Below are 115,142 nucleotides of genomic sequence, written 5' to 3'. Positions count from 1 at the left end.
GAGCGTTGAGCGCACAAATCCTAGTCTACTATGTATATCGGTCCAAAAGGTCACTGATTATTCGTTTCTTCACAGTTTTAAATTCCGGTTATTGTGCGTGTGATGCCTTGTGTTGTCACCCGGGTAGGGAGCACAACATCGTTCAGAAACCGCTAGATAAACTCCAGGAAGATAAATTATTTTATCTGCATATCAAGTATTATAACGGGAATATATCATCTTGGAGTGAGCTTTACCGAACAGCTGACTGACTGTAACCAAACGCGACGCGCAGTTTGAATTCTGAACGGAGAATGATGGACAGCTACAGCGGAGGAAAGACATTCAGACAGCTATGGAATGGCTTTAGATGACTTTGTACTAGCAAATCATAAAATAATAATAATGATTGCTGAAAGATCATGTGACAATATATATTTCTGATGATTATTTAATTACCACGACATGCCTAATCTGAGCAAGGGACTGCCTGTCTTGAGTTTTGTCGACAGACAGCGGTGGCACGAAATGTGACGGATGCGGCCGCTATGCAGGAAAAACCATAGAAAAACCCTGCGGCCATTGTTTAAACTCATCCTTCTCCAACCAGGAGTCCGCTAATTTACATTTCCCCATTTCGGAGTCTGTTTCGCAATGTGTGGAGGGCGACACATCACCTAACCGCGCATTTCGCAAAATATGTGACGTCACCCGTAGACGGTGCGCGCGCCCCGAGCTGATCTCACTGACCGAGCAAACCGTTTTTTTTTTTTATATAGTTATGGGGATGAAAATAAATATATTCATGAATACTTTTTGGAGTCAAACTCTTTTGACAAAGCTTGAACAAAATGTAAAACCTCATAAAATCGTGATTAAGACTTTAATACCTTTTAAGGGCCTTAATTTTCCAAAAATGGATTTATCAACTTTTAATACTTTTCAAGACCCCGCGGACACCCTGATATGCATATGAAGAGAAGTGTTACAATAATACAACATCAGCATTTGAATGGTATTGTGAACTCATTCCAATTTGACCTTTGACATCATCTGACATGAAATTAATTTAAATTTATTTGATCTCATAGATGTGGCTGTTGTGGTCATAGCAGCACCAACTGCTGCAGTTAATGTGGTGAATTCAGATGAATTTGACATAGTCCTTTTATGTTTTCCCATTTTAAATGCCTATTGCCTGCAGTGCACAGTTAAGCTGATGCCACCGGCGTGGCGGTGCCACCGGCTTGGGCCCGTCATCGCTGCTCGCAGCTTTAATTGATTTTATAACTGTAAAGATCGTTTGCATCACTGCCTGTGTTTGGATGCTTTAGATGTAAAACTTTGTAATAAACTATCAGATTATGGTGAAATTTTATCTGACTGATGTTATGATTACTGACTTATATATTTATTAATTATATATTTATATATGTTTATATACTTAATATATTTTAATGTGTAAAGTGTGTTTATCCAGCCCTAGACTTGACGTAATTACGTCATCGCGAAATGACGTCATTACGTTTGAGCGCTAAAGAACTGGTGAACCGTTTTTTTGATCCGGTTCATTGAAACGAACTGTCCGAAAGAACCAGTTCGCGGAAAAGAACCGAACTTCCCATCACTAGAACATATGGGATGTTGCGCATGCACAGTCAACACAAAATGAACGAATTGCTCTCTGAGACAACCCGTTGTTTTCGAGTCATATTAAAGATTTGTTCAAAATGAACGAATCGTTCATGAACGACACATCACTAATGCCTGCAGCACAGAAGACAGCGCGTGAGCCGTCTCGCGCTCACGTACTTGACATGTGCATTGGCTACATCATAGAAAACAGGGCAGGAGTCTTCAACCGCGCTTGACTCGTTTAAGATCAATTTAACAAATCACAGTTCTGTGACTGCGCTTCAATGTGCATAGAAAACACTGCACCAGTTGAAAGGTTTAAAATAACTTTTTCTGTGAGCAAGCTGTGGATGTGTGCACAGCAAACAGCACAGAAAACAGTCGCGAATCATCTTGCACTTGAATTGTATAAAGTCATATTGAAATGCTCGAAATGAAAGGAATCGATGAGAGGAATCGAAATTAATTGTAAAAATTTTACTTAACTTTTAAACTAATAAGAACAACCACAACACCAAACATGTTTCAAACTGTAACTTATTTCTTCTTATAATCAAAATGCTGGCCAGATGAATAACATGAATTTAATACTGAAGCAAAACGCTGCCTTAATACAATTAATCACAAAATACAACCACAAAACATACAAACCGACAAAAAACATAATATACTAGCCTAAAAATGTTTTACATGATTAAAATTAATGTACAGATGATTTACGATTACATACAGAAAAACAACGCATAGCTCACCTCTCCAGAAAGTAGACAAAATGGCTTCCTTTCCAGGCAAAACGGAAGGACAATATAGCACGCACCCTCTAGTGGATGACATTAATTGTATATATTTTCTAGCCCCTTAAAACTGCACATCCCAGAAATGTGTGTGTGTGTGTGTGCGTGTTTGTGTTTGTGTGTGTGTGTATATATATATATATATATATATATATATATATATATATATATATATATATATATATATATATATATATATATATATAAAGTTGTTTTTTTTCTTTTCCTATAGCGCCCTATATATAAACCAGAATGCTTTAGAAACAAATTAAAAAAAAATTATTATTAAATTACAATTGCTTAAAGTACAAGTTTTCTGGGATGTGCAGTTTTAGGAGTCTAGAAAATGTAATTACCTTGTATTAAAAACCATTACACCTATGAAATGTCCTCACAATCAGTGTACCAGCATATTGGAATGTTTAACAGAAAATGTGTGCACTACGGGTGCATTAAGTAAATAATACTTAATGCACTCTTAGATATTATAAACTTAAGTAAATATTCCTTCACCACTTTCATTTTTGACCTGTAAAAAAAGAGTTTGTGATATGTTGCATTATTGTTTTAAGCTGAAAACTTTAAGTTAACTCCACAAACATAGACTAAACTTTACCAAACTTAAAATGTTACAGTAAAATCAGAAGTTGTGACAACAGTCATGTTTACCTAAAGAATTACAGAATTATATTTTATGTTGGCTGCTCAAATCCACCTATTATCTATAGGACAAATTCATTCATTTTTATTATTTAAATAGTCTAATGAAATAAAGTTATTGGACTCTTTGTTATGAGTGCTGTTTTATTTAAACAGTTTGTTTCATTATACGATAAAAAATAAATAAATGTCATGTTATTCAACATAATTTTGTGAAATATACTTTAAAAATTAAAGCTTATATTTACAATCAAGAGGAAAAATACATATAGCAATGAACTATTTAATACTAAAACTTTTATAAAAATGAGTTGTATGCTCTTAACCTGCTCTTAACCAATGACAATATGTGTGCTGTTGATTGATCGATGATCCCTTCAAAAGAGGATCGGAAAGACATAGGAAGTGCATGATAATTTTTTTATGGTATGACCATTAACTTGGACAAAAACTTTCTCAATGTGTCCTTTTTTTTAGTCTTGTTACGTTCTCCTTGACCCTAACTTTAAAAAGAGAATCATAACAGCTGAGGAAACTGAGTAACCAACCAGTTTGGTTACGATTTGTTCAGAAATTTCAAAAGGTAAGCAAAGGACTGGATCAGAAATTTCGAGAAAGACAGGAGGACTCATTTGGACCTGATTGCAGAATTCACCCATGACCTAACAGAGGACTGATTCATCATGCATCGTCGATTATAAGATTGTTCCATTCTGATTGTCACATATGCTTACAAATTTTTATGAAGTACTGAATTTTAATTTAAAATGTATAGGCTTTAGAGTGTATTTTGCCACACCCATTTTCTAAATGAACCTGTTATAGACATTCAAATGCAAAATTAAAAAAAAAAAAGATAAATAATAAACTAATAATATGTACATAATGTGAAATGTTTATAGACCATTAAACAATATTTTCACAATGACATATCGGAATAGCATTAAAAAAAAACATTTGTCTGTGTGTACGTCTATGTACTTGATGTATATTATTACATAACTCCAATATCTAAAAAACTAATGCACAACTAAACACATTTTTTATCATTACAAAATATAAAAATACTGAACTATTTTAAACATAGACACATTAAAATGTAAACCATAAAAACCAACACATCTATGTAATACTCATACTTATAAATATACAAATATGTACGTCTCTCTCTCTCTCTCTCTCTCTCTCTCTCTCTCTCTCTCTCTCTGTACCCTATCTATAGAACTTTACTATAACACACTCATTTAACATTAAATAAAAATTAATATTGGATAACAGCTGAACTCTAAAAGCACATAGAAAATTTATATTCAATTACCTTTCTTTGCTTACAGTACACTAACACTATTTATCAGCCAATTACAATTGTGCATTGCACAACAATACCCGCCTACTGCAGCTATCTTTCTCACACATATTTCTACAAAAACATTTTCACATTACCTTTTATTTTTCGCATTGACATGAATTAGTTAAATCTTAATCAGTTGATATTTGTAAATATAAATATATTTTTTTCAACCCAATCTAAATAGCTGCAAAAAAAAAAAGTTCAAAAGAAACAAGGAGTACTGAATGCCTATTGTCATATCAATATCAACTGGTTTCTTGTATACAACAATACTGGATGCATTCACACTTGTGGAAAAATATATCGGTTATCCTAAATTTTTTGTCAAGACTCAGCATCATCTGTATTAAAGACAAAATAATCACTCCTTTCAATGTTTAATATATAGGCCTACTTAAAATTCAAAAGCAAGAATAAAGAGTAAATAATTCACCTTAAAGATAAGTATTTGTATTAACAATAGTATAGTATGTTAGTATTATAAGTCTTTTTGGCAATTACAGCACTTTACAACACAACAGCTTCATGCTGTGAAGAGCTCATGGCAAGTTCGGATCATTTTACTAACTCTCGCGTTCAATCTCGTTCATTAAAATGAACGAATCTTTATTCAAATCATTTTGTTAATTTGAGTCGCATTAAATGTTATATTTGTAACACACAAATTCCCCAAACACCTATTCAATCTTAATCATATACCTAATTACAAAATCATTACAATGCAGGCAAAAATAACTTATGAGTAACATAAATTATATCTTTACCTTCCGAGTCTTTCGTTCTTTTGTCACGTGTCAGACGCAATGAACGAATCGTTCATGATCGACCAATCACCCATCTATTCAAACATCACCAACCGCGAATCATTCGATCAAACCAGCTCTACAATCTACAAACTAATATTGATTTAGACGATCATGGACAACAAACAAACAGAAACAACTGCAGATGCAGAAGAAACAGTCACTCTATCTACCGGGGTATACACAATGTATCCCCAATTAAAACATCCAGAAAGAACACAAAGTTCTTCAACGCCGTGTTGCAGACAGAACGCAATGAGTATCATGACGCAGTGATATTTTCGCCGGAAAAACATGGTATTTTTACAACGGCAGCTACAAAAGAGAATGCGGTGAAATTGACCAAAGTGAGACGACAACTGAGTAAGTACTATAAACATCGATCAATAGTACAAAATTACATGCACGTAAATTAACTACATGATCTGTACACGTTGTCACACATCTTACAGTGACCAGCCTCGCTTCATAGGCCTACTATAATTATTTAGTTATCTATCTGGTAAAACTTAACAATAACAACCCATTTCATAACATTGTTATTTTATGGCTCAAGTAAACAGTATATAAACTATATTATCAGATCCATGCATTAGTCTAAAATATTCCTGTTGCTGTCATTTTAATATTAATCAAAATACAAAAGACAAACAAATCACTCACTGCTCTAAACTAAATCACTTTTTTACAACTTTATTAAGGATTACCTTTATTTAATTTGTACAGTAAAGATTATACTGTATTATTTTACATTTCATATTTATTCAATTTATTTGGCCTGCCTGAAAACAACTGTTAGAATTACCTGAAAAATCTTAAAAGCAATGATTATTTCATTTGTATATTTGTTATATTTGATTTATTGGTGCAATTGCATACATTTAAAATATTTGTTCTTTTTTTAATCAATGACTATTAACTTATCTTTAATAATCTTTCAAATTTATATTAGTTTGTAGCCAAATTTAGCAAAAAAATTAAAATTTCAACAGTATCTAAAATGTTAGCAGTCATAACCTTATTACAACAGAAAGATATAGGTTTATAAAACAATAAATATTTTATTTCTTAGTGTTATTTCTGATTGTGCCAGTGAAAACTGAATCATTGAATTAATAGAATCAAATCAAAATCAAAAATCAAATCAAATCAAATCAAATTTAGGACATGTGAACCAAAATCAAATCTAATCAGGACACCTCAATCAATATCTAGCCCTATTTTATATCCATTAAGATCTCTACACATTTCATATTTTCAGCCTAAACCTAGTCAGATATCTATGAACAGATATCCTTTGAGCATGATCAGTCACAACTATCAAATTACATTACACTTATTCTGAGCTTTCAGCATTACCTTAATTAATTCAGCATTAATACCTAAAAATACTGTTTTAGTAAACATTAAAAACAAACATTTAGGGCCCTATCTTGCACCCAGCGCAATTGACTTTGTACACCGACGCATGTGTCATTCCTATTTTGCACCCGCGCAAAGCGCGCTTTTCCCTCCACAGAAGCACGTCGCTAAACTAGTGAATGCACTTGCGCTCCCTGGGCGGTTCAGCGCAAAAAAGGAGGCGTGTTCCGGCGCAAACAATCCCTGGTGCTATTTTGCTGTTTCATTAAACAATTGCGCCACTGACCAGAAAAAACCTAGTCTAAAGTCAGTGGCGCGTTGCGCGTTGTTCATTATGCTATTTTAAGGGCGCATGCTTGACCATAATGTATAGCGTGCACAACGCGCATACACTTTGCTCATGTAATCTACACAGATGCAAGTTATTTTTGCAAATCATAAATTGTTACACTAAAAAAATATTAACACATGAGATATCTTCATCTTCATCCGTCATATGACGGAAATCATTGTGGTGTGCCACGAAGATGTGAAAAAATAGGCATAAATCTAGCTTACAAATGATTCAGGCTAATTGTAATAATTAAGGATAAGACCTGTTTGCCCAATAGTGGCAAGACATATATGTATATAAGGACATCTGACAAATTGGTTTGTCCGTCAAGAACCAGGAACAAAAATCGACTGAAAAACTGAAAAAACTGAAAGACTGAAAAAAAAAGACTGTGAAATCACCTTTACCATAATGTACAACATTACAACTTCACTTCTCTGTCTTTCACTGCTCTTAAAAGAACATCAGTCTCCTCGGCTGTGAACCGCTCCTGGCGTGCGCCTGGTAAATACGCCATAATAATAGCAATCCATAATGGAACTTGCGCACCTGCTTTTAAAGGGAATGTTGGATGACGCTCGGATTGGTTTATTCACGTTACGCCCAAACCACACCTATGAATAATGAAGCTACTTCAGACCAACCCATTTTAGATTTGCGCCGGGCGCAAGAGCCATTTATCCCGCCGGGAAAATAGCAACAGCGCCGAGACCCGCCCACAAAGTTACTTGCGCTTCGCGTTTTGACACTTGCGTTTCAGATCGTTAAAATAGGGCCCTTAATATTTTAATCTATTTTAAAATCTTTATTCACTATAACCTTACATTACTTTTTCCCAATTGAATTTTCAACAGCTTTTCTGCTGTATTAATCAGATATAATTAACATTCAGTTGAACTGATTTTCTAAATTAAAAGTACAATACTACTTAAAAAACAGACAACACTAACTCTAATTGTAATTACCTAACTTGTTCAAACTTTTTATTTAAACAAATGTTTTTTACTTATTTGCTTCTGTTTTACTTTTCTAACTGGAACTCAATTATTCAATTAACAGTATAATTACACTCTCTGTTTATTTTACAGATACAGATGACTACATCATCAAATGCAACCGTCAAACCAACATGGATGTCACGCAGCTTACATTTAACTACAGACCCCCAAAACACACAGAACTCAACATCAAAACAATCAAGTCCATGAAAGATTTTCAAATGGTAAGTACCTGAACAAATCTTAAAATTCATAATTTTCCCACCATATTAACATTTCAATTAACCCTAAATGTTACAAAATGTGATAAAAATCTACATAATATTCCTACAAAAAAACATTGAAATTCTAATTTATATAATCATTGCCCTAAAAATAACACAACATAATATATATATATATATATATATATATATATATATATATATATATATATATATATATATATATATATATATATATATATATATATATATATATATATATATATTATATATATATATGAATATGAATATATATACATTTCTCAACTACTCTATATATCATGTATTATTTATTTATATTTTAATAGTTCCCAACTCCATGTCTCCAAGATTCTTAGAATGTCATCAATTTAACTATATTTGCCACAATTTCTGATAAATTTTCACATAATACTATATATGCATGAACAACACTATACAATAACATTTTATTTCATGGATAAATACAGACACAACTTTAATATGCTTCTCTTGAGCTCATCTATCAGGTATTCAGCAACTACTATATTATTACAAGATTAACACAGTTATATTATTACATGTAACATAATTAGTATTCAATAAAAGACAAACAAGTACATTAAAGTAATCTGTTAAAATTTTTGTCAAATTACTTCAAATGCACTGTAATTTTATAACACAATTAGTGTTATTATTACTAATTATTGTTCATAGTATAAAAGTGTTTCAATAGGAACACAAGACATAAGTAATGACATAACTGTGGGTGTTTCATGTTCTCTCATGAGAACATGACCACGTCGGTGCGTTGTTCGTCTTGCCTTTTCATAGGGCTTGAGCGTTCAGCGCACTGTGTGCCGTCGAGTTTGACGGCCACGTTCACTGTTTCACACTGTTTTCCTGCTGGTAGCTTACAGATGGGATTACTGGTCCTTTTAAAACAAGGAGACCTAATGTTTCATTTGTGGCTCTGGCAGAGGACAGATGTCAATTGCTGCATCGGAGAGAGGGCTGTTATGCACTGGAAATGATGATGCTGAGTTTCCCACTATAATGGTGTGTGCTCTTGCTGAATCAGATTCAGAGTTAACAGCCATGCTTTCCCGGGTGGCTGAGGCGTAGTGCAACGCTTAATCGCCTTGCCTACCCCCGTGCCTTTTTTCCCGGATGGGCATTGGAAAAATTAGCAGTATGGAACTATTTGATGTCAAAATATGGAACACCAAAAGGGCCGAAATCTGTATAAATTTTTCCCTCTCTCACTACCCTCTGTCCTGCATGTACGAGGGTAGTCCCGACCCAGGGGTTATGCAGGAACTGCGTGCGGTGGTGGACCTCGCTCTCTGGGCGACGGAAGTCACTGCACGCTCCCTGGGTCAGGCGATGTCCACACTAGTGGTCCAGGAACCTGGGGCTAAACCTGGCAGATATGCGTGAGTCCGACTAAGTTCGGTTCCTTAACGCCCCTGTCTGTCAGGCTGGCCTCTTCGGCGACGCCGTCGAGTACTTTGCCCAGCAGTTCTCGATGGCCTAGAAGCAGACAGAGGTGGTTTAAAAAAAAAAAAAAAATCCTAATTCGCAGCACCTCTGCCTGCTTGTCGCCGAGGGCGCCCCCCCTGCGTCCGCCTCTGCCCCTGCGAAACCCAGGCAGCAGCCTCCATCTGGGAGGCAGGGTAAGGGAGGCGCCCAACCCACTCAGGGCTTGCTAGTCTACAAGCAAGCGTAAGGGCAAGCGGCCCTGAGATGGGCAGCCCAGGGAGAACAGGAGCTGCTCCGAGGGAGTTGGTGTCCGCACCCCTCCCTCACCCCCCCGGAGGAGGACCGGGGGCCCTGACTGGTGTCAATACTCTGCCGCTGGCTCTCCGGAGTCCAGCGGTACCCACATTTTCAGAGCAGTTTCCTCTCTCCCTGGGTCCCAAGAGGGCCAGGTTGGCAGTGTACGACGCCCCCGGGCCTTGTCACTTCTTTCCTCCCCTCCCTTCGCCAGGGGGCAGCAGTGTGGGCACCGAGAACGCCCCCGGGCCTTCTCACCCACACTCTGCCCCACCCTGGAATACTCAGACAACACTCCGGGCCGCCTCCGGGCCTCCCGAGTCGGGTCTGTCTATTCCGCCTCGCTGCCCCACCCCGGGTACGTCTGTGGTGCCGTTGGTCCCGCTTGTGCGGTCTCTGGGCTTCGGCCCCCAGGCCGTCTCGCTGGCTCATCCGTACCAACAGACTCGGCTACGCGATTCAGTTCGCTCACCGGCCTCACAAGTACAAGGGCATCCTCTTCACCTCCGTGCGAAGCAGCGATGCTCAGGTCTTGCGGTCAGAGATCGATGTCCTACTGGCGAAGGACGCGGTCGAGCCGGTTCCTCCAGCCGATATGAAGGCGGGGTTCTACAGCCCCTACTTCATTGTACCCAAGAAAGGGGGTGGGTTACGGCCAATCTTGGACCTGCGTATCCTGAATCGGGCCCTGCACAAGCTCCCGTTCCGGATGCTAACGCAGAAACGCATCTTCGAATGCATCCGTCCCCAAGATTGGTTCGCAGCGATCGACCTGAAGGATGCGTACTTTCATGTCTCTATCCTTCCTCGACACACGTTCCTACGTTTTGCGTTTGAGGGGAAGGCATATCAGTACAAAGTCCTGCCCTTCGGGCTGTCCCTGTCGCCTCGCGTCTTCACGAGAGTCGCAGAGGCAGCCATTGTTCCGCTCAGAACGCGGCGTTCGTATCCTCAACTATCTCGACGACTGGCTCATACTCGCCCAGTCTCGGGAGCAGTTGTGCGAACACAGGGACATGGTGCTCAGTCACCTCAGCCTGTTGGGCCTTCGGGTCAACCGAGAGAAGAGCAAACTCTGTCCCACGCAGAGGATCTCTTATCTCGGTATGGAGCTGGATTCGGTCAGCCAGACTGCGTGCCTCACGGAAGAGCGGGTCCGGTCGGTGTTGAACTGCTTGAATTCGTTCAAGAACAGGACAGCGGTCCCACTGAAATTTTTTCAGAGGCTCCTGGGGCATATGGCATCTGCAGCCGCGGTAACGCCGCTCGGATTGCTTCATATGAGACCGCTTCAACACTGGCTCCATGGCCGAGTCCCGAGGTGGGCGTGGCAGAGCGGCCAGTACCGGGTCCCCGTGACTCCTTACTGCCGCCAAACTTTCAGCCCATGGTCCGACGCTTCGTTTCTCCGGGCCGGGGTGCCCTTAGAACAAGTGTCCAGGCATGCTGTGCTCTTCACGGATGCCTCCTCCACGGGCTGGGGGGGCCACGTACAACAGGCATGCAGTTTCAGGTCTGTGGACGGGACCTCAATTGCATTGGCATATCAATTGCCTCGAGTTGTTAGCGGTACACTTGGCACTGCGCCGCCTCAAGGGGCCGCTACGTGGCAAGCATGTACTGGTCCGTACGGACAGCACTGCGGCCGTTGCGTAAATCAACCGTCAGGGTGGTCTACGCTCCCGTTGCATGTTCCAACTCGCCCGCCACCTCCTCCTTTGGAGTCAGAAGCATCTGAGGTCGCTTCGTGCCATTCACATCCCAGGTGCGCTGAACCAGACAGCCGACGAGCTCTCTCGCCAGTCGACACCTCCGGGGGAGTGGCGACTCCATCCCCAGGCGGTCCAGCTGATATGGGACCTCTTCGGAGCCGCACAGGTAGACCTGTTTGCCTCTCCGGACTCGACCCATTGCCAGTGGTACTATTCCCTGACCGGGGGCACCCTCGGCACGGATGCACTGGCGCACAGCTGGCCCCGGGACCTGCGCAAATATGCGTTTCCCCCAGTGAGCCTTCTTGCACAGACCCTGTGCAAGGTCAGGGAGGACGAGGAGCAGGTCTTGTTAGTTGCGCCCTACTGGCCCAACCGGACCTGGTTCCCAGAACTAACTCTCCTCGCGACAGCCCCTCCTTGGCCGATCCCCCTGAGGAGGGACCTTCTTTCTCAGGGACGGGGCACTCTATGGCACCCGCGTCCAGACCTCTGGAAACTCCATGTCTGGTCCCTGGACGGGACGCGGAGGTTCTAGGTGGTCTACCACAGGCAGTGGTGGACACCATCTCTTCTGCTAGAGCCCCCTCTACGAGGCGCCTCTACGCTTTGAAGTGGAACCTGTTCGTTGAATGGTGCTCTTCCCACCGGGAAGACCCCCGAAGGTGTTCGGTTAGTGTCGTGCTTTCTTTCCTGCAAGATGGGCTGGAGCGAAGGCTGTCTCCCTCCACCCTCAAAGTGTACGTCGCAGCAATAGCGGCGTATCACGACGCAGTCGAAGGTAAGTCCGTAGGAAAGCACGACTTAATCGTCAGGTTCCTCAGAGGTGCGAGGAGGCTAAATCCTCCTCGTCCAAACTCGTTACCCTCTTGGGACTTAGCTCTAGTGCTCAGAGCACTTCAGAGCCCTCCCTTTGAGCCTTTGCAGTCTGTGGAGCTTAAAAGCCTCTGACGGCATTGGCCTCCATCAAGAGGGTAGGGGACCTGCATGCACTTTCGGTCAACGAATCGTGCCTAGAATTCGGGCCGGCCAACTCTCACGTTGTCCTGAGACCCCGGCCTGGATACGTGCCCAAGGTTCCTACCACTCCCTTCCGGGACCAGGTAGTGAACCTGCAAGCGCTGCCCTCGGAGAAGGCAGACCCAGCCCAGGCTTTGTTATGTCCCGTCCGCGCTCTTCGCGCTTACGTCGACCGGACCCAAAGCTTTCGGACCTCAGAGCAACTCTTTGTCTGTTACGGAGGCCAGCAGAAGGGAAAGGCTGTCTCCAAGCAGAGGTTAGCCCACTGGATAGTGGATGCTATCGTCTTGGCTTACCAGTCCCAAGACGTGCCTTGCCCGTTCGGGTTGCGAGCACACTCAACAAGGAGTGTTGCTTCTTCCTGGGCGCTGGCTCAAGGCGCCTCGCTGACAGATATATGTAGAGCTGCGGGCTGGGCGACACCTAACACGTTCGCTAGATTCTATAGCCTCCGTGTAGAGCCGGTATCTTCCCGCATCCTCGCCCCCAGTGGCCAGTAGCGCTAAGTGCCCGTTCTAAGTGTCGGCTTGCAACGCCACTCCCGCCCTCTGGGCCAGATACGTGCGTCTATTTTCTCCAGTTGTGTTCCCCGGAAACGGCTAACCCTGTCGAGCTCCTCCGTCACCCCTGCGGTGCCAGACGTTGCGGCCGTCTGACGCCAGGCCTGCACCCGTATGCTTGTGAAACGTGTGTGTAGGCTGGGTTCCATATGTAGCGGTCCCCTCACGGCTACCCCATATGTGTATTCTTCCACGGTACCAGTTACCCTACTCGGCTAGCCCCGTGTCTTTCCATTGACAGAGCCCGCTCTGTCGTCTCTGGGCGTGTTCTTTCCCCCCTGGGACCAGGCTGGAACCACCCCAGAGACTGCCATATGTTGCACTACCCTGCCAGGTTAGTCCTTATGTGTATTCTGCCACCTAGCCTTCTACGAAGGACGTGGCCCCGCAGCGTACCATCTCCCGAGACGGGCACGCTTTCCCAGCGTTATCCAATAGTCACACTGAGTGGGTCTTGCAGAAACAGCAGTGACTGACCTCCCTGCTTGGAGCCCTGACTTCCGTACCATCTAAGACGGTCCAGTGCGCTCAAGCAGGACGCTGGAAGGGCCAGCGCCCTGGCGTTTTGGTAGGGATCCCAATTCGTCGGTCAGTTCCGACGTACGTCGAACGTGACCGACTGAAAGGGAACGTCTCGGTTACGTATGTAACCCTCGTTCCCTGAAGGAGGGAACGGAGACGTACGTCCCGTCGCCAGGTGCTGTGCTTCTGCTAGGGGGCCGAGTCACTAGTTCGGCTCCTCAGCAGAAAAAGGCAATGATCAAGCATTCCACTTCCTTATTTATACCCGCGCTGCGGGGCGGTGCGTGGAATGCGTGGATCGCATGCCAATCTCCATTGGCTCGTTTTTAATACACTCGAAGTAGATTGGTCTCTGAGATCAGATCCCAATTCGTCGGTCAGTTCCGACGTACGTCTCCGTTCCCTCCTTCAGGGAACGAGGGTTACATACGTAACCGAGACGTTATTGTTTTACTTCATCAATTCATAATATCTGAATATATTTTATATTTAACTATTATATTCATAATACATTATAGTTACTTTCTTTTAATTTTACAGGACATTATTAAAACTACTAATTTAAATGTGTTCTCCAGTACATTTTTGCCATGTCTGCATTTTTAAGGGGCTTGTTTTAGTTTTTGTGATAATACTTCAGCTTTAATCAACTGAGGGAACCGTTCCAAAATGACTAAAGAACAGCAGCACTATGAAAACCAAACAACAGCTACTTTTATTGTTGACTAAGTTGTTTAAATTAGACACACCTTATAACTGCATCATTATTTTACTATAGCCAGTAAACACTGACACACTGCACTCCCTCTCAATGCATAAGCACACACATGTCTTTTCCATCAGTAATATGCAATCGGTTAAGTTGAATGTCAAGTTGTAATAATGTATCTAATGAAAGTAAAATTTTATCAGCTGATTCATTGGCCAATTGCTTACGCTTAAAAAATATAATGCATGCTGCGTATTTCGTAATTTTGCCTCAAATACAGAATTATGTACATTTGCTTTGACAAGCAAACTGAATGGGATTTTCGTGTTTAAAAACTAGCTGTACACGTTAAAAACAGACTTAAATACACAGGCAAACAGCTCAACTAAACAAAACACAGCTGACAAGACTAACAGGACACCTGAACTAAACTGACAATAAATCAAAATCCATAGGCCAAACAAACAGACAAGGAACAGAAGAAAAATAACCTAAACTCATTACCAAACACAAACAGGAACATAAATCATAACAAACTGACTGTGTAACACCAGTATAACTACTTCCATCACAAACTTAAAATTACATTTATACATTTGACAGATTTTTATCCAGGTTTTATCCAAAGTGACTTACATGGCAGGACATGGTAGTGACTTACATGGCAGGAATAATTTATACAATCATAAAATTAAAGTATAACCATATTGTAAATAACATAAAAATATTCTTGTTAATTGACAAGTATTTCAGATGATCCTAAACTGATCCATAATTATAATAAAAAAAGACTATTTGTACTACCTATGCACATTAATAACTATATCTAAATTCACTGTTGTCATTCACAGGTGCCCACATTGTCTGCAATGATTATCAATCTTCAAAGTACATCCGAAACAGTTAACATAAACAAAGTTGACTGTGAAGTCAAATACTGTCTCCTCGCAGACACAACAGAAACGATACAACTAGCGCTCTGGGAATCACACATTAACTTGGTGCAAAACAACAAATCATTCAAATTCACAGAACTAGCTACAAGAACATATGAAGGAACAAAACGCCTAACAACTACACGAAACACGGTCATTACTGAATTGGCCACACCAGTGGCTTTCAATCCACCCTCAAGCACCGCCATTGAAGATGCCACACTCCTCCACTTGACTGCGCCACTGGGAAGTGCAAAGATCAGCTTGCTTAAACAGTGTCCAAAATGCCTGTCCGCCCAACCTGATTTCAATCCAAAACAGGAGTTCCACAGATGCCACAAGTGCAAATTTCTTAGAAAGTCTGAGAAATACACTACAAAATGTCATGGTATCCTCACATTCCAAATAAAAAACAGTGAAGTGGACATGAAAATCCCAAACTCCCTATTGAGCAAAATCCTAATGGAAAAAACAAACATCTCCCACATGGATGAGCAAGATATAGAAGAGATGCTGATCAACTGTGGAACTTTTGATGTGACCTATACATCTGCCTTCCACATCACACAAATTCAACAACCTACTGCCTCTCCAGAACAACAAGCAACACAATATGACAACACACCCACTAATCCACCATGCCCATCTGTTCAGACCAGTGAAAGCCCATCCTCAACACAAAAGAGAAAACATGATACTTTTTGTTCTGCACCAGCCAAAAAAAAACAAAGATGAAGAAGAACAGATTCTACCTGATGACATGGCACTTGATGACTTGGCCAACTTATTTGAAGACTTCCTTTTTTTTAATATTGTAACACTTATGTTCTTGTGATGTTCTTTTCACAAAACACTAGGATAACTACCAAGTAAACTATATAATGGTTATATGATAGTACTAAACAAATACTATAGAACATTTAATACCCTTTACTCTTTCACATTAAAATTTAACTATAGTAACCATATTCTTGTTTTAGCAAACTTAATTTTCTTATGTTGTACCACTTAAAACATGTTCATTTGTCAACATAATGTTTGCTACTCTGTATTTTCACTAATAAAACTACTATTGGTTAAACACTATTTTTAACATTTACTGTTTCATCTTTCTCCAGAATCCTATTATGATCTATAAAGACTATACTTATATGCATTGAAAAAGCATAGAGACTTGAATCTTGGCCAATAGGTAGTACAAAAATCGAGGAGAGGTTATCAAATTATGAGCCAGATTGGCCAATAGGTGGCGCTATAGCAATCAATTGCGCAAAACTGCTCATAACTCATAAACCGTATGGCATAGACTCAAGTGTCTTATATCACTGGAAAGCTGAATACCTGACGTATATCTCCGATTTCATTTCCGTCATGAATAATTTTCCGCCATTTTGAATTTTGACGAAAATCTACTTTTGCAAACTAGTCCTAGATTTTTTTTTCCGATCAGAACCAAGCTAGTGTCAAAATGTTCTCTGGAGACTGATTATCAATAATTATCAAAAAAAAGGTGAAATTTCGATTCACGGTCGTTAAGGGGCGTAAAAATGTATGTTCAGGGCGGAGCCTATTTTACTAAAAATGCTATAACTCAAGATCAAAAAGAGATATCTTCACCAAACTTGGTAGACATGTGTATGGGCTCAGTCTTTGGTCACGATAAAAATATTGCGATGACTGAACACTTGGTGGCGCTATAATATGAAAAAAACACAAAAAAGGCTATAACCACCCGTCTGCTAGTCCGATTGACTTGAAAGTTGGTATGCAGTGTCTTGGTCCAAGGTACCATAAATGTCTAAGAGGAAATTGGCGTATCTCAAAAAACATGGCCACCACAGCCAATGAAATTTGAGCACCTATTAGACAGAGTTAACGGAGGCCGATCGGAACGAAACTTGATGGGCATGTTTGACTCATTGCCCTAGAGGTCTGTAAGAATTTTGAAAGAAATCGGCCACTAGTTGGCGCTAACGAGTTTTATGGCTCTGTAATCACGTGGTGTTGCACACATCAACAAAATATCCATATCATATGATAGATCTCCTCATACTGAACAACTTTGCCTCTAGAAGCATTGCTGTCAATCAAATCGTTCATTATATATTCGCGATTCTGTTTAAAACCTACTTTTGCAAACTAGTCCCTGGATTTTTGCCCGATCGGAACCAAACCAGTCTAGGACAATTCTCTGGACTCTCTAGATCAAAAATTATCAAAAAAAGTTGAACTTTTGCATTTGGATGCAGGGTCATAATGGGGTCATTTAGAAGAGGGGCGCTGCAAAATGCACTCAAAAGCCTATAATTCCTAAAGGAAAACTCAAAACTTCACGAAAATTGTTATGTATATCTGACATAACATGCTGAAGAAGCATGCAAAGTTTTATGGAGATCGGACCATAGGTGGCGCTATAACTGTTAAAAAGCTTTGAAAACCATGTATTCCTATGGTGAATGGCCTATATTGGCTGTAAATGGTATTTTACATCTCTGTAATCAGGTGAGGTTAAAAACATCCACATAATATGCATAAATTATGATAGATCTCCTCATACTGAACAACTTTGCCTCAAGAACCACTACTGTCAATCAATTCGTTCATTAAATATTCAAGATTATGTTAAAAACCTACTTTTGCAAACTAGTCATAGGTTTTTTGCCCGATCAGAACCAAACCAGTGCAGTACAATTCTCTGGACTCTTTAGAGCAATAATTATTTAAAAAAAGTTAAAATTTTGCATCTGAATGGCTATAACGTCTCGGTTACGTATGGTAACCCTCGTTCCCTGAAGGAGGGAACGGAGACGTACGTCGGACGTACCGACGAATTGGGATCACTTCTGGGAGCCCCTATCAGCTTCGAGCTATCTAGAACCGGCCAATGGACAATTGGCGTGCGAGATTTGCATCTCGCGCCCCGCACCGCGGGTATAAACAGGAAGCGAGAGCGAATGCACGCTGTTTTTCACTGAGGAGCCACACGTAATGGCTCAACCTGCAGTGATGGTACAGCAACTGTGGCGACGGGACGTACGTCTCCGTTCCCTCCTTCAGGGAACGAGGGTTACCATACGTAACCGAGACGTTCCCATTCAGTCGGTCACGTACGTCGGACGTACCGACGAATTGGGATCCCCTATGGAAAACGGCAAGCAAGCCGACACTAGAACGGGCACTTCGGTGTTACTGACTATGGGAAGTGAGCACACAGGAAGAAACCGGCTCTACACGGAGGCTATAGAATCTAGCGAACGTGTTAGGTGTCGCCCAGCCCGCAGCTCTACAAATATCTGTCAGCGAGGCGCCACGAGCCAGCGCCCAGGAAGAGGCAACACCCCTAGTGGAGTGGGCTCTTAACCCGAGCGGGCAGGGCACGTCTTGGGACTGATAAGCCAAGACGATGGCATCCACTATCCAGTGGGCCATCCTCTGCTTGGAGACAGCCTTTCCCTTCTGCTGTCCTCCGTAACAGACGAAGAGCTGCTCTGAGGTCCTGAAGCTTTGCGCTCTGTCCACTTAAGTCCGGAGAGCACGGACGGGACAGAGAAAAGCTAGGGCTGGGTCTGCCTCCTCCGAAGGCAGCGCTTGCAGGCTCACCACTTGGTCCCGGAAGGGAGTAGTGGGAACCTTGGGCACGTATCCAGGCCGGGGTCTCATGATCACATGAGAGTTACCGGGCCCGAATTCCAGGCACGATTCGTCGACCGAAAATGCCTGCAGGTCCCCTACCCTCTTGATGGAGGCCAACGCAATCAGGAGTATAGTCTTTAACGACAGGATTTTCAACTCAGCTGACTGCAGAGGCTCAAAGGGTTCTCTCTGTAGTGCAGTAAGCACCAGAGCTAAGTCCCAAGAGGGTATAGAGGGAGGACGAGGTGGATTTAATCTCCTCGCTCCCCTAAGGAACCTGACGATCAGATCGTGCTTACCTAGAGATTTCCCATCTACGAGCTCATGATTAGCGGCGATAGCGGCGACATAGACCTTGAGGGTGGAGGGAGACAGCCTTCGCTACAACCCATCCTGTAGAAAGGTAAGCACAGATGCGATCGAACATCTTCGGGGGTCTTCTCGGCGAGAAGAGCACCAACCGACGAACAGGTTCCACTTCAACGCATAGAGGCGCCTCGTAGAGGGGGCTCTAGCGGAAGTGATGGTGTCAACTACCGTTTGCGGTAGGTCACCTAGAACCTCCGCGTCCCGTCCAGGGACCAGACATGGAGTTTCCAGAGGTCTGGACGCGGGTGCCATAGGGTGCCCCGTCTCTGAGTCAGGAGGTCCTGTCTCAGAGGAATGGGCCAGGGAGGTGCTGTCGCAAGGAGCACTAGTTCCGGGAACCAAGTCCGGTTGGGCCGAAACGGAGCGACCAACAGGACCTGCTCCTCATCCTCCCTGACTTTGCACAGTGTCTGCGCAAGAAGGCTCACTGGGGGAAACGCATATTTGCGTTCTTCCCGGGGCTAGCTGTGGGCCAGGGCATCCGACCCGAGGGTCCCCTCGGTCAAGGAATAAAACCACTGACAGTGGGTCGTCTCTGGGGAGGCAAACAGGTCTACCTGTGCGGCCCCGAAACGACTCCAGATTAGCTGGACGGCCTGGGGATGGAGTCGCCATTCTTCCGGAAGTACCTGCTGACGTGACAGCTCGTCGGCCGCACGATTGAGCAGGCCCGGAATGTGAACAGCACGAAGCGACCTCAGATGCTTCTGACTCCATAAGAGGAGATGGCGGGCGAGTTGCGACATGCGACGGGAGCGTAGACCACCCTGTTTGTTGATGTACGCTACGGCCGCAGTGTTTTCCGTCTGGACCAGAACGTGCTTGCCTCTGAGCGGCACTTTGAAGCGGCTGAGTGCAAGACGAACTGCTAACAACTCGAGGCAATTGATATGCCATTGCAGCTGAGGCCCCGTCCACAGACCCGAAGCTGCAAGCCCGTTGTACGTGGCACCCCAACCCGTGGATGAGGCATCCGTGGAGACAACGGAGTGCCTGGACACTTGTTCTAGGGGGACTCCCGCCCGGAGAAACAAAGGGTCCGACCACGGGCCTAAGGTTTGGCGGCACCTCGGAGTCACTTGGACACGGAGGGAACCGCTGTGCCACGCCCATCTCGGGACTCGATCGTGTAGCCAGCGTTGAAGCGGTCTCATATGAAGCAATCCGAGCGGCGTTACTGCGGCAGCCTGTGAAGGGACCGGTTCAGGAATCGCAGGTCCAAGATCGGTCGTAACCCGCCGCCTTTCTTGGGTACAATGAAGTACGGGCTGTAGAACCCGGACCTCATATCAGCTTGAGGGACCGGCTCTATCGCGTCCTTCGCCAATAGGACAGCGATCTCCGCCCTGAGCACGGGGGCGTTCGACTCCACTACAGTCGTGAAGTGAACGCCCCTGAACTTGGGGGGACGCCGGGCAAACTGAATCGCACAGCCGAGTCTGATGGTACGGAGGAGCCACCGAGACGGGCTGGGAAGCGCTAGCCAGGCTCCCAGACTCCGAGCAAGGGGGATCATCGGCACCACAGACGTACCCGCAGCGGGGCAGCGAGGCGGAACGCAGGGATCCGGCTCGGACGGCATGGGAGCGGCCCGGAGCGGGATCTGAGTGTGCTGTGCAACACTTACCTGCATCCGCGGAGGGGACGTGCGAGTGTGGGGAGGCCGCTTGTGTGCGTCCCGACAGCCGGCGTCCCCTGTTGGCGAAGGGAGAGGTACTTGAGGGTGGCGAGGCATGGAAGCGTCGACCACCGCCAAGCACGCTCTCTTGGCACCCAGAGATATTGGAAACTGCTCTTTTATTGAAGTTTTGGGTGCCGCTGGCACTGGGGCCAGCGGCGGAACAGACAAACAAAAGATTCTCCCCCGGCCCTCCTCCGGGGGAAGGAGTGGTGCTGCAGCCATCTCCCTCAGAGCAGTTTCCTCCATCTCTGGGTGGCCCGTCTCAGGGCCGCTTGCGACGACGCTTGCCACCTGGCTTGGCAGCGGCCTGAGCGGGCTGGACGTCCTTCCCACGGCCGGCCCCACGGCGACGGCTGGTGGAAGGCTGCTGCGGCGCCTTGGCGGGGGCAGCAGCGGGCCGCCGGGGCAGGATGTGTTTAATCGCCTCCGTCTGCTTCTGGGCGGCTGAGAACTGCTGGGCAAAGCTCTCGACCGCGTCGCCGAATAACCCAGCTGACGAGATGGGGGAGTCCAGGAACCGATACGTATCGGTCTCCCTCATGTCAGCCAGGTTCAACCAGAGATGACGCTCCTGGACCACAAGCGTGGACATCGCCTGACCGATGGAACGGGCGGTGACTTTCGTCGCCCGGAGGGCGAGGTCCGTCGCCGTCCGGAGCTCCCGGAGGAGCTCTGGGTCAGGCCTACCCTCGTGCATGTCAAGGAGTGCCTGGGCCTGGGCCATGCAAGGCGGACGCAGCCTGTCCGCAAGCCTTGTAAGCCTTCCCGGTCAGACCGGAAGAGCTGACGGCGCGCTCCACTGGCGGGATCCCCACGTAACCCTTGGCTGGCACGCCGTCGAGGGTAGTGAGGGGGGAGGAGTCACTCTGCCGGTTTCTGGCAGAAAAAGGTGCCGTCCACGACCTCGTGAGCTCCTCATGCACCTCCGGGAAGAAAGGTGTCGGGGCGGGACGCTGAGAACCAGAGCTACCCACCCCGAGGAACCAATCATCCAACCTAGAGGGTTCGGGACACGGTGGAGGGTTCCACTCGAGCCCAACCCTTTCGGCGGCCCGGGCAAGCATAGCAGCCATCTCAGGGTCCGGGGCAGCCGTTGCCACTCTCCCAGAGGGAGGCAGTACAACTGACCCTTCATCCCCCGAGGACTGAAACTCCCCCTCCGATGCAGCGATCGACATCTGTTTGTCCGCTGGAGCTCCAAAAGTCACCACTGGTCTCCCGTGGGAGGGTCCAGCGGGTTCCTTTGGAGGCTCTACCGGCTGCGGAGCAGAGGGAATAGGGGCCTGCGGAGATTCACTTGGCGGGTTTGCCCTAAACGTGATCCTCAGATCACCCTGGCCATCCAAAGAAGCAGGTCCGCCCGGGTTAGGGGCAGACCTAGTTCGTGGGATGGGTAAGGGGACTCCCCCAGCCCGGAGGTAGGAGAGTCTCGATCTTAGCTCCGAGATAGTCATGTTCCCGCAGTGGGAACATGAACTATCCACAAACGCCGCCTCAGCGTGCTGTGTGCCCAAACACGTGAGACAGCGATTGTGACCGTCAGCAGGGGACAGGGAACGACCGCATCCAGAAACGCACGGGTGGTAAGACATCTTGAAAAAGACGGCACGTCACCCGTGAAGCTATTTTTGTGAGGAAAACGCTCTGTGCTGAAGCACTCAGGGGAACCGCGACAGCACACGGGATTGTAGTGCAGCCCGTGCCTGTACTCAGACAGGAAAACGCCCTACCCAGACCAACGGGGTTGCTGTGATAACAGCAGTTTTCTCTGTTATCTCAGAGGCAGCTGGATGAGTCAGCGCGGTCCCGCTGAAAGGTGCCGTTTCTCCAACACGCGTCCTCCTCTGGCTCTGGTCCTTGAAGTTCTTGCTGTAGCAGCGAAAATACTCGTCTTCAGAAGATGAGTGAGTCCTCTTCATATGCCTGTGTGGCTCCGAAGTGAATGACAGCGTGCATTCGCTCTCGCTTCCTGTTTATACCCGCGGCGCGAGATGCAAATCTCGCACGCCAATTGTCCATTGGCCGGTTCTAGATAGCTCGAAGCTGATAGGGGCTCCCAGAAGTGATCCCAATTCGTCGGTACGTCCGACGTACGTCGAACGTGACCGACTGAATGGGAACAAGGTTATTTCAAGATGTGGCCTTGACCAAGTGTCCCCAAATGCCTATATCTATTCAATGAATGCTCAGATATTCTTAAAAACAAGTCAGAACATGTGTAATATGCCTCTAAACAAGCATGACAATTTTCAGACAGCTAGGACAATATTTGCCTCTATAACACTTAAAAAGGTGAAAATTACAGAGTTCATATTAAAATAATGGTATATTAAGCCAATAAGTGGTCGTTTGCTGCCCCCCGCTGTTCTTTTTATTGTACTACACTCTAATATTGATCTATAAGTCATATTCAGACTTTTAAAAAAAATCACTATTTTAACATGTACAATCACATTTAGTCAAAATTAATCTATTAACTATTACCATTGACAATAATTGTCACATTGAGAAATGTGAATCTTGAAGGAGACTTGCAGGAAACATTTTGTTTACTGCAACATCATATAGTTCAAATGTCTGTATCTACAACAAATTGTGTGTGTGTAGTCCTATGTTTCTGAATACATTTTTAATAATCTGATTAATAGTTACAAAGAGCTATGTGAAATGATTATAGACCATAGCATTAAAAAAGTGTGTGTGTGTGTGTGTGTGTGTGTGTGTGTGTGTGTGTGTGTGTGTGTGTGTGTGTGTGTGTGTGTGTGTATAAGCATGCATAATGGAATTAACATGGAAGACCAATTTGATATATAACTGATTTTATAGTGTTTATTGCAAAGCAACTGTGAAAAGACTTTATTAATAAGTAGAATGTCCAGCAGAGGGCAGCAGAAGACCACTCATTGGTTCATTCTGTCCACTAAGCATATATATATATAAACTCTAAAAAAACATTATAATAGCATTGAAAATGACATTTTGTCAATGTTTATCAATTAATTTGTTCATTTGATTAATGTTTTTACAATAATTATTAAATTACAATTAAAATAATGCCTGAAAATATGTTTTAAAGGGGAAAACCTGGAATAAGCTATTTGTTACCCATCATTTATTTCAAATATCTATATCTCCAACAAAATGTGCATGTGAGTTAAGCACGTTTGAAGACATTAACTTGGAAAATGTGCCCATTAAATGAAAAACAGACATTTAAAATGAAAATGAGCCAATGAGTGGTTCTCTGCTGCCACCTGCTGGGCATAAATAGTCATTTTTTCATACTATTTACTTATCATGTTCTATAATTCCTATTTAGACATTATAAAGTCACTATTACAATATTTACAATCACATTTTGTCAAATTAATTTATTTCAAATATATTATGGCGTATTACCTAAAATTGCCACCAGATGGCAGCAGAAGACCACTCATTGGCTTATCCTCTAAACTAATATTGTTCAATCATATTTAAACTGTGATCGTGCAGACCAAAGCGTAAATGCTAGAGACTTGAAACTTCATCAGATGATAGTACAAAAATCGAGGCTAATGTTGTCAGAGTATGAACCCGATTGGACAATAGGTGGCGCTACAGCAATCAAAAGCGCAAAATGGCTCATAACTCCTAAACCGTATGGCGTAGACTCAAGTGTCTTATATCATTGGAAAGGTGAGTCCATGACAAAAAAAACGTATATCTCCGATTTAATAACTCCGCCATTATGAATTTTGTCAAAAAACTACTTTTGCAAACTAGTCCTAGGTTTTTTGCCCGATCAAAACCAACCCAGTGTCAAAATGTTCTCTGGAGTCAGATTATCAATAATTATCAAAAAAAAGTCAAAATTTATATTCACGGTTGTTAAGGAGCGTAAAAATAGTCGTTCAGGGCGGAGCCTATTTACTAAAAAAGCTATAACTCAAGAACAAAATGCGATATCTTTACCAAACTTGGTAGACATGTGTATAGGCTGAGTCTTTGTTCACGATAAAAAAAATCGCGACGGTTTAACTCTTGGTGGCTCAATAACGTGAAAAAACATGAAAATGGCTTTAACCACCCGACCGCTAGTCCGATTGACTTGAAAATTGGTATGCAGTGTCTTGGTCCAAGGTACCAAGCATGTCTGTGAGGACATTGGCATATCTCAAAAAACATGGCTGCCACAGCCAATTAAATTTGAGCACCTATTAGACAAGTCTCATTGCCCTAGAGGTCGGTAAGAATTTTGAAAGAAATCGGCCACTAGTTGGCGCTAATGAGTTTTTATGGCTCTGTAATCACGTGGTGTTGCACACATCCACGAAATATACACAACATTTGATATATTCTAAGGGAAAACTCAAAACTTCACGAAAATTGGTGGGCATGTGTGTCATAACATCATTAACAAGCATGCAAAGTTTTATAGAGATCGGACCATAGGTGGTGCTATAACTATTAAAAACCTTTTAAAACCATATGTTTTCTATGGTAAATTGCCAATATTGCCTGTAAATGGACTTTTCCATCTGTTATTTCAGTGTTTAAAATCTTGCTAAATGAAACGTAATGTCTTTTGATGCTTGTGTGCTTAAAGGCCTTAAAGGCTTGAACCCCGCTAAATGCTGCTTGCAGCTTTAATTTTTCTCTATTCCTTTATACTAATATAATTCATGTAATGTTATTTTATGTATGAACTATCAGTTAAGGTATTTGTTCAGTGGGACTAGGGTGTTTACTTCTCCAGAGTGTTTAATTTTTAATTCATTTTTTTTCCAGAGTATTAAGTAAGTGCATTAAATATTTGAATATAAAAAAATAACAGATGAGGCTTTACTTTAAGATTCACATTTTACTGTAGTTGTACACTAAACTGTGTAAGAGACTCTGGGAAGTACAGAGTCCAAAACATGGAATCATAAAAGCAAAGCTTACATTTTCTAAAACACAGAGGAAAAAGAACACAAAATCAACTAGACAGCATGTGGAAAACAACACAATAGAAAAAGAAAACACCTCAAAATTGTGTTCTGTGTATGTTACCTCCACTATCGTTAACATGGCTTACCTATAGCGTTGATAACATGAACTGAAGAAAAGTATCAACACTACAGTACATCAAGAACCTCAAACCGTACTAAAGGCACTTGAATCTTTGTTTTAGCGACATCTTGTGGACAGCACAATAAACTGCCTTACACTTAAGGCTGATTTATAGTTCTGCGTCGGACCTACGCCATATCATCTACGGCACAATTACACGTTGGTTTTCATTTATTCTTCTGCGTCTAGGTGCAATTTTACATGCAGGCCGCTAGTTGGCAGTGTCCATGGGCATCTTGATGGTAACCCACAGTATCAAGGCAAAAGCTGAAGAAGAAGCAGCTTGTTTACATTGTCGGAGTATCTGCAGCGGTCATGGCGTCAGATAGCGGCATTTCTTGTGCTTTAGTTGTTGTATCTAATACAAATAAAGCATCTCTAGTTGATTAGTAGAGTTACATAAGAGGCGATCTGGCTCTGGAATTCGTTTTTGAAATCATGCCGTGCTCGTGGCCACTGTTTTCAGTATCTGTAGCTCGTGCACAGACGAGTGCTTCAATCGATTGCTGTTGCGGAGACTTTATTCATTCCATTGAAATCACAAAACGAAATGCACCCTAATGTGTCCCTGTTCTTGATATACAATCACTAATTAACATATTTGGTTTTAATGAGAAAATAAATAAACTATACACAGCGGATCTACGTTTTTATTCACTAACATAAAGAATCTCTGCACTACAAAATATTGTGTTATATAGCAGATATAAGGATTATCATCCCATTTCTGGACACAAACACACTCCTATTGCAGATTTTTAAAATTTATTTATTGACCTGAGGGAAGAGTTCTGGCAGACCAATCACATCGCTTGCGGTCCGTGTAGAATTGACGCGTTGTTACATTTTTGGAGAGGTGCGCGTAAGGGTACGTCGTAGGGTACGCGCGCATTACACAGCCTACGGCGTACACTCGACGCAGAAGTATAAATTGGCCTTTACATTGTATCTATTTTTATCTCTGGTTCGCGTCACAGGTGAGCCAGTAGTTAGCAGGTTCTCCGAGGTACTCCAGTTCCCACTACAGTTCAAAGACATGCAGCAGAGGTACATTAGTGTCTGTATGTGAGCCCAGTGATGGACTGGCCATCCGTTCAGTGTGTTTTGAACATTCAGAAATAACGGTTTCATAACATTCCCAAAGTTATAGAGTGGAATATTCCTCTAATGTTCACACACACCAAGAAAAAAAACTTTCTTACATTATTAACTGGATGTTTTCATTCTAAGAACATATTTTTGTTATCTGGGAGGGCTCTCTCCAGTGTAAACTCTCATGTGGACTTTAAGGTTTTTAAAGTAGATCGAAACTCTTTCCATACTGTTGGCAGGCCTAACGGCCGTTTCACACTGCAAGCGTGAGCAGTGCGTGAGCTGCACGTCAGCGTAACTACACCGTCACTCCCGTTCAAACGCGCAAGAGTATTCACACTGGAAGCGTTTGTACAGCGTCACAGCAGCGACTCCAACGCTACATATAATGCTCACTTATATCATATGTGAGCATTTCTTTATAAAGAGAACTAGCCTATATTTGTTTTTAGAAGTTGGTCATTTATAAACTTGATAGTCTTGAAACTTTGTTAACATGGAGGCGTAGGCTACTACAACATTCGCATGTAAATGGTAAACGACAAACACAACCAAGAAAACAGCTCCGATCATGTGGTTTTATTCATACTTCGATACGTTTACAAGACCGCAAACTCCGCGGACAAAAATAAAACGCATACTGTTTGATTTGGGTAGTGCTAGAGCCTAGACCTGTCTGTGTAGCCTACATAATAAACCAAACTAATGTTTATAAATCATATTTGCTGGCTAGATTACTTAAGTTATATATATAAATATATACATACATAAACACTGTTAGAGCCATAATGCACATTGTGGAAATTTGATAATATTGAAGTAATGTTAGATTATTAGTTGTTTCACTTGCATTTTTTTATAAAGAATAAGAATGTTTACACTATAATTATATATGCTTTTGTTGTGCCCTTGCTTACGCATGAGGTGACTAAGACGTCATAACCGGGTCAGTGGATTGTAAGCAAGTGACGGAGCGATACAGTTTTTGACCGTCGTTCCATATTGTGTTGTTATATAAAGTTAAAAGGTTGTTATTGCTTTGCAGTACAAAAATAAACAAGAATTCTAAAGGAATATAACGACTGGGATGAGTTCGTCGCGTCAGACTGGTTGCTTTGAACGAATGGTACATAGAACATTTGAAGAAATAAGAGTGCCATTACACACACACTATACTTTCACACAAACTGAATAATTAAAACAGTTTAAAAGGGGTAAATGTTCTACAAATATATTTTATTCTTCATTTTCTTTTCTGACATACTCCAGTTCTTGTTAAAACACACTACACGTGCTTCTTGTGTGTGCATTTTGAGCACTTTTTGTGTGAAATATTTATTTTGTCCATTAAAAGTGTGCTTTCACTTTAATTGAGCGTCAGCAGCGCAGCAAAAATAGGCTCGTGCCGAAACCCCTGCTTCACTGCTGCTCACGCGACGCTCCTGCTTGACGCTCACACGCTGCTCCTGCTCCTGGTGTGAATGCACTCATTGATTAACATGGGTGCCGAAAAAAATACGCACCGCTCACGCTTGCGGTGTGAAACGGCCGTAAGGCTTCTCTCCAGTGTGAACTCTCATGTGGTCTTTAAGTTTTACTTTTTCAGTGAAACTATTTCCACACTGTTGGCAAGTGAAAGGGCTGTCTCTCTCATGTGAATTCTCAAGTGGACTTTAAGGTTGGCATGATGACTGAAACTCTTCCCACATTGTTGACATGTGAAAGGCTTCTCTCCAGTGTGAACTCTCATGTGCCTGTTCAGGCTTCTTTTTTCATTGAAACTCTTTCCACACTGTTGGCAGGTGAAAGGCTTCTCTCCTGTGTGAACTCTCATGTGGACTTTAAACTTTGCATGCTGATCGAATCTCTTTCCACACTGTTGGCATGTGTAAGGCTTCTCTCCAGTGTGAATTCTCATGTGATTGTTCAGGCTTCCTTTTTGAGTGAAACTCTTTCCACACTGTTCACAGGCAAAAGGCTTCTCTCCAGTGTGAACTCTCATGTGCTTTTGAAGGCATACTTTATGTCTGAAGCTCTTTCCACACTGTTGGCAGGTGTAAGGCTTCTCTCCAGTGTAAACTCTCATGTGGACTTTAAGGTTGACCATCTGATTGAAACTCTTTCCACACTGTTGGCAGGTGTAAGGCTTCTCTCCAGTGTGAATTCTCATGTGATTGTTCAGGCTTCCTTTTTGAGTGAAACTCTTTCCACACTGTTGGCAGGTGTAAGGGCTCTCTCCAGTGTGAACTCTCATGTGGACTTTAAGGTGTCCCTTTTCAGTGAAGCTCTTTCCACACTGTTGGCAAGTAAAAGGGCTCTCTCCCATGTGAATTCTCATGTGGACTTTAAGGTTGACCTTCTGATTGAAACTCTTTCCACACTGTTGGCAGGTGTAAGGCTTCTCTCCAGTGTGAACTCTCATGTGGAATTTAAGGTGTCCTTGTTGTTTGAAACACTTCCCACATTGCTGGCATGTGTAAGGCTTCTCTCCAGTGTGAATTCTCATGTGATTGTTCAGGCTTCCTTTTTGAGTGAAACTTTTTCCACACTGTTGGCAAGTGAAAGGCTTCTCTCTAGTGTGAACTCTCATGTGCTTATGAAGGCTTCCTTCATGTCTGAAACACTTCCCACATTGTTGGCAGGTGTAAGGCTTCTCTCCAGTGTGAATTCTCATGTGATTGTTCAGGCTTCCTTTATGAGTGAAACTCTTTCCACACTGTTGGCAAGTGAAAGGCTTCTCTTTAGTGTGAACTATGACATCACATTGCATCTTACATTGATCTTTCTCTTCCATTTCATTCACATCTTGACTCTCCTCTTTCAATGCCATCAGGTCTAAGGTGAAAAAAACACAAAAAAATTCCAGTTTAGTGCCACAAAGCAATAGACATCAAAACATTTAGACGCTTAAAACATTAAGGGCCAGATTTACTAACAGCTTGCGCCAGCGTAAACCCTCTTGTGGCATTAACCCCCTCGAGTCGGCCCCTCTCTTTTTTTCTTATCAGTGCCCAAGAGACTCAAATAACTCTGTCGTTTTTTATCATTCAGGCAAGTGTTATACATCATTAGAATCTGTTAAGTTTCTATTTTTTTGTGTACAGTCACAATAAAAACAAAATGTTTTACTTTTTGCAACATAAAGAAAACAAACATGATGCGCGATCTGCAGCCTCTCTTTCAAAGACATTCATTCAGATAGTCTTCAGAAAAGGACCTCTAGCTTAGTGAATACTTGTCTCACAAACATGAGATATATGTATTAAGAAACGTTGAAATGTCAGGTTTTAAACAATGTAAACCAAAACGAAAACAAATATGCTGTGTTTATGTAATCTGCTTGAAAAGCGATAGAATGCAAAAAGAAAGTTTAAATATGAATCCTGTTGCAACATGTAGGCCCGGTTTCACAGACAGGGCTTAGACTAAGCCAGGACTAGGCCTTAGTTCAATTAGGACAATTAAGTAAATTTTATAAACGTGCCCAAGAAAAAAACATTACTGGTGTGGATCTTGAGACAAAACAATGCCACTGACATATTTTTAGATTTTTCAGTGCAAGATTCTTTCAGTTAAAACAGCTCAAACATGCATTTTAGTATAGGATTAGCTTAAGCATTGTCTGTGAAACCGGGGGTAAATGTCATACACGCAAGACTGTTTAGACAAGATTTATTTGGCTTGTTTTAGACAGATTATAACATGTTTATTGTAAAAGAGCCTAGTGTCACATCAATAAAGCTTTTATTCGCAAATGTCTGCTCATTTGCTATAAATATAGTACCAGTCAAACGTATTTTGCTTCACATTGATGTTTAAATATTATAGCCTAATGGTATTTTTTTGTTTTATTTAATATCAAAGTTTGTCAGAAATTATTCTGGAGTTTTGTTTCAGATCTCTCACTCTCTGAATTTAGAAAAAATGCTTTTCTTGGTCATTTCTGTCTTGTTTCTAATCTAAATATTTAAACATTCTTAAATCAAGATGCATTTACTAGACAAGTACAAATTTCAACTTAATTTTAAAGCAAATATTTTTGTTTGTTCAAAAATCATACATACAATTTTTCTCTCAAAAATACAAGCATGTACATACATGTTGCTCACATATTATGGTAGCCCAGTTTGTGCTGAATACAGTGTAATTACACTTTTGCCATTAATATGTTTATAAGCAACTGAAAAAAAGCACAATTGTAGGAGCATGTCAAAACTTCTAAAGGGCCCCAAAACAGCTCAGACTCCTGTGGGTTAAAAACTACTGTCAGGATTTACTAAAGACACACAGTGATAAATTACCACTGAAAAGGCGTGAACAGGGTTATTTTTGCGGCTGACCTTATTGCATATGAATTTGTAAAAGTTTCCCTTTCAGGCGCAAAATTCATGGGAGGATAATATTTAAATGAATCATGCAAGGTGATTTACAAAGGTTTGCGCTCATCAATTTACTGGTGTTTGCGCCATTATTTACCACCCCGCGATTTAAACCAGACGCTAATGGACAGATTGCGTTGGTCATTATGGAAATGATCTGACTGCGTCACTGTGTGCTTTCATTTGTGCATTGTCAGTAAATCACGTGCTTAACTGTCCACTCCCATCAGCGCTTTACGGAACTGCGCACTCACACTAATTTGCCCTGTTTAGTAAATCTGGACCTAAAACTAATTACATGTATGCTAGATCCTAATATACAATGCCAAACTCCTGGTTTACTGGTTACATTCGCACTGCCAATATGAACTCTGAAATGACGTAAGCTGTCACAAAAGTCCTGCCTCTCTGGTTGTTGGGACGAAAGCCGTGAGAGAAAGGCACGAGGCCAGTGACGCGATCGTAATGAGCGTCACCTGCGTGCCTCACCAACCTTTTATCTCACAAAGGAGCTTCAAAAGCATAAAAGGACCAGGTCTGGACTATTTATGTTATGTTATGTTTATGTCTGTGCGGCAGTTGTCCATAAGGGACTGCCGTTTTTACTTTTGTTTATTTTCTAATTACTAAAGTTGTGAAATGCTTGCCGGTCCCTGTCTTTCTTCCCTTATCCACATACCATGTTACATAGGTGGATCGCGGTGTTGAGGAGGTCAGGCAGCACAAAGGAGTGGTGACTGCGAGTGGATGCCCAAGGCAGTGGTGCTGGAGCGATTGAACAACAGGTGGAACGGAGAGCTCGCTGCCATGCTCCTGGGTCGAGGAGGAGAGGCTGCCGTCCGTGAGGAAGCGGAGGAGTTGGCGGCGTTTGGGGAGGCCGAAGCCTGCTACCGTCTGCCATGTTCGGGGTGGAGCAGGGAATCTGGGACTCGCTGCCGGCTGCCTTCAACCGGAGGAGCCAACGTCGTCCGTATAGGCATAGAAAGATCGAGCCGTCCACCAAAGAGCGTCCAGTACCATCTCATGGCACCATGAGTAGAGTCTCTAGGCTGGTTGAGGACTGAGCGGCAGTGTGTCTGGGAACTGGACCAAGAATTTTTCTTCTTTCCTTTATCTACTCTCTCGTCTCTGTCGCTCCTCATGCTTCCATCTCCTTTTCTCTGGCCTCATCTTTCCTTACCCCCCGGGGCCAAGAGCCGTGAGAGAACGGCTCTCACTGCTAAAGACAGTGAAGGACAAGAGAGGACCAGGCCTGGGGGGTAATCCATAAAGCAGGTAATGTTACATACCTGGGTATGTTTAAGAGTAAGTAAGCGGATAACCTCAACTCTCGGTTCCAGAAACGGAGGTAACTTTCAGGGTATGTAAGTAGCCATAGCAACTCACTCTCTGAACATAACCTGCCCCGAAGCAGCTCATGATCCAGGGTTATTTAATTAATTTAAATATTATATATTAATTCTAAAGCATTATTATAACAAGGTAATGTTCTATATTTATTTTTTACTAAAATAACTAACTTCCGGCGAATTGTCGTACGCATCTATTTACATGCTCCTGTACATCACGTCGGGGGTTACTCTTTCGTCATAAGTCGACTTGAGTACCACTGACTGCCAGAAGCTAGTTATTTTGGTCTATAAAGTTTTAAATATGGATATTTTTCTTACACTAACGCCTTCAGAAGGCCTTTATTAACCACTCGAAGCAGAAGTGGAGCTGGGAAGTTTGAGAAACTACAGACTAATTAGCCAGCTGATTTACAGCCACAAGGATTTACTGAGTCTTCAATATAACACGAAAATTCCGTCGAGCCCTCCTTGTGATGTTCCTCTTGAATTCATTCACTCCCCACAAACAATTTGTAGGAGAAGGAAAAAGAAAAAGAGAGGTTCTAGAGGGGGAATTCGGAATTGGCTTAAATGATGCGGCAGCCGTTTTCCTTTGCCTACAATAACTCTAACTAATGCCCGCTCACTCAACAATAAAATACCTGAACTCACAGCATTAATGATAGATGACTGATTTTAAAAGAGCGAACTTGTTCTGCATTACTGAAACATGGCCAACGGAGGAGACTAATTATAAAAACCTTGAGGGATACTCATTCATTTGACTGGACCGGGACAGCCAGAAATCATCCAAAACCATTGGAGAAGGATTATGTATGTTTGTCAATGACAGCTGGGCAACAAATATTATGGTATGTGAGACCTACTGTTCAGCCAATTACAAACTACTATCAGCTTCATTCAGACCACATTACTTGCCCCGAGAGTTCGGACAAATTACTGTCATCTTGGTTTATGTACCTGGGCCAAATTTTTCACTTGCAGCCGAGGGCATTGCTGCCAGTTATAACATGGCATGGCACAATTCAGCGGACGATCCAGTGTTTTTGCTGGGAGATTTTAACAACTGTGAAATATCCTCATTTCTGCCGAACTTGGAACAGTCCGACAAGACTGAGCAAAACTTTAGACAAATGTTTTGGTAATGTGGTCGGTGCTTATGTATCAAGGCTACATCCTCCACTAGGTCGGTCAGACCACAATGTCATTTATCTCCTTCCAAAATACAGGCAGATGTTAAAAAGGTCCCAACCTGTTGTCCAGCAGGTGCAGTCATGGACTAAAGATTCTGTGGAAGAGACTGCGTCGAGAGCACCGATTGGGACTTGTTTTAAATTATTTTAATTGCAGCAGCAATCGTGAGATGCTGAATGATACTATCACTGGTTATATTAACTTTTGTGCAGAAACTGTGGTTCAAACAAAACATTTTTTAGAATATTCCTGAATAATAAACCCTGGATCAAACAAAGATCTTAAACAATCTTTAAATAAGAAGAGAATAGCTTTTTTAAGGAAGGAGACAAATACAGTAAAAGAACTAAACAAAGGACTTAAACATAAGATAAGGGTGGCACAAATACATTATAAAGGAGACGTTGAGAAGAAATTTACAACTGGTAATATCAGAGATGCATGGAGGGGATTAAACATGATGGGCAGACAACAGAATCAAGTACAATTAGGTGATGTAGATCCCCAGTTTTGTAAAAAAAACTTAAATGCTTTTTACTCACGGTTTGATAATGCTGCAGTTGCTACGAACATTGATACTCTCACAGAATCTAAACCTATGAGATTAGAGGTAGGGGGGGTTATCAAAGTGCTCCGCAGAACTAAACCAAATAAAGCTACCGGCCCTGATGGTGTTAAGGGCATTGTTCTAAAAGAGTGTGCAGAACAACTTGGGCATGTGGGCATGTAGGCACTCGGCTGTTTCAGGTTTTCTTAGTACCTAAAACATCTCAGGCCAGAACTCTTAAAGACTTTCGCCCAATTGCATTAGCATCTGTTCTGTCCAAGTGTATGGAGGGTCTATTATGTAAAGAATTGCTCACACAAATGAATGGCTCTGTAGATCCTTTACAGTTTGCTTATATACCCAATTGGAGCACGGTAGATGCCTCTCTGACCTTACTACTTAAGGTCCAGTATTATCTAGACAAGACAAATGTTAATGTTAGATTAATTTTTGTTGATATTACTTCGGCGTTGTACAACTACTACTGTACAACCACACATTTTAAAAGAAAGATTGTATGAACTAGGTGTAAGTTGTTGGTTGATTTTATTGATTGATAATTTTCTAAGAAATAGGCCTTAGAGAGTTTATGCTAATGGAATTTCATCTGATTGTATAACCTTGAATTCAGGGTTACCACAGGGATGTGTACAATCTCCTCATCTTTTTGCGGATTACACTAATGAACTTCAATGTAACTGGGATGATCTCACCCTGATTAAATATGCTGATGATTTGGTTTTAATTTCTTGCTAAACAGATATGAACAATTCATTCTATTTTGAGTTCATTGAGAGTCTTGTACAGTGATTTGATAACAGTCATCTACAACTGAATATCTAGAAAACAAAGGAATTATGTTATGGGAAAAAAAATAGGATCAGTAAGGCTGGTACTTCTTATGAACAAATTACTATAAAGGGTGCAAAGGTAGAGCAAGTTTCAAAGTTTAAATATTTAGGTACCATTATCAATGATAAAATTTATTTCCAGGAAAATGTGGACAATATAATGAAAGTATCTTAACATATAATATAATTTCATGGTATAGAAATCTAACAATAAGGCAGAAAAATAAATTGTCACGAGTAATTAATGAAGCAAGTAAGATTACCGGCCAGAAACAGTACAATACAAGAGCTGTTCGCACATTTTATGGAAAAAAAGGCATTTGCAGTATATTCTGACCAAACCCATCCACTCCATTTTTGCTTTGAGGCCTTCCCTTCGGGCGCAAGCTGTGCGTACCGCAGGCCAATAAGAATATATACAAAACATCATTTGTTCCTTTGGCGGTGACTGTGTTAAACCAAATTCTTAATTAAGTTACTGAGGTACAGTATATATTTATATGGTGCTTGTACGCATATGAGAAGAGTGCATGTGTTACATTCATTCATATATTATATATATATATATATATATACACACATTTATATATATATATATATACACATATATATATATATATATATATATATATTGTAATGGTATGGTATTTACTTTGTCTATGCGTTTGTTTGTTTGTTTGTTTTATTATAGGGACTAATGTGTTTTATGTGATTTTACTATGTAGATGTATAGTATTGTCAGCGTCAAAGATGCATTTCTGTCCAGGAAACTAAACAGACAATAAAGTTTAACTAACTAACTAATTTTCATTTCTGGGTTAACTAACCCTTTAAGTGTCCAACATTCCACACTTTCATTTTTCAGTTAATTACATGCATCATCTGCATATTTACAGTGAACTTTTGTTTATTAAACGTTGTAAAATAGTGTGTAAATTTTGGGATGCACCAGTGGAGTTCACTTCATTTGTTTGTGAAATGAGCTGTTCTGAGACTCAGAAAACACTGGAGCACAATTTGATCGTGAGAGCAAAGTGTGCGCTTCGCTTTGAAACACGCATATACTTATTTAACTAAATCCCAGTCTGTTTTGATTTCATAAGGGCAAAAAGACATATCGTACTTGATTTTAGTTAATTTGACAGATACTTTGCCAAGAAATGGTGCAAAACAACATTAAATAATTATATTTATATAAAATAATTTCTGTAGAGCTGGACATTTGAATAAGGATCAAATGAGTGAGTTTTGAGAATGAAACCAACCTGTTAGTTCCTCAGTTTCTTCATGTTTCACTCTCATTATTTCTTCAATCTTCAGGTCTTCACTCTCCTCTTTCTTTGTTTCTTCATCTTTCAAACTGAATATTTCTTCAATCTTCATGTCTTCAGTCTCCTGTTTAATAAACGGCATCTTTATAATAGTGTCACGTGGATCTGAGTCGCATCGCTAGGATTTTTTCTGTGTGTTTGTCCTGTTTAAGATGAGAATAATAAAAAAATAAGTCCAAACTAAATCTCTGAGAGCATCTCAATCACCATGCATCAAATACTCAAAACTAGCACTACAAATTAATAAAGGAACACAAATTATATAGACATTATATATTTTAGGCAGTTCTGATTCAATTGACTCAATTAATTGAATTCATGATAAACCGTGAGACTCACCTTTTCTGTTACTCGTGTGTTTTCATTATGTTACTTTGCTCACACAATGCTAATAAATGTTATATAAAGCAATGCAATGTTACATTTAATAATAAATAATTCACTCTGCGCTCATTGTAAAACTTTAAAGCTGATTTAATGGTTTCTACCGGCTACTGTGAAGGCTTAAAACACAAACCTTTCTTCAGCAGAATCACAACAGATGCAGGAGAGCGGCGCAGCCTTATGATGTCACACCACCACACCAAAATAAAAGTTCTGGTCACAAAAACATCTTTAACCGCAAGACTGTACCCATGAAAATGTTTTGTGCACTGTTTTTTAATTGCATACAGTTGAAATGTGGAATTAGTTGTTGTCACAGTGTTATTTTGCAAATCCTTTCTGGTCTGTATAATAGTAAATTACCTGAAAAAAACACAGCCAGCGACCCTTTAAGATCCTGTTTGTGACTGGTTTCCAGTGGTGTAAAACACTTAAGTAATGTTTCTTGATTGTTGTTGAAATGAGCCCAGAATATGAGCACAATGTGTTCAATGATTTCTAATAAATTTAAGAAAGTATTTGTCATATATGTTGATTTTTCACAGGTGCTTTACCTGTATTTTCAATAATGAATTGCTTTTTGTTGTGTAAACTTAACTGATAATGCCCGGACAGAAATTTTTCAGATTGTTTTTTTGTGTTACCATGTAATTGATCAACAATTTTAGGTACTTGGCGGAGGGCGGAGCAGGCCGGGCATGACACCCATCTCTATCGCGGCCATCTCAGGACTCGGCCATGAAGCCAGTGTTGAAAGTAGAAGGCAGTAGAAGAGGGGGATGGGAGTGGTAAGGCATTTTACTGCATCACACACTGCCATCCGGCGGAACAGAAGGAAAATAAACAAAATATTCTCCACCCGGCCCTCCCCCGGGGGAGGGAGTGGTGCGATCACCATCTCCCAAAGAGCAGCTCCTTCCATCTCCGGGTCGCCCGTTCCAGGGCCGCTTGCTCTTACATTTAGCACCTGGTTTGGCGGGGGGCCTGGATGGGTTAGGCGTTCCTCTTGCTGCCGGCCCCCTGCTGCCTAGGTGGAGGCAACCGCAGAGTGAGGTCCATCGCTGTACACAGTTCCTGCATAACCTCTGGGTCAGAACTACCCTTGTGCAGTTCCTTGAGGTCTTTGACCTGGTAGACCTGCAGGAGTGCCATGGCCTTGCCCACCAGAGAGGATGAAAATGGCAGCGTAGCCGAATCCTCATCCCTGGAGGACATTAGCTCTCACTATGATGCAGCATTGACATCCGATCATCTGGTGGAGCCCTAAAAGAAATGACTGCCCCCCCATGGGAAGGACCAGCGTGCTCTCTCTGAAGCTCCATGCTTGCGGTGTTGAAGAGGAATGAGGAGACCTCACTGTGATCCTCAAGTCACCAAGGCTATTAACCGAAGTAGGCCTCAGATGAAGAACTATATCGGGGAATAGGCGAAGGGACTAGTGTTAGTTTACACTCAAATTAGATTGGTCTCTCAAAGTGATCCCTGATTCGTCAGTCAGTTCCAACATACGTTGTATGTGACCGACTGAAAGGGAACGATATTTTTATAAAGAAGACACTGTCAAAATTACAAAAATAGCATCCAGATGAGGAGGCTACATATTGGCAAACTTCAGACGGGCCTGGACATGCGCAGGGGGACCTTGCGTGCGCTGCAGGATTTTAATCCATGACGGCGTTGTCAAGGGACAGGGAATAAACAGACAGCAGGTAGAGAGACAAGATCCAAATGCAGGGGAGAATTTAATAACAAAAAAGATCAAAAACCAGGAATAAAGTAACACTGATGAGAAAAATACAAAAGAAAACACAGGTAACAGAGAACAGGAAAACCAAACACCTGCATGACAGCAAACAACGACAGACAGGGAACCAGGGAGGGACGGGAGGGACAGACCAGGGCGGGACGGGATGGACAGACCAGAGTGGGACGGGAGGGACAGACCAGGGTGGCCCGCAGGGTTCGGGAGGCCAGGGCGGACCGCAGAGTTCGGGCGAACAGGGCGGCCCGGAGAATTCAGGCAGACAGGGCGACCCGGGCAGAGCAGGATGCCTGTGCGGCGCGGGCAGAGCCGGACGTCTGGCCGGCGCATCCGAAACTGGGTCCACCAGAGCAGGGACCACCAGAACTGGGACCACCAGGCTCGAGACCACCGCACTCTGGACCCCCGTAACTGGAACCGCCGTACTCGGGACCAATTTTATCCCTGATGTCCTTACACAGCTCTCTGGTCTTGGCCATTGAGGAGAGGTTGGAGTCTGTTTGATTGAGTGTGTGGACAGGTGTCTTTTATACAGGTAATGAGTTCAAACAGGTGCAGTTAATACAGGTAATGAGTTGAGAACAGGAGGCTTCTTAAAGAAAAACTAACAGGTCTATGAGAGCCGGAATTCTGACTGGTTGGTAGGCTATCAAATACTTATGTCATGCAATAAATGCAAATTAATTATTTAAAAATCATACAATGTGATTCCGTCTCTCACAGTTGAAGGGTACCTATGATAAGAATTACAGACCTCTACATGCTTTGTAAGTAGGAAAACCTGCAAAATCGGCAGTATATCAAATACTTGTTCTCCCCACTGTATATCCAAATGCATATTTATTTGAGCAGTACCATGTTTTAATGATAATTTTCTATATAATATCTGGGATGCAGAGCATATTAGTAAGGCCGCTGTATGCAGAGAGCTAAGGAAAGTTTGCCTCACTCTCACGTGACCTCTTTCTGAATATGTTTGTGTTGTTTCCTGGACACAAACACTACATATTGTTTGAGATGAGTTCTAAGATATCTAAGATGAGTTTCACAGGATTGCAGGTCAGTGCTGTAGAAATCAGGTTAAATGACATTCACTTGATATCTTGTTGCAACCTCTGGAAGAAACCTAATAATTAGAATTTCCTTTAGGATTTCCAATGTGGTTGGATGCATTGATATGCATAATATGGGGCGTAGCACAAGATCCCGGGCTCCTGATGGGCCCCCATGTTCCATGTTAAAATATATTCCAGAATTTTCAAGGGCCCTCTCTCCCCTTGGGGCCCTGGTAATCAGTACTGGTTTTACCCCGAGTCCGACGCCCCTGCGCAAATTCCAGTCGTACCTTCCAAAAATGAAACAGATTACGATATGGAATGGAAGAATACCAGGTGGAAGGGTAGTCTGAAATATATGCCATACACCACAGATGTTAAAGGTCCCGTTTTTCGTGTTTTTTTTAAGCTTTTATTGTGTTTACAGTGTGCAATATAACATTGAAAGATTTCCCTGTTCTATGAAGTCCCTCCTTCAGAAATACGTAACGAATTCTGATTGTGCCAGCGGTAGGGATGGCTCGATACCACAATTTTGTCTTCGGTACGGTACCACAATCTAATACCGAAGTACCGATATTAAATCGATACCATACAGGGTCTGAATTTTGATGCGGGTATTGCTCATAATTTTACTCACTCTCGCAAGTTTTGGGTTTATGAAGCGGGAAATTACCGCAAATGTTTATTATTAAATTAATCAACAAAGATTATCACATTAATCAGTCATTTGGAAACTTTTTTGTAAGTAATTTCAGCATTACTGCGCGTCTCCATTCTCTCAAAATGAGCAAATTGCTTCTGGCTTCAAAAGACATCATGCATGGACTATAAAAGCAGTCTGCACGCTCAGATTCAACACTTTCGCTTCCGTTGCGGGACAGCTGATGGAAATCACTGCCCACGTCTTTTTAAACCTCGCCAATTTGAACATGCAAGCGATTTTATAGCATTTCGTAATACATATGGGATGAGAGCTCTTTGAGAGAGAGCTTTCTTTGCGCTCATGCCAACAACAAACACACACACACACACACACACACACACACACACACACACACACACACACACACACACACACACACAGGCCTAAAGAGCTCAGGCCTAAAGAGCTCGCGCATTCCAAATTAAATTGTTTTTCCTCAGTCAAATACACACAAAATTATGTCAAAAATGTCAATCTTTAGTGAGTAGTCACATAAACAGAGTTGGGTATGTCTTTCGCGGATGTAAATAGTGCAATAGTATGCGTGCAAATATTAGGTCTAAAGTAACGTCACTGGTTGAAACGAACGCTGGAGATTTCATTATATTTAAACGATACGATCTTATGTATGTGCGTTAATCAGTGTTAAAAGAAAAATGTCTAAATTAGATCGTTAGAATTATGCACTCACCTGTCGATCTCATAATGTCTTACAAGTCAGGAATTAAGTGACCGATGCTTGGCAAGGTTTGATGGTTCTTCAGCAGTTTTATAAGCAAAGTAATTCCAAGTTTCACGTCTACTCCTCTCTTTTTTTAATGAGTTTTGTGCGTGTTGAGTGAGATTCAACTGCTGTATTCATCTTGTTCTGTTGCCACATTTGCCGGTTTCACGTCAGTTTGGGTAGCGCGATGCCACCTAGCGGTGTACTTCGGAACAGCAGCATATACCGAAATGAGCAAAATCATGATATCGTACTGTTTGAAATAAAATATATACCGGTATTTTTCCAGTACCGGTATACCGCGCATCCCTAGCCAGCGGTTCCCGTGTTGTGATTCGACAGCAGCTTAGGGCACGTTGCCCGGAAAGGTCACACCTCTTACCATAACGGGGAGATGAACGCGCTCAAACTACAGCCCCTGAAGGCCAAACAAAGGTGATTTGACTCCGGGATGAAAATAACAGCGTCTGAACGACATGGCGACAAACGCAACCAAACTGAACCGTACGCAACACTTCCTCTTCTCCACGAGGGAGCAACAAGACCACGCCCCCTTTTTCGTGTATTCTTGTGGCCGGAGGTTAGTCAACAAACTGTTCTAGTGACGTAATTAAAGCAGGATGTACAGGGATGTAGTCCAAACCGGCCGTTCGCTGTAGGCTTTGAAAAAGGAACTTCTGTTAAATAAAATATCTCGCTTGGCATTGAACTTTGAGCTTTATAATTTTACAGGTATTATTTATGCTCTAACAGCAACATTACACCCTAACTAAAGTTTGAAAAATGGGATCTCGAAGAACAGGACCTTTAAATAAACACATTATTCACAATTTATTTGGTCATCTTTATAAGTACAAAAGCATCAGTTATTTTTTTTCCTGTTTGATTTTAAGATTCTTCCTCTATCTCCTCTTCTTCTGTCAGTGGTGCTTGTGTTTTGTGAGCCTCGCTCTTCTTGATTTTGGCTGAGTAGGTCAAATGTTAATTTAATTATCCTAATTCAGAAATGTAACAGGCTGGATTAGAGAACATTATGTGAAAAGAGCATTAGACTATGAGGAAAAGCTGTTGCACATTGAAAAAGACTCTGAATGATATTTATTTAATAAGTCAAATGTTTGTAAAATCATGAAACCTATTTTGCTTAAAGCTTTACCTGATTGAATTATGTTTTTAAACTTAATTTTTTAGCTGCTACCACTCAGAGTTGTAACTCAGAGTTGGTGGAACCTCCTTATTGAAACCCCAGCACCGCCGCTACTACTCTGCTCTGTGTTGTGTTGTGTATGTTTGTGGGCGGTGGTAGAGGAAGGGGACGCGGACACAGAGGGGTTCGGGATTGTAGCTTGACCGTTTATTTCACAGCACGGCATCTATAGCGCATAGCTTTGCATTAACAACCACACATTAATAGCATTTAAAAGAAAGAACAAAACATTTGTCATCTGTCTTAACACAACAGTGGTATAGCGGCATCTTGTGGACAACACAATACACTGCCTTACACTTACATTGTATTATTTTTATCCCTGGTTCGAGTCCCGGCTGAGCCAGGAGTTAGCAGGTTCTCTGTGTGTCAGTGTGGTTTCCTCCAGGTACTCCAGTTCCCACCACAGTTTAAAGACATGCAGCAGAGGTACATTAGTGTCTGTATGTGAGCCCAGTGATGGACTGGCCCATCCGTTCAGTGTGTTTTGAACATTCGGAAATAAAATTAAAAAAACTGTATGTTTTCATTCTAAGAACATATTTTTGTTAGCTGGGAAGCTTCTCTCCAGTGTGAAGTCTCATGTGGACTTTAAGGTTTCCATTTTGTGTGAAACTCTTTCCACACTGTTTGCAGGTGTAAGGCTTCTCTCCAGTGTGAACTCTCATGTGGAGTTTAAGTTTTCCTTTTTCAGGGAAACTCTTTCCACACTGTTGGCAAGTGAAAGGGTTCTCTCCAGTGTGAAGTTTCATGTGATAGTTCAGGCTTCCCCTTTGAGTGAAACTCTTTCCACACTGTTGGCAGGTGAAAGGCTTCTCTCCAGTGTGAAATCTCATGTGGAGTTCAAGTTTTCCTTTTTCAGTGAAACTCTTTCCACACTGTTGGCAAGTGAAAGGGTTCTCTCCAGTGTGAAGTTTCATGTGATAGTTCAGGCTTCCCCTTTGACTGAAACTCTTCCCACATTGTTGGCATGTGAAAGGCTTCTCTCCAGTGTGAATACTCATGTGATTGTTCAGGCTTCCCTTTTGAGTGAAATCCTTTCCACACTGTTGGCAGGTGTAAGGCTTCTCTCCAGTGTGAACTCTCATGTGGACTTTAAGGTGTCCCTTTTCAGTGAAACTCTTTCCACACTGTTGGCAAGTAAAAGGGGTCTCTCCAGTGTGAACTCTCATGTGGACTTTAAGGTGTGCTTTTTGAGTGAAACTCTTTCCACACTGTTGGCAGGCGTAAGGCTTCTCTCCAGTGTGAATATTTATGTGGTTATTTAGGTGTCCTTGTTGTTTGAAACACTTCCCACATTGTTGGCAGGTGTAAGGCTTCTCTCCAGTGTGAAATCTCATGTGGAGTTCAAGTTTTCCTTTTTCAGTGAAACTCTTTCCACACTGTTGGCAAGTGAAAGGGCTCTCTCCCGTGTGAATTTTCATGTGGACTTTAAGGTTGGTATGATGACTGAAATTCTTCCCACATTGTTGGCATGTGAAAGGCTTCTCTCCAGTGTGAATACTCATGTGATAGTTCAGGGTTCCCTTTTGAGTGAAATCCTTTCCACACTGTTGACAGGTGTAAGGCTTCTCTCCAGTGTGAACTCTCATGTGAACTTTAAGGTGTCCCTTTTCAGTGAAACTCTTTCCACACTGTTGGCAAGTAAAAGGGGTCTCTCCAGTGTGAACTCTCATGTGGACTTTAAGGTGTCCCTTTTGAGTGAAACCCTTTCCACACTGTTGACATGTGAAAGGCTTCTCTTTAGTGTGAACTCTCATGTGGACTTCAAGCTTTGCATGCTGATTGAAAGTTATTCCACACTGTTGGGTGGTGAAATAACTTTCAGTCCGTTTCTTTTGAGCCATTTTTCCTGAAGTCTTTTCAGTCTGTGAGCAACTAAAAGATGTTTCTTCAGTTATGACATCACAATGCATCTTATATTGATCTTTCTCTTCCATTTCATTCAGATCTTGACTCTCCTCTTTCAATGCCATTAGGTCTAATGTGAAAAAAACAACAACAAAAAACAGAACAGGGTTATTTTTGCAGCTGACCTTATTGCATATGCATTTGTAGGAGTTTCCCTTTCAGGCGCAAAATTCATGTGAGGAAAATATCTAAATGAATCATGCAAGGTGATTTACAACGGTTTGTGCTCATCAATTTACTGGTGTTTGCCCCATTTTTTACAGCCCCAAAAAAGCGTGTGTTAAACCAGACGGTAATGGGCAGATTGTGTTGGTCATTATGGAAATGATCTGGCTGTGTCAGTGCTTTAATTTGCGCATTGTCAGTAGATCACAAGCAGAACTGTCCACTCCCATCAGCGCTTTTATGGAACTGCGCACTTATGCTAATTTGCCCTGTTTAGTAAATCTGGACCTAAAAATAATAACATGCTAGATCCTATGCTATATACACCTGGGGTGCTACACTCCTGGTTTACTGGTTGCATTCATACTGCCAATATGAACTTTGAAGTGACGTAAGCTGTCAAAAGTCCTGCCTCTCTGGTTGTTGGGATGAAAGCCGTGAGAGAATGGCACGAGGCCATCGCCATCTGTCAGAAGGCAGAAAAGGATCCAGCCGTCCACCAAAGAGCGTCCAGTACCACCTCATGGCACCATGAGTAGAGTCTCTAGGCTGGTTGAGGACTGAGCAGCAGTGTGTCCGGGAACCAGACCAAGAATTATTTTTCTTTTCCTTTATCTACTCTCTCATCTCTGTCACTCTGCATACTTACATCTCCTTTTCTCTGGCCTCATCTTTCCTTACCCCTAGGTGCCACAGAGGGGAGGGGGGTAGCACGCAGTCTTATGGGTATGTGGCAAGCAGGGCTAGGCCAAGAGCCGCGGAAGCATAAAAGGAGGAGTAAAGACAGTGAAGGATGAGAGAGGACCAGGCCTAGGGGGTATTCCATAAAGCAGGTTGTGATATACCTGGGTATGTTTAAGAGTAAGTAAGCGGATGACCTCAACTTTCGGTTCCAGAAATGGAGGTAACTTTCAGGGTATGTAAGTAGCCATAGCAACTCATTCTCTGAACATAACCTGCCCCGGAGCAGCTCATGATCCAGGGTTAGTTTACTTAAGAGGTTCAGATGTGTGTTATATAATTAATTGAAATATATATGAATTCTAAAGCACTATTATAACAAGGTAATGTTTATTATTTACTAAGAAAGCTAACTTCCGGCAGATTTCCGTACGCATCGGTTTACTGTGAATTTCGATCTAGGAGAAGAGGGCGTGAAAAGCGTGCAATGCTCCTGTACATCAAGTCGGGGGTTACTCTTTTGCCGTAAATCGACTTGAGTACCGCTGACTGCCAGAAGCGAGTTATTTTAGTCTATAACAGGGTGTCTACAGATATGAACAAGTTAAATTTAACTTTTCAATACCACCTTATGTGAAATTTAAGACCAAACCTGTGATGGAAATACACATTATATTACATGCATATATGTAATAATTAATGCATTTAATGCAAAAACAAAACAAAACAAAAAATCCCTGAGACCCAAGCATGGCATTTTGTTAACTGTAGTGGATATTATGGAGGTTTCATCATGACCACTCCCTCTTCTGTCTCCAAATATGACTGGCACTGACTGAATGATCAAATTTTACATTCTTATGGAAATATGATTATATTTTGCAATTATCATTTAAATCTAATTTTCAAATAATTTGTTGTAAATCACTTTCTCAGAAAATTATGATGGGTTTTCAAAATCAGAATATGACTTACTAAACTTATGTATGTTACTAAACAGGACCTCGATTTCATACCTCCACTGTAGTGGACATCAGACAACTTAAAAGCACTTAAAGCATGTAAATCAGGAATTTTGGAAGACACAACAAGTGGACAGGAAAATAAATTATATATCAATATTTCCATGAAATATTCGATATTCTAATGAAAATGTTGTTGAAACTACTCCAATTAGTACACTTCTTTTCCCATTTATTTATGGCCGTTTTACACACATATTGCATAAAGTAAAATAGTATATCAAATCATTCTGTTGTATCTTTCAAAACATAGTTGAGATGTTCACTGATGTCCACTACAGTGTAATGTAACAATAAAAGCCCAATTTATCCCCACAAAGTATCATATCACCAAGCTTTTTGGTGGTATTAACAATTTATTCTCAAGTAATATATCCATCAGTGCTCTTAAAAGTACAGCTTAAAACATTTTTTTTTTATAAAAATTAAAAAATTTACTATAGGGCTGTTACCAATCAAATTAAATAATGTTATGAGATTAATGTTTTTTAAAAAATTCTTTAATAGGCCTATACGAATAAGAAATGTTGGTTTAAACACACACATTTAAATACACTAAACCACCAGTAGGTGGCAGTAAGTCACATTTCAACGGACTGGTTCAAAGCGCTGGAACAAAACAACATGCGGAGTGTCGCTTGGAGAACATGAAATAGCTTACTTCTGCGGTCATCTTTGTTTGAAACTATTTTCGTTGGTGAAACTGAACAAAACAGTGAATAGTGTCTAAATTGTAAGTAACTTTACTACTTGTTTGTTGAACTTAAATCAATGTAACGTGCACTCGTGAAAATACTCCCTTGTCATGGTATATTATTTAACTACAGGACTATTATAAATAAACTCAACATGTTAAATTTTTACCTCAGTATGTTTCTTCTGTGAATTTATTTACGTTTGCCATTATGCTCATTTTATTTCTCCATGACTTTCTCACAGTCAGGCAGCGTCTATTGTTCTAAAAGAGTGTGCAGAACAACTTGGGCATGTGGGCATGTAGGCACTCGGCTATTTCAGGTTTTCTTAGATGCTGGTTTTGTAGCAGCAGATTGGAAAATCACTACAGTAATTCCAGTACCTAAAACATCTCAGGCCACAGTTCTTAAAGACTTTTGCCCAATTGCATTAGCATCTGTTCTGTCCAAGTGTATGGAGCGTCTATTATAAAAAGAATTGCTCACACAAATTGATGGCTCTGTAGATCCTTTACAGTTTGCTTATATGCCCAATTGGAGCACAGTAGATGCCTCTCTGACCTTACTTCATACAGTGGGGAGAACAAGTATTTGATACACTGCCAATTTTGCAGGTTGTCCAAAGCATGTAGAGGTCTGAAATTTTGATCATAGGTACACTTTAACTGTGAGACGGAATCTAAAACAAATCCAGAAAATCACATTGTGTGATGTTTAAATAATTCATTTGCATTTTATTGCATGACATAAGTATTTGATAACCTACCGACCAGTAAGAATTCCGGCTCTCACAGATCTGTTAGTTTTTCTTTAAGAAGCCCTCCTGTTCTCCACTCATTACCTGTATTAACTGCACCTGTTTGAACTCGTTACCTGTATAAAAGACACCTGTCCACACACTCAATCAAACAAACAGACTCCAACCTCTCCACAATGGCCAAGACCAGAGAGCTGTGTAAAGACATCAGGGATAAAATTGTAGACCTGCACAAGGGACCACAGTCTCAAAGAAAACCATTAGTAACACACTACACCATCATGAATTAAAATCCTGCAGCACACGCAAGGTCCCCCTGCTCAAGCCAGCACATTTCCAGGCCCGTCTGAAGTTTGCCAATGACCATCTGGATGATCCAGAGGAGGAATGGGAGAAGGTCATGTGGTCTGATGAGACAAAAATAGAGTTTTTTGGTCTAAATTCCACTCTGCATGTTTGGAGGAAGAAGAAGGATGAGTACAACCCCAAGAACACCATCCCAACCGTGAAGCACGGAGGTGGAAACATCATTCTTTCGGGATGCTTTTCTGCAAAGGGGACAGGACGCCTGCACCGTATTGAGGGGAGGATGGATGGGGCCATGTATCGCGAGATCTTGGCCAACAACCTCCTTCCCTCAGTAAGAGCATTGAAGATGGGTCGTGGCTGGGTCTTCCAGCATGACAACGACCCAAAACACACAGCCAGGGCAACTAAGGAGTGGCTCCATAAGAAGTATCTCAAGGAGTGGCCTAGCCAGTCTCCAGACCTGAACCCAATAGAAAATCTTTGGAGGGAGCTGAAAATCCATATTGCCCAGCGACAGCCCCAAAACCTGAAGGATCTGGAGATGGTCTGTATGGCGAAGTGGGCCAAAATCCCTGCTGTGTGTGCAAACCTGGTCAAGAACTACAGGAAACATATGATCTCTGTTATTGCAAACAAAGGTTTCTGTACCAAATATTAATGCTTTTCTGATGTATCAAATACTTATATCATGCAATAAAATGCAAATTAATTACATACAATGTGATTTTCTAGATTTGTGTTTTAGATTCCGCCACTCACAGTTGCAGTGTACCTATGATAAGAATTACAGACCTCTACATGCTTTGTAAGTGGGCAAACGTCTCAGGTTATGTATGTAACCTCTGTTCCCTGAGAACAGGGAACGAAACGCTGCATCAGCTGACGCTACGGGGAACACCCTCGGCGTGACTGGTGTCTGAAGCTACTATCGAATCACGTCAATCCTATTGACCGGCGACAGCCCATGACATCAATATGCGACCCGGAAGTATATAAGGCCGCCGTGCCAACACATACACATCTTCTCGTCTGAAGGGACTGTATGGCAGATAGCGTTTCGTTCCTTGTTCTCAGGTAACAGAGGTTACATACGTAACCTGAGACGTTCCCTTTCGAAAGGGAACTCTCACTGCGTCAGCTGACGCTACGGGGAACGATATACCAACGCCGCCATGCTGAGGGGAGTGTCTGCCTATTGGCAGTGACAACTGTCAACACAAGTAAATTCAACTGAAAAACCTGAGCAACTCCCCCTCAGGTCACACTGGGCTGTCAGCGACAGCATTCCCTACGGTCATAGCCCAAGCTCAGGGAGGCCTGACCTGGTGCCCTAAGTGTTATGGACACTTCGGTTTAGCCAACCCTGTCTGTTCAGAAACAGAGCCTCTGGATGGTGCCCAGGAGGCATCCAAACTAAGGGACTGAAAAACTGGCAGTCCTACTTAGCCCGGAACTCAGAGACGGGTTATCCAAGAGAGCAATACTCAGCATAGCGCTTTACAACCCTTGCTAGCGAGGGGAGTCTGCCTGCTCAAATCAAGGATCTATCAGGTGCTTGTGTTTCAAAGCAGTAGGGAGGCCGGAAAGGCCTACGGACTGATCTAACAGGGAGGCCTCACGAGAGGCCTACGACCGTCTGACCAGGCTCAGGCAGCTGTGTGCTCATAGACGACCCTCAGTGAGGGGAGCTGCTGAACCTGCCTGGCGGGTAACCCCCAGCTGTAGGCCAAGCTACCACAAGTTCTACCACAGAGAACTGGTAACCAAGAAGTTCCTAAACTTGGGAACTTCGCCTTCAAGGAGGCCCCATGGGCCTACTACCTGATAGTGGGTTTTTCCCCCATGGAGGCCTATAGAGGCCTACTACCTAACAGCACGCCTTGCTGGCTACCCGAGCATCCTGGCTCGGGAATCCACCCTCAGGGAAGCCTAGTGAGGCCTGCTACCTGACAGCAATATATGCCAACTTTCAGAGCGTTCAAGCTCACCTTCAGGGAGGCCTAGAGAGGCCTACCACCTGCCAGCGAAGCATGCTAACTGCTGAGGTTACGTCTAGGGAGGTCCTGTGGGCCACCTGATAACAGTTGAAGCTGTCTGTCAAGGTAGCTGGAAAACTAAAACTTGTTTTCTCAAGGAGGCCTAATGGAGGCCTACTACCTGACAGTCAAGCTACACAGGCTAGCCGAGCATCCTGACTCAGGAACTCGCCCTCAAAGGAGGCCTATTGAGGCCTACTACGTGATAGCCAGCCTTTAGGGAGGCCTGCTACCTGTTTGCGCCTCGTGCTAACTGTTTCTCAAGTGACTGGGCCCCAGGAACGCCTTAGGGAGGCCTGGTGAGGCCTACTACCTGCCTCTGGGGAAACCCAGTGCGGGCCTGCTGTCAGATAGCAATTTATGCTACTGTTCTAGTGACCACAACCTGGGAACTCACCTTCAGGGAGGCCTAGTAAGGCCTTCCACCTGATAACCTGCTAGGCCGCATACCCGGACGGCGTGAGTCGGTGCTCGCCTTTGGAGAGGCCTGGTCGAGGCCTTCCAACTGATAATGTGCCTTGTTCAAGAGGCCTATTGAGGCCTTCCACTTGACAGCCGACCCTCAGGGGAGCGTAATGGCTCTTTTATAACCTGATAGCCAGCTAGGCTAGCTCTACCTCGATGCCAAAACATCGATACCTGCCTTCAGGGAGGCCTGATAAGGCCTACCACCTGATAGCCTGCCAAGCTAGAATACTCCCGATACCAACACATCGGTACTTGCCTCCCGGGAGGCCAGACTGAGGCCTTCCACCTGACAGCCGACCGTCAGGGGAGCGTAATGGCTCTTTTATAACCTGATAGCCAGCTAGGCTAGCTCTACCTCAATGCCAAAACATCGGTACCTGCCTTCAGGGAGGCCTGATAAGGCCTACCACCTGATAGCCTGCCAAGCTAGAATACTCCCGATGCCCACACATCGGTACTTGCCTCCCGGGAGGCCTGACTGAGGCCTTCCACCTGACAGCCGACCGTCAGGGAGGCTTAGTGTGGCCTATACCCTGATAGCCAGCCGGGCTATTTTTTCCCGATGCCCCGCATCGATACTTGCCCTCCCAGGAGGCCTGGTGAGGCCTACCCTGATAGCAAGTCATGCTAGCTGCCCGGGAAACCTACTCCGGAAGCTCACCCTCAAAAAGAAGCCTGATGAGGCCTTCTATCTGATCGCAAGCCTACTAGGAAGGCCTAGTGAGCCCTACCACCTGCTATCACTAACTCAACCGTGCTAACCGTCAAGTGACAGACTCAGAGCACTCCTCCAGCGAGGCCTAGCTTTAGAGGCCTGCCAACTGATAAACATTTTCTCACAATGTGAGAGTAACAAGGAAGACCCTAGGGGCTCGTCTCCACGGAGGACTGATGAGGCCTACCACCTGATAGCCCGTCAGGCTAGCCATACCGATGCCAACCATCGGCCCTGGCCCTCAAGGAGGCCTGATGAGGCCTACCACCTGGTAGCAAGCTCACACTAACTGCTACGAAAATCTTGACAGTTAGACCACTGGCTGACTAATAGCTACCCATTGCACTGCTATGGGGACCCGTTCCCAGGGAGGCTTGTAAAGCCTACAAGCTGTAACGAGTCTTACATTTTTATAGATGAAAAGTAACGCCAGAATGACAAACTGGCTGCTACTTAAACCAACAACTCTCAATGAAAGGAGGCTAACATACGCAGGGATGGTACAACAGGCTCAGAATCACGTAGTGAACAGCCAGAGGTGACCGTGCTTCAGCAACGCACCTCCGTCATCCACATCCCAACTGACGCAACAGCGCTCAGTCTCTATAAACACACTCTAAAAGAGACAAACTAATCCAACCTGCAGTGGCTTAGGGACACCAAAGACACATAGTAACCCTAAGCGGTAGACAAACACTCCATTCTCCCAGAAGGGCGTGCTACCACTTAGTACTCCGCATTTTTCAAAATTTCAAAGAAAAGAGCGGCGGCCTAAACACTACTCTCACTATGAGAGGAGGCCCTCATTACATACATGTGATAACCATGCGCGGTGGCCTGCCTCGCGCCATCTTGACCGCCAAGGGAAAGCCAACACACGCTAACCTACACAGCCCAGCTCCTGGTGCTGCAGTAAGCCACCTACAGGGGGAAACTTCAGTTAACTCCTCCTTCCTAATGGTTGCGTAAACCCACACTCTATACAGGGAACAACGGTCTGTAAGAAATACATATTTTAGTGTTATCACACAAAATAGACCAATCTCACCTGCGGCGTGTAGAGCGAAGACTCACCACACAGTTCTCATATGACCGCGGTGTTCTGCCGCACTTGCATGCCTGAAAGGGCGCTCTCACTGATCAAGCCAAGGCGGGCCGCCCCAGGCCTGATGTAAGAAGCGCCTGGAGAAACGCTCTATGACGAAAAACTATGAGGGATCCTTCTTCCTACGGGAGACCCGCCCCTTTTGCGACCTCCTCCTATGAGGGGGCGCACGAAAGGCCATACTGGTACTCTGGCCCTGTCTCCAGCCCTTGGGCCATGATGGGCCAGGCCCTCCCGCCTGCCTGGGCGCGGATCCGGATCTCAGCGGTACGCAGGTTAAACGCTGCCGAACGCGCCTTCGCCTCTCCACACTTTTATTGAAAAGTCTGCAAGGCAAAAACCCGGCGCATCGTGGAGAAAGCTCTTTCCTTTCTCCACGATATCCACAGAGTTCGACCACAGATGTCTCTCCGAGGCCACCATCGCCGTCCACGATCAGCCGATCGCGACAGCTGTTTTGCTTGGTGGCATGGAGAGCTAGACCTGTGGTGCTGCGCAGTTCAACTACCGCATCAGGGGTTAAAAAACCTACCCCTGATTGAGATCGCCCAGGAGATCTGCCTGGTACGCCTGAAACCTGACCTGCTGCCGTATATGCCCTTGCCATTAAAGCACAACGTGATTTAGAGAGGTAGATGGCAGAGTTTGCGCTCTCAGTGTTGATGCCCACGAAATGCGAGAAAAGTTCGCAAACTTTCCTCGCCAGTCAGTAGCATCAACACATATCCATATTCCCCTATCAGCGAAGTTAAAACGCTGATGTCGATGAATATTGGGTCGAATATGGATTCTTCCATGCCCTCTCGATCTCTGTAAGAAGATCAGGAAGGAATGGAAGGCTCATCTGAGCTGATGGTTTACGGCCAAGGAGAAATCGATCGTGCAATCTATCACGAGCGATCTCTCCTCTAAAGCGCCAACATGGCAGCCGCAGCCTGCCTGCAGCGTGTTCCATAACATTCATCAGCTCAGCATACACGGTCAGGGTGGCTGAGAGGATTCATACCACTCTCACCAGCCATCCCTAAGAGCACTTGCTGATTAGTCTCGTTAGCCGCCAGATCGTCCAAGAGGAATATAACCTCTCGCGACGATCGGCGAGCTGCATCTGAGAACCCATGATGCATGTCAGCGCTCAGCATGAGCGGGACAGCATCATCCAGTCCCAGATGCCAAACTCTCTTCCCTCAAGAAAAAAGCCAGACTAGAGTGTAGCGATCTCAGATTGAAAACCGCCCACACTCACACACAAACAACTTCAAATGAACTGACTGTGCATGCTCTTGATCCGAGGCAGTAAATACACACTTGTGTGTATTAATAAATGAATTTGTTTTACCTTAACTTGTATAGCACTTCAAACAGACAGTCCCTGAAGACGAGAAAGATGTGTATGTGTTGGCACGGCGCCCTTATATACTTCCGGGTCGCATATTGATGATGTCATGGGCTGTCGCCGGTCAATAGGATTGACGTGATTCGATAGTAGCTTCAGACACCAGTCACGCCGAGGGCGTTCCCCGTAGCGTCAGCTGACGCAGCGAGAGTTCCCTTTCAAAAGGGAACCTGCAAAAATCGCAGTATATCAAATATTTGTTCTCCCCACTGTAACAGTAATGATTCAATCAGTCATCTGGCAGGGTGGGCCAAAGTCTGAACTCCACACAGCCCTTGTGACTTTCCTAATCAAATCATACTTAACTTCTTAACCCGCACCGGTTCGTGGACGGGGGGGTTGACGGAAGTGGGGGGGTGTGTACTTTTATTTACTTTTGTTTTATACAAAATATTCAATCAACTATCACAAACTATGCATCATTTGAAAGCTAAAACACTCAAGATTCATGTTCTGAACTTGTTTTTGCAATAAATACACCAGAGAGGAAAGGGTTAAATGAAACCCTAAAGGACCGGCCATGTAAACATTAGAAAAATATCAGCGTTACTCATCTTTCATCTCCTGTCGTTCAGATCAGATCGGACGAATCCAATAAACACCCGCATACATCTCTGTGTAAGAGTCCACTCTTCAAAATGCATCCCACTTTTTAATCCAAAACAACGAAAAAATAGGGAAAAAACTAAAAATCCTCCGTTGTTTGCAAGAGAGTTTTGAGTTAGCGTGATCAATCATGTCCATTTTCAATGAAATATCGATTCTATTCCGTGTCTGGCAAACTCCCCCTGCTAGAATGGCTTCTCCCACGTATTTTAAACCCTCCCCCGTCTCTCTCCTTCAATCAGAGACTCTTCTGGGATGCATCATATAGAGGAAGTGCCTTACAGGCTTGGTGAGCTGTCAATCATTGCGCCCATGGTTTTCGTTGGATAAAGGCACTCGGTGCCCAGCCAATGCCTTTCCAACAAAGGTTTGATTGATGGACTTAGTAACCAATCAAAAGGCATTATCTTGCGCAGTTTGCGTAAGTAGGCTTTGGTGAATACAGTTTGCGCGCTGGCTGCACGTTCTCCATGGCGCAACTCCAGTGGAGCGCGCTGTCTCTCACTGACGCTTCCCATCAGCTAAATGAGTTTTTTACACTTTGTAATCTCTGTAAATAGTTGCTTTAGTTTTTCAGTAACTGTTTATCCATTATAATTAGTAGTATATTGCAGTTTATTGCAGATTTATTTGAATGAAAAACTACTCTTTACAATAGCAAATGTTCTGAAATAAATGGCCTTTTTGAAATGACGCCTAGACTTTTCTTGACATAAAAGCTCACAGAAGCTACATTACTGAGAGAATCATCCTCATATTTGAATCATGACATGATTAGACATTCAGTTTTATATTTAAGTTATTTTCAGGCTCTTAACATTAAATTATAATATTTTTTTCCCTAAGTGAATACAAAAAACAAAAAACGTGAGTCACTTACATGTATATTTACATGTATATTACTCTGTTCCCATATTACTTTGAGTTATTATGACTCTTGGGTAGCAATATTTCAAGTGTCTAGTTTAAAATAAGACCAGGTTTATGAATATAGACCATAGGGTTTAAGAGCTGAAGACATTTTCATTTGGGTATATCGTTTTCAAAAAATTCCACAAAAATGAGGCGCTTGTTAAGAGGTTAAACAAAGGGCCTGTGTGTTGATGTAATCATCTACGCTGATTAGATCCGAGGCGCCATCGTGTAACCGCAAGAGATTGGAGCGTTGAACTCTTTGGGCGTCGGCCATCCCCTCTATAAGAACAGGAGCGACCATCAACTCTTTGCATTCTCGCCACCACAAGGAAAGGACCTCTTGGCATTTTTGCCATGGAGGGGAAGACCAACCCTGGAGAGAAGGCCTCCCCGCACGGAGAGAGAAACCGGCAGACTTCTGGAGCGACTTTCCTAAACTTCAAATAAGTTTTCCTGGGACCCGCAAATCCTTAGCAAACTTCCCCGACGATTCAAACTCAGACACTTACACGAGAAGCCGTAGTAATGCAAGTATTCTATTTCACAATCAAACGCTCTTTGACTCGTTATACAATGGCATCAGCCTCAACAGAACCTGACACCGCGGAAAGTTTAGTGTCAAAGAGAAATAGCACGTCAATTGTGTGGGACTATTTTGGATTTAAAAAAGAAGATGCTGGTATTGTGCAAAACCTGCCTTGCTAATGTTGCTACCTCACGGGGCAACACTACTAACTTGGTTCAGCACTTAAAAAAACACCACAATGCCCTGTACGACAGTTACATGGCCAAAAAACCGAACACTAGTGTGCCAAATACCACCCGACGACAGGCATCACTGAACGAAATGTTTGAAAGTGTAACTCCTTATGAGCGCACTTCAAAACGGCACCTGGAAATTACTCATGCAGTAACTGAATTTGTCGCAAAAGATATGATGCCACTCAGCACGGTGACCAAGCCTGGGTTCACGGCTTTAATAAAAACATTAGATAAGCGATACAGCATGCCCTCCCGCACATATTTTAGCCAGGTTGCCATACCGGAGCTGCACAAAAATTGCAAACAAAGAGTCGCAGCAGAGTTAAAAACAATGGAGTTTTTTGCTGCTACAACTGATATGTGGTCAAGCCGTACAGCGGAGCCCTATCAGAGTCTTACGGTGCATTTTATTAATGAAGACTTCGACCTCAAAGCTCGCTGCCTTCAAACTGCCTACTTCCCGGATGACCACACAGGGGAAAATATTGCTGCCGGCCTAAGAGAGGGGCTTGCCAGCTGGGATCTCCATGAAGAGAACCTTGTCTGCATTACGACGGACAACGCTTCAAATATGGTGAAAGCAGCACAGCTTAATGAATGGACAAGGCTCTAGTGCTTCGGGCACAGATTACATCTTGCTAAATGTGTGAAATGAGCTGTTCTGAGACTCAGAAAACACTGGAGCACAAGCTGATCGTGAGAGCAAAGTGTGCGCTTCGCTTTGAAAAACGCAGTGACTATATACTTATTTAACTAAATCCCAGTCTGTTTCAATTTCAAAAAGGCAGAGACATATCGCACTCGATTTTAGTTCATTTGACAGATACTTTACCAAGAAATGGTGCAAAACAACATTAAATAATTATATAAATTAATTTCTGAAGAGCAAGACATCTGAATAAGGATCAAATGAGTGAGTTCAGCTTTGAGAATGAAACCAACCTGTTAGTTCCTCAGTTTCTTCATGTTTCAAACTGAATACTTCTTCAATCTTCAGGTCTTCAGTCTCCTCTTTCTTTGTTTGTTCCTCAGTTTCTTCATGTTTCAAACTGAATACTTCTTCAATCTTCATGTCTTCAGTCTCCTCTTTAATAAACTCCATCTTTATAACGGTGTGTCACGTGGATCTGAGTCGCTTCATCAGGAGTTTTTCTGTGTGTTTGTCCTGTTTTAAAAAAGAAAGTCCAAACTAAATCTCTGAGAGCTTCTCAATCACCATGCATCAAACACTCAAAACTAGCACTACAAATTAATAAAGGAATACAAATTATACAGACATTATATATTTTCATTTATCAAGTTTCTCTCATGTCTACTCGCCAGAGACTGAATTCATGATAAACTGTGAGACTCACCTTTTCTGTTACTCGTGTATTTTCATTCTGTTACTTTGCACACACAACGCTAATAAACGTTAGATAAAGCAATGCAATGTTACATTTAATAATAAATAATTCACTCTGCGTTTATTGTAAAACTTTTTCTACCGGCTACTGTGAAGGCTTAAAACACAAACCTTTCTTCAGCAGATTCACAACAGATGCAGGAGTGTGGCGCCGCCTTATGACATCACACCCCCACACCAAAATAAAAGTCCTGGAGCCAGTTGCATAAACTAAGCCATTATGTTAAGACAGTGTCTTAAGGTCTAGTATGACCCACTAGCAGTTAGTCAAGGGGCATTCAGTCTTACTTTTTGTATCAAATTAGGCCAGTCTATGTTTTTATGTAACTGATTTTAAAAAGTTATGAACAGTCTTAAAGAAAAAAATTGATGTTTAACTTCTAAGACTAGTCTTAACGGTTTATGCAACCAGCCCCTGGTCACAAAAACATATTTAACCGCAAGACTGTACTCATGAAAATATTTTGTCCACTGGTTTTTACAACCCCAAATCAGAAAAAGTTGGGACAGTACGGAAAACGCAAAAAAAAAAAAAGAAGTGATTTCTAAATTTACTTTGACTTGAATTTCATTTTTACAATATGAACAAAAAATATTTCATGTTTTGTCTGGTCAACTTCATGTCATTTGTAAATATGCATCCTTTCCTGTCCTTCAGACCTGCAACACATTTCAAAAAAAGTTGGGACAAGAGCAATTTAGGGCTAGTAATGAGGTAAAATGGTTAAATAATGATGTGATTTGAAACAGGTGATGTCAACAGGTGATTGTAATTATGATTTGGTACAAAAGCAGCATCCAAGAAAGGTCTAATCCTTTAGGAGTAAAGATGGGCCGAGGATCGCCAGTTTGCCAACAAATACGTGAAAAAATTATTGAAATGTTTAAAAACAATGTTCCTCAAAGAAAGATAGGAAGAGATTTGGATATTTCACATTCAACAGTGCATAACATAATTAAAAGATTCAAGGAATATGGAGGAATTTCAGTGCGTAAAGGACAAGGGCGCAAGCCTAAGCTGAACAACCGTGATCTCCGATCCCTCAGGCAGCACTGCATCAAGAATCGTCATTCATCTATAAGCGATATCACCACATGGGCTCAGGACTACTTTGACAAACCTTTGTCAAGAACCACAATACGTAGTTACATCCACAAATGGCAGTTAAAACTGTACTGTGCCAAAAGGAAGCCCTATGTTAACAGTGTCCAGAAGCGCCGTCGACTTCTCTGGGCTCGGAGGCATCTGGGATGGACCATCACACAGTGGAAACGTGTACTGTGTTCAGATGAATCAGTATTTCAGGTATTTTTTGGGAGGAATGGATGCCGTGTGCTCCGGACCAAAGAAGAAAAGGCTTTTTTTTTTTCAGAAACATGGCTTTTCCTATCACTGCTATGCCGACGACACTCAACTCTACTTCTCATTTCAACCAGATGATCCCACGGTTGGTGTGTGTATCGCTGCCTGCCTAACAGACATTTCTGCCTGGATGAAGGAACATCACCTTCAACTCAACCTTGCAAAGACAGAACTGCTTGTGGTCTCTGCCAACCCAGCACTTCACCACAATCTCTCCATTCAGCTAGGATCATCAACCATAACTCCGTCCAGGACAGCCAGGAACCTTGGAGTTGTGATTGATGATCAGCTAAAATTCACTGACCACATTACTGCAACAACCCGGTCCTGCAGATTAGCGTTATACAACATTAGGAAGATTAGACCCTTCCTATCAGACCATGCCACACAACTCCTGGTCCAAGCTCTTGTTCTCTCCAGACTGGACTACTGTAATGCTCTTCTAGCGGGGCTTCCGGCATGCACTATCAAACCCTTGCAACTGATCCAGAATGCAGCGGCGAGGTTGGTCTTTAATGAGCCGAAGAGAGCGCACGTCACACCTCTCTTCATCAGTCTGCACTGGCTGCCAATAGCTGCTCGCATCAAATTCAAGGCACTGGTGCTCGCCTTCAAAGCAACCACTAGCTCTACACCAATATACCTAAACTCGCTTGTTCAGACTTACACACCCTCCAGGAACTTACGTTCTGCCAGTGAACGACACCTTGTGGTGCCATACCAGAGAGGCATGAAATCGCTGTCATGGACCTTTTCCTGGAGCGCCCCCACCTGGTGGAATGACCTGCCTATCTCAATTTGTGCGGCCGAGTCTGTAGCCATTTCCAAAAAACACCTAAAGACACATCTCTTCCAGCAGCACCTGACCAATCAAGAATAGCACTTATCATTCTATTAATTTTCTGTCTGTCTAATTTATTTATTAAAAAAAAAAAAATCTGTCCTGTGTGTTCTGTGCTAGATTAACTGAGACTTGTTACAGCACTTGCATACTGTTGCCCTTGACTGTTCTAGTTGCTTCTTTTGCTCTCATTTGTAAGTCGCTTTGGATAAAAGCATCTGCTAAATGACTAAATGTAAATGTAAAAGGATCATCCAGACTGTTACCAGCAACAAGTCCAAAAGCCAGGGTCTGTCATGGTATGGGGTTGTGTCAGTGCCCTTGGCAAAGGTAACTTGCACTTCTGTGAAGGCACCATTAATGCTGAAAAGTACATAGAGATTTTGGAGCATAATATGCTGCCTTCAAGAAGACATCTTTTCCAGGGACGTCCATGCATATTTCAACAAGACAATGCAAAACCACATTCTGCACACATTACAAAGTCCTGGCTGCGGAGGAAGAGGGTACGGGTACTTGACTGGCTTGCCTGCAGTCCCGACCTGTCTCCAATAGAGAATGTGTGGGGCATTTTGAAGCGCAAAATGCGACAACGAAGACCCCGTACTGTTGCCCACCTTAAGACTTGTTTGCAGGAAGAATGGGACAAAATTACACCTGAAACACTTCATCACTTGGTGTCTTCAGTCCCTAAACGTCTTTTAAGTGTTGTGAAAAGGAATGGCAACATTACAAAGTGGTAAATGCTTTACTGTCCCAACTTTTTTTTAAATGTGTTGCAGGTCTGAATGACAAGAAAGGATGCATATTTACAAATGACATGAAGTTGACCAGACAAAACATGAAATATTTTGTGTTCATATTGTCTGTAATGAAATACAAGTAAAAAAAGTAAATTTAGAAATCACTTCTTTTTTTTTTTGCGTTTTCCATACTGTCCCAACTTTTTCTGATTTGGGGTTGTAATATAATAATTATATTAAAGCCATATAATAATTTTCAACGGCTCTGCTGCAGCCTATCTGGCAACCTCAAGTCAGGGCGGATGGAGAGAGGGGATGCACTGCTCTACAGTAATTTGAAAGTGATTGCAGTACCAATTTTGGCCACAATCCTACATACAGTTCCTTTAAGTAAACTTAATACAGTCGAGAAAGACGACGCATATCCATGCATTAGGTCTTAAAGGGGCAGTAGTCTTTACTGCTGTCTGTTTAATGTTAAACAACAAAAGACAAGGACATCACTCACTGCTCTTGATTGAATAGCTTTTGTAAGTTTAATAGGATTAATCTTTAATTTCTACCGTCACTATGCAATGTTATTTTACATTTGATCAATTTCTCTACCTGAAAACTAATGTTAGACGTACCTGAAAAACCTGAAAAGCATAGTTTATTTTATTAGTATCTTTGCTCAATAGTATTTATTTGTGCTGTTGCTTGTATTTAAATTATTTGTTCTTATTATTTTCTTTATTTTTATTTGACAGCAGTCCTTTTTTCCCTGAACATAGCAAATACTGAACCGTACCGAAACCGTGAACCTAAAACCGTGATACAAACCGCTATACCCCTAGCGTAACATATGCGAGGGGGTGCCACAAAATGGAGAACAATTTCAAAGGGTGCCATGACTGAAAAAATGTTGGGAAACACTGATCTACAGCACCCGTCTCACCCGCAAAACCCTCTGCATTGTAGATGATCCCACCCACCCAATACACAGCTTCTTCAGTCTGCTGCCATCAGGGAGGAGACTGCGGAGTCTCCAGGCGAGGACCAGCAGATTGAAGGACAGCTTCATACACCAGGCTGTCAGGAAGCTGAACTCCCTCCAGACCTTGCCATCCTTCCCTTCTTTTTACCCCACTTTTACCTCAATTCCCTGTATGTATGTATGTATGTATGTATGTACTGTACCTGTGGCAGAGTTGACAATAAAGCAGACTTTGACTTTGAGGGGATGTTTCTCATACTATGGTGTTGGGCCTATTTATTGCATTCCAGGGATCATGGATCAGTTTGAGTACATCAAAATACTTAAAGAGGTCATGTTGCCTTATGCAGAAGAGGAAATGCCCTTGAAATGGGTGTTTCAACAAGATAACGACCCCAAACACACCAATAAGCGAGCAGCATCTTGGTTCCAGACCAACAAGATTAACCTTATGGAGTGGCCAGCCCATTAGAAAACTTGGTGACATCAAAAATGCTGTTTCTGAGGCAAAACCGAGAAATGCAGAGGAATTGTGGTATTTAGTGCAATCGTTCTGGGCTGGAATACCTGTTCACAGATGCCAGAAGTTGGTCGACTCCATGCAACACAGATGTGAAGCAGTTCTCAGAAACCGTGGTTATATACGACTAAATATTAGTCCAGTGATTGACAAGAAAGCTAAATCTTCAAGCATTTTTCAGTTTATACAAGTTATGTTTGACTCTGTAAAGAAAAATGCAGACACTACTATTTTTTTGAACAGCCTAATATTTATTTTTCTTCACTTTCTGTAAAGTAATAACAAATTTGATACATTTTTCTTCATGTTTTGATTTAGAATAGAATGAGCGGTGTTCCCAATGCATTTGCGTGTATTGAAATAAAAGTTATTATAAGGATTTTGAGCTTTACTCACTTTTTTTAATGCACTGCTATTATTTTGAACACAACTGTAAGTCTGGGAGAGATATATAAGGCCCTACAAGACGTGGAACCTGGGAAGGCTCCTGGAATTGACGGCCTCCCAATCGACTTTTATAAGTCTTTTTGGGCAGAGTTGGGAATGGACTTGTTACAAGTGCTGAGCGATAGTCTGTCAAAAGGTATGTTACCACTGAGTTGCAGGAGAGCAGTGATAATACCTAAGAAAGGAGATTTAACAGACATAAAGAATTGTCGCCCTGTATCACTTCTTTGTTGTGATTACAAACTGCTCTCTAAGGTTTTAGCAAATAGATTGGCTGGAGTAATGGGGAAGAAATCCGGACCAGTCCTACTGTGTTCCTAGCAGATCTGTTGTTGACAACATTTCTCTAGTTCGTGATGCATTAAAAGTGTCAAAATTTGGATTTTGGTCTGATTTCCCTGGACCAGGAGAAGGCTTTTGATAGAGTTGAATACCCATATTTGTGGAAAACTTTAGCAGTTTTTAGTTTTAAACAGGACTTTATTAAGATGGTCCAGGTAATCTATAATGAGATTGATAGTGTATTGAAGATAAATGGCCTTTTACGTGCTCCATTTAAGGTCAAAATGTTAAAAGAGGTGTAAGACGAGGGTGTTCTCTATCTGGAATGTTGTGCTCCTTGTCCATTGAGCCTTTACTACAAAAAATAAGGGGAAAAGTTTATGGGTTAAACTGTACAAAAAATGTATGTGTATCTGCTTATGCTGACGATGTAATGGTATTTGTAAGTGGACCAAAAGATGTACAAAATGTATTTCATTTAATTAATGATTTTACTCTTGTATCTTCGGCAAAGGTGAATTGGAAGAAATGTGAAACAGTTTTGGTTGGTCAATGGGATAATGGTAAACCAAAACTTCCTGAAGGTTTGGTCTGGGGGAAAGGGGGTTTAAAATATTTGGGCATTTTTTTAGATGATGACATGACTCAACAAAGAAACTGGAAGGAGTTGTTGAAAAGATTAAAGGACGACTAGAGAAATGGAAATGGCTGCTCCCAAAAATGACATATAGGGGACGCATCCTTGTCATCAATAACCTGGTCGCGTCTTCACTGTGGCATAAGTTGGAGTGTATTGATCCTCCTCCTCAACTACTGATAAAAATACAAGCGATTCTCATAGACCTTTTTTTGGGATTAATGACACTGGATTCGACAAAGAGTTCTTTATTTACCGAAAGAAGAAGGAGGACAAGGACTGATTCATTTACAAAGCAGAACTGCTGCTTTTTGTTTTAAATTTTTGCAGAGACTTTTTGTGCATCGGATGTCAGCTGGAGGGCAATTGCCTATATTGATTTGCTAAATTTTGGAGGCTTTGGATTAGACAAGCATCTATTTTTGTTAACTTGTCAGTTTTTCCACCTCTTTATAAGAGTCTTTTTAAAGTTTGGAGTTTGTTTCACATTAAGAAATCGGATGAACCATATTCAATTTATTGGCTTCTGGAAGAACCTTTAATTCTTGGGCCCCGTTTAGATGTGACTGACAACAACAGTTTTTGTTTAAATTGTGGTTTTAAGCTTCAAGAATCCAAAGTAATTATTTTAAGACAATTACTGAACATTGCTGGAGAGGAATTAAACAATGCTGTAAAAGTAGCTGATGTTTTACGCACCAGATCTATTCGACTGGTTTCTCTCTTTTTAATTAAGTTGAAGTCTATCTTTACAACAGAGGAGAGTTTAATGTTAAGAGACTATTTTTCTGACATTTCTGTTCCTGATTAAAAATTTTTTTTCCCTTGCTTGATGATTGGGGAACACGGACACAGAGGGGTTCAGGATTGTGGCTTGACTGTTTATTTCACAGCACAGCACCTATAGCGTATAGCTTTGCATTAGCAACCACACATTAATAGCATGTAAAAGAAAGAACAAAACATTTGTCATCTGTCTTAACACAACAGTGGTATAGCGGCATCTTGTGGAAAACACAATACACTGCCTTACACTTACATTGTATTATTTTTATCCCTGGTTCGAGTCCCGGCTGAGCCATGAGTTAGCAGGTTCTCCTTGTGTCAGTGTGGTTTCCTCCAGGTACTCCAGTTCCCACCACAGTTTAAAGACATGCAGCAGAGGTAAATTAGTGTCTGTATGTGAGCCCAGTGATGGACTGGCCATCCGTTGAACATTGAAAATGTTATAAAAACGTTATTTCTCAAGTTATAGAGTGGAATGTTCCTCTAATGTTCACACAAGCCAAGAAAAAAAAACATTCTTGCATTAAAAAAACTGGATGTTTTCATTCTAAGAACATATTTTTGTTAGCTGGGAGGCTTCTCTCCAGTGTGAACTCTCATGTGATTGTTCAGGCTTACTTTTTGCGTGAAACTCTTTCCACACTGTTGGCAAGTGAAAGTGCTCACTCCCGTGTGAATTCTCATGTGCTTATTAAGGCTTCCTTTTTGCGTGAAACTCTTTCCACACTGTTTGCAGGTGAAAGGCTTCTCTCCAGTGTGAACTCTCATGTGGACTCTAAGTTTTCCTTTTTCTGTGACACTCTTTCCACACTGCTGGCAAGTAAAAGGCTTCTCTCCAGTGTGAATTCTCATGTGGACTTTAAGGGTGACATGATAATTGAAACTCTTTCCACATTTTTGACATGTGAACGGCTTCTCTCCAGTGTGAATTCTCAAGTGGACTTTAAGGTTGGCATGATTACTGAAACTCTTTCCACACTGTTGGCAGGTGTAAGGGTTCTCTCCAGTGTGAAGTATCATGTGACTGATCAGGCTTCGTTTATGTTTGAAACACTTTCCACACTGAGGGCAGGTGAAAGGCGTCTCTCCGGTGTGAATTCTCATGTGGACTTTAAGGCTGGCATGCTGACTGAAACTCTTTCCACACTGTTGGCAAGTAAAAGGGGTCTCTCCCGTGTGTTTTCTCATGTGGTTATTAAGGTTGAAGGGATGAGTGAAACTCTTTCCACATTGTTGACATGTGAACGGCTTCTCTCCAGTGTGAACTCTCATGTGGATTTTAAGGTTGGTATGATTACTGAAACTCTTTCCACACTGTTGGCAAGTAAAAGGGGTCTCTCCCGTGTGTTTTCTCATGTGGTTATTAAGGTTGAAGCGATGACTGAAACTCTTTCCACATTGTTGACATGTGAACGGCTTCTCTCCAGTGTGAACTCTCATGTGGACTTTAAGGTTTCCTTTATGTTTGAAACTCTTTCCACACTGTTGGCAGGTGTAAGCCTTCTCTCGAGTGTGAATTCTCATGTGATTGTTCAGGCTTCCTTTATGAGTGAAACTCTTTCCACACTGTTGACATGTGAAAGGCTTCTCTCCAGTGTGAATTCTCATGTGGGATTTAAGGCTGTTAATTTGATTAAAACGTTTTCCACACTGTTGGCAGGTGAAATAACTTTCAGTCCCTTTCTGTTTAGCCCTTTTTCCTGAAGTCTTTTCAGTCTGTGAGCAACTAAAAGATGTTTCTTCAGTTATGACATCACAATGCCTCTTATATTGCTCTTTCTCTTCCATTTCATTCAGATCTTGACTCTCCTCTTTCAATGCCATCAGGTCTAAGGTAAAAAAAAACAAAAAACACAAAAGATACAGTTTAACAGATATTAACATTTTAACATTTTTCATTCAGATTTACTAGCAGCTTGCCCCAGCGCGAACCCTCTTGTGGCTTTCAAAACTACTATCAGGATTTACTAAAGACACGCAGTGATAAATTAGCACTGAAAAGGCGTGAACAGGGTTATTTTTGCGGCTGACCTTATTGCATATGCATTTGTAGGAGTTTCCCTTTCAGGCGCAAAATTCATGGGAGGAGAATATGGCAGTGGAGGTCCCATGGCATGGATTTTTTTGTATTATTTTATAATGTTTCCTGAGGTGTACTTACACTCACCTAAAGGATTATTAGGAACACCTGTTCAATTTCTCATTAATTCAATTATCTAATAAACCAATCACATGGCAGTTGCTTCAATGCATTTAGGGGTGTGGTCCTGGTCAAGACAATCTCCTGAACTCCAAACTGAATGTCAGAATGGGAAAGAAAGGGGATTTAAGCAATTTTGAGCGTGACATGGTTGTTGGTGCCAGACGGGCCGGTCTGAGTATTTCACAATCTGCTCAGTTACTGGGATTTTCACGCACAACCATTTTTAGGGTTTACAAAGAATGGTGTGAAAAGGGAAAAACATCCAGTATGCGGCAGTCCTGTGGGCGAAAATGCCTTGTTGATGCTAGAGGTCAGAGGAGAATGGGCCGACTGATTCAAGCTGATAGAAGAGCAACTTTGACTGAAATCACCACTCGTTACAACCGAGGTATGCAGCAAAGCATTTGTGAAGCCACAACACACACAACCTTGAGGCGGATGGGCTACAACAGCAGAAGACCCCACCGGGTACCACTCATCTCCACTACAAATAGGAAAAAGAGGCTACAATTTGCACGAGCTCACCAAAATTGGACAGTTGAAGACTGGAAAAATGTTGGTTGGTCTGATGAGTCTCGATTTCTGTTGAGACATTCAGATGGTAGAGTCAGAATTTGTCATAAACAGAATGAGAACATGGATCCATCATGCCTTGTTACCACTGTGCAGGCTGGTGGTGGTGGTGTAATGGTGTGGGGGATGTTTTCTTGGCACACTTTAGGCCCCTTAGTCCCAATTGGGCATCGTTAAATGCCACGGCCTACCTGAGCATTGTTTCTGACCATGTCCATCCCTTTATGACCACCATGTCCCCATCCTCTGATGGCTACTTCCAGCAGGATAATGCACCGTCACAAAGCTCGAATAATTTCAAATTGGTTTCTTGAACATGACCATGAGTTCACTGTACTAAAATGGCCCCCACAGTCACCAGATCTCAACCCAATAGAGCATCTTCGGGATGTGGTGGAACGGGAGCTTCGTGCCCTGGATGTGCATCCCACAAATCTCCATCAACTGCAAGATGCTATCCTATCAATATGGGCCAACATTTCTAAAGAATGCTTTCACCACCTTTTTGAATCAATGCTAGGTAGAATTAAGGCAGTTCTGAAGGCAAACGGGGGTCAAACACAGTATTATAAACATTATAAAGAGAGCGTTTAGTCTAATCACACTTTAACCATGACGACATACAGGGAAGATTTCAGATCGGCTCGTCTGAGCTTTCATTTTCTCAAAGGCAGAGCAGGACACCCAGAACTCGGTTTACACCTATCGAAATTTCTAGCCACTTGGGGACAATATTCAGGCTAGGGGAACTCATTAATGTTGAAAAACCTCATAACATGAAAATTTCATACCATGGGACCTTTAAAACATTCTGGCCTGGTTTCACAGACAGGGCTTAGATTAAACAATGATTAAGCCTTAGCTAAATTAGGGCATTTAAGTATCTATTAACATGCCTTATAAAAAAAACATTACTGGTGCGCATCTTGAGACAAAACAATAGCACTGCCATATTTTAAGATATGCTTTCAGTTAAAACAGCTCAAACATGCATTTTAGTCTAAAGGCCCATTTATACTTCTGCGTCGAGTGTACGCGCGTAGCCTACGCCGTCGTGAGCATTTATACTTCTGCGCTGTTGTCTGCGTCAATGTGCAATTCCACATGCAGACGCTAGAAGGCAGTGTCCTCGGGCATGTTGGTGTAAATCAAGACAACAGCCGAAGAAGAAGCAGCTTGATGTGTAGAATCTGTGACATTCATGTCGGAATATCAGCAGCAGTGAGAGAGCGGCTTTTCTTGCAGCTTGAGTTGTTGTATCTAATACAAATTAAGCATCTCTAGTTGATTAGAAAAGTTAAATAAGGCAATCTGGCGCTGGAATGCATTTGTGAAACCATGCGGAGCTCGTGGCCGCTGTATTCAGCAGCGGTGGCTCAGCAAGCGATTGTTGTTGCGGAGACTTCATTCACGAAATATACCCTAATGTGTCCCTGTTCTTGATATACAATTACTGATTAACATCTTTGGTTTTAATGAGAAAATAAATAAACTATATTCAGCGGATCTATGTATTTATTTACTACCATAAAGAATCGCTGGACTGCAAAATAGTGTGTTATAGCAGACGTAAGGAACTATCATCCAATTTCTGGACACACACACACTCCTATCGCAGATTTTTTATTTATTTATTGACCTGAGGGAAGGGTTCTGGCAGACCAATCACAGCGCTTGAGGTCCGCGTAGAATTGACGCGTTGTTACATTTTTGGAGAGGTGCGCGTCAGGCTACGGCGTATCCAACGCGTCTATGCGTAGGGTACGCCGTACCCTCTGCGTGCACTCGACGCAGAAGTATAAATTGGCCTTAAGACTAGCTTAAAGGTGCTTTATGTAGGATGGACACCCAGTGGTTTAACTAGGTATTGCCATCCAAATTCAAAATATTGGAGCGGGTGGCCCCCTCCTCCTTAGACTGGAAGCACATGCAGGTTGCCAGAATGACGACACAAGCAGGAACGAGTGCACCTGACGACGGAAAGCAGCGAGAAGGCTGCATTCACACTTGACGTCTTTTTCGAAGCTGCCAGCGTCTGTTTTACATTATAATCCCATGGAGTAAACCAGGGGTGGGCAGTTAAATTTCCCAAGGGGCCACATGAGAAACTGGGGCGGTTGTAAAGGGCCGGACCAGTTGACTTCAGTAAATAAATACTTAGAAGTTCATGCCTTGTTAAAAACTCTGCATCCATTTTTTTAATGTTAGCTAACATATTTAAGGGTTAACAGCATATTTCTTGAAAGCTGTCCTACATGATCGTGAACACATTTGAGTGAAGGTGCATAGTTTCTGTAAGAAAAAAAAGAAAGTGCGGTTGTATTGCATGCACCTAATTACACCTATTTGCGTTTGATTTTTAATTAACCAATTACAGGGCTCAACGCTGAGGATTTTTTTTCTATTGACTGTGTTTTTATGTTTTAAACACTGTAAAAAAAAAAGGGGGGGGGGGGTAATCATTACATATTGGCCCAATAAATGACTTCCAAATAATTATCCTCATGCAAATCCTGAGGCATTGTACTAATCATAGCTTAAGGTCTTCACTCAAAATTTAAATTGTATATTCACCAAACTTATTTAATTGTGCTCAGTTAATCTATGAAGTCGAAGCTAAAAATCCATGTTGGATGAACAAGTCCGACGTCCGAAAAACTGTATACGCATGCGCCAAATGTGCTTGAGGAAAACCGTTCGTGTGGAGATTTCAAATGCAGAGCGCGAGCAGAGCCAAACCAGCCGGTGCTGAAGACCGAAACAAACATTCCCAAGAGAATAGAGATATTCATTGTCACAAGACGTTGGTGAGTATTGAGCACTGACATTATTCTCCAGAGTTTTGCTTCATGACCCGGTATGAAGTTTAAAAGACATTTTGTATAATCACGAGTTCATGTATTCATTGGCTTCATGAGTGTGTTCTCTGTTACCACATAATTATCTAATGGTAGCAGAGGTGGACAGTAACTAAGTACATTTACTTGAGTACTGTACTTAAGTACACTTTTTGAGTATCTGTACTTTACTGAAGTATTATTTTTTAGGGAAACTTTTACTTTAACTTCACTACATTTGATAGACAAATATCATACTTTTTACTCCACTACATTTCTATCAAGATCCTCGAAGTCAAAAGTCGTTTCTGTAGCAGCTTTAAAAGTCAGTGGATGATTTTTTTTCTTCTTTAAAAGTTTTTTTCTTTTGTTGCAAAATGTAAATGTCTGGGAGAAAGAGAAGCGTAGACGTATGGATGAATCTGAAAAAGCATGATGAAAGAGCTCAGTTCAGTCTGGTTTTTGTGCCTCTCAGATGCCAGAGCACGAGTACTGAATAGAGCTTTCTTTTGTGTGTTTTTTTCGCACTTAAACAGACCAATACACACAAAATGTAAATTTTCATTTTGGAAAGTATTCATGTAAATAAAGTTGATTATGTCTTAAGTGAACGTAAACTGTTGGGGGAATATCGGATGTGTATCAGTGTGTAGGATTTGTGTATTCTCCCTTAAAGTGACAGCAGCTTTGTAAATAGCTTTGTAACATTTAAGTATTTAAATTAGTTCAAGGTGGTCGTATGCTAGCATGTCGGATGGAGCATCACTGAAGGGCTTAAACCACCGTGCGTTTATACAACAATGCAACAATAATAAAATAATGCATTTACAAAAAAAAGGAAATTTACTTTTGATACTTAAGTACTTTTAAAAGCGAGTACTTCTGTACTTTTACTTAAGTAAAAATAGTTTTTAACAACTTTCACTTGTAACGGAGTAATATTTTACCAGTACTACTTTTACTTTCACTCGAGTAATGGAGTTGTGTACTTTGTCCACCTCTGAATGGTAGCCAATAGTTTTCTTTCCCTCATGTCTTATATGTCTAAAATAATAGATAAGTAAATTAAGTCATTTGTGTGATATGTGCGGCATGCAAACTTTGAACACAGTGCCATTACATTGCGTATGTGTCAAGCTTGTGATTTTCTTATTCGTCCATTAATTCGTCTCTTCCTCATTATATAATGAAGTAACTTCTGTTCTGTGACTTGCCAGATGTGATGCAGGGGAACTTTGTCATTAATGTTAGTTGTGCTGCGTTTTCTTCACTACATTAAGACATCCTGTTATGCAGAGACTTAATTTTTCCTTATTGAAAATAATGTATTTTTACCACATATCCTGTGTTGGAATTGACTTGTTAATACAATAATGTGATAGGGTTGACATTTTGTTGTCTGTGTTCATTTTGCTTAGTATATTTATGTGTTTATTCATTTATGTCTTTTGGGGCAGTGAGAAATAAACAATTGTTACTACAATTTAAAATATTTAATTGGACCAACCTCACAGTTTGACTATAGCCGCGTTTCCACCGAAATTACCCGGAACTACTTGTACCAGGAACTTTTTTCCCAGGAACTTTTTCTCCCCCAGACCTGCTACTTTCTGCGTTTCCACCGCGGTCTAAAGTACCGGGAAGATTAGGCAAATTAGCCCGGTGACGTGGGAATGCGCGCGACTGCTCCTCCCAGTCACCGACGGACATGAATCACTTTTGCGCGATACTGTCTGCAACAACAAGTGGAGAAGATGCTGGCAGCGCTGCTTTTGCATACACATTACCAACACTGCTTATTTAAACGTGCACTTTCACCTGGTTTGACCATTTTAATGCAAAATGGGATGATGGGCAATCCAAAATCTGAATGTGTTGCAATAGCTCAATTCCGAAATATTTTCTATAAAAGGATAATGAGGTCAGTCATTCAAGACAGATGTGTGAAAAGTTAATTGAATGAAAACAATAGACTGAATTAAGCGGTTGAAAGATTAGGTAGGCTACTAGACTGCAAGTATTTATTTATCACAATAACATCTCTTAGCATTCACTAAAAAAAAAAAAAAAATCACATGACTAGTATTACAATATGCTTCATTAAATGCATAATTTTAGAGACTTCTTCCTCAAATTTGAAATGAAGCAGGACCACACGTATGGCTTCACTTAAGTTGTGGTTATAAGTTATTATACTACATTCACATAGTTATACATTTAAAAATATAATATTTGGGTTTTCTAGATATGTTTATGTGCATATTCAGAAAGACTTGCGAGCAGCAGCCCTTTTATTTGCTTCCAACACTACAATTAGAAAGTGGTTATATAGAATGTGGAAATTAAAAAGACACAGTGACATTTTACACATTTGACTTTATTTTAGACAGATTAGTTCTTACAAAATTAAAATAAGTGTGCAAAGACAAATAAATTACTAGAATAAAATGAAATTATAAAATGTGAAAACAACAATATATAAAAAAGTGTATTTTTCAGTAACCTGTCCAAGAGCTGTGCCAACACGTACAATATATAAAGTACAAATGTGGTAGAGCAAATGCTTCATTCAAGCGGCTGGTCATTGTGGCTACTTCTTGAACAACTGGACAAACTGTCCAAGAACAGACAGAAACCCGGTCTGAAAGTCCCTCTGCTGCCGTCTGCTTTCTTCCGCTTCTGACTGGTGAAATGCCAGCTCTTGCCTCCTCATCTCTCCTCGGTCTGGCTCTCCAGTAACAGCTGAATATATTGGTCTCGCTGTTCTTGTCCATGCTGCAGGACGGCCCGGTTAGCATCCTCCATGTTCCTCAGTGCATCAAGAAAAGTCAGTCCCTTTTCCTTTTCCCTAAGTAGAAAAATTGCACAGAAACACATGGAAATTAATACACAAGGCAACCATGAAACAATAGAAACCATCAATTAATTATTTAGTGTTTTCACTACAAATAATGAACAATTGCTTGCCCAGCTTGAACAATGCCCAGTGTGCAATTTCTATCATTGGCAATTTAAGTTTACAATTAAAAACAACAAAACTACTCAAAACCATTATGGATTACACATCAGTTTTTAAATATATACACATTTTGTCAGCTTTATACCTCTGGCATGTGTGTGTTTCGGCAGGAGACACGGGACGAGGGCTAACGTGTACTGGTGACCGCGGGGGAAAACACGCTGGTCTCCGTTGCCTGCAATTCATCAGGGCCACCCGTTACGTCTGGAAAAGCACGTTGAAAAAAGTTACTGCAACGTTACACTGCAACGAGTTTAATAGATGATACCAAGATGAGATATTTACCTTCAACCCACTCGGATTCCGGGATGGTTTCCAACAACGCACTAGCCGAGTCTTTCGTTACCGCTGCACCAGAAAATGACGGTCTGTGTTCCAGCAACGCGTCCAGGCGGTCATGCCGCTTGTTGATACGCTGGTCGGAACCGCTCCGGTTGTTATGATCCTTTAATTTCTTGTAATCTTGTCTTAATTTCTTTAACTTCCCTCTGCACTGTTTTCCAGTGTGACTGGAACCGAGTCGATATCTTCAGGTAACGTTATACCTTTTCATTGCGGTTCGCCGTTTCCAGTTCCCGCTGGATGTCCTCCTCCGCATATATGCTCAAAGCCTGAACCTCGTCGTCGGTCGAATTTTTTTGTTGAACTCCATTGTTGCAAAGAAAATATTTACTGAACGCAGAACCCACCTCGCAAAAAACTTGTAAAAATGGCGGTGGGGAAAAAAATGCTGGGAGAGCTCAACCAATTAGCATGTTCAGCGCCCAAGTCCCACCCCCGAAAGTTCCCGACCTTTTCAAAAGTACCACCTCGCAAGCAGGGCCGTTTGGAGGGGGAAATATTTACCCGGAACTTCATTTAGACCCTAGTTCCTGCGGTCGAAACACACCGAGTTCCCCCCCAAAGTTCCTGGTTCCGGGGGAAAGTTCCTGCGGTGGAAACGCGGCTTATAAAACATTTCTCCAATTTAAAATGTTCTAGTGACTGGTCACATCTAAATTTTTTAGTTTCTGTGAATCTGTATCAATTAGATGTGACCAGTCACTAGAAAATTTTAAATGGGAGAGGCCTGAAATGTTTTACAGTGTTGATAAATTAAATTTTTCCAACATATTTCTAATTGAGCCCATGTTAATAGACACAATTTAAAAAAATTCAACTTGCAGAAATTCAATTTGGCCAATTGAATTACATTTAAAAATTGAATTACATGAACATTTTAGATGTGATCAGTCACTAGAACATTTTGAATTGGAGAGGCCTTACATTTTTTACAGTGAACATAAAATGTTGAATATTGATATTTTAAGTTATTTAAAATGAAAATTTAAATGTGAAATTAAAACAGCCAGTAGGTGGCAGCAAGTCACTTTTAATGAGTGAGTCAGTGAGATTCAATCGATTAATTTGCTGATTAATTCAAGAACGAAGCATTTGACAGCGGTAATAAGTAGGGCTGGGCGATATGACGATATTATCGTATATCGACGATGTCTCGCAAATATCTCGATATCGATAACAGTCAGTGTTATCAGACGATAATCGACAGTATCATAAAAATGACGACTGATAAACTCACAGGACATTGCGTTGCCAAATACATTATAAATAGCTTATAGTTACCATACACTTACCTCTTTAGTGTTTTTGATGCATAGCTACAGTAACCTATATGTGTTAAAGCAAAACATTGAAGTATATGGATAAAAAGTTGGTTGTGTCTGTTTTCATTATACATGCGCAAAGAGAAGCACATTACATATTAACGAGACATAGGTTGGCTTGGCTAAATGTTTTAAACAGCTCTAAAAATATTATTGGCTATTAAATTATAAATAGAATAGCCTATTAATAATACAAATATTAATCAAACGTGGAAACCTGGAAAACATTTAAAATACTAACGCTAAAAATAAAACGAGAGAGCGAAACCTTTGAACAAAATATTTTATTCAGGACACAATGCGAACGATATTCAATCATTTAGACAAATTGCTTTTATCAGTAACATATTCAAAACGTTTTTTTTTTTTAAATCAAACAATGGGTAAACAAAAATCACCTTAAAATAACTTTATGCAGGTGATCTGTAAAACACCGTAAATGTGGTTTACCCAGCATGTCTTAACAGTTGCGTATGAAAATCATAAATGCATTTTTTTAAATCATCAGTAAAATCTTCAAAAAACTAAATCATCATTCAAAATTAAAACAATTCATTTTTTTTTAATTAGACACCTTAAAAATAAAATATAATCCAAACACCTCGTTATTTAATAGAAACCTATAAAACGTATGGTTTGCATGCATGTCTTGGCAGTTGCGTATCATAAATGCATTTTAAAAAAATAATTAAAATCATCAAAAATCTAAATTATTATTCAAAATTAAAACAAATATGATTTCATTTTTTTAAAAATACATTAGGCTAGTTCTCAAAAATAACATATAATCTAAACACCACGTTATTTAGCCTAATTGAACCATGCATTTATAAAACATTACCGCAACAATCTAACGCAGGTTTCTAGACAGGAAAACGAGCATATTAACCTTTTCTGGGGTTAAAGCATTACGGAATGGGGTGACAATTTGACCTGCTGCGCTAAAAACCCTTTCTGAAGGACTGCTTGTTGCAGGCACACACAAAAATTTTCGCGTTACGAGAGACATGAGCGGGAATCGGCGTTCATTATTTTTCCACCACTCAAGTGGGTCCTCCTCTCCGTCAATTACATCTTCCAAAAGATAGGCCGTGAGCTCAGCCGCTGCCCGACCCGCCTCACTCGTAGGTGTTTTTTTGGTCTTTCCAAGGAGATCACTCAGTGTGTTTTTTTTCTTCTTCAAAGGTACCTCTTGAGCGCTGGTGTTTGCATGTTCTTCCATGTTCTCGTGATTTACCGGGCTTGAGTGACGATGGCACTCTGTAATGGCATCAAGCACTTCTGTCTTGGTTTGCTCCAATTCGTTCAAATTAATTCCACCTCTGTAGCGGGGATCAAGGAGAGTGCTGATTCTGAGAAGTTTTTGGGTTGCGTGGTTGTTATATTTGGCGTCTAATTCCTCCAAGATGCCAGTCTTAATTTTTTTACCCAATTGTGTGTCATCGTCATTTTCCGTTAAGACACGACGTGTGTGTTGTAGCACTGGGGTGACAGACGAAACAGTAACGTAAGTTTCTCCTGACAAAACGTCGGTCAAGTCTGCTACAGGCTTCAGTCCTTTGTTCACGGACTCCAGAACGGAAATATCTTGCCACGTTAAGTTTGGTAGTGGACGTCGGCTTTTGTCATCTGCAAAGACCCGTCGTATTGCTGGAGTCTGCTCCAGAATCCTTTGTGTCATCTTCAGCTTCGACCCCCAGCGCGTTGGACAGTCCTACAATTAATTAATAAACAAAACAAATAACATTAGAATTTAAAGTGTCTATTTTTATAGCAATCTTTTAATTTAACATTTGTTTTACTTTTTTTTATATATATATATATATATATATATATATATATATATATAGATATATAATAGATAGAATTACCTAAATTACCTAAACCTAAATAGATTTAAAATAGCTGCGTTTGTGTTCTCCAATTTTAATCTGTAGCCTATAGCTTAACCTTAAACGGTTGAAAATGTATATAAAAGGTAACCATGGGCCTGTATTTTAAATAATATAAAATAAAGGTTAGAATAAAATTATTGTAATATAAAAAAATGAAAGAAAAATATATTAAAGTGATGACAAAAATCATGGGTAGGCTATTTGAAATAGCATAATAAAATACAATATATAAAAATAATGGTAACACTTTACAATAAGGTTTAATTTGTTAACATTAATGTAATGAACCAACCATGATAAATAGCCTATTCATCTTTGTTATGGTCAGTTCATAGTGCATTATCTAATGTTAACAAATACTACAAATGTTGATAGTAATAAGCAAGCATATTACTAAATGTTGAAATTAAAATAATTCATTTTTACATTCATTATAACATCAAGTTCATTATTAGTTTATGCAACTAATGTAGTTAACTAATGAAACCTTGTTCTAACGTGTTACCAAAATAATATTAAAATAATATTAAATTAAAATGGTTTTACCGTTATGAGAGAGTGATTAGGGATGTCGAGCTCCTCTTGCGCTCTCACGAGTTCGCGTCTTCGGTGCCAACTCTTCGAGAAAGCCCCATTAATGGCCCGGCATACACCAAATGCTCGGTCTGTACTGGCCTTCTCCTTCTGAAGTGAATTGTTTATGGCGACATTCAAATTGTGCCCAAAACAATTAAGCCATGGCCACTTTAGTTGCCGCACTGCTGCCACGACATTAGCTCCGTTGTCTGTGGTGATGCATGAAATTTTTTTTTCATCGACGCCCCATTCTTTAACACTATCCAAGAGACTATCTGCCAAATAATCTGCTGTGTGGCTCTCAGGCACATAAATCGTTCCGAAGCAGTTTGATTGAAGTACCCAGTTTTTGTCTATGTAATGAGCAGTAATTGACATGTAAGGTGTCATCGTATTGCTGCTCGACCACATATCCGTCGTAAGAGCGACATAATCCGCGCTACTGATGCTAGTCATAACCTCAGTTTTCACTGTATTATACAGCTCTGGAATAGCTGTTCTTGAGAAATAATTCCGACTGGGTACTTCATACTGCCGGTCAAAAGTTTGAAGCATGGACCGGAATTCTGCCTGGTCCACAAGACTAAGAGGCATCATCTCTTTAACCAGAAAACGGGTCACAGCTAGAGTGCACTGTCTCCATTTTAAACTGGATTTATCGTACTTCTTTCCACAAGCGAACGCAGAAGCAATCTGAGTTAAACTAGAATTTTTCCCGCTTTGAGAAGCGGCTGCAGAGCGGGGCTCAAATGAGGCCGCTACTGCTGGATGGTGTATGTTGATATGGCTGCGGAGATTAGTGGTCTGCGCATCTTTAACCCTTACTTTTTTTTTGCACAGCCTGCAGATAGCCTCTGTTGGATCCGCTGGTTCACCATTTGCATTTGGTTTAAATCCATAATACTGCCAAATTACCGATGTGCATCTTTTCTTGGATATTAAACCGTTGTCCTCCATTTTATGCCTGGAAAATTTTGACACAGACATGAGCAATTGCGCGCGCGGGCGAGTGGGCGTGGTCAGTGCGGAGTAGACGATATTATCAGATATCGCGATATTTTTGAAGGCGATTATCCCCCCCAAAAAATTCACATATCGCCCAGCCCTAGTAATAAGTGCGTCATTGAGGTTGCGTGTTGCTTAAATACAAAAAACAGTGCAGTGATCTTTGTTTGGAACTACTTTCGTTGGCGAAAACAGGCAATATGGTGTCTAAAAAGTAAGTATCTTAATATTATCTTGTTTATTGTTGTATAAAATTAATATAATTTGTAATCACATTGATATTTGAAGAAAAACGGCACTATTTGTGTGATATTGGTTAACTATATTAAATTACATAAATATAAAAAACATACAGGCATTTTTGCCCCTTATCTTGAATTTTGAGGGTATTCTAAATGCATTTTAATAGACAAAATCATGCAGTGAAAGCATGCAGTCTAATAAGTCTTGGTGCATGTGGTGTGGGCATAGGTGTGTTTCTGTTTGGCTTTTGTAAAGTGAGGGACATACTCAATAATGTCAGACAGTATATATTTAAACGCATTTACTTGACAAACTTTATGAGGACGAAAGTGAAAGCGATCTGACGTCAGGGCTTGCGCATGCCATCTGTGTGAGTTTGTGTGGCAGCGCGTATGCAATAAGAGCGGCCTGTATAAACTGTGTAAAACATGCAGCTACTATAGTGATTCTGGGCATCTGTAAACACAGATAACTGCTCCTGCATCTCTCTGTGTGCCTGCAAACTGCACTTGATGTGACTGATGGGGCGGAGTCATGTGACAAAAACCAAAATAACCGACATGGGAAAAATACGTTTTAATTTAGGTTTCGATTATTTTTCGATTAATCGTACAGCCCTAGCTTCAAGTTTCCAGAGATCAGCGAAGGGTAAGTCGCTGAAGGAGATAATCTTCTTTTCGAGAGTACTCTCGTATTGAGTAGCGTTACGCTATGCTTTTATTATAACATTTATCATACTGTTTTTTGGATAGATGCCGAGGTTTTTTAGGACAGGGATGTTTGCTCTCTGACTCGGACCCCTTTCGTTAGGCAGCTTTCCATGACTGGAATAAATTGAAATGAAATACGCCGTGTTTGCTGCCAACTGTCAACCCGGGTTGCCGAAATACAATTGGATAAAAGGACAGTGGGCGTGTTACACAGACCAAAACATAGATAGGGAACACACATTTTCACAGGAGAATAATTGACTATAGCATTGTTTTTCAGATAAACATGTATGTTAACTTAACTTAGCATGTTTCTTAAATATCTGCAAACATATTTTTATGCTTTAGTAGAGTCAAAAACCTGCATAGAGCCCCTTTAAAGGATTAGTTCACCCAAAAATGAAAATTAGCTCATTAGTCTAGGGTGGCTCGAGGGAGAGTAAATCACGGGATAGTTTTCATTTCTGGGTGAACGAACCCTTTAAGTGTCCAACATTCCACACTTTCATTTTTCAGTTAATTACATGCATCATCTGCGTATTTACAGTGCACTTTTTCTGTTTGTAACTTTCAGTAATGACACTATGAACACTATAATAGTGCATCAATTTTGGGATGCACCAGTGGAGTTCACTTCATTCATTCGTGAAATGAGCCGTTCTGAGACTTATATAAATTAATTTTTGTAGAGCAAGATCTGAATAAGGATCAAATGAGTGAGTTTTGAGAATGAAACCAACCTGTTAGTTCCTCAGTTTCTTCATGTTTCAAACTGAATACTTCTTCAATCTTCAGGTCTTTACTCTCCTCTTTCTTTGTTTCTTCCTCAGTTTCTTCTTGTTTCAAACTGAATACTTCTTCAATCTTCATGTCTTCAGTCTCCTCTTTAATAAATGCCATCTTTATAATAGCGTGTCACATGGATCTGAGTCACTTCATCAGAAGTTTTGAGAATAATGAGAATAATTAAAAAATAAGTCCAAACTAAATCTCAATGTGCGTCAAACACTCAAAAGTAGCACTACAAATTATTAAAGGAACACAAATCATATAGACACTTTATATTTTAGGCAGTTCTGATTCAATTGACTCAAGTTTCTCTCATGTCTACTCGCCAGAGACTGAATTCATGATAAACTGGGAGACTCACCTTTTCTGTTACTCGTGTGTTTTCATTCTGTTACTTTGCTCACACAACGCTAATAAATGTTAGATAAAGCAATGCACTTGTAAAACTTTAAAGCTGGTTCTATAGTTTTAAACACAGTGAACACTTAACACACAAACCTTTCTTCAGCTGAATCACAACAGTTGCAGGAGTGTGGCGCAGCCTTATGACATCACACCACCAGACCAAAATAAAAGTCCTGCTCACAAAAACATCTTGCTGCAAGACTGTTAAAATGACTGAGCCTGGTTTCTCCCAAGGTTTTTTTCTCCATTATGATGGAGTTTTGGTTCCTTGCCAGTGTCGCCTTGGGGTTAATCAGTTGGGGACACTAAATATTCAACTATATCACTGATCAGACCATTTCAATTATCATAATTAATTTCAAAGTCATAAATAAGAGATAAAATGTTAATATGATTTTAAAAGTCATAATAGTGAGATTAAAAGTCTATAATACGACATACTAAGTCATAATTATATGATAAAATGCTGAAAATATGATTGTAAAAGTCCTAATTTTTAGATTAAAAAGAGTAAAAAATATGACACCAAGTCATTGTGAGATGAAAAGTTGAAATTAGGACTTTAAAAATTCTGAGATAAAAATTCTACATGTAGGATTTAAAGTCAAAATTATGACTTAAAAAATGTAAATTTTGATTAAAAGTCCTAATTATGAGATAAAAGCTAAAATTAGATTTAATAAAGTCTAAATTTTAACCCAAACACACACTAAGACATTAAAGGGGTCATGAACCTTTTTTCTTAAATTTTTGTATACTGTTGTCCGAAGTCAATTTATGACCGCGAATGGACGCACAATTTTCCTGTCTTTTCTTCCCAGTCAATATTGGTACGTTTAAAAGTGTTTACTCAGTTAAAGTTCATTAAATACTAAGCTGTATGTGTTCTGAATCGAATATACATATGTATTTCATGTATTATGAGTTTTATGAGGATTTCATGTGACTTTTGTCTGACGCACGTGGAGCTAACTAACTAGCGGTTTGTGCACAGTGTATCACGTGGGAAGAAGCTAACGCAGCAGATATTTTCTCTGATCAAGTGTCCCACATATATGTTTCAGAGCCAATAAATGGAGTTGTTTGATGGCATCCTGCTGTTCCTGGCGTGAGATTTATTATGTACAGAACCAAGTCTGCTACATAAAACTGGTGCCGTGACCTTCCTGGATACATCCAATCAGCCGCAGCCGATCACCAGGTGTTGTTCTCTTACGCGGAGCTGTTCCTTGGATTCAATGAGCCATTCACATGTGTCAAGTGTCAAGTTTTGGATCGTGCCTGCCTTCCAGTGTCAGCTAATGAACTTTGCTCATTTCAGTTACAATTAGTTTCTTCTACACTCTTAAGACATTGACTTTTGAATCAGTCCTTTGAACCAATTTATTTTGGTATACAAGTGATCAGTATGGACAGTGAAATGTACATGTCGTCACCAGTCTTGGGGAGGGGTAGAGGTTTCGTCAGTCCAGATAGTGCTGTGAGACTTAAAGAAAATTATCAGATTAGAGATGTCAAATTGGCAGTAGCATTCTGGACAGACTCTTAGATGATTGTAGTACTTCTGCTTTGAGGCACCAGTCTAACCCAGAGACAGTTAAAAGTGAGCCAACTAGCACCACTATGGACTTATCAAGATTGAATCTGATCGTACGATCTGACAATGGAGAACCTCCTATTTTCCGTGGTGACGGTACGGGTAAACTTACTGTTCATGAGTGCATGGAGTTAATGGAGATATACTTACAGTGATGCGATTGTCCGAAAGCAGAGCATGCCCATGAGGTTCTAAACCACCTTTTGGGTAGAGCTAGTCAAAGTAGGGCTAAAAAGTAATTCCTCATCTGACATGGTCGTTACTCCTCCGACCATTTACTAAATGCTCCTACGTTATTTCAGTAAAAGCCCAGAGTCTTGTCTTCCACTGGCAAATTTCTACACTACACTGTGTTATGACCCCGTCTAGGGTGAGGCCGCAACATAAACTGGTATTGGAAACCGAAGATCCTTTGTACACTTTTATTTACAGGGCCACAAAAGAAAGCACAACTTCAGGGATGAGCTAAGGCCAAAATAACAAACAAACACCAGCTAAACTCCTAACAGGAAAAACTAAATTCCCTAACAAAAGAAAACAAATAAAAATACAACAAATTAACCTATCTACCTATCTGATGAAAAACAGGAGAAAACAGTATTTACAAAATAATTGGCACTCATCCCCTACAGCTTCCAAGAGTGGAAAAATATTTACAATAATCTACAAAATATACAAAGAAAGGAAATGAGATTGACAGCCACTTATCAACTCAAAACCAAAATTCACACTGCACACAACAGGCAGGTCAACAGATTAGCTAGCAGTAGCAACACACTGTAGCAAACACACAACAGCACATGTGCAATTGAACAACAGGAAATCACAGGTTGAGCAGAGCTCCCTCTTCAGGCACTGCAGATCCTTTTAAGTCAAGTCAAGTCAACTTTATTTATATAGCGCTTTTAACAATGTAGATTGTTTCAAAACAGCTTTACAGTGTTAAACAGGAAAATAATGCAGCATAATTTTATTCAGCTGTATAGCCATTCTGGAAAAATTTCAAGTATCATACAGTGACAGTGTGGGCTTTAGATCAATAATTTGATCAGTAATTTAGTTTAAATGGTTAACTTAGTTTATTATTTAGATGTATTTCGATGTTTAGTTGAAAAATTTAGTGTCCCCAACTGAGCACGCCAAGCCAGAGGCAACAGTGGCAAGGAAACCAAAACCCCATCAGGTGACCTAATGGAGAAAAATAAACCTTGGGAGAAACCAGGCTCAGTCGGGGTGCCAGTTCTCCTCTGGCCAATTAACAAACAGCGTATTATTATTATTATTCTGGCAGTTTTACAGCTCGGAGGTCATAATAGATCAGAATATTCGAGGGACCGGGGGCAACATGCTGGAGACGGGTTTATTGAGGATGATGTTGATTAAATAATTATTAAAGTGCAATATTCGAATGATCGGAGGCAACACGCTGGAGACGGGTTTATCGAGGATGACATATCGATTTAAGTATTATTTAATTGTAATATTCGAACAATCTGAGTCAACACGCCGGAGACGGGTTTATTGAGATGCCGTGTCGATGAGGCAGTTGCAGGGGAAGTCTAATCACGGTCTCTGCAGACACTTCAGGGTCCTGTGTTGGTCTTCTCTGGGCGCAGGTCCACCATCTGAACTGGATACGGCCCGGATCCGGCTGACTGCAGTAAACCTCGGGATAAAACAGAGAGACTATCATTAGCGTAGATGCCATTCTTCTGATGATGTAACGAGTACATCAGGTGTTATGGGAAGTGTTCCCGGTTCCGGCTGACCTAGTTAATGCAGCCTAACAATCATTTCATTGAAAAAGTGTTTTTATTTTATTGCCTCTTGGTCCCATTAGCACCAATCAGATCTGGAGTTCACTTCGATAGGATCCAATCCTGTGAAAGAAAGGGCGGGACAAAAGAGAAAAAGAGCATAGCAACACATATACACAATACGTCTCAGGACGTAACAACTGCCACGTGACAAAGAAAGAGCCCTGTCGACTATTGGGTCCGTCTCAACTATGCGGCCGAAATTGCTGATAATCACTTGCAGAAACAGGGTAGTCAAATTAAGAACATTTCACAAGAAGTTGTGATGATTATTATTTATTAGGAACTGCCCTGATGTTGAACTTTCTAGTGTGTTCAGGTACAAGCCTACCACCAAGTGGTCATAGGCAGAAGTGCAAGAAGCCATCAATGAGCATCAAAGGGAGCTGAGAACAAAAAAAACATTCTCTTACTCTCCCCCTGGTCATTCGCTCAAAGTGGCAACTGTTGGCATCAACCACACAGGTACTACCACTGTGTACAACACTGCAGTGAACGCAGCAGCATGCATCCCTAGTACTCAGACCAATAAGCCAGAGATCACCACAGTTCTTTCACCCACGGCCTTGACTGACAGGGGTACGCTAGAGCGAGTGCATGGCATGCTAGATAGGGTGCTCGACCGTACCAATGCACAGGCCGCTTCTAATAGACCACAATCGTCCTCATGGTCTTGTCCATCCAAATGTCGAGTTTGTGGTGATAGAACCCCTTCCACATGGTCACATTGCATGTCTGAGAAAAGATGCCTGATTTGCTTGCAAGTTGGTCACCAGCACAGAGATTGCCCTAGGAAAAGTGCAGAGCCCGAGGACCGCACTCAGCTTCAGAGAAACGGACACACATGCACTTGGGAGGGGACAGTGTGGGTAAAGTTGTTCAAACCCTTGAAGACAATGCATCAAGCATACAAGAGTCGACCTGCAAGTCAAAGACAAGTGATTCTGTTTCAGAACTTGAATCAGTTGACATGGGCAGACAGCCTTTTCTATACTGTCGTTTTAGTCAATGACAAGGTTCTTCTAAAAGCCTTGTTGGACAGTGGCTCTATGGCTTGCACCGTCAGTGAAGTTGCAGAATCCTGTTTATTGAATGCTGGATTGTCTCTAGACCAGTGCGAAATGATCTGCCCAATATTATGCTGGTTGGATGTGGTGGAGTGCAGGTTGCGCCAAAGTGTACTTACCAGCTTAAGATGAAAGTGTACGAGTATGAAGTCAGTGTACCCACGCTGGTTGTTGCAGGCCAACTGGATGAGTTGATATTGGGTAACAACGTCCTTAAATTAATTGTGAGCCAGTTTAAGCAGGACCCTTCATACTGGCATGTTGTGAATGGGCCTGAATCGACGGAAGATGCTGAAGCTGAACAGTTCCTTAACATACTTTATGGTCTTAACAGAAGGATGTCATTGTGGGACGTGTGGTGGTTTCCATGACCGCTGATAGGTGGGTGTCAGTTAGGATGATTAACCCATCACTTTGAAGAAAAATTCAAAGGTAGTCAGCGTTTCTCCTTGTGTGGCTTTGGAAGACCTGGAAGTGAATGCAGAGCAACCATTCGAGACTGTTAAAGTTCAGAGTCAAACCGTGCAAGATGAACCATCCAACTCAGATCTCCATGATATTTTGCAGAAGATCGGACTGAGTGACTTGGACATCGACTCTTGTGAAGTGTCACCTCAATGGAAAGGTGACACTTGTTTGGTAGCTGGAAAGGTCCAGTTACAACCGACCTTTCCAGCTACCTTATCGTCATGTGCCACCAGAGCACTATCAGAAGTTATGAGCGTGAGATCATTGGTAAATCCAGCAGTGAGTGGACCTCTTCCTTGGTTCTTGTGTTTCACACATCAAGCCGATTGTCTTGCTGCCTTGGGAGGGAATGTGTTTTTCAGCGCAATGGACCTCACGTCTGGGTTCTACAACATGTCTGAGGAAGACAAGAAACGTACAGCCTTTACCACACCTCTAGGGCTCTACGATTTCAATCATCTTCCGCAAGGACTATGTAATAGCCCAGCAAGTTTCTTGTGGTTTATGATGAGTATTCAGCAACAAAAATTTCCTTACCCTGCTGTGTTACTTGGATGATCTCCAAATGGTTGCTCCCAATGAAGAAAAGGCCCTGGAAAGGTTGGATTAAAGAGGTTGAAGTTGGCGCCTAAGAAATGCTACTTACTTAGACAGAGCATCAGGTTCCTTGGCCATGTTGTGGATGAGCATGGAGTCGCGACTGACCCAGACAAAATCGCAGCTATTACCACAGTCACTGAAAAGGATCTTATGATGGATGATAGAGCCTCACCTTCCCAAATTAGTCACGATAGTGTTGTCATTTAGTCACCTAGTGTTGGACTAGTTTTGTGAAGTTCAGAGGGGTGAATGTAGCAAGTTGGGAAGGGAAATATTAATTTTATTGTATTTTATATAATGAACTTCCCAAAACTATTTTAATTATACTATTATAATTCATGTAATATTATTTTGCATAGGAACTATCAGTTAGGGTATTTGTTCAGTGGGACTTGAGTTTTTACTTTGTAAGTACCAAAAACTGTGTTAAGGGACATTTCTCCACAGTGTTTACATTTTTTCCAGAGTATTAAGTAAGTGCATTAAATATTTGTATACAAAATAACAGATAAGGCTTTACTTTAAGATTCACATTTTACTGTAGTTGTACACTAAACTGTGTTAGAGACTCTGGGAAGTACACAGTCCAAAACATGGAATCATAAAAGCAAAGCTTACATTTTCTAAAACAAAAACACAAACTCAACTAGTCAGCATGTGTAAAACAACACAATAGAAAAAGGAAACACCTCAAAATTGTGTTCTGTGTATGTTACCTCCACTATCGTTAACATGGCTTACCTATAGCGTTGATAACATGAACTGAAGAAAAGTATCAACACTACAGTAACATTAAGAACCTCAAACCGTGCTAAAGGCAATTGAATCTGTCTTAACACAACAGTGTTTTAGCGTCATCTTGTGGACAACACAATACACTGCCTTACATTTACATTGTATCTATTTTTATCACTTTAATTATTTTAAACATAAATAGAAACAGGGCATCACAGTGGCTCAGTGGGTAGCACTATCACCTCACAGCAATAAGGTCCCTGGTTCAAATCCTGGCTGAGCCAGGAGTTAGCAGGTTCTCTGTGTGTCAGTGTGGTTTCCTCCAGGTACTCCAGTTCCCACCACAGTTTAAAGACATGCAGCAGAGGTACATTAGTGTCTGTATGTGAGCCCAGTGATGGACTGGCCATCCGTTCAGTGAGTTTTGAACATTCAGAAATAACGGGTTTCATAACATTTCCAAAGTTATAGAGTGGAATGTTCCTCTAATGTTCACAAACCAAGAAAAAAAAAACATTCTTATATAAAAAAAAATTATGTTTTTTTATTCTTAGAACATATTTTTGTTAGCTGGGAGGCTTCTCTCCAGTGTGAACTCTCATGTGGAATTGAAGGTGTCCTTGTTTGAAACACTTTCCACACTGTTGGCATGTGTAAGGCTTCTCTCCAGTGTGAATTCTCATGTGATTGTTCAGGCTTACTTTTTGAGTGAAACTCTTTCCACACTGTTGGCAAGTGAAAGGCTTCTCTCCAGTGTGAACTCTCATGTGGACTTCAAGCCTTGCATGCTGATCAAAACTTTTTCCACACTGTTGGCAGGTGTAAGGCTTCTCTCCAGTGTGAATAATCATGTGATGGTTCAGGCTTAATTTATGTCTGAAACTCTTTCCACACTGTTGGCAGGTGTAAGGCTTCTCTCCAGTGTGAACTCTCATGTGCCTGGTCAGGCTTCTTTTTTCGTTGAAACTCTTTCCACACTGTTGGCAGGTGAAAGGCTTCTCTCCAGTGTGAATTCTCATGTGGAATTTAAGGTGTCCTTGTTGTTTGAAACACTTTCCACACTGTTGGCATGTGAAAGGCTTCTCTCCAGTGTGAATTCTCATGTGATTGTTCAGGCTTACTTTTTGAGTGAAACTCTTCCCACACTGTTGGCAAGTGAAAGGCTTCTCTCCAGTGTGAACTCTCATGTGGACTTCAAGCTTTGCATGCTGATCGAAACTTTTTCCACACTGTTGGCAGGTGTAAGGCTTCTCTCCGGTGTGAACTCGCATGTGCTTATAAAGGCTTCCTTTATGTCTGAAACTCTTTCCACACTGTTGGCAAGTGAAAGGCTTCTCTCCAGTGTGAACTCTCATGTGGACTTCAAGCTTTGCATGCTGATCAAAACTTTTTCCACACTGTTGGCAGGTGTAAGGCTTCTCTCCAGTGTGAATTTTCATGTGATTGTTCAGGCTTCCTTTATGTCTGAAACTCTTTCCACATTGTTGGCAGGTGTAAGGCTTCTCTCCAGTGTGGATTCTTATGTGGACTTTAAGGTGTCCCTTTTCAGCAAAGCTCTTTCCACACTGTTGGCAAGTAAAAGGGCTCTCCCCCGTGTGAATTCTCATGTGGACTTTAAGGCTTGCTTGTTGTTTGAAACACTTCCCACATTGTTGGCATGTGAAAGGCTTCTCTCCAGTGTGAATTCTCATGTGATTGTTCAGGCTTACTTTTTGAATGAAACTCTTTCCACACTGTTTGCAGATGTAAGGCTTCTCTCCAGTGTGAATACTCATGTGGGCTTTAAAGTTTCTCTTACCAGCAAAGCTCTTTCCACACGGTTGGCAAGTGAAAGGGCTCACTCCCATGTGAACTCTCATGTGGACTTTAAGGTTGACATGATGCCTGAAACTCTTCCCACATTGTTGACATGTGAACGGCTTCTCTCCGGTGTGAATCCTCATGTGGAATTTAAGGTGTCCTTGTTGAGTGAAACTCTTTCCACATTGTTGACATGTGTAAGGCTTCTCTCCAGTGTGAATTCTCATGTGGACTTCAAGCTTTGCATGCTGATTGAAACTTATTCCACACTGTTGGCTGGTGAAATAACTTTCAGTCCCTTTCTTTTGAGCCCTTTTTCCTGAAGTCTTTTCAGTCTGTGAGCAACTAAAAGATGTTTCTTCAGTTATGACATCACAATGCTTCTTAAATTGATCTTTCTCTTCCATTTCATTCAGATTTTGACTCTCCTCTTTCAATGCCATCAGGTCTAAGGTGAAAAAAAACCCAGTCAAAATCCAGTTTAGTGCCACAAAGCAAGACATCAAAACATTTAGACACGTAAAACATTAAGGGCAAGATTTACTAGCAGCAAAAACTACTGTCAGGATTTACTAAAGGCACGCAATGATAAATTACAGCTGAAAAGGCGTGAACAGGGTTATTTTTGCGGCTGACCTAATTGCATATGCATTTGTAGGAGTTTCCCTTTTTAGGCGCAAAATTCATGGGAGGAGAATATTTAAAAGAATCATGCAAGGTGATTTACAAAGGTTTACGCTCAATATACTGGTGTTTGCTCCATTATTAACAGCCCTCCCAAAACATGTGTCTTAAACCAGATCCTAATAGCAAGATTGTGTTGGTCATTATGGAAATGATCCGGCTGTGTCAGTGCTTTAATTTGCGCATTGTCAGTAGTTCAGGCACAGAACTGTCCCCTCCCATCAGCACTTTTATGGAACTGTGCACTTGCGCTAATTTGCCCTGTTTATTAAATCTGGACTTAAAACTAATAACATGTATGCTAGATCCTAAAATACACCGGGGGTGCTTAACTCCTGGTTTACTGGTTGCATTCGCACTGCCAATATGAACTCTGAAGTGACGTAAGCTGTCACAAAAGTCCTGCCTCTCTGGTTGTTTGGATGAAAGCCGTGAGAGAATGGCACGAGGCCAGTGGCGCGATTCCTAATTACAAACCATGTATCTCACAAAGGAGCTTTGGAAGCATTAAAGGACCCGGCCTGGACTATTTATGTGATGTTTTGTTTATGTCTGTGTGGCAGTCGTTCGTTTTTGTTATTTTACTTTTGTTTATTTTGTAATTATTAAAGTTGTGAAATGCTTGCCGGTCCCTGTCTTTCTTCCCTTATCCACATACCATGTTACATAGGTGGATCGCGGTGTTGAGGAGGTCAGGCTGCACAAAGGAGTGGTGACTGCGAGTGGCTGCCCAAGGCAGTGGTGCTGGAGCGATTGAACAGAGCAGAGGAGTCAGCGGAGTTTGGGGTTCCCGCAGGGTCTTACATTTCAAAATCAAAATTTTAGGCCTTAAAAAGTCTTAAATTCGCTGAAGTATTGAGTTCTAGGTCTTAAACAATTTTAAACAGGTCTTAATTTTCCTACGTCCATGATGTAACGCTACCTTTATTGCTCACTGAAATGCTCCCGAAACGCTTTTGTGTGTGTGTTTATTCCGGGCAGTGAGTCGATTCAGCGGTTTGGATCGCCAAAGTCACGTGATTTCAGCAGTTTGGCGGTTTGATACGCGATCCATCAGAATCATGATTCGACTCGCTGATTCAAAACGCTTCGAAGCTTCATGATGCAGTATTTTGAAATCAGTCATCACTATATAAGTCGTTATTTAGGTTTTTTTGCGCACAAAAACTCTGTCCGCTTCATAAAGTTATTGTAGAACCACTGTAGTGAGATGGACTTTGTAACGATGTCTTTAGTACCTTTTATGGGTCTTGAGAGTGTAAAGTGCATTGTGCCAATAGAGGCCTTTCTGACCCATCGGATTTCAACTAAAATATCTTAATTTGTGTTCCGAAGATGAATGGAGGTCTTATGGGTGTCGAACCATATGAGGGTGAGTAATGAATGAAAGAATTTTCATTTTTGGGTGAACTAACCCTTTAAAGCTAGATAGCACACCACCTGAACCAGCCTTATTTTTTAATATCAAACAAGATCCATGCATTTTGTTTGTTTTATTGTCATGCGTGACTAATGTGCATCTAACAATATGGTAAATGTTGCATCCTAATTATGAAAAAAAAATTCTGGAAATGACCACCACAAAATCAGTCATTTTGATAAAAAAAAACACAAAACTATATATATATATATATATATGTGAAGAAGTGCAAGTTTACTAATACTTTGTTCAATTTGAATAAATTAATGGGGGACTCGCTGCCCACTGCCCTCAACCAGAGGAGCCATCGTCAGAAGGCAGAGAAGGATCAAGTCGTCCACCGAAGAGCGTCCAGTACCATCTCATGGCACCATGAGTAGAGTCTCTAGGCTGGTTGAGGACTGAGCGGCAGTGTGTCTGGGAACTGGACCAAGAATTTTTTCCTTTTCCTCTATCTACTCTCTTGTCTCTGTCGCTCCTCATGCTTCTATCTCCTTTTCTCTGGCCTCTTCTTTCCTAATCCCTTGGTGCCCTGGAGGGGAGGGGGGTAGCATGCAGTCTTGTGGGGCCAAGAGCCATGAGAGAACGGCACCAGTCTCAAGTGTCTCACGATGGAGCTACGGAAGCATAGAAGGAGGAGTAAAGACAGTAAAGGACGAGAGAGGACCAGGCCTGGGGGGTATTCCATAAAACAGGTGTTGCGTGGTTGGCGAGCAAGAAACGTGGGAGGAGCGAGAGAGACCGGTGTGTGTGATTAAGAATGAGCGTCACCTCTCGAGTCCTCTCATGAGGAAGCCCGGAGGCATATAAGGACGAGCGACCCCAGTGAAGGACGAGAGAGGACCAGGCCTGGACTTTACGTTGTTTTGTTTACGTTTTGTTATGTGTGTGCGCAGCAGTCATCCATGAGGTCTTTTACTTTCATTTTGGTTATTATTTATTAAAGTTTATTTATTTAAGCGTTCACCATTTCACGCCTCCTCTTTCCCTGAACAACAAACTATATTACATGCCGAATATGGTTATGTTGGCGAAAACCCGGGAAGAAGGAGAGACATGCTGTTGGAGAGCCCTCGCTGCTGATGTGGATCGCAGTTCTGAGGAGTTCGGGCAGCGCGGATGAAAGAATACCACGAGTGGCTGCCCGAGGGGTTGGTGCTGGAGCAAGTGCAGAACAGTGGGATGGAGAACTTCCCATACCATCGCATGCACCACGAGGAAGATCCTCTCGGCAGGCTGAGGACCGAGCGGCAGTGTGTCAGAGAACCGGACCAAATTTTTTTTTTCTCTCCACTCTCTCGTCCTGTCGCTGTCTGTGTCTCCATCTGTCCATGCCCCCTAGATGCGGGAGACGCGGAGAATGACCTGCAAGGCACACCGGTCTCGAGTCCTCTCATGAGGGAGCCCGGAGGCATATAAGTATGAGCGACACCAGTGAAAGACAAGAGAGGACCAGGCCAGGGGCCTCATTTATAAAACTTTGCATAGGATTTGCGTCAGAAATGGCGTACGGATGAAACATAGGACATGCGTACGCACTAGAGTGCGGATCGGGCCGCATTTTTCTGTCCGAGCCCGGCCCGCGTCCGACAGAGTAGTAACCGAACCCGACCCGAGCCCGACAGGCATTAAGATATTTATGTCCGAGACCGACCCGAGCCCGAATGTAGCGCACAGACTCTTCATAGTTGTGAAATTGCTGTTTTGTTTTGCACCGGCAGTGATAGTGTTAACAAAGGGAGTTCAGAGGGGCGGAAACAAATACGGAAGACGTGCGCTTGAGTGAGAGTGTGTTCATCTTCATTCTGATTAAAAGTTCGGAAACCTCCCTTGTCTGTCATTCTTCAGACATGACACTATTTTTTTTCTCATACTAATGACACATGTACGTTTGTTCGTGTGGAAAGCTCGCTTTTATTAAGCAACTGTAGGAAGGCATTCTGAAATGATTACAGATGAGCGCATCAGCGCGCAGATGGGGAAACAAATAAATACACACGTTAACACGGGGCCCAATCAAATAGCCAATTGTGAAACCAAAATTAAATGAACAAAGGTCTACCAAAATGGCCCAACTAACAGAACAAAACATCAACGTAACACAAATGCAGCTTATTGAAGTGAAAATCACTCTTACCATTTTTCTCGAAAACTGTATGCTACTAAACTGCAACATGGGATTTATTTACATAATCCATCCTTCAAAGTTTAGGCTAATCCAGGTTATTATGCAGAAAAAGGATTGCATCAACTGTGGATGGCTTCAAGGCGTTCCTCTGCTCGATGGTCCAGCCAGAGGCGCTGAAGTTGCGCTGCCAGCCACATGTGTATGCATGTATGTTGCGCGTTGTCACAGCTACATAAACAAATTTCCGCGCACAGGAAGACGAATGTTAAGGTAATATTTTTAAATTTATTTTAAACACAAAAACATCAAGTTAAAAAGTCCCATTGGCTACCTACATAAGCTGTTTAAAATTTCAGATGTTCAATGCCTTATTCCACTGACGTGACCGAGCCCGACCCGAACCCGAACATTATTTATAAATATCTGTCTGAACCCGGCCCGTCGGATACCGACGGGTCCCGTCGGGCTCGGGTCGGGTATCCATCCTCTAGTACGCACAGAAATATTTGGATTTATAAAACCGTGCACACGCATATCCTACGCAGTTTTCCTTTAATAAATCCCAATCAATTCTAAATGTAGCGCAGCTTTTGCGGCTTCATGTCACGCCCACAGTTGACCATAAATAGTCCGTGAAACGCCCACAAGTTAATATTCATCGATTGCGAAATCATGGCAAACACAGAGAGGAAATAAAAAAAACCTAACTTCACTCAATTTGAAGTAGAAGTTATCGTTGGCGAGGTGGAAAAGAGGAGAAAAATTTTGTTTTGGAAGGCACAGTGTGGGCATTACTATTGCCAAAAAGGCACTTGAGTGGCAAAAGGTTGCAGACGCCGTAAATGCTGTAGCCTCATAACCTCGGACCGTGGCCGAAACTAGGCAGTCGCCTAGGGCGCCATCAGTAGGGGGGCGCCAATAAGCGCATATCTGGCACTAGATGTTTGTGTGTAAAGGGTGTCACGGCCACCCTAAAATGTTATTGCCGCCCCCACTAGTTCCCCCACACTATTGGATCAGAGAATTGTTAATCTGACGATTCCTTTTATGGCACCAGATCAGATTACTGTCAAAAAAGTTTGCGTTTGGAGCGCTCAACAACACCATTAGATCAATGAGCTAGGTCAATGCTTTGGCAAGGTAACCCTTTTTTTAACCATACAATAAAGCTAAATTCAAACTAAAGGCCAATTAAAATAACAGGTACAAATCTGTGTTTTGTAAGGGCAGTATTTGTGGCAGTCGAGGAATCACGCTGTGAAATGGGTAGATAGCATTGCTCGTGTGTATGTTAGAGGCAAAATATAACTGCATAGGCCTACTCAATTCAGCATTTCATGATGAAGTGAGTATGCAGTTATATTTGGATTCTATAAAGCTTTCTTCTCTTACTTGCACCTCCAAAAAGTTTTTGCACCAATGGATTGTTAAAAGAATCAGTGTGTTCCCATATAAAACTTTAACATCCAATTTAAAAATGGTATAATAAAATGTGCAAATTCACAACAGGAATAAATCCTTTATTAAATCACGTTGTCGAATTTAACGTATCTTTACGGATGGTGTTGAATGCTGAATCGATTCATTCAGTTCTAATAGTGCTCAATGGAAGCAGCGTCGTATACACAGAGGGCAAAGTGTTGCGTTATTTAAAGGGGAAGTTCACGCATCAATGAGTAACAAAAACACACTGAATCAGTATTTATTCTTATTACTTTCATGTGAAATGTAATATTAACACATAATAATTATGTAGTTATGTTTGAGAACAATTTGTTAGCAACTAGGGACTGCACAAATATAGGCTATATATTATAGAACATATTTCACTTTTCTTTTTGCAAATATGTGTTAATTTGCATTTCTGTTGTAATTTTCGTTTGATTTTGTTTGTTTTACACTGCAGATCGATCAAACGGGTCTCCATGTAGGCTGTTAATTGTAAGACTTGCTTTGTGAAGTCTTCATGTTATTTATGAGAGGCAGTATTGCCATTTCTTTTACACAACGGTCTACAGTTTCACACACTTTCACGTGTTTCTTCCATCTGCCGACGGTGTCGCCATTTCTCATTTCACCCGTTTTTGTACGTACGCCTGGGTCAGAGCTTGCGTGAAGGACCGCACATTTTCCCGTCAAGTTTGCTTTTTATAAATACCAAATTATTGCGTAGAGAGCGGCGTACGCCTTCTTTTGTGTGTACGCAATGTTTATAAATTATGTTGTTTTGTTATGTGTGTGCATGTGAGGGGCTGCCGCTTTTACTTTCATTTTATTTATTATATACTAAAGTTTTTTAAATGTTCGCCGGTTCCCGCCTCTTTCTTCCCTGAACAATGGACTGTATTATAGCAGGTTATGTGACATACCTGCGTATGTTTAAGAGTAGGTAAGCGGATATCCTCAACTTTGAGTCCCAAAAGCAGAGGTAACTTTCAGGGTATGTAAGTAGCCATAGCACAACCTGCTCAAGTGCAGCTCATGTTTCAGGGTTAGTTTCGAGGTTCAGAGGAGTGTAATATAATTCATTTAAATATTAGATACAGTGAGGAGAACAAGTATTTGATACACTGCCGATTTTGCAGGTTTTCCTGCTTACAAAGCATGTAGAGGTCTGTAAATTTTATCATAGGTACCCTTCAACTGTGAGAGAAGGAATCTAAAACAAAAATCCAGAAAATCAGATTGTATGATTTTTAAATAATTAATTAGCATTTTATTGCATGACATAAGTATTTGATCACCTACTGACCAGTAATAATTCTGGCTCTCACAGACCTGTTAGTTTTTCTTTAAGAAACCCTCCTGTTTTCCACTCGTTACTTGTATTAACTGCACCTGTTTGAACTCGTTACCTGTATAAAAGACACCTGTCCACACACTCAATCAAACAGACTCCAACCTCTCCACAATGGCCAAGAACAGAGAGCTGTGTAAGGACATCAGGGATAAAATTGTAGATCTGGCCAGGGCTGGGATGGGCTACAGAACAATAGGCAAGCAGCTTGGTGAGAAGGCAACAACTGTTGGCGCAATTATTAGAAAATGGAAGAAGTTCAAGATGGTGGTCAATCTCCCTCGGTCTGGGGTACCATGAAAGATCTCACCTCGAGGGGCATCAATGATCATGAGGAAGGTGAGGGATCAGCCCAGAACTACACAGCAGGACCTGGTCAATGACCTGAAGAGAGCTGGGACTACAGTCTCAAAGAAAACCATTAGTAACACACTAAGCTGTCATGGATTAAAATACTGCAGCGCACGCAAGGTCCCCCTGCTCAAGCCAGCGCATGTCCAGGCCTTTCTGAAGTTTGCCAATGACCATCTGGATAATCCAGAGGAATAATGGGAGAAGGTAATTTGGTCTGATGAGACAAAAATAGAGCTTTTTGGTCTAAACTCCACTCGCATGTAAACACATGATTACTGGACTAAGTAGTCGTCTTACTGCGATAATACTGCAAATACACACAAGGTTAACATAAACACTGTCGGTTATGTCTAAAGTGAAAGTAAAATCGGCATGTGTCTGTATATTAGATGCACGACAGCAGCGCAGCCTTAGTGAACACGCTGTCCTTAAAGGGACAGTTTACCTCTAAAATGATGTCATTATTTACTCACTTTAATATTGTTCCAAACCTGTATTCATTTCTCGATGACAGAATTTTCATTATTGAGTGAACTATCCCTTTAATGTTAATACAACAACAAAAGACAAAGAGAAAATCACTGCTCTTGACTGAAAATTTTTAATACAGTAGCTTTAATAAGAATTAACGTATATTTTATAGTGAAGTCTATGTAGTGTTTTATTTTTACATTTATTCATTCAATTTCATACATCATTTTATATTATACAATACACTTGGAATGTGTACAAGGGTTTTTTTTAAGTAAAGTTTTAAGTTTAAGTATGGTTTTTCAAGTCTTTTAAGTAAAATAAAGAAAGAGTATTGCAATAAAAAATTGTCTTTTTTCTCCTTAACCTCTTACTGTTCCTGTCGCTTAAGAATAGAATAGCAAAAAACTGATGTGACAAGCCATCAGAACCGAACCGAACCGAAAACGGTGGTTAAAAACCGAGGTATGTATTGAACCGTGAACTAACTGTATTGTTGCATCCCTACTTGCCATTAAACAAAAGAAGAGGAGGAAGTGGTATGGCGTGCTTTTTCTTAGCATCTGTTTCGATGATGAATCATCAATTCGTCGCTCTGTTGAGAATGTCTTGAGTGATAAAAGGGAGCATACTCTGGGTTGTCTGAACTTACTCCTGGACGTGTTTTTGGAACCAGCATACCTCGAGTAAGCAAGGTTTGGCTTAATCAACCGAGAGTTCAGGGTATATGTGATGGTAAGTTAACCTTGCTTTCTGGAATACCCCCCGGCACTATTTAGGTTATGTTTTGTTTTTGTGCTTGCGGCAGTCGTCCGATTTTTTGACATATTTAAGGGTTGAACATTCGCCGGTTCCCGCCTCCTTCACTGAAAAACATACCGTGTTACATTGTTAAATAATGCGATATTCGAAATGTGGTACTATAATGTTTTAAATGTGTTCCGGCGGTACGCAAGTCAACTTACGGCGAAAGAGTAACCCTTGACCCTTGAAGCATGCATATTGACGAACGCAGAAGCTAGAGCTAGAGAGGATAGAGCAAAACAATACAACCATCTTGAATTAGAGTCTAAAACGAGAATTTTTAAACAAGAATTTTTAAAGAGAAATGGAGGATTTCGATCTAAGAGAAAAGGGGCTTGAGTTTGTTACCCAGTCCGAACTGAGAGAGGCGTCAAAGCTTGAGATGCTCTTGCGTCAGGGGTTACTCTTTCACCGTAAGTCGACTTGAGTACCACTGAACGCCAGACAATGGGAACAAAGGAAATTGTAGCTTTAATGATGATTAATCTATTTTTCATGTATTATTTAAGTAGTTCTGAAAGGTGTTTGAAAACTATTACATTTTTGTATATTTCTAACAGGGAAGGCCACAGGTAAATATAAAATGTATTATAATAGGTTCATGTAAAGATTGTTTTAAGTTCACTTAACACTGCATGAAAAGTGGGATTTTCGTCAGTATGTGACACTGTAGATTGCAGTGAAACTTCAGGTTTACGACTGTGCACGGCAATTTGCAGGCAACACCGAAAACTGCCGTAAATTGTCGTAAATTGACGTGGGCCTTGCTTGGCAGTTGTCCCCCCATGACCCCCCCTCCCCTTAATTCTAGGGGAGGCTTTATCATGTAAATGAACATGCTGTGAGCTACACAAATGCAAATCAGAGTAGCAGCAGGGGGAGTTTTATCTAGGTTCTGAATTTTTTTGACTAAAACAAGTTTAAAGTTTAAGTTAAAATGTTAACTTAAATTTAAGTTAAATGTACTCGTTTTAGTTCACATTACTACATTTTTAGGGCAACCAGTTTGCTCCAATTTTTTAAGTAGATTCAACTTGTCCGGGCTCACAGTGTAGATTAATTACTCTATATGTCATTAGCAATAACCAATGTTATGTAAAAAAAATAATAATAATACAGGACAGCAGTGAAGACAGCAAGACAATGAACCAAAGCACACAAATAAATCAAGTAAAGCATACAGTTTACATACCAAAATAAATTTTTCCACCCTGCACTGTGAATGATTTTTTAAATGGCTATTAATCATAAATGTGAAAAGTACAAGTTTGTGTGTTTATAGTTGAGTCAGATTGTGTTTTTCTGTAATTGTCATTTAAATTGAGCTCACACCACATTTTATAAATTATCAATGCAGATTTTCAAGAGGTGGTTTCCTGGACAGGGTTTAAATTATGCCAAGAGTAGGCCTTAATCTAGTTAATCGTGAGTTAAAAAATTGTTGCCTGGAACAAAGATTAAGCACAGATTACTAACACCTGGACTATGAGTCCTGTACTAAAATAAACTGGATTCATTTACAGTTTTATCTAATTGCTTACACACAATTTCTGAAAATATGGCTCCATTTCTTGTAACTCTACACACAAAACACACAACATGCAAAACATCAGACATCGCTTGCAAAAGCAACACTTTGTGCAAAACTATTTTAACTCTTCCAAAAATGTTGTTTTTGCATATATCTAACTACACACAAATATGCACAACTGAGGAATTTACAGTTGAACTGAAATCAGCTGAACTGAATCAACACTGAAGTCACTTGAGCTGAATATTGACACTATATTGGCTTGTTAGAGCCGGTTTACAGCAGAATTTGTTTTGAACTTGTTACTGAAGCTGCTATGAAAAAATATATTTTGTTGTATGCATATTCTTTCTTTCTCAAACCTTAGTTTTGATTTCTAAGTGATCAATTTATGTATAAGTGTTTTCACACATGATCATTGCCTGTATGGGTCCTCAGTAAATTAATGTGGCATTTAAATGGCAAAAGTCATTCTTGTCTCTATAACTTATGGCTTCCTAAAGACACGTTTATGGGTAAATAAAATATTAATAATATAAATAAAATGAATATCAAAACATATTTTAAATATAATGAAGTCATTTTATTATAGCACTCATCAGATGTTCCTGGAAACAAAACAGAGACAAAACAGTATAAACAAACTAAACACCAAATTACAAAAACATTATTATGTGAAAGTGAATAAAGTTGTGTGTGTTTTCAGTTATAAATATGTGCTGTGTAAATTAGCCTATACTTTTAGAAATTATATATAGCCTAACTTTAAAAAACAAACAATAACCCATATAGATAAATTATAATAATTGTATAATATTAAGCATTTACTTAATATACATTGCAACATTAGGCTACTTTACTCTAGCACAGTAGTCAGTTAGGCAATTAATTAATATCTTATATTAATATGTATGTAGCCTAGGCTACATCTAAAGGTAAGTCTGCTTTAAAAAAAAAAATTACACTTCGACATGTACAGAATGTGCGCGTTAAGAAACACGTTCAAATGTGTCTTCTTAACATGTTAAAACTGTGCGTCGACTGTGTGTGTATGCCTGTTACACGACCAGAATGTGCGTGTCTACACATACAAAAGAAACACGTAAAAAATTGCTGCGTTGACGCGGAAAACAGGGCGTGTTGAAACGGTCTTAAGTCACGCGTTTCGTATAAAGAGATTTGGCCCCGGGCGCGTTCCATATTAGAGCCCTAGTCCAATGAGGTGCGAGGTCGAGGTCATGGCCATGACGCGTAGAAGACGAGCTTTAAGCTTTTTTGTTTTTTTACATTTCCTATGTTTTTTGCTGCTTTCCTTTTTCGCGATCAACAATGACAGGACCGTCTTCAACTCAATCTCTGCATGGACGCGACAAACTTTTTGGACTAATTATCAGGAGGCTGTCTTCGTCTTCACAACTCTGAGGCAAACTGCAGGCGCTATGAACCAGAGCATGGGTAATGTAACGTTACGATTTAAAGAATATGCTTTTATTCAGCTGTATAAGGAAATGGATGCGTTAATAGATCCGAGCTTAAAACTGCACATTTTGTTTACACAGACTATCCTCGCCTCATAACGAAACCGTGAGCTCTTATCTGCTTAGAGATTTCCGCGAGTCCAGATTTAACCGCTGATCAAGACGCCATTGTGTGTAACTTAAGTATAATTGTGTAATTGTCTCATGTAATTGTTTTCCAGCTGCCTGTAAGACGTATTATGAATCAACACGCCGGAGCTTCAGATACAAACAACCTGAATTTACATCGCAGGCGGAAACTGCGAAGTTTAGCTCGGAGTCGATCAAGAAGAAAAAGGGTAAGATTTATTATATTAGATCCGTTTTTTGTCAATGTGAGTATTTTTCAGGTTGCTTATTGTCTTTATGGATTGTATTACAGTTGCTGGAAGCGAGAGTGTGCTGGATGAGGTGGACATTTGGAAGTCTGCGACCATTGAACTCATGTTTGACGAGGAAGACGCATTGTTGACGGGGTTTCTGGATGGATTGTGCGGCCACCGCCCTCTGGCAGCCTGGAGCTCGCCGAACTTTACATTACATTACGAGACATTACTGCTGCACTGTACATAGTTGTGTGTTTAACAATAAAGCTCTTTCTTTGAGTAAACCGCTGTGTTTTATAAATGAAGCCCTTTCTTTGAATGAACAGCTGTATGCTTATAAATGAAGCCCCTTGTTTGAATAAACGGCACGGTCCGTATAATTTTCCCATATATTCCTTGATGGTATGAATACTTCATAGCACAATAACATTAATATAAAACAAATTATTACAACATAAATTATATATTTATTATTATTATTGGGGTTTACATTTATAATGAGCCAGGGGGACCAATAATGATTGGTTTGCCATGATCTGCCAACCAATCACGAGGGATTTTTCTTTTTTAAATGTAGTGGCTTCAGCCAATAGTGAGTGAGTAAATTCAAGTCTGGCCGTTGACTCTCTGGTTTCGCTGCTATTCATATGCAAATTAGAGGCGTCGCACCTCCGCGCGGTCTCTCAGCGGGGGGCTCTCCACCTACGTCATGGTTCGTTTACGACAATTTGTGGCACAGACGAACGCGACGTTCGCTGCCTCTAAATTGTCGAAAACTGCCGAAAATTAGGGAGATTTCCGGGAGTATACAGGCGTTTACGGGGTCGAAAATCCCACTTTTCATGCAGTGTAAATTAAAAGTTGTTTTTTTAAAGCCTAATAAATGTTGAAATTGGTAGCTTTCAGTTATACTGTAATGTAACGTCATTAATGTTTCCTAGAGACATTAGTATCAGTGATACTGGCCTTCATTCATAAAAAGATGCCATTACAACACATATTTAAAATATGCTGTCTTCAAATAGTTTCCAAATTAATTTGGAGAGTAAATGAAATTATTACAATATGAAAATATTAAAAACTCCAAAAATATTAAAAATTTGTGATTAGTTAATTAGTTCTTCTTCTTTTTTTAATCGATTCCCAGCACTAATATTTATATAAAAGAATTTTTGTAGAGCTGGACATTTGAATAAGGATCAAATGAGTGAGTTCAGCTTTGAGAATGAAACCAACCTGTTAGTTCCTCAGTTTCTTCATGTTTCACTCTCAATGGTTCTTCAATCTTCTCATCTTCATTCTCCTCTTTCTTTGTTTGTTCCTCAGTTTCTTCATCTTTCAAACTGAATACTTCTTCAATCTTCATGTCTTCAGTCTCCTCTTTAATAAATGCCATCTTTATAATAGTGTGTCACATGGATCTGAGTCGCTTCATCAGGAGTTTTTCTGTGTGTTTGTCCTGTTTAAGATGAGAATAATAAAATAAGTCCAAACTAAATCTCTCTCAGAGCGCCTGAATCAATGTGCATCAAACACTCAAAACTAGCACTACAAATTAATAAAGGAGCACAAATTATACAGGCACTATATATTTTAGGCAGTTCTGATTCAATTAACTCAAATTTCTCTCATCTCTACTCGCCAGAGACTGAATTCATGATAAACTGTGAGACTCATCTTTTCTGTTACTCGTGTGTTTTCATTCTGTTACTTTGCCCACACAACGCTAATAAACGTTAGATAAAGCAATGCAATGCTACATTTAATAATAAATAATTCACTCTGCGTTCATTGTAAAACTTTAAAGCCAATTTAATGGTTTCTACCGGCTACTGTGAAGGCTTAAAACACAAACCTTTCTTCAGCAAAATCACAACAGATGCAGGAGTGTGGCGCAGCCTTATGACATCACACCACCACACCAAAATAAAAGTCCTGGTCATTAAAAACATCTCGCTGCAAGACTGAGATGTTTTGTGCACTGGTTTTTAATTGCATACAGTTGAAACATGGAACCCTTTTCTGGTCTGTATAACGGTAAATCACCTGATGTGTCCAAACACCGCCAGCGACCCTTTAAGATCCTGTTTGTGACCGGTTTCCAGTAGGGGTGCACCGATCCGATATTAGGATCGGATATCGGCCGCGATACTGACAAAATAGCTGGATCGGGGATCGGAAAAATTAACAGATCCACAAGCCGATCCAGGTGTTTTTTTCCGTCGCAGCAGAACCTACGTCATTCGTCAGCTTCACGTGTGTCGCAGGCTAGAAGGGAGCGAGCCAGAGAGTCGGCTGTGTGGAGGAGATATTTCACGCTTGCCACGCCAACTAGTTCGTCGCTGTTTCGAGGGTATTACTGCAAAGTCAGGGTCTTTCCTGCATTGACATTTTTTTGACGGCCAAAGCCTAATTTGATGAGTTATTGTGATTTACGAGTGATGTAGAACAGATGCTGCGCTTGTGACTGAGTGACAGAGAGACCGATCTGAGAGCTCCTCCCCCGCGCGCGCTCTCTGGGTCTTCAAAATAATCAGTGTTCGCTCTCATATTTCACATATTAATCCAAATCAAAAGCTCGGAAGACCGAAACCATGTTGCACGTGACACATTCGGACAATTTTGTCCTTGAATTATCACTGGGTGTGAATTGCGCTCAAAAAACATTGACTCTTCTCTGACCAGCTGACATAAAGCATACTTTCAATAAGCGGGAGACAAATTATATCCAGTTATGAAGTGTTTTCTGTGTGTTGACATCTTTCGCGATGTTCTAACAGACGGGATTCGCACACAACGCGTCTGCTAATGTCCGATTCGTGACCTAATGACTCCTTTGAACCGAATCATTTTAACGACTGGCCAGAACAACTGATCTGTCCAACACTGAACTCATGAACTCAGTTTATTAATTTACTCAGAACGCAACTGAAATGAGAACACAAGTGTGCTTACCCATTTTAGCAAGAGTGGGTAGTAAGAATTATTTTTAATTATCAACAGTATTTCATCTTATTTCTGTTGACAATGTGTAGTAAAATAAATAGGCCTAGCCTACAATCATTTAATCTGGAGTGAGGTGAAACCAGAACAAAGTTGTTATTAGCAAGCTGAAAATTTTTATTAAATTGCATATGGTAGAAAATTAGACTATTTGTTAATTTGTAATGCTACTTTTTAATATTGATATGATTATATACCAAAACAATTATCTGTAGTGTAAAAAATGTTTGGTAACTGTCAGATTACTATTGTATGTTTGACCAATACACTGTTTTTTGTTTCCACTGCTACATTTTATTTATTTAAAGAAGTTAGATTACATTCTATTTTAGATTTGAATGCACAATTGTTTTTTAAATAAATAAGAATTCAACACCTTACATACATCTGTTATTTTGTCTTAGTTATGTTTAGTTAGTAAAGTCTGGTGCCTTTAGTCTCTTCAAGGAAGGTATAAGGTGGAAGATATACAGTTTATTATTAATTCAACAATATATCGGATCGGTATCGGGTATCGACAGATACACAAAGCCCAGGCATCGGTATCGGTATCGGGACTGAAAAAGTCGGATCGGTGCACCCCTAGTTTCCAGTGGTGTAAAACACTTAAGTAATGTTTCTTGTCGTGTTACTGGCACGGGCAAAACATCCATAGAACTGCATTACAGGAAGAAAAACTAAAATATGTAAATAAAATGCAAGTTTTGGGCACCTGCTGCAGTATTTCAGCCTCTGAAGACAGCGTTAAATGTGAAATGAACAGTGATATTAAAAGACCAAATTACAGTATCCTTATTGATGATGAATATTATATATAGGCGAGATGAGCCCAGAATACGAGCACAATGTGTTAAATGATTTCTTATAATGGTTTTCTATGGAAAAACACCAATATATTGTTATGGATATGTGTTGATTTTTCACAGGTGCTTTACCTGTATTTTCAATAATGAATTGCTTTTTGTTGTGTAAACTTGACAGATAATGCCCAGACAGAAGTTTTTCAGATTTTTTTGTTTTACCGTGTAACTGATCAACAATTTTAGGTACTTGCTAATAACAATATAATAAATTAATAATTATTATTGAACAATTACAACGAGCAGCTCAATTCACATATATTTGTGTACTGCTCTCCAGGCTGATGCTGCCGTTCAATGCTTTCCTCTTCCTGTTTTAGAGAGAAATGCCTGCCTTTTTATCATTTGAGTCACTTTTTTAAAGTTGCCAGACAAATATAAAAAAATAGCTAAATTTGTTGCTATGTCCTTTTTTTAATGTATTTCACCAAGAAATCAACTCTGAACTCCTCTGATATCTATTTAAAATTTTACAAACGACACAGATTGAATTATTTATTATTGAATGTAACATTGCATTGTTTTATCTAACACTTAATAACGTTGTGTGTGCAAAGTAATGCAATGAAAACACAGGAGTAACAGAAAAAGTGCGTCTCATCCTGCTCTCTATATCAGAGTCATTTCCTGGCTTGCTCAAGAAATACAACAGATGACGCCTTCTGGTCAGAACCCCTTACCTGTCTACTCACTGGAAGAGCTTCGAAAGAAGCAAGAAGACGACCATGTGCTTTCAATTGTTCTCTTCTTTGTGTGCAGAGGTAGGAGACCATCTCGGAGAGAAAGAGACAAAGAACCTTGACAACACAAGGCCTTGAAACTGTTGAAGCAATGGGACAGATTAAATATGCTGGATGGCATACTGTACTGTGTCTGCAAGGATCCAGTGACTAAGTTTACACATTACCAGTTTATAGTTCCTGGTTCGTTGGTCAGTGAAGTCTTGTGTGGCATCCACGATGTAGCAGGCCATCATGGGCAAGGAAGAAAGTTGTCTTTGGCTAGACAGAGATTTTCATGGGTTGGTCTGGAAAGTGACACCCGAGAGTATGTGAGACGTTGTCAACGTTGCGTGGTCAGCAATTATTAGGGCCCAATACTTTCCTCGATCACGGAATCGCGGAATTGGCACATTAACGTGAAATCTAGTGTTAACGTAGAATTTACTGGAATTTTACATATTTGGAATGAAATTCTGTTTTGTGTTGGAGAATGTGTGTCTGTGGGAAATGCAGACCGGGGAAGCAAATCTGGACGACACAACCCCTCCTGTCATTTCAACTCCCCCTCCCCGGCGAAAAAGTTAAGAAATTCGACGATAAGCCCTCAGTACCGCCTCAGTACCGAGCCGAGCAGTTCCTGTGTGACTCTTTATGTGTCAGGTGAACTTGTTTTGTTCCTATATTTTTTACTTGAAAGAAAAAGCTAATGGAGCACTTTCATTTAAACTTATATAAACTATGTAATGCTTTACACAGAGACGCCAGATAGCTGGCCTGAATGGTTGTAGCCAAGTGTAAGCAAAACGTATCTGACATTTCACATGGGGTTTGTTATCAGCGTCGATCCCACGCACACATGGGGCAGCTTGCAAACACCCCACTGACAACTGTGTTACTGAACAGAATAAACAGCGCAAAGGGCAACAGAAATATAGAACGCATACATGCGCTGTTCACAGCTCGTGCTCCATCTACGGACTGCCCACTCGTCAGCGAGTGAGTAAGAGAGTGAGTTCCGCCTTAAAGGAGCAGTACCTAATTCTACTTGTTACAACTAATATAATTTATTTTACTGGACAGTTTAAAGCTCATAACCATTAATATTTTGTTGTGACTTGTAGTACTTAAAGTTCAGTTTTATGTTGCATCATGCAGTATTTGTCCTGAAAAGTACTGAGTAAATGTGATGTTTGTTACCTCAATAAATTTAAGGTCATTCCTATTTTATGTTCTATTATATTAACATTAAAAGCACACTCTTTTTACGACTAAAATAACAGTAAAGGGTAAAAAAAAAACTATTCCCAAAAAATAAAACGGAAAAAACGGTATTTGAAAAAATTAAAAAGGAAAAAACGGAATTTGGGAAAAAATGAAACAGAATTTGGTAAAAAATAAAACAGATTTTTTAGGGCCCTATAATATGATCAGAGCATTACCTCTGAGAGCAAAACATGACTGGCCGCAAATGCTGCAAACTCTGTACTGCAAACAACTGTACTGCTCACGAGTCGACCGGCTTTGCCCCATTCCCATGTCTGCAAGAATCCAGTGACTACGTTTACACGTTACCAGTTTATAGTTCCTGGTTCGCTGGTCAGTGAAGTCTTGTTTGGCATCTACGATGAGGCAGGCCATAAAGGGCAAGGAAGAACATTGAAGATTTTCATGGGTTGGTCTGAAAAGTGACACCTGAGAGTATGTGAGACGTTGTCAACGTTGTTTCTGGCCAGCCGAGGATTCTTCTGGAAAGAGTGTTGATGTATTAGTGGTGATGGACCAGTTGACCAAAATGGCAAATGCCTTGTTGTGCAAGAATCAGTCAGAATCTGTCACTCGCCACTTAAGGGATAAGTTATTTTGTGTCTATGGATTTCCACAAAGAATCCACTCAGACCAAGAAGTGAACTTCGTAAGCAGGTTGATCAAAGAACTATTGCAAATTGCTGGTGTGCAGAAATCATGAACCACAGCTACCTCACCCGATGGGAAATGGCCAAGTCGAGAGGTTCAATCACACCTTGGGTAATATGATCAGAGCATTATAGACAGTAAAGCCAGCTTTCATTGATTCCAAGTCAGACTGCGAGACTGATGACACCATGATCGACACTACCTTAAATGAGGTTGAGGATGCTGATGATGAGATTGAAGGTACAATTAATCATCCAGTTTGTCAAATTAGTCCATCTTTGGAAGAGGAAACAGAGATCCCAGTATTGGACCAGAATCAGAGCATGTCCTTGATAGAACTGATGCTGAAAGTGAGAATCATGAAGGAGTTCTGGATTCCAAACCTGACCCTTCGGATATGAACATTGAGGCAGTTGAACATGACAGAGAAGAGTCAATACCACCGGATAGAGTTCCTGAGAACATGGTTCAGCCTTCGTCTGAAATAGCTCACCCAGTCAAAACAATGGACTGGCAGATTTGTTAAACCAGTTGATAGACTGATTGAAATTATGACCCAGAAAACCCTACTGCGTAGCCCTTCACTCAACCTTCCAAGGTCAAAATCTTCTTAAGTGGGGGTTACAAATTTCCTGTTGGTGTTATTTATCTGGAGTACAATATAAGTGGTGATCATTTTAAAGTATCTTCTGAAGTAGTGTTTATGACACTTCTTTTTGCGGGCAGACACTTGAGAGTCTCGCCAACTTTCTTTTGTCGCTCTCCCAGTGAGTTCGGTAACATATATGTTGCACGCAGATACTGTGATTTCCGTCAGTGTGATCATATCCCCAGTGTCATTTAGTCACCTAGTGTTGGAGTAGTTTTGAACTAAGTTCAGAGGGGTGAATGTAGCAAGTTGGGAAGAGAAATATTAATTGTATTGTATTTTATAAAATTAACTTCCCAAAACTATAATTGTTTCTTGGAGTCATTTTTTTCTTGATTCCTTTATACTAATATAATTCATGTAATGTTATTTTGCGAAGGAACTATCAGTTAAGGTATTTGTTCAGCGGGACTTGAGTATTTACTTTGTAAGTACCAAAAACTGTGTTAAGAGACATTTCTCCAGAGTGTTTACATTTTTTCCAGAGTATTAAGTAAGTGCATTAAATATTTGAATACAAAAAATAACAGATGCAGCTTTACTTTAAGATTCACATTTTACTGTAGTTGTACACTAAACTGTGTTAGAGACTCTGGGAAGTACACAGTCCATAACATGGAATCATAAAAGCAAAGCTTACATTTTCTAAACCAAAAACAAAGAGGAAAAAGAACACAAACTCAACTAGATAGCATGTAGAAAACAACACAAAAGAAAGAAAACACCTCAAAATTGTGTTCTGTGTATGTTATCTCCACTATCGTTAACATGGCTAACCTATAGCGTTGATAACATGAACTGAAGAAAAGTATTAACACTACAGTACATCAAGAACCTCAAACCGTGCTAAAGGCACTTGAATCTTTGTTTTAGCGACATCTTGTGGACAACACAATACACTGCCTTACATTTACATTGTATCTATTTTTATCCCTGGTTCAAGTCCCAGCTGAGCCATGAGTTAGCAGGTTCTCTGTGTGTCAGTGTGGTTTCCTCCATGTACTCCAGTTCCCACCACAGTTCAAAGACATGCAGTCTGTATGTGAGCCCAGGGATGGACTGGCCATCCGTTCAGTGTTTTGAACATTCGAAAATAAATGTTTGAATACATTTCCAAAGTTATAGAGTGGAATGTCCCTCTAATGTTCACTCAAACCAAGAAAAAAAAATTCTTACATTAAAAAAGCTGGATGTTTTCATTCAAAGACATATTTTAGTTATCTGGGAGGCTTCTCTCCAGTGTGAAGTCTCATGTGGACTTTAAGGTTTTTAAGTAAATCGAAACTCTTTCCACATTGTTGGCATGTGTAAGGCTTCTCTCCATTGTGAATTCTCATGTGATTGTTCAGGCTTACTTTTTGTGTGAAACTCTTTACACACAGTTGGCAAGTGAAAGTGCTCACTCCCGTGTGAATTCTCATGTGGGCTTTAAAGTTGACATGATGACTGAAACTCTTCTCACATTGTTGGCAGTTGTAAGGCTTCTCTCCAGTGTGAACTCTCATGTGGACTTTAAGGTTGACATGATGAGTGAAACTCTTCTCACATTGTTGGCAGGTGAAAGGCTTCTCTCCAGTGTGAATTCTCATGTGATTGTTCAGGCTTCCTTTTTGAGTGAAACTCTTTCCACACTGTTGGCAGGTGAAAGGCTTCTCTCCTGTGTGAACTCTCATGTGGACTTTAAGGTGTCCCTTTTCAGCAAAGCTCTTTCCACACTGTTGGCAAGTAAAAGGGGTCTCTCCATTGTGAATTCTCATGTGGACTTTTAGGTTGACCTGCTGATTGAAACTCTTTCCACACTGTTGGCAGGCGTAAGGCTTCTCTCCAGTGTGAATACTTATGTGGTTATTAAGGTGTCCTTGTTGTTTGAAACACTTCCCACACTGTCGGCATGTGAAAGGCTTCTCTCCAGTGTGAATTCTCATGTGGATTTTAAAGTGTCCTTGTTGTTTGAAACTCTTTTCACACTGTTGGCATGTGAAAGGCTTCTCTCCAGTGTGAACTCTCATGTGGACTTTCAGCTTTGCAGGCTGATTGAAACTCATTCCACACTGTTGGCTGGTGAAATAACTTTCAGTCCCTTTCATTTGAGACATTTTTCCTGAAGTCTTTTCAGTCTGTGAACAACTAAAAGATTTTTCTTCTGTTATGACATCACATTGCATCTTATATTGATCTCTCTCTTCCATTTCATTCAGATCTTGAATCTCCTCTTTCAATGCCATCAAGTCTAAGGTGAAAAAAAAACACAAAACAAATTCAGTTTAACAGACATCAAAACATTAGCAAAACATTAAGGGTCAGATTTACTAGCAGCTTGCGTCAGCACAAACCCATTTGTGGCGTTAAAAAACTACTGTCAGGATTTACTAAATAGGAAAAAACTGGCATTCAAGACCTAACTTCATTTACAACTTAAAACTGTACAAAAAGAATTGAACTAGAGGCTCAAAGAATTGAAGGAACATCATAGGGAGTCGATAGAGGAAAACCTCCAAACCATGAACTCAATGAACTCTATGGGACTCAATGAAAACGGCCACCAACATGAAACCCAGAAAGAAATATTTGCATGTTGTAGATGAATTGGCTAAATCAAATTAATTTGACTATTTTTATAATAGGTTTGGCAATCATAATGTTTTAGCTGAATGTGACATGGTGCTTGATAGTATTGCTATTGATGATGCTGATAGGCTAGAGATTCCTGAACAGATCAGATGTGCTCCAACAGTAGCCACTTTTAAAACCAGACTCAAAACACATCTGTTTAGCTATGCATTTACTGAATGAGCTCTGTGCCACTGTACGTCCGACTGATTGCACCTCATCTTATCTATGCATCATCTTTTTATTATTTAATTAACTGTTTTAGTTTCATTTGTTCATTGCATTTTATTCTTTTTAGTTTCCTTTCAGTCCGTCATGTTCGACGTATATCTGTTGTACAGACAAATTGGGATCAATTCTGGGAGCCCCTATCAGCTTCAAGATATAGAGAACGGGCCAATGGGCCATTGGCGTGCGAGATTTGCATCTTGCGCTCCACCCCGCGCTGCAGGTATAAACAGGAAGCGAGAGCAACGCACTGACGTCATTCACTTCAGAGCCGAATGACATTGAAGATAGACTGCTTCTACAGTTTTCGAGAGAAAATCAAGACCGGAGAACGAAGAGGGACGCTGTGCTGGTGTGACGGCGTAATCCAGCGCGACCGCGAGACTCTGCTGCCTGAAGAGAAACAACTGCTGTTTTCACAGCAACCTGTTGGTTACGGTGGGCGTTTCCTTGAGTGCAAACACAGGCTGCACTATTCCCTGTGTGTTGCCGCGGTCTCCCTGGGTGCTTCAGCACTTCTGTTAAAGAGTGTTTCCTCACAAAAAGAGTACACTGTGACACTGCGTCTTTTTCAAGATGTCATTCCACCCGTGCGTTTCTGGATGCGGTCGTTCCCTGTCGCCCGCTGACAGTCACAATAGTTGTCTCACGTGCCTGGGCATTCAGCATGCTGAGGCGGCTTTTGTGGATAGTTCATGTTCCCACTGCGGGAATATGACTATCTCGGCACTTAGGTCGAGACTCGCCTACCTTCGGAAAGGTGGAGTCCCCCTCCCCATACCTCGATCTAGAGCTATCTCTGCCCAGCAGGATAGACCTACTTCGACGGATGGCCGGGGTGACCTGAGGATCACGTTCAGGGCAAACCCGCCGAGCATACCTCCGCAGGCCCCTGATCCCTCACAAGCACCACAGCCAGTGGTGCTTCCGTAGGAAACCGCTGGCCCCTCCCATGGGCGTCTGGTGGTGACCTTCGGGGCACCCGCGGACGAACAGATGTCGATCGCTGCATCGGAGGGGGAGTTCCTGTCCTCAGAGGATGATGACCCGGCTGTACTGCCTCCCTCCCCCAGAGTTGACGTCTATGCTTTCCCGGGCCACCGAAAAGGTCGGCCTTGTGTGGTACCCTCCACCACGTCCCGAACCTTCTAGTTTGGGCGATTGGTTTCTGGGGGGGGGGGGGTCGCGCTGGTTCTCAGCGTTCCGCCCTAGTACCTTTCTTCCCGGAGGTGCATGAGAAGCTTACTAGGTCGTGGACGACACCTTTCAGTGCCAGAAACAGAGGACAGAGCGAGCTGTCGCGATGCAACTGTGTCCGGCGACCGCCTCCAACTGGCGCGGTGGCCCCGGTCTCCCGTCCAAGGCCTGTAGGTTCTCTTCTAGTCTGACTGCGAAGGCCTACAGGTCCTGCGGACAGGCCGCATCCACCTTGCATGCCATGGCGTTGCTTCAGGTGCACCAGGCCAGGCACTAATGTACATGCACGAGGGTAGGCCAGACACAGATCTCCTCCCGGAGCTCCGCACGGCAACAGACCTCACCCTTTGGGCGACGAAAGTCACCGCCCGTTCCATTGGTCAGGCGATGTCCACCTTAGTGGTCCAGGAGCGGTATCTCTGGCTCAACCTGGCCAACATGAAGGAGACCGATAAGAACCGGTTCCTGGACTCCCCCGTCTCCTCGGCCGGGTTGTTCGGCGACGCGGTCGAGAACTTTGCCCAGCAGTTCTCGGCCGCCCAGAAGCAGACGGAGGCTATTAAACACATCCTGCACCGGCGGTCCGCTGCTGCCTTCACCCAGCCGCCGGCTGCAGCACCTCCGTCTGCCCATCGCCGAGGACGTCCGCCTGCCGTCGCCCCCGCTCTCGCCCCCGGCCCAGCAGCAGCCTCCACCCGGGCGTGGGCGTGGAGCCGGCCGTGGGAAGGACGTCCAGCCTGCTCAGGCCGCTGCCAAGCCATGTGGCAAGCGCCGCTGTAAGAGACCCTGAGACGGACCACCCAGAGATGGAGGAGACTGCTCTTCAGGAGATGGCTGCAGCACCACTCCTTCCCCCGGCCCTCCTTTTCCCCGGAAAATATTTTGTTTTGTTCCACCCAAATAATCAATAAAAGAGCAGTTTCCGATATCTCTGGGTGGCAAGAGAGCGGTTTGCGACGCTGCCATGCCTTGTCACCCTCAGACGCCTCTCCCTTCGCCAGCAGGGGGCGTTGGCTGTCGGGACGCACACAATGTGCCTCCTCACACTCGCCTGCCCCCCCAGCGGAAGCAGGTTTGTGTTCCTCAAACTCCAAACTTGGTTTGCAGCGATCGAGTTGAAGGATACATACTTTCATGTCGTGATTCTCCCTCGACACAGACCGTTTCTACGCTTTGCTTTCGACGGACGAGCATATCAGTACAGAGTCCTTCCCTTCGGGCTCTCCCTGTCGCCCCGTGTCTTCACGAAAGTTGCAGAGGCGGCCATTGCTCCCTTGAGAGAGCGTTGTGTTCGCCTTCTCAACAATCTCGACGACTGGCTGATCCTTGCCCAGTCGCGGGATCAGTTGTGCGAACACAGGGACATGGTGCTTCGGCACCTCAGCCAGTTGGGACTTCGGGTCAACTGGGAGAAGAGCAAACTCTGTCCTACACAGAGGATCTCTTTTCTCGGGATGGAGATCAACTCTGTCGCCCTGACAGCACGCCTCATCGAGGAGCGCGTCCAGTTGGTGTTGAACTGCTTGAATTCGTTCAAAACGTTCAAAATATTTTCAGAGGCTCCTGGGGCATATGGCATCCGCAGTTGCAGTAACGCATCCGCAGTTGCAGTAACGCCACTAGGGTTGCTTCTTATGAGACTTCAATGCTGGCTACACGTCCGAGTCCCAAAATGGGCGTGGCACGATCGTGCGGCAGACGAGCTGTCGCGATTGCCAGTGCTCCCGGGAGAGTGGAGACTCCATCCCCAGGTGGTCCAGCTGATCTGGAGTCGCTTTGGGGCCGCACAGATAGACCTGTTTGCCGCCCCGGACATGACCCAATGCCAGTTGTTCTATTCCCTGACCGAGGGGACCCTCGGCATGGATGCCCTGGCACACAGCTGGCCCCGGGGCCTACGCAAATATGCGTTTCCCCCAGTGAGCCTTCTCGCACAGACACTGTGCAAGGTCAGGGAGGACGAGGAGCAGGTCCTGTTGATCGCTCCGTATTGGCCCAACAAGACTTGGTTCCCGGAACTAGTGCTCCTTGCGACAGTACCTCCTTGGCCCATTCCTCTGAGGAAGGACCTCCTGACTCAGAGACAGGGCACCCTATGGCACCCGCGTCCGGACCTCTTGAAACTCCATGTCTGGTCCCTGGACGGGATGCGGAGGTTCTAGGTGACCTACCACAGGCTGTGGTAGACACCATCACTTCCGCCAGACCCCCCTCTACGAGATGGCTGTAAGAGCTGAAGTGGAACCTGTTCGTCGATTGGTGCTCTTCTCGCCGAGAAGACCCCCGATCGAAAGTGTTCGATCGGATTTGTGGTTTCCTTACTTCAAGATGGGTTGGAGCAAAGGCTGTCTCCCTCCACCCTCAAGGTGTATGTTGCCGCTATTGCCGCTAATCACAGAATGGTTAATGGAGAATCCTTAGGTAAGCACGATATGATCGTCAGGTTCCTGAGGGGGGCGAGGAGACTAAATCTGCCTGTGTAGCGTCTTCCTGGGCGCTGACTCGTGGCGCCTCGCTGACAGATATTTGTAGAGCTGCGGGCTGGACGACACCTAACACGTTCTCTAGTTTTTATAGCCTTCGTTTGGAACCGGTTGCTTCTTGTGTGCTCGCTTCCCATAGTCAGTAACACTGAAGTGCCCGTTCTAAGTGTCGGCTTGATGCGCCATTCCCTTCCCCATGGAAAGGATGCGTGCACTTATATGCTCCAGTCGAGTTCCCCCCCCAAAAAAGCGAATCCTGTTGAGTCCTCCGCAACCCGCGGCAGTCGGATGTGGCGGAGCGTCCAACGCCAAGTCTAACACTTGTATGCATTGGTGGAACTTGTGTCAGGCTGGGTTCCATATGTTGTGACCCCTACGGCGGTCCCATATGTGTATTCTCCATGGTACAGCTCCCTTCGGTGAGCTCGTGTCTTTCCCTCTGCAGAGCTTCCTCTGCCTCAGTACGGTGTTGTTCCCCCGCCTGCAAGGTCAGTCCATACGTGTACTCTCCACATGGTAACTCCCTCCCGGGCACGCTGTCCCAGCGTTATCCAATAAGTCTACTGAGTGGGTTTTGCGGAACAGCAGTGTGACTCTCCCTGCGTGAATTTCCCCGCCCGGTTCAGACGGGGTCTGAGGGGCTCTCGCTGGGCGCTGGAAGTGGTAGTAACTGTGGCGTTTTCCAAAGGGATCCCAATTCGTCAGTACAACCGATGTACATCGAACGTGACCGACTGAAAGGGAACGCCTCTGTTACATATGGTAACCCTCGTTCCCTGAAGGAGGGAACGGAGACGTACATCCCGTCGCCACAGTTGCTGTACCATCACTGCATAGCCGAGTCACTAGTTCGGCTCCTCAGCGAAAAACGTCAGTGCGTTGCTCTCGCTTCCTGTTTATACCCGCGGCGAGATGCAAATCTTGCACGCCAATGGCCCATTGTCCCGTTCTCTATATCTCAAAGCTGATAGGGGCTCCCAGAAGTGATCCCAATTCGTCGGTACAACCGACGTACGTCTCCGTTCCCTCCTTCAGGGAACAAGGGTTACCATACGTAACCGAGACGTTCTCTTTCCAACTGTATATTTCCATTTCTTATGCATATATCACCATTTTATATTTATCTTTTAAAATTCTCTTTACAACTATTTTAATTATCCTTGTTTTTA

General features: G+C 41.8%; 6 protein-coding genes across 13 annotated transcripts in view; all 6 read right to left on the bottom strand.

Moving 5' to 3' along the window:
- Positions 1-27,804: 27,804 nt before the first annotated feature.
- On the bottom strand, positions 27,805-37,476 carry LOC307126158 (uncharacterized protein). 3 transcript variants are annotated; one of them, XM_079816563.1, is made up of 3 exons: positions 37,409-37,476; positions 36,826-37,034; positions 27,805-30,072 (listed from the first exon to the last, which is right to left on the bottom strand). In XM_079816563.1, exons 2-3 carry the CDS (start codon positions 36,971-36,973, stop codon positions 28,832-28,834), a joined length of 1,389 nt encoding a protein of 462 aa, XP_079672689.1. In that variant the 5' UTR covers positions 36,974-37,034; positions 37,409-37,476; the 3' UTR covers positions 27,805-28,831. The 3 variants fall into 3 exon arrangements, with proteins under 3 accessions (XP_079672689.1, XP_079672688.1, XP_079672690.1); XM_079816562.1 differs by having other exon boundaries at positions 37,231-37,436; XM_079816564.1 differs by having other exon boundaries at positions 28,461-30,072; positions 36,826-36,955; positions 37,409-37,463.
- A 5,380-nt stretch (positions 37,477-42,856) lies between these two features.
- Positions 42,857-57,856, bottom strand: LOC307126722 (uncharacterized protein). 3 transcript variants are annotated; one of them, XM_079817388.1, is made up of 4 exons: positions 57,789-57,837; positions 57,628-57,676; positions 57,215-57,437; positions 42,857-44,710 (listed from the first exon to the last, which is right to left on the bottom strand). In XM_079817388.1, the coding sequence occupies exons 3-4, from the start codon at positions 57,372-57,374 to the stop codon at positions 43,278-43,280; spliced, it is 1,593 nt and encodes a 530-aa protein (XP_079673514.1). In that variant the 5' UTR covers positions 57,375-57,437; positions 57,628-57,676; positions 57,789-57,837; the 3' UTR covers positions 42,857-43,277. The 3 variants fall into 3 exon arrangements, with proteins under 3 accessions (XP_079673514.1, XP_079673512.1, XP_079673513.1); XM_079817386.1 differs by having other exon boundaries at positions 57,628-57,856; XM_079817387.1 differs by lacking the exon at positions 57,628-57,676 and having other exon boundaries at positions 57,789-57,848.
- A 6,498-nt stretch (positions 57,857-64,354) lies between these two features.
- On the bottom strand, positions 64,355-80,303 carry LOC307126124 (uncharacterized protein). The gene is made up of 4 exons (XM_079816511.1): positions 80,285-80,303; positions 80,148-80,196; positions 79,738-79,930; positions 64,355-66,101 (listed from the first exon to the last, which is right to left on the bottom strand). Exons 3-4 carry the CDS (start codon positions 79,895-79,897, stop codon positions 64,837-64,839), a joined length of 1,425 nt encoding a protein of 474 aa, XP_079672637.1. The 5' UTR covers positions 79,898-79,930; positions 80,148-80,196; positions 80,285-80,303; the 3' UTR covers positions 64,355-64,836.
- LOC307126123 (E3 SUMO-protein ligase ZBED1) lies at positions 74,847-78,132 on the bottom strand. Its single transcript, XM_079816510.1, has 2 exons — positions 77,010-78,132; positions 74,847-76,282 (listed from the first exon to the last, which is right to left on the bottom strand). Exons 1-2 carry the CDS (start codon positions 78,024-78,026, stop codon positions 75,419-75,421), a joined length of 1,881 nt encoding a protein of 626 aa, XP_079672636.1. The 5' UTR covers positions 78,027-78,132; the 3' UTR covers positions 74,847-75,418.
- Positions 80,304-86,264: 5,961 nt separating the features above from the next.
- Positions 86,265-102,227, bottom strand: LOC307126649 (uncharacterized protein). Of its 2 annotated transcripts, XM_079817278.1 has the most exons (3): positions 102,163-102,227; positions 101,544-101,766; positions 86,265-88,723 (listed from the first exon to the last, which is right to left on the bottom strand). In XM_079817278.1, exons 2-3 carry the CDS (start codon positions 101,701-101,703, stop codon positions 87,042-87,044), a joined length of 1,842 nt encoding a protein of 613 aa, XP_079673404.1. In that variant the 5' UTR covers positions 101,704-101,766; positions 102,163-102,227; the 3' UTR covers positions 86,265-87,041. The 2 variants fall into 2 exon arrangements, with proteins under 2 accessions (XP_079673404.1, XP_079673405.1); XM_079817279.1 differs by lacking the exons at positions 101,544-101,766; positions 102,163-102,227 and adding an exon at positions 95,363-96,337.
- Positions 102,228-107,561: 5,334 nt separating this feature from the next.
- LOC307127018 (uncharacterized protein) overlaps positions 107,562-115,142 on the bottom strand; it is an 11,338-nt gene continuing 3,757 nt past the window's right edge. For 2 of the 3 annotated variants that reach the window (XM_079817947.1, XM_079817948.1), the window contains one exon: positions 107,867-109,685. In XM_079817947.1, the coding sequence (XP_079674073.1) occupies positions 108,673-109,685 (1,013 nt within the window). In that variant the 3' untranslated portion in view covers positions 107,867-108,672. Of the gene's footprint in view, positions 109,686-115,142 lie in introns of all 3 variants that reach the window. The other variant, XM_079817949.1, reaches the window with a different exon arrangement.

Source organism: Gobio gobio (assembly GCF_949357685.1).
Source record: "Gobio gobio genome assembly, chromosome: 5".
Lineage (NCBI taxonomy): Eukaryota > Metazoa > Chordata > Actinopteri > Cypriniformes > Gobionidae > Gobio > Gobio gobio.
This window is presented reverse-complemented; position numbering and strand designations above follow the sequence as displayed.

Excerpts from the sequence above, each read along its gene's own strand:
- LOC307126158 (XM_079816563.1), bottom strand. The coding sequence starts at position 36,973 with ATGCCGTTTATTAAACAGGAGACTGAAGACATGAAGATTGAAGAAATA. Across the intron at positions 30,073-36,825 it reads AGAAACTGAGGAACTAACAG|ACCTGATGGCATTGAAAGAG; the intron begins GTTGGTTTCATT and ends TTTTCACCTTAG.
- LOC307126722 (XM_079817386.1), bottom strand. The coding sequence starts at position 57,374 with ATGGAGTTTATTAAAGAGGAGACTGAAGACATGAAGATTGAAGAAGTA. Across the intron at positions 44,711-57,214 it reads AGAAACTGAGGAACTAACAG|ACCTAATGGCATTGAAAGAG; the intron begins GTTGGTTTCATT and ends TTTTCACATTAG.
- LOC307126123 (XM_079816510.1), bottom strand. The coding sequence starts at position 78,026 with ATGTCTGTGTCAAAATTTTCCAGGCATAAAATGGAGGACAACGGTTTA. Across the intron at positions 76,283-77,009 it reads CTAATCACTCTCTCATAACG|GACTGTCCAACGCGCTGGGG; the intron begins GTAAAACCATTT and ends AATTAATTGTAG.
- LOC307126124 (XM_079816511.1), bottom strand. The coding sequence starts at position 79,897 with ATGGCATTTATTAAAGAGGAGACTGAAGACATGAAGATTGAAGAAGTA. Across the intron at positions 66,102-79,737 it reads AGAAACTGAGGAACTAACAG|ACCTGATGGCATTGAAAGAG; the intron begins GTTGGTTTCATT and ends TTTTTACCTTAG.
- LOC307126649 (XM_079817278.1), bottom strand. The coding sequence starts at position 101,703 with ATGGCATTTATTAAAGAGGAGACTGAAGACATGAAGATTGAAGAAGTA. Across the intron at positions 88,724-101,543 it reads AGAAACTGAGGAACTAACAG|ACCTGATGGCATTGAAAGAG; the intron begins GTTGGTTTCATT and ends TTTTCACCTTAG.